The sequence below is a fragment of the Alnus glutinosa genome, chromosome 5 (genome assembly GCF_958979055.1).
Source record: "Alnus glutinosa chromosome 5, dhAlnGlut1.1, whole genome shotgun sequence".
Taxonomy (NCBI): Eukaryota; Viridiplantae; Streptophyta; class Magnoliopsida; order Fagales; family Betulaceae; genus Alnus; species Alnus glutinosa.
Genome location: NC_084890.1, coordinates 29,078,392 through 29,196,490, shown reverse-complemented (window position 1 = coordinate 29,196,490; position 118,099 = coordinate 29,078,392). Strand labels below are relative to the sequence as shown.

Genomic DNA, 118,099 nt, shown 5'->3' with positions numbered 1-118,099 from the left:
CTACCCTAATTCCACTTGGAGTATGATTATTCCCACAGTTTCTAGGCAAATTTAAATACAGTTAGGCATTACAATTTTCAACCGGCATGTTAGTTCTCACATTAAAAATCATAATTTTAGAAGTACAATTCACTCTCTTATTAGATTGTCTCTTCCATATACTGTGTTGGCTTCCACATTTAGAATCATCACAATCAATATGAATGATGTGATTATGAGATTATGTCTCTCATTTTTCTTGTATAATACCCTGTTGTGTACTAATCAAAGCACGTAGAAAATATAAAGCCTTCTTCCTATTCTCTTGTGATCTTTTGTTGACTTCTTTCTCTGAATTTTTTCGAAGTATTAGAACATAGAATTCGGTCCTGAGGGAGCACCATCCACTTGTTTTTGACAACTGAAACCAGAACAACTTTTGTGAAACCTTGTCGGAGCTTTGTTCTTCTGTAAGTATTATCTACCAACACCATATATGGAAGGGATTATCCTTTCTCTGCAAGCTCGGAAGGTGCTCGACAATTTTCCTGGTTGGAGTTTCCTTCCTCAATTGATTTTCGATGAGTGAGTGAATTACACACTTGCTTTCCTTCTTTGGCTTGACATTTATATTCAAAAGACACTTCCTAGGAAATGGTCCTATTTCACAGACTTTCTTTCATCTCAATTGATGATTGTAGGTGACCATTTGAAAGAGGTGAACACTCAGCTTGAATTGCTTAATATTCACAAATTGCATCTCAAAAGCTACTTTACTCGGAATGGTCCTTCCTTTTACAAGAACTGCTTTAGTCTGAATATGAAGTCGAACTTTTGCAATCTTTAATGATGTTGAAAATTCTAGCAGATATTTGGGAACTAAAACTAATAACTTGGTCATAGAAACAAGTATTGGTTCTCCTCATTCATGACCTTGTTTCAGTGTAAAACCTTTTCTAGCAGCAAATGGCTTTTCTTATTTTTCAGTGTTTGGAACGACCATAAATTTTGGCTTATGTTTTTCATTTGCGTAAATAATTTTCTGCCGCTCTCACTCAACCCACACCCGACCTTGTCATTCTCTCACACACACTCTCTTCCTCTGCATAGCTCCCTTCGTCTTCTGTTTCTTGCACTCTCTCTCTCTCTCTCTCTCTCTCTCTCTCTCCTCCATATCTCCTCTTCGCTGTCATTGTTGAGGTTCTCGCATCTCAAGTACTTTCATCTCTCTCCCAACTCATTCTCGTCCTTTTGTTGCTTGTAATCTAGATCTAATCTTTTATAGTAAAATCTACATCTAATCTCGACCTTATCATTCTCACATCTCATTCTTGAAGCTGTTTCAAGCTTCACCTCCTTTCAATCAAACTTCAGGGCCCATATATGAGGAGTTTGAAAAACCTTATCATTCTCACATCTCATTCCCTGCCTGATCTCTTTCGCTTAGCAGTCGTCAACGCTCACAAGCCTCTCTCTCTTTCTGTTGCATCTACAAGGTATCTTCGATGCCTTTTCTTAGAGAAAACAAACAATTTTTTTGAAATTAAATGAAAATGGTTTTTTACCTTGTATTTGGTTTTCAATTTGGGATGCATTGTATTGTATCTGAATCGAAAGTGGTTGTACATTGAGACTAGAGAAATGGGTAGATGGCCTTGCTGCTCTCCTTTTCAGTACATTGACATTGAGATTGAATCTGTATTTTTATTTAAACTAGGGCAATACTTAGTAACAACAATCAAAAGCGTCTGCGTCTTCTGACCCAAAAGATAAAAAAAAGCCCTAAGGCTTAAAGGAATTAAACTCCGCAGAGTGTTTGAGAAATTCCCTGGTTTGATAATTATTCAATGGTTGTTTAATACATGTTACTACCTTCGATATTTATACTAAAACAATATTTGCAAAGAAAGTAAACCTACTCCTAGTAGAAGTAAACCTAATCCAAATAAGGAAAGTAAATAATTAAATCCTAGTAAGGAAAAAAAAAATGGAAATAAAGTCCTAATCAAATAAAATCTTCTGCAAATAAAAGTCCATCTGGGCAATCAAGTCTTTCCTTCTCTGATTCTCATCATTAATGTGCCAATTGTTCATGGTCTATCATTCGTACTTTTCCTCTTGGACTCGGGTACTCTCGGATCACTTTCTCAATCGCCTTTCGGAATCCTGATCGAATGGAGCGTCCAAATTTGAAATTTTTAAGTGATTTTGTTGTTGATATTGTGAATGTTTGAGGTTGTGTTTGTATGAATATTGTGGTTTGTGGTTGGTTGTATTAGTTGGATGGAAGTGTTGATGTTATGTTGGTTGTTTATGGTGCAGTTTGGAGAAAATGAGTAGAATTTAAAATTAGGGTTAGATGCAAAAGGAGGAATTTTTGGTATCACAATTGATGTTTTTGGGGTGTGTGTTTAGTTGTTTTTGGTTATGAGGTGTAGAGGAAGAGAATGGTGGGAAAAAAAAAAAAAAAAAAAAAAAAAAAAAAAACTAGGTTTTGATTCAGTGTTTATTTGAAAATTTTTGGAGTAAAGAGTTTCCGTTCGAACGAGATAGTTCATATTCGAATGAGACACCCACAAAATGCCCCATTCGCATTGGAATTGCAGTTCGTTCGAACCGGATAGTCCATAGTTGAAAAATTAGGGTTTTCTCAAGGGAATGGACTGTCTAGGGTTTAGTGGGCTTTAGTGTTTTCAGAAAGAGTAAATTCTAAACTCATGAGCCTAGGAGAATAACTTCTATAAGGTTGTGGCATAAACCAAGCCTTTTGTCCCATCTAATGAGAGGCTGACACATCAGCTGGAACAAGAAAAACAAATGTACCCAAAACACTAGATTTGACCTCTAAAATCCCTCATCTACGACAATTTCTTTGAAAAACCAATCTTCAGATTTATTGTTAGAAAGACCATCGCCACTGAGAAAAACCCACCAACACTACCCATGCCAGACTATACCATCACTGCCCAGGCCTAACCCCAAGCTGTACTCAAAACCAAATTTGTCAACAGAGAAAAATTTCAATTGGATTGCACAGGAAAAGAATGTGACTTGACATACAAAGCCAAGAAGAATAATCTCTCCAAGCTCCACATATTTCCCAGGATCACATTTTTAACATTCATAATAGCACATGAACTTTAATGGCCAAGCAATGGGCTTAAGACTGGGCAGCCTAGCATGGGAGCAGAAGCTAAAGTCTCTAACATCTTGTGGGATTGGGAGTCCATGGAGATAGTTATGGAGGTCCTGGTGAGGTGGGTTCAAAGCAGCGTTGTTGTTGATGTACTAGTCATTTTTTAGCATGGACTTATAGGAAGAGAGAGGAACACCAAGACCCATGTCCCCTTCCTTGCTGGGCTCACCTTCATAGTTGGCTTTGGTCCACGACGTTGCGTCTTCTTCTTCTTCCCCATCTCCGCCTCCTCCGCCTTCCATTCAAACGACATCGTTTGTAGCAGCCCTCGATAGCATTTCTTTGTGTTTCTCTTTTAGAGAGAGAGAGAGAGAGAGAAAGAGAGACCTGGGGTTGAAGAGAAAGGTGACTGAGTGAGTGAGTCAGTGAGTGAGAGAGAGAGAAGATGAATAGATTTTTTTTTTTTAGGATTGGCAATTTTTGACAAAACCCACGAATCCGACACGAACAGGACACGGAATTATAAGGTTAGGGTTTAGCCCAAATTTGTTGACGGGTTGACACGTTTATAAACGGGTTGACACGTTTATAAACGGGTTGACAGGTCAATCCGAGGGTTGACCCGCCAACCCGTTTATGACCCGATTAGCTAAATGGGTTGACTCGTCAACCCGTTTAGCTAATCGTGGCGGGTTCGAGTTGGCCTAAACTTGTTGTCAAGTCATCCGGGTCGACCTGAACCTGACACAATAACCTGTTTTGCCAACCCTATTTTTTCTATGGATAAAAGTTCAGAGAACCATTTTAGAGAAGAAAGATGAGAGATTCGAGGTTTTTATATGAAATTGTCGTAAATGAGGGATTTTAGAGGAGAGATCTAGTTTTTAAAGTACATTTATTTCTCTTCTTCCAGGCTAATGTGTCAACTTATTATTGGAGGCCACAAAAAGCTTTGTTTGTGCCACAACCTTATATAAGTTATCCTCATGAGGCTAATATAATGCAAATGGACACATGACTAGGGTCAAATGCATAAGCAAGGAGTTTAAGAAAAAAGTAGGAAGTAAATCTTCCCACTAATAGTTAGAAATGATTTCTCATGAAATTTTCTATAGATTTTATGCATGTCAATGTATGGTTCAATGTGATTTACATGACTGTTGAGAAAATAATTGAAGCAAAAATGTTTAAAAAAAAGAAAAGTATAAGTAGTAGAAGGTGAAATGTAAAGACCAGTCTTTCAAAGAACAAGTTTATGAGGAATAAAGGAATAAAATTTAGCCTAAGGAAACTCAAACCCTAGGTTGAGCAGGGTTGTATGCTCAAAAACCTTGGGTCGAGCGAGGTTGTATGCTCGATGCCCTAGGTTGAGCGCGGTTGTACAAAATGCCCAAGTCAAAATAAGTATTGTATGTTTTATGCCTTAGAATGAGCATGGTTGTACGCTTCCCAGCCCTAGGTTGAGTGGGATCGTACACCTGACAACCCAAGGTTGAACGAGGATTATGCGTTCGGCACTAGTCATAAGATAAGGACTAGTTCGTTTAAATAATTTATTGGATACAATTTTCAGTTTCAATTACATGTATACATGGTTGAGTTTGTAAAGCATGATTTGCTTTTTAGTATGTTGCTTCATTATTACTTTTTCGACAAATAAATTGATAAATGTCTATATGTACATGTTTACATTTTAATGTTAAATGCAATATGAGAACATGATAGTGTCAAAGTTAGAAAAAAAGTCTCTTCTCTCATTTTGATTTCACATAAAAAGATTTTTATTTGAACGTTTCCACAAAAGTGCATTATCACCTTGATTTTTCTGGATTTTATGCATCTATCTTTACAAAAAAGTTCTACCTTGATTTTAAAGAAATCATTTTGTATTAAACAACTTCTAACAAACAGAAAAGAGAAATTTTAATAAAGCAAAAAAGGGGCTCACGTCACACACAAAGATATTGGTTGGAGGCTTTTACTTACTGAGTGGTGGACTCACACTTCGACTTGCAAAATTGTTTAATTTTATAGTCATAGGCACTCAGGACACAGGAGAGCCCATGGACTTCGACCCATAGGATTTGGGTAGAGACCAAGTATTTTGAGGCCAAGGAGAGACTCTTATGGAGGTTTGATCAGGTTTAGACTTGGTTGTGACGACTATTGGTTATGTACAAAGTTTCCATGTGATAATGAACAAGGTAATGTAATAGTAAATTGAATATGTTTTCCAGAACTTGCATATAAGTTGTGAATGAATGAGGTTATGTTTCAATTAGTGCTTTCGTACCATCTTGGCAAGTTTTCGCTGCGTTGGTCATAAGGTAATAGTATTAACGCAGCACACCAAATTTTAATCCTTGAATAGGTTTTAATTTTGAGATTTAGACCAAATTATAATATTTTTATAGACAAAGTAACTTGAGGGTTAAGGGCTATTTTTTTTTTTTTGGGGGGGGGGGGGGGGGGGGGGGGAGGGGGGGTGTTATGGGCTAGTGTATGGGAACGGGTTATGGCTTTAGAGATAGGGAAAGCTGCATGATCTAATTTCCTGAGTTTACTTATGGTGATTGATAACAGGGTTTTCGAGGAACCCTAATCTCTCAATCAACTACAAGAGTTATACAGTAATTTTTCACATATTTTTTTATTAATAACTTCCTCCTTTAATAGAGTTATACATGGTAGAATAGAAGAGGAAATATACGACATATAAAAAAATCATAAACCTAATGGAATATAATTCCCTTATTTCCTTCCTTATAGAAAAACCAAACCTAATGGGATATAATTCCCTTATTTCCTTCTTTAGATTCTGCTTTATGAGCAAGAATCCAAATCCAACTAGATCCTTTATTACTTAATAAAGCTCCTACTAGAAGACTCCACGTCTAGCGCAAGACTCATGTTGGCATGCTATGCAATTCCACTACTGCCCTTGTCACGTAACACTCCCACCTGCTTAAGTTTGCCATTGTCCTCAAGGGCAAAAGAAGGAAATCTCAACACAAATTCATCCCGGGTCACCCAAGTAGCTTCAGCAGGTGAATGCCCTTGCCAATGGACAAGAATTTCTGCACGGCCATGAGTGACACGGTGGTCCAAAACAGCTCGAGGCAGCACGACATCATCATCGGGATTGAGGAGAGAAAGATCACTATGAACAGGAATGCCCGTACCCACCCATTTCTTCAGGATTGAAACATGGAAGACATCATGAATTTTGGCCGAAAGGGGTAAGACCAATTTATAAGCCACAAGTCCTACTTTCGCTAGAACACGATAAGGACCAAAAAAATTGGGAGATAACTTCTTATTAAGCCGCTTATACACTTATTGTCAGGGGCGGAGCCAGGGGGGGTCGAGAGGGGGCAAGTGCCCCCCCTCACCTCCTCAAAAGTTTCTTTACTTCTTGTAATTTTTTTTTGAATATCCTTCTTGCCCCCCCTAACCTCTCATCAAGGGGCAAATTATTTTTAGAAGGACTGAGATTTATGATCTTAGCCAATGATTTTTCGCGTTTTCGTAAATTAGGTTGGCCAGGTTGCTTAGATCTGTTCAAAATCTTCAGAAGAAATGAAGGTTGAAGACAAACAGTGCAGTTCGTAAAACACAGCGTTTAATGGAACAATGGAAGAGTTTAAAACCAAAATTTTTGATTGAAACGCGTCGTTTCATTTATTTGCTGCCTTGCTGGAGTTGCATTTCGTCAAGACTCAAACGCACCGTTTCTTTTATTTTGTATATCAAGCAAAAGGACAAGGAACAACTTTCCCTTTAATTAGAAGAAAAGGTTCTCTCTGAAAAACGGTCTCCGTTCTTCTCCTTCCACCCCAGCACAAATCCATCAACAAACAGTACCGCTGAAAGTTTCACCGGCACCCTCTTCAGCCAAGGCAGAGAAATCTGTTCCAGATGCGCCACTGCCCTCGCATTTTTCCTCGACTAAACCCAGTAACGATTCTTTCAATCATATCAAGGTGTGCAACATTCATGTTGATTCTTGAAGTATTTTCTTTTAATTTATTTGAAAGCGTTATGATTTGGTTAGTTCATGCCCGATTTTTTCTTATTCTCTGTGTTCAATCACTGTGTGAGCAGAAGATGTTATGCGCAGCGTGTTGTCTGAAGGATAAGTGTGTGAAGTATTTGTCTGAAGGAGGAGGTTTGTGAAGGTTATAGTGAACGTGTGAAGTGGGAAGTGAAGTGATAAGGTGGGGGGTGGTTTGGAGGCAACCACGTGTCCCACTTGGTAGATGGTGTGTGCTTGTGTCTATGGCCTTTAGATAATGTGGGAGTGGGTTAGTGGGCTATGTAATGGGATATGGGCCATATGGCCATATGGGGTAGTTATTTTAAGTGGGTTAGTTAAGTAAATTTGTTAGTGCTTCACAGCAATGTTTAGTGTTCTTTCCACAGGATCCGTTTACATAAATGTATTTGCCTTTCATCAGTTAAGTTTTCAGACCTAAATATTGCTATCTTTTTGTTTTTTTGTATTTTTTTTTTTAAATAAAAAACCTGAATATGGGGATTAGCACGGCTTTAAAAAAAAAGTTAATTAATTTTTTATTAACTTTAGATTATTTTTATTTCATTGATAATAATAATAAAAAAAAAATCTTGACCCCCCTAAAGTACAATCCTGGCTCCGCCACTGCTTATTGTTGACGGTAGTCTTGGAGGCAAAAGTAAACCCAGTCCCTGGGAGAAAACTCGCTCTCCTGATGAGTCCAATCATAAATTTTCTTCATATGGTTCTAGGCGCTCAAGAGCTGCATGCGTAGCTCCTTTAAAATGGCATCTCGGGTTAGCAAAGTTTCTTCCACAGCAACATTCTTGGTGGTCCCGGGAACATAAGATAAGAGAGAAGGTGGAGCTCGGCCATAAACCAGTTCGAAAGGAGTACGCTTAGTGGCAGAATGAAAACTGTTATTGTAACAAAACTCAACCCATGGTAACCAATGACCCCACCTCTTAGGATTGGTGCTTGTAAAACAATGGAGATACATCTCAATTGTGCGGTACTTAACGACCTCCGTCTGGCCATCGGTTTAGGGATGGTAAGAAGAGCTAAACTTGAACTTAATGCCATTGAGCTGAAACAACGCCGAAAGGAACTGGTGAACAGGGGGTCCCTGTCGCATACAATGGAAGAAGGCATGCTGTGCAACTAGAAAATTTTTGTGAAGAAAACTTGCGCAACTTGTGGAGCTGTATAAGGATGTTTAATCGCCGTGAAATGACCATATTAGGAGAGGCAATCAACCACGACAAAAATTGTGGTTTAACCGAGAGAGAGTGGCAACCCATCAACAAAATCCATTGAGATATCGACCCAGATTTGGGACGGCACTAGCAACGGTTGTAAAAGCCCAGCAGGCTTGGTATTGTCGGTCTTATGTCTTTGACAAACATCACAGTGCTTAATGAAGTCCTACACATGCAGTTTCATGTTCGGCCAATAAAACACCGACTTTATACGTCGCAAACCTTTGTGGTATCCTTCATGAGTGTTATTGTGGAATTCAGCAAGGCTAGCTTGATTCAACGGAGAAGTTGATTTGAGGTAAATGCGGTCCTTGAAATACAGCATCCTAGAATGATAACGCCAAGGTCCCACGGCCTTATCCTCCAGAATTTTGCGAACCAGCTCCTGCAGGTCTGCATCCTGCTGCACCTCGGATTGGATCGACTCCACCCATCGAGGCACGGGCAGGGAGATGGCCAAGAGATGGCCTTCCCCTTGTCGTGACAACGCATCCGCCACAGAATTTTCACTCCTTTTTTTGTATTCGATAATAAAATCATAGCCGACCAGCTTAACGAGCCACATCTGTTGTGCTTCAGTGACTATTGTTTGGTCCCATAAATACTTGAGACTATGATGGTCCATACGAACCACAAAGCTTTGGCCCAACAAATAAGGACGCCATTTTTGTACCGAACTCACAAGAGCTAACATCTCCTTCTCATAAGTGGAAAGTTGTAAATTTCGGCCATGGAGTGCTTGGCTAAAGAAGGCAATGGGACGTCGTTCCTGCATGATCTATAAGAATCCAAATCCAACTAGATCCTTTATTACTTAATAAAGCTCATACTAGAAGACTCCACGTCTGGCGCAAGACTCATGGCAGGCATGCTATGCAATTCTACTACTGCCCTTGTCACGTAACAAGGCGGGGTATACAACTTTCCCCGCCTTGTTACAACTTTCCCCGCCTTCTAGAACAAAAAAGCAGATAAGGGAGAGAAGAATTGACAAAGAGAGAGGAGGGAGGATGCGGTTGCCGGCGATCATCCCAAGTAAGAGAGAGAGAAAGAGAGGGGTGGTGGGTGTAACACCCCACCTAAATAAATGAATTATTCGCAATATTCACATGTTGCTTCTACTATTCATGATAATCCACAGCGAAAAATATGCTATATATATATATATATATATATATATTCTGAAACTACGAACTGACCTTTTGAAACACCATAGCACTAGTATTAAAATAACTTTGATTCAGTTGTAACTTAATTAAAGTACAACTTTAGTTCAATATAAACACTCATTACCGTTCATGAGTTCCAAAACTGTACATTAACAAAATGACACGTAGGTCCACTATGCTTAAACCTAAAGTCTTCAAAAACTAACCCCCGGCCTTAGAGAGCTGATACATGGGGGACGAAAAACCGTCCCACACCCTCCTTTTGTGTTTTTAAATCCAAAAAAAAAAAAAAGTATCATCTAATGTTTTAATTTTTTTTTTATTTAAAAACACAAAAAGGGGGGGTGGGAGACGGTTTTTCGTCCCCCACAAATCATTTCCCCTGGCCTTATGATCCCATCGTTGTGCAGGTCATACTAGCCGAACATATATATATACATCAGACTCGTCTACTATTTTTAAAAATTGATTATTATTATTATTATTATTTAGTTGAGCGGAATATAACTTAGATATTCAATAAATAAATAAAAATTTAAACAAAGAAGAAAGATATTCCTGGTTGACTTCCAAATAAACAAAGTCAACGCAAATTCATTACCGATTGTCTAATCAGTTTATATTGTAACTGCTGAACGCAGTAATCTTTAAATAAAATATGAGTTATGTACACTTTTTTGATTATCACTTGCAAAAAATTGACATCACGGGTCCTATATATGTAGAATTTAAGAGGCAATTTGCAAATTAAGTGTGGATTCTTTGGATTTGTAGAAAATGTTACATCTCCTTTATTTCTTATCACTGTCTATTTTTCTTGGATTTAATCTTGGTCAGTCGAGAAATTGGATATGTGCATGAAAAGTCCTCAATCATTTAATCGATAACATCACACATATCTAAATTCTTTGAAAACAAAATTATAATTTATTTTCCTTAATATGATTGTTAGCTATTTGCTTAGTTTTCTGAAGCAATTAACATTAATTTCTCATAAGACAAAAATTTCTTACAAATCGATTTGTAAGACATTTCATACAACAAATATAAAAGTAACACGTATTCTTTGACATATGAGAAGTACATATTATTTTAATAGCATATTATTCTCACATGTTTCATTTAACATGTTTAATTTTTTTTTTAAAAAAAACACACGTGCTTCTCACTTTTTTTTTTTAACATGTTTAGAGCATTCACAACAGCTTTCCTATAGGGGTCTTGTTCTCTAAATTTTAGGAAAATTTTAAGAAAGTCATAAAAACCATCCCACAACAGCTTCCTTAAAATTTTCTGTTTCCTAGGAATGCTACAGTACTTTCCAATGCATTGGAAAGCACTGTAGGCTGTAGCGTTCCTTTGTTTTGTTTATTCAAAAAATTCGTTCTCTCTCCCACTGTATCTTCAACGTCGTCTCTCTCCCCTCTGGTTCTCTCTCTTTCTCTCTCCTTCCTTATCTTCTTTTCCCTTTTTTCTTTTTCTCTCTCTTTTCTACTTCAAATCAAACACAGCATACCTTCCCCTCTGGATCGAACCTTCCCCGCCTCAATATTCGACCAGATTCAGGTGGTGGGTTTGCATCTGTGTTCGACGGCTGGGTGTGGTGTTCACTGGGACGGCTGGGTTTGCATCTTGCGGGAGTCCTCGGTTGGTCCAATCCCGACGCGCCCCACCTCAAGATCCGACCAGATCTCTCCCTGATTGCCGTCGAGCACATCACTGCCGTAGAGTGGTTGGTGTTAGACAATATTTAGGTGGTGGGTTTGCATCTATGTTCGACGGCTGGGTTTGGTGTTCACTATGACGGCTGGGTTTGCATCTTGGGGGAGACCGAGACAACGAGAAAGAGAATAAAAAAAATGAATAAAAAAAACAAAAAAGTACAAGTAAAAATTAATATTTTAATGATATAGAGAAAAATGAAGGGAAACTGCTGTGGAGTGAGTTTTTTTTTAAGGGAAAAAAAAAAAAAGTGGTTTTGTTCCTTATATATAGAGAAAATGGTTGGGAAGCTGCTAGAAATGCTCTTATAAAAAAAAAAAAAAAAATTATGTGCTTTTTACATGTTTAAAAGACACGTGTCACTTTTATACGAAGGTTGCAAAAAATTTACTATGACAAATTTCTATCCGTCATAGGTAGAACTTACGGGCAATTTGCGTAAAGACGACCCTAAGTGTGGAGTCTTTGCATTGAGATAAACTCTCAATCCCAAAGTGAACGGAAATTACATCTTCTTTTGGATTTATTGTGAATGAATGAAGAGAGTAACCGGCAGTTATTGGCTAAAACAGCTAACCGGTAACCGCCTAGGCGGTTATTGCATTTTACCAACCGCAACCGCTAACCGCCTAGGCGGAGGCGGTTATAAAAATAACCGCCGGTTAGCGGTTATTGAGTAAATAACCGGCGGTTATATAACCGCTTTAAAATTTGAGTTTTAAGTTGATTTTGGGCCGGTTTTGAACCGGTTTTAAATTGGTTTTGGGCCAATTTTGGCCCTGTTTTGGCCACTTTTAGGCCGAGAATGGTATGCTTTGTTGCGTGCATCCGTTTTTCTTTTATAGCCAATGTTCACTTCCAGCTTCTATTATTCTTTCGATGTGGGACTAAAAGCTTATGGGTTTTTCTTTTATAGCCAGTGTTCACTTTCAGCTTCCCTTATTTTTTCGATGTGGGACTAAAATCTTTTGGGCATCGATTTGAAAGACCAACATGTGTATGCCTTATATATATATATAAGCGGTTAGCGGTTATTTATAACCGCTTTTAAAACCCTATAACCGCTAACCGCCTCCGCCTAGCGGTTATAAGCGGTTGGCGGTTGGCGGTTATAAGCGGTTAGCAGTTGGCGGTTATAAGCGGTTAACGGTTTTAAAGCGGTTATAACCGCACCGTTTGAACACCCCTAGTGGATACCCAGCAATTCTATATATACTGGTATTGTCCCATCACGACATTAATTAAATGACTTCATTAATTATATGTTTGATGACTTGAACTAGAGTCTTGGTATTGAGATAAACTTCCAAATCCGTACTTGAATTTATCAAAGAATCATCTGATTGGAAAAATTTAAAAAAAAATATATATATAAAATAAAATTGGGAATTTAGACAAATTAAAATCACTTGATCTCTCATTTAATAAATGAGCTTTATGGCCTTATCTATGAAAGTCTGTCTTCTTTTGAGCTTTCTTAAGTCGCTTGAATCTGTCATTCAACAACTTGTCTGAAAAAATTTCAAATGGAAATCAACTTGAAAAACACTTTATGATGATTATTCTATCTTCGAAGATAACTCTTTACTCTGTCGGCATCATCTCTTGACCAAGTATTCAAAAATGAAACTAAAATATCGCCAAATAGTGCTAACAGAGTAGCCAATAAAAATAGGAGAATTGAATCAATCTCGTTCTACATTAGCTTGGTAGCTGGGTTTATTGTTGGTTTTGCATCCCATTTTTCAATAAATGCTCATCCATTAATCTTTACTTGTTAAAGTTATATATATGGATGATTTTAGAATTGTACGTGTATGAGACATTTTATCTCTATCTTTTATTGCATTCCAATTTTCAATAACCACTTCTCATCATATATCATTATGTTCCCATTAATTCCCGATTTGACTGATGCTAAAGAAGTTCTAACGAATGCACGTCTTATATTCAAGTTTTAACAACAAATATATACGCAGCTTACCATCAAAGTAATATAATTTAATAGTGTTTATAATCATCTAATGTTAATTGTTTCTTTTCGGCCATATGCATAACAAATACAGACAAATATACACATAAGAATTATACAGAGGCAACTGATTGCCTATCCGCATCATATTACACTATATCAAGGCATTGAAAGAGATAACCAAATCCTTAAATCCTTGCAATAATTGAATTCCTCCTTAGATGGTTCTCATTCAAAACAAAAGTAGAATGCTTAACATTGTTCATAAATGAAAGATCGAGTATAGACTATTGTAGCAATTGCAACATGTTTTTAGTTCAGAAACAATAAGATCGGAACTTGGACAGTGTATTCACATACTCAAGTTCCATCTATTCTTACTAGATTTTGAATGCAAGAGCATTTCCATGTAAATTGTGGTGATCACCAAAAAATCAACTTATGATAATTCCATAGAATAAGCACAGTCACCCCAAAATGACTGCGAGTAAATTGAGATCATAGTATGAATCTGACCATGCTATTCTTAAAGTACTTTAATCCAAGTAGAAAACAAAGAAGGGTAGGAAATCAAAATAGAACATTTAACTGTAAGCACCCATGCTAAGTTTAGTTGCAAGAAAATGGAAGCAAGAAATCAATATAGTACAGTTGTTAGAAAATTAGAAAATCAATGACTCCGTTTATTAAACTTCTCGTTTTCTATTTTTTATTTTTCTTTTTTTCTTTTCTTCTGTTCTAATAACAAAAATATTAACAAACACCTCTATGTCAAACCAACAAACATAGAGGTAAAAACAAACTTGGGTTTGATATATAAGAACCTCAATATTTAACAAATTTGAATGGAAACAAGAAATCCCATTACTTATGATTGCATGAATTAATACCATCAACTCGAGCAATCAATCAACAAACATTATATTAAATCTTCCAACGTGTTCAAGACTTGTAGCTAGCTAGTCATATCTAATTATGTAAACTTGATTGATTGTGATTTGCAGATAACATCAGGGGTCAAGGGCCCATGTGGAATTTAACTGGCAATTTGCATCTTGAAGACTCCAAGTCATGTGGTTCTTTAAATTGACACAAACTTGGAAACCCAATTTGCAGGGACGAGGATAACAATCTTGGCTTCTTTTATTTCTTATGGTTTGTACGTAATCTTTGCATTGACATAAAATTCCAAACCCAAAGTGGACACATTCAGAACATTCTTAACTTCTTTTTTGGATTTATTGTGATGAGTTAGTCAAGCCACGAGTGGGATATTTTGGAAAGTCCTCAGTGTTGTAATCACATCACAACATTGAATAAATACAAGGACTCTTAAAAAAAATTTAATTAAAAAAAAAAAAAAAAAACAAACAAACAAACAAAGGGTGGTTTGAGAGCCACTCCTTGATTGGGGTGACTTGTGAGCTACCCCCAGTGGTGGCTCTAGCGTGGCCTGAAGTCCAACACTGCGAAAGTTGAGAGTGGCGCACGCCATCCCAAAACCACCATTGGGGTGGCTCGAAGGCCATCCCCACCTCGCTTGGCTCGTAAGTTACCCTAGCCAATTAAGCCATTAAGGGGTGGTTGCTGTGGTGTACTAACGGAATTTGTCAAGTGTTTTGACGAAATTTGATTGCAGGGAGTAATTTGTATTTTTGGCATACTCCAATAACTTTTATGTTCATTTTAATACCACAATGAATTAATTGTAAATAAGGTAAATAACATAGACTGATTATACATTTTTCTCCGATGACTAAGTACTTTTCAAATGATTGTGATCCTTCTGTTGGTTTATGCTAACGTCGCTCTGTGATATAATCACACTTTGTATTAACAAAGTATTACTACTCTATCATAGTGGTGGCATAATTCAATGGTTCCATAGAAATTTTAAGTGGTTGGGCATGTATTGGGTGTGAGTTCAAATCTCGCAATAAAATCGTCACACAAGTTTGGTTAGTGTTAATCGCCTTAGGTTCTACTCATTTACTAGTAGGACTAGATTAGGCTATGACTCAATTGCGTTTGAGAGAGCGCTTGCAGTTTTCTATCATCTAGGCTTTTCTTGTCAATGGTTCCCAGCGGATAGGTGCTACTATGATCACTACCAGATAAAGTAGCTAAAGTATATTGGTCGCCCCCTTTTATACCCTTTCCCTTCTACCCTTTTTTCAGGAGAAAAATCATATTTAGTCCCTAAGTTTTCATCTGATTTGAATTTAGTTTTTTGGTTTTCAATTTAAAAAATAAGATCATTAGGTTTTGCCAAAGTTTTAAATTGATCCCTCTATTAACTTAATGTTAAAGTTAACGATTTTTCATTTGTCACATGCATTTCATTTGATACTCTAGAGTTCATGCTAGCACCCAATACAATGTCAATGTCCATGCCAGTATCAAATTTAACGGTTTTCCATCTAATATTACAAATCTAGAAGATTAAGATGGCGAAGAATATGGTTTTTGTTTCTAGAGTTTGGTCTCTCTTTTTTTTCTATGAATGACTTGGTGTTTAATGATATAGCATTGATATTAGGTACTAATATAAACACAGATGTGTTAATTGAGACACAAATGAAATATGAAAAGCTATTAATCTTGAAGAAAAAAGTGGCAGAATGGTCTATTTAAAATTTATGCAAAACCTAAGGACCATATTCTTAAAATTAGAAACTGAATTACTAAATTCAAATAAGATAAAAATTTAAGGACTAAATATGATTTTTTTTTCTTTTTTTTTTTTTAAATTAGAAGGAAGAAAAAATATATATATATATATATATATATATATATATATATATATATATCTATACTCTGAATACTTGGTACAGAGGCCCAACATAATATGTTGGGATAGAATTTTAATTCGGGTAAATTACAATTTCTCTTGTAAATAAATACTTCAAAAATTTTACTAATTACAGTGGAAATAATTACAATTTCTCCTTCAACAAAAACTATATTCTTTGTTGTTTACACAATGAAAGGTGTATGTCTTAAAGTACATGACTGACCAAGATCTGTTAGCCCCTTACCTGCAATTATGCTAATGGGATTTCCTAATTTTTAGACCCTCCCTTAATGAGAATCAAGATGATGAATTTTTTTTTTTTTTCTTAAATACTTCAGACCAGTTTTTCACATAATAAAGCAATTTAGTCATTTTCTATATTTTTTCTTCCAATTGAATTGCCCTCGTTGTATTCTAAAAATTGGGTTGGCAAAACGGGTAACGACACAATCCGTTAAGACCCGCGACCCGTTTAAGTTATACCCAAACACGACTCGCTTATGTTAACGGGTTGGGGCTCCAGACACGACACGACACGGTAATTTTACGAGTCACCCGACACGACCTATGAAACCTGTTTAGCATAATGGGTCGTATCGGGTCGACACGATCATTTGAACTATTTAGCTTAAAAGTTCTTCTTTTTTTGTTGGTGGTTTTTTTTTTTTTTTTTTTTTGTATTTAATAATAATAGTTTTAGCAATTTATCTCTAGAAATTAAACTCCTAGTAAGCTAGCACCAAATCACTTAATATGATTAATTGTCTAATCAAATAACAAAGAAAAAAACTACTTCATCATTACAAATTTACAAATACAAATGCAAATACAAATACAAAAAACTACATCAATTTTAAAGAGACGCATTTTCTTTACTAAATCAAAAGACAGTTGCCAAAACTTGTCTACAACATAAAGTGTAAGAACCTAATAAAAATATATTGAATTGTCACTGTTAACATGTCACATTTTTAAAAAATAGCATTTTTCAAGTCGTTTGATACATGAAACGACTTAAATTGACATAATTTGAGAATCTACAATTTTAAAAAAAAATAATAATAATTGTAGGGGATCCTGATCCCTCCCTCTGTTTGTATGTTATTGATGTGCTTTTATTTTTTGTCAAAATTTGATCTATACTCCACCCAATAGAAAAAAGCCTAGAGCGTAAAAACTCTAGAACCTAAACAAGAGACTAAATCTCTATAAAGCAAGAGCATAATACTCTAAAATTACAATATCACAGATACTCTCAGTAATTTCCTTGATCCATGATTTGTTTTACCGCTGCCTTAACAAGGCTATGTGCCGCATAATTTGCTACTTTTCGGATATGCCTAATTTGCCAAAAACGCTGAGTTGAAAGAACAACTTGTATATATCAGCCACCAATTGCCCGTATTTACACTAATTTGGGCCATTGGCCTTTACAACATTAACCACCTACAAAGAATCCTCTTTTAAAATAATATTCTGAAGTCCCAAATCACAACTAAATTCCACCACTTCAAATGTCACTTGGGCTTTTGCTATCACATGCTCTACCTTACACATATGGTCTGGTCTTTGGCTGCAATCACCTGGCCTTTACAGTCCAATGCTATTATTGTTCCTACTTAATTATCTTGAATTCACATTGGCCCTTCAACTTTGATAAGCAGTAGGGATGTAATGGTGCGTTTGGGTATCGAATATTTCGAATATGAATAATATTCTAAATCTGATCACGGATTTCAAGGCTTCGAAAATGTGTTTGGATGTTGAATATAATTCAGATTCTTTTCGAATATGTGTTTGGGTGTTGAATTTGAAAGATTGAAAAAAAGTGTTTTATAATGGTAGAAAGTGGTTGGAAATGATTGGATTGTATGAAAAGTTGTGTATAATGATTGGTGTTATGAAAATAAGTGTTAATTTTTAGAAATTGAGAAAAAATGTTTTTTAATATTAGGAAATGATTGAAAATGATTGGTTTGTATGAAAAGTTGTGCATAATGATTGGTGTGGTAAAAAATGATAAAACTAATAATAAAAAAATAACAACAAAAATAAAAATTAAAAACTAAAAACCAAAAAAAGTAAAATTATATTTTCATTTTCATTTTTATTCTTATTCTTATTTTTTTTTTTTTTAAAAAAAAAAAGAAAAAAAAAAAGAGAAGAAAACATAGGTGGCAGCCATTCCTTTGGGAGGGGGGTGGCCTACGAGCCACCCCCATCTTCCTATTTTTCTTTGAAAAAAAAAAAAATATATATATATATATATATATATTTGCTTTTGGATTTTAGTTATTCTTTTTCAATTTTTTTTAAAAAAAAAATCCATAATGACATGTGGCATGAGTAATATGGACATATCTCGCCCAATGTGGCATTTTCTCAAAGGTTTTGATAGTTTGAGCCTTTGAGAAACCGGAGTCGGAGTGTTAGCAATTTGTGGGGCTAGACACAATACGGGTGGTAATTTGGGGGACTAAACTGTAATTTTCCTTTAATCTTGATAATGTTTGAAATATTCATTGTATACTAAATAAAAATTGAGTATTAAATTTTCTGGACTAATGATTTTAATTTATTTTGCTTTATTAAATCTAAGATAAACACGTTTTTTTGTTTTAATTTTATGATTAATTTTAGTTAATTTTATTTAGTAACGAATATTTTGTTGAGTTTAATATAAATTACTTCCTTCTCATTTCTCGTGAAAAATGCCTATTTCGTTCTCGTTAAAATTAAATTACTTATCTGCTTTAATTCAAAATTATAAACCGTAATTATCGACATATTCATTTACCACAAATTAATTTGAGCAAGATATATCTAACATAAAATAAAGAAACTAAAAGCAAACAAAAACTCTATGGAAAGGAAAAAGAAACAGATAGGTACATTATAAAGAAAGGTTGGCATTTAATACGGGTACAAAATCGTACATAAGAGTATATTTTATTCGAAATTAACCAAACACATGCGTAAAACCACAACCATACGTAATGCATATCCAAAACAAAATACACTACTTGTACAATATAATTGCAATTTTTTAAATATCCTGCATTCTAGTGTCCATGACGGGTATCCCACATTGCTTGTGCAACGCTTTCTCTAAATTGGGCCATTTCAACGGAAGCTGCTTGGGAGAAGTCATAATGTCCTGAATTTGATGGGCCTGCCTCATCGTTGTTGCCATAATCATCTGGCTGCTCACTCATGTCTGCCTGATCGACGTCCATTTCCGGTTTTGTTGCATCATTGCCGCTGAAGATTTCATCATTCGGATTGTGTACCCCGATGAAGTTGTGTAGCGTGCAACATGCCAATATAATGCTAGGTTGACGCACCAATAAGTACCCAGGGATACGATCTAATATACTCCATCTCCTATTCAATCTGGCAAAGCAGTTCTCGATCATCATTCGCAACGATGAGTGCCTAAAGTTAAATAGTTCCTTGTATCCACGTGGCAAATGCCTGTTGCGATAAGTGTTCAGATGGTACCTCTCCCCTTTATATGGAGGCAAAAAACCCCGCGTGCATGGATACGCTGAATCAGCAACATAATAGTGCCCTTCATAAATAATCCAATGAAAATGTCAATATAGGAATGGACAGAAGAAAAATGTCTGATGTATACTTAAAGGCATTTTGACTACAAGGTACATACCATCTGGGGGCCACTCAAAACTATTGTCACCTATAACAGCATCCTTAAATACGCGACCATCGTTAATTGTTCCCTCCCAGCCAACGTACACAAACGTGAATAACATATCGAAATCGCATACTGCCATCACGTTGTGTGTGCACTCATTTTTTCGGCCACGAAAGAGGCGTTGGTGCTCGACTGGGATTTCCGGCTTTATGTGTGTGCCATCGATCGCACCAATACAATCCTATCAAAATATAGAAATAACAAAAATAATAAGTCATAAAATCGAGGCATTGTGTATAGTATTTGATAGGTGGCATTGATATAACATTGTTGTGTTACAGAAGGACATGAACTCACCTTGAACCAAGGATAATATTTGGGATCACTGCTTACATGTGGGTACACCCTAGTCCTGTGATGAACTTTAATGTAAATCCTCGCTAGATGACCCACTGCACCAAGCACCATCTGGATATGGCGGTTTATTGAGACTGTCTCAGTGGAATGTTGAAAGCGATCTGACGCGACCCGCTGCCCCTGGCAGTGGCCCATAACCACAAGAAATATAGCCACACTTTCCTCAACCTCAACGTTCCTCGTACTCCTCATGAGTTGGCGCTCCTTCAACTCAGTACACAACGTTATAAACTGGCGTTGCTCCATACGGAACATTTCCTTAAACGGCGTTGGGTTACCGTTCAGCATGCACCTTATATACATGGCCCCTCGTAATGGCAAATTGCGTGCCGGCATTTTGCAGTTTTCATCGTCATCGTCATCCGAATTTGATATGTCTAGCACAGCCAATATCAAATTGATTTCGTCATCAAATTCCTGTTCACTATCCTCATCCATGGCGTCGAAAGGGATGTTAGATCCATCCATCCTACCAACGAACACATTTGAGTTTAATACAGCTTCAAATAATGTGTACAGCATACCAGCAAACACAGATTCAATTCAATTATTGTCACATATGCACACAGTAAAACACATATCACCAATCATACCACACTGCAATAACTAAAAACCAAAGTACATTAAACTAACATAATTGGTCCTCAAATAGAAGGACACATTGCATCCCAATATAATTGTCTCATACTGAATACCTAAAATACAAAACAAACATAAATTACCCTCAAAGTTAAGTACAAATACAAGTAGCTATTTGCAATCTTATCCTGCCTGTCAGTCATCAAGAGGCTTCTGCCTTTTTAGCCAGATCAATCTACTTGCTCTTGTTATGCGGATCCACGCGGTGTGAAGTTGTTCATCCATCAGGGCAACTGTTGCAGCTACATACACTTCGTCATTGACCTCATGCTGCAACTCGTCTAGGAAGTCGAGAGCCCGATCCATCGGGAGTGCGGATCTGGCGGTGCTGTGCTGTTGTGTGGAACTCATATCCGACTGACTCCGCCCAAGCAAGACGTCTTTCCTTGCCTTCGCCATCTCCCTTAACTTGTCGTACAAAGCTTTCTTCGAAGCCACCATCTGGCTTTTCGTTTGCTTGGATCCTTTTTTGCCTGAGGATCCTTTTTGTGTAGATCCCATATTGACGCCCAGTCCAATATCCCGCGACAGGTCAAATGGTGTATCCTCCACCATCGGCTCTTTCCCCCTACGCCTACCTCCACCAAATGAAGGTCCATCGACCTCATCATCATGAGGACTGTCGAGGTCAACAAATGCCTTGACGGATAACCTTTTGCTCGGTCCGTACGACCAGCCCCACCACTATGCACGTGCATACCCTCCGTCTGCATACGGTGCATGAGACGTTCTTCCTCCTCGGCTGTAGGCGGGGAATGTGCGGAGGATCGGCAGAGAATGCCCGTTGCAGTTGACCGATCGAAAAGGATCCCCAGCTGCTCATAGTTACGGCACCCCTTTGACTTGAAGCGTGTGATTCTATCATCGACCTACGAAAACCCGGAAAAGGCACTCAGTTTACATTTAGATGTTTTTCATGATTTCTATAATAGATTGATCACAATGAGGTCATTTGGGATAGAGCATACCATCTTGGCACGCTCCCATTGCGTCGGGGTTCCGCTAACGGTGTTTAATATAGGGTCCCACCCGAAACCGGTTTCATGATTTAACAGGCCTGAGAAGTCTGTGTGGTCTTTACAAAACTTGTTGTACTTCGTCGATAGCTGGCTAGGGGTAAAAACCCTAGTGGCCCTCGCATTCATTTTCTCGGTCAGATCCACCCATGTGTTTTTGGTCACGGTCCCTCTGACAATGGTACCGTTATGCACACATTCTAGAAGAAGTTCGAGAAACATGTCAGCTTCCTCAGGAGTCCACTCAATTCCCTTTCCTTTTGGCATGGCACCTCGTTTTCTCTAGTATAGAGTGGAAAAGTAAGGCCATTAGTGACAACGATGCATTGAGGGGGATTAGTACACTTTTCTGTTTAGGTGTCACTAATTAGAAATTCTAAAGTTTGGGAGGCTACATTGTAATTTTCCTTATTACATTTTGTATATATGCATGTCGAATATTTATTAGGACTGCTAGTCAATTGTTTTAACAAAATTCGACTATAGGATTACACTTTTGCAGTGGAAGTAGCAAGTAATTTGTAATGCAGGCTTATTTAAATTTGAATTAATTACAGTCTAAGATTCTAATATATGCCTATAGTGCAAAAGTTATAGACATGCATTATTTGTACAGCATACATTAAGAAACAGGTTGTGAGGCATACCTTTCGAATATGAGATGTTTTTAACGCGTGAAGGAAACACTGCTTCTTGCTTCTCGTCGAATATGGCTGTACAAAATGTAGCATGACTTTAAGACAACATTCAACTTGAATAGGCCTTTTCATAGAGAAGTGCTACGTAATTTAGTTCAAATGAAAAAAAAAAAAAATATATTACAAAAATTTTAAAGTGCAAAGAGTGTGTATATGTGTATAAAAATGTCATTTAATCCAATCTATAAAAATGTCATGTGTATATGTGAGAAGTACACGTTTTCTTTTTATTATTTGAAAGGACAAAGTTGGAAGAGCAAATATATTTTTTATAAAATTTCTTCCAACTTAGAAGATATATATAATTACTCATGCAGTTACATAATTATTTACAATAATGAAATAAGTCTTGAGTAAGAGACAACCGATTTTCATAAAGTATTTTCAGAGAGCTTTTAAATCTACCACAAAATTATAAAAAAATATCACATTTTTTAGTAATGTTTTGATTGATTAGTTTGTGGTTTGTTGAAACAATTTGTGCCAGTTTGAGTGTTTGAAAAACAATATTTTTAAAATGTATATATTTTAAAAAAAAATGAGTGTCTTTTACATAAAAATGCTTCTCATATAATGTTTTGATTAGTTCGTGGTTAGTTTTTCTTTAATTTGTGCCAATTTTGTTATAAAGTTAACAGTGTGTCAAAGATAAATTTTGTTACGAAAAATTTGTTACAAATATGAGTGTCTTGTTTAGAAATTTGATTTTCATAGTGTTTTACTTAATTTGTGGTTATGTATTATTGTGCATATACTTACGTTTTTGAACTTTTCTTTTTCCTATTTTATGTGTGTATTGCCAACAAAGACTAAAAAAATAAATACAAATAAGGAGGAATATGAACATCTATTGTTGTGGACAGTAAAAACAAAGTTGCTTTTCTACATTGATCAATGGATCATCTTATGCTTTCTTTTTTGTAGTGTTTTGTAAGTAATTAGTTCCTATAATGGTTTGAAAAAATTTGTTTTAAGTAAATAAAATCGAGTTGAACTTGTTTTAAGTTGTTAGACGTATAGTATGCGAGTCGAACTTGTTTTAAGTTCTTGACAAAGTTCTGTTTAATTTGCTTTAATTTTTTGGGTTTTTCTGTTTTCTACCGGTCTACACAGCTTTTGATAAACCTATGTTTTTGATAAACCTTTGATTTAAGTTTAAAAAAAAAAAGGGGACAATTTGTAAAAATTCAACAATTATAATAAAGGTGGATATTCATTTCCGGTTGATAATTTTGTTTTTTTCCTTATGCAACACTTTTTGGAATTGAGAGTGAAATTAAATTTTAACCGTTAAAACAATTATAGCATAGATGCTGAAGTCTTGTTTTTTTTTCTTTTTTTTTCTTTTTTTTTTTTAAGTATCGATTTAAGACAAATTCTTTTATTTTTTAGCAAAAACCAATAACTTTAACAAACAACTCTAAAACATAAACACTCAAACTTTTATTTTTACTTTTTACCCCGTTGGCCGTAAGTCCTCACTAAAAAAAATTCACCTTTGTTTAAAAAAAAAATTCATTCAAAAAAAATAGTCGACATTATGACGTGAAGGATCGGAAAAAAAAAAAAAAAAAAAAAAAAAAAAAAAGAGAAAAAAGTTTGACAATTATTACGTAAACAGACGTGGAGGGATGTGTTAAGCAAAAATCACCTCCACGGATTTTTTTGGTGAACAGAAAATGAAGCTGGAATACTACTGGTATGAGATTTTTTTTGGCTAAAAAAAAGGTTGTCCATTACAAAAATAACATATCAGTTTACACGCCAGACCATTAGGTGATTGGAAAAAATAATTTAACGTAAAAGAAAAAAACCAAAAAAAACACAGATCTACCAACTAATGCAGGAACTCGTATGAGAAATGATCTAAAAAATCCAAACCAACAAACAGTAACAACATTGTAACAATAACAACAGAATATACAAAAACTAATAGAATCATAATAAATCCCCTTAACAGTCCCTGAAATACAAAGTTCTTGTGCAAATTACAAATAAAAAATGAAACAATAATAAACAACAAAGTATGAAATTGAAACTAACCCTCCAAAACCGTGTTCTTGGACCGACCACGTGGACTGTCTTCACTGAGGAGCTGAGTATCGTTAGGTGTTGGAAGCTGTTGAGGAAGAAGGCTTCTCTGAAGACATTGAGGTTCTACCTTCCGATGCACGAACTTATAGCCAGTTTCCGTCCACTGTGTGAGGCCGTCACTCACAACACGAAGCCCAAAAATTGTTAGGTTCAAGTCTAATAAATAGATTAAAAGCAAATAACTCAAAAATCACCTACCTCTCTAATGGGTGAAAGACCCCAATCTATACAAATGCCGGCGAATATTGCTACAACGGGCGGAAGGAGGTGATGGAAGCCTGAAAAGCTCCCTGACACGCTTCTTTTCAGGCAATAGTAACACGATGGTCTCACGGGTTTCTTGTTCGGCAGGAGGAAGAAAATGAGAGAAAATGAGAGAAAGGTGAGGTTTTGGGGAACACATAGGTGGGAGATGATTGGGTGTGATGCCGACTACACGGTCTGAATGGGCACGTGGAACGCGATGTGCGGCTGTGGATATTAAACAGAATTCCAACGGTATAAGATTTTTTTGATAAATCATCCTTCAATGAGACCGATTACAGATTATTTTCATTTTAGACATGTGCAACGATCTGATTCGTGAGGGGAACAGTGAAGGCACATGGCCGTTGAATAGAAATGAGATGATCAAAATTATGAGGGACACGCGTCGACCATGCAAGGTACAGGTCATATAATCCGGTGCAAGCAGTTTATGATAGAATTGGTCTTAAAATTGTTATTGTCCTTTTTTTATCCGTTGGATGAGAAGCCCCTTTCATCGTGTGGTTGATACATGCACGCTCAAATTATACTCAATACGCACACCACACAATACCACTTTTCTTACTCCAATTGAATTTTCCGAGACAATGGGGAATTATATGCTGTGGCACTCGAACAAAGAAGGCACATATTGAACGGTTCAGATGATAACTAAGCTACAAATTACGAATCTAACGGTTGATATTAATTAAAACCATAACTACCCTCTAAGCAAATACACCCTGAAAAAATAAACCCCAACTGCCCCCATAATGATGCATCGGTCCACGAAAAAGGCGAAGACACGCCTCTCATAACGGGTAGTTATTGGGTGTGGTCACTCGCACCTTATAGAACCGAATGGACGGTCAAAACAATAGGAACTCTACTGGTCTTATAATCTAACGGCTGTTAATCACATAAATTCTGAAAAACGGTGTAAATGTTTTACACCCAGCCGCATTCCAATGCACCGACGAGTCTGACGAGTCTGAGCATATCTCGTAACAAGACAAAGGCAGGATATTTTGTTTAAAAAAACAGAAGAAAAGAAGCCCGAATTACGTTACAATGCGGGAGTGGTTGGCTGGACGCGGGAATGTACAAATGCATCTGACGGACAAGATTTATTCATCCGACATTGTGATTTAGTCAACGGTCCTTACAAGCTCATACTAATGCTGAACGAAAAAGCGAAATACACTCAATTGGCTTCTACCTCATCGTCTGAAGACGCGGGTCCCACAGTGTTAAACAAAAAATGCCGGTAATAGGTAGCAATAAATGCTTCCACACCTAAATATTCACGCCTCTGATCATCACGGATACCTCGAAATACAAACCGATTTCATTAAAGCGTTCGGGTTTTATTCAGCATGGATGCGGGTGTCGGGTTTTCGAATAAAAACCCGGTTCGAATACACCAAAATATTCGAACCAAACACACCATACGTGAGCCGAGTTCTAGCGAGTAGTGCATGTCCAAGCTCGGCTCTTTTAAATTTATCACGAGAGCTCGAGCTCATAACAAGTTTTAAAAATTAAACTCGGCTCGGCTTGCAAAAAAAAATACCGATCTTTTGTGGTAAAGTAATCAAGTTACTACTAGTTCCTCATCTTTATAGTTTACATTTCTATGAATTGTATACTTATGAATTAGAATTTATGAATTATGTGACATTATATGACTATAATTTATAGTTATAGCAGTATAGGCTTATATACATATACACACACACACACACTTAATTATATCACATATGGATCTTTATATTATATCCATATGAATTGTTATATCATATTACATAATTTACATTATTAGATTATACTTAGTCACTAATCATACAAAATAAGTATTGTTGTCTTGTTGATATGAATGATGAATCATAAGTTTATTACATAATTTACATTATATAATGAAGATACACTATGCCATATCAATATACCACATAAATTCTAAGATTTAATATCGTATAAACGAGCGAGCCGAGTTTTATACGGGTTTGAATCGTTTAATAATTGAGTATAATTTCATGTCTACGAAGAGCTCATTTAATAACCGAGTCGCGCATGATCTGAGCTTTATCGAGTCGAGTCTGAGAGAGCACACTGTTAGTATTTTTACTAGCTACATTCTGGATAAAACAAAAACACTTTATGTAATGGTTGCGTTTTAACAGGATGGTCGGTTTTCAAATTAGAATCTTCATGTAGTCAGACAATATCTAATCCCAAGCTTCTTAAAGATGTTCATGAAAAGTCCTTGCAAAATCCAAGACAAAAACAATTGATTCCTATGCAATCGTCTGGACGGGCCTTTGAAGGCGTCCAGACACCTCTCAGTGTCCAGCAAATAATGATGAAGACTTCCAGACGTTAGAGCAACACTGCCCGGACGCTAAATCAAATTGTATTCAACAAGGAGTTGAATTTCAGAAGTCGAAACTGTTAGGAAGTCTCTGCAAGCCGTCCGGACGAAGTGGCAACACGTTCGAACGATGTCCAGTATTTCAAAATATTCCAGAGTTCCGTTCGAACGCGGAAAGGATTTTAGCGAAGACCGTTCGGATGCTCAGTCAAGCCGTCCGGACGTGAACCTAATAAAGATAGAATTACGCTGTTTCTGAAAGGATATCGCAGAAAATCGTTTGGACGTGTCTAACTTCCGTCCGGACGCTCGCCAGTCAGAGTCCGAATCTCAGCAGTTTTTGAGGTCGCTTCAAGCCTATAAATAGAGGGCTCTAGGCTAGTGTTTTGTACATAATTCGACAGTGAATTTCAAAGTGCTTAGAGAGGGTGTTTAGGGAGAATCGAAGATCTGCTAGGTCTCAAGCCGTTGTTGGTGTGTGCTCAACTGTTCGTGTGAAGTCTATCTTAGGGGTCAGCCCTAAGGTAAAGGAATCCATCAAAAACCCCTTCAGGTGGAAGACCTGGTTGGGAAGCGTTCACGATGGGCTTCATGTCAGAGTTAAAGGTATGACTACTGCATAAGGGTATGTGAGTACGAGTGTCTTGTAACTAGCTTTGTTTTTTAATAGTAGATTTCCTGGGTTTGGCTGCCCCATAGTGGTTTTTCTCTTCACAGAGTTTTCACTTCATCAACAAATATCTTGTCTTTTAAATTCCGCATTTTAAAATATTTTGTTGCACACAAACACACACACTTGGTTTAAATTTGAAGTCAACAATTATTTTCAATTGGTATTAGAGCTTGGTACACTCTGTTTTAGATTTAATTCTTGAGTGTATCCTTTTGACTTCTATTTTTTTTTTTTTTAATTATGTTTCAAAATCTTAATTCTGTTCCACCCTTTGATGGGACGAACTATGGCTATTGGAAAGCCTGAATGCGCTTCTTCTTAAAATCTATTGACGTTTGGAAAATTGTTGAAACTGGTTGGATTAAACCAGAAGAAACAGACGAAATTACTGTTATTCAAACAAGCGCAAGGCTTTCCAATGATAAAGCCCTCCATGCACTATATCAAACACTTTCACCATCTGAATTCGCAAGAATTTCAAATTGTGAAATTGCTAAAGATGCATGGCAAATTCTAGAAACAACATATGAATGCACACAACTAGTAAAATCTATCAAACTTCAAATGTTGGCTTCTAAATTTGAAGAAATTAAGATACCAGAAGAAGAGACATTTGGAGAGTTCTACACTAAGATTAGCGACCTAAGAAACTCGATGGTGAGTCTTGGGAAGCAAATCTCGGATGTAAAACTCATCCTAAAGATACTAAGATTTTTGCCTGAGCGTTTCAGGATTAAGGTGACAACTATAGAAGAAAGCAAAGATCTGGAGGAGATGAAGATTAAAGAGCTGGTAGGATCTCTTCAGTCATACGAATATTCCTTACCTCCAGTCAGAAAGGCAAAGACAATTGCCCTCAAAGCATCAAAGAAGAAATCCATAGTCTCATCTTGACAAAGAATCTAATATTAATGAAGATGCAGTGGCAATGTTAGCCAAGAACTTCGAGCGTTTTATGAAGAATAATAAATTCAAAAAGAAGTTCTCTGACAGATTAAGAAATGCTCCCCACACAAGTGATACAGAAGAAGCAGAAAAGAAAGATCTGAGGGGTCCCCAATGCTTCGAATATTCAGGTTTTGGGCACATCAAGACTGAATGTGCAAATCTGAAGAAACAAATAGGGAAAAGCCTTTAATGCAATTCTCAGCGATGAGTCTGAGAAAGAAGAAGAAACTCCTGAGGAAGAAAAATTCCTAGCATTCGTTGCCCACATAAAGATAAGGAGGATTCTCAGTCCTACTATTCTGAGAATAGTAAAGAAGAAGATATGCAGTCAGCCTATCAACTTCAATATGTTGAATTCCTAAAGCTGAGGGAGAAATACAAGCAGCAGGTACTAGAGCTGAACAGCCTCAGATTTGAGAAAACCTCTATGCTCATAAAGATCAATGATTTATAAGAAAGGCTACTGGAGATACAGTTACAACTAGAGATAGTGGATAAGGGAAAAGTTGTTATAAAAGGGGAAGTTCCTATCATCCCTCAGCCTCCGGTCAAGCTTCCTATCAGAAGAAAGCCTCTCACATGCCATCATTGTGGCAAGCTAGGGCACATCAGACCTAACTGCCCACATTGGCAAGTTCAAAGGAAGAAAAAGTGGCAGGCTCCTAAAACTCCCATGTGTCACCAATGTGGAGTTAGCAGTCATGTCAAACCAAGGTGTCCTCCACCTAAGCCTCCCAAGCATCATAGATCTCCGCCCAGAAATCATGTTCCAAAGCTTCAGCAGCTACAGAAGCCTACTCAAGTGAAAAAAAACTTGTGTCCCCAAGAAGACTGCAGGAAAGGAAATCTCCAATGAAGGAACATCTTCCGCCAGATCCTTCATGCAAGATCTGGTAAGATTTCTAACTCTATAGCTAAAGAAGGAAGGATAGTACAAAGATGAGGACACCCATTCCCCCGAGGGGGAGCAGACCTACCCAGTAGGTAAAGTTACACATGCCTAGAATTTTGATTCCTACTCTCAAACCTCTCTCCCAAAGGTCAAGATTGTTTCTACCTTACATGTTTGGTCAATACTATCCTTTTTTTTTTTTAAAAAAAAAAAAAAAAAAAAAGGGCATGGGATGCAGAGCTTTGTTGTTCCATTAAAAAGTTTCCAGATATCTTATGTATGTTTAATTGATGTCTTAGTTTTTGATGCATTTATTCAGTTGCCTTTATATAACTGAGAGTTTGTCCTTGATATTTGAGAACTTTTCCAGTGGCATCCATACTAGATAGTTGCTTTTCTCTTGCGATAAAAAATATGCATTATCCAAGGCTCCCCTAAGGTATTTGTGTATCTCCTCTGACTTGTTAGCTTCTGGATTTTTTTATGAGAGATATTGTTTTTGCCAAGATGGTTAAATTGACCAACTCGCTAGTTGAACCTAGATCCCATAAATTCTGGCATTTTTTCTAGGTTGTAGCACCAAGTGATAAAAGACATTCAAAACTGAATAAAAATGGATAAAAAGATCCATTGCTTATGCTATAAATCTGTTCTTGATCTTGTCCCTAAAGAAACAGTCAGTGACTACATCATTACGGAAATAGACGGTCACTAAAGGACATAGTAAAAGAAAAGTTCTGCAGCTTAGGGGGAGTGTATCAGATGGAGGTAACTAGGCCCTAGCATAATAATGTTTGACTTTTGACTGATCTAATATTGATTTTCTCTCTTCTTTGAAAAATCCAGGTGATTTAAGTCATATCAGTATACTTTATACCTTATTGAGAAAGCCTTCCCACACACACGCATTGCTTGAGTTAAGTTTTCTACTAAAAAATGTCTTTCTGTAGGAAAATTGTGTGCTTATTGAAACTTAACTCTCAATTATATCTTGGGATATTTTTGAAATGCTAATTTAACTGAGATATCAGTGTTATATACATGCGTGCTCTGGAAATTACTTGGGAAATATTTTTCTGCTCTTTTTCCTCTCATTTTCAGATTTTTTGTGGGAAGCGTCCGAACGGTGTGTTTTGGGACGTCCGGATGGTGTTCCTGTATGTCTGGAAGGTTATTCTGGTTGTTCAGACGATACGGTTGATTCGTCCGAACGTTAATTCTTCTTGTCCGGACGAGCGTGTTTTTGCGATCTCTATGTGGCAAGATGTCCGGGCGTCACTTAAGTTAGGTCTGGACGGTGAATCCTATAGGGTTAAATCGCTTTCTCCCCGCGCCGCAGCTCACTTTTTCGCCTCTTTTGGTTCATTTTTGTCGTCTTGTGCAATTTTTCTGTGCTTTTTATGCGAAATTCTCAAGTGCAAGTGTCATCCTTGCGATTTATCTTCACCCCAGGTACGTTTTTAATACTCTTTTACTAAGTTATTTTAAGTTTCTATGCTTAAAATAGGTTGTTTTTTGGTTTCTATTATTTTGAGTTTAATATGTATTATTCCTCAAAATATGTTATTTTTTGGATTGAGATTATGCATATTTAGTTCTCCATATTGTTTGGGTTGTGTTCTTTTGATATTGTAATTTCTGGATAGTCCATTTTACAGCCGTTATAATCCCCAAATTTTTTTTTGGACTAATAGGAATTAATGCTTTCATGAATTTCTATTTGTGATTTCTTTTAGTCCATAAATTATGTCTTCTGACGACTCTCCTCCCCGTGTCAGACAAAGAACTGAAAAGTCAGTTGCTGACAGACTGCATCGCATGCGATCACAACAGGTTCTATCCAAGCGAAATCTTTTCCTCACAAATCTGAGAGATCCAGTTATGTTCCTCATTGCTCAGATGCTGCTGGAAAACAACTGGGAGTACTTGTACAATTGTGCCTGCCCGGCCTTTCCCAGACTGGTACGAGAGTTCTATGGCAACATGATCATCATCTAGGAGGATGATAGAGGACTCATTATGCAGACTATGGTTAGGGGACAACAGATACAGATTGATCCATAGCTTATCAATGTTGTGATCGGAGTGCCTGTGTTACCAGTCTCCGGAGTTTCTTTTCCTGATGAGGCTCCCAACATTGATTTCCTACATGATTTCTTTGGGACTAGACCCCAAAGAGAAGACAAGTCCCACTCCCAGATCAACATTAGTACTTTTGCTCCTAGGCACCGCTTTTTAGCAAAGATTGTGGTGACTAACCTTTGGCCTCAAGCTCGTCGGAGTGAGCTTACCCTCAAGAAGGCCACCCTTCTATATGCCATCGTGATGCCGACTCCTTTTTGCCTGTGCAAGCACATCTTGCACACTATGCTTGAGGTTCGAGATGAGAAGAACACAAGGCTATCTTTGGGGTGTCTGATCACTCAAATCTGCCTTCAGGTCGTGCCAAATATTTCAGACTCAGAGTCCCACTCATGGATTCCAGATCCCCTTGGTATACAGACTCTCATGAAGTCTAATGCCCAGTTGCGGCATGAGGCTCAAGGCAGTGTTCCTTAGCCTCCATCACTTCCACCACCACCAGTTGCATCATCATCATCCCAGGCCGTGCCCCCTACTTTCGATATAGAGGCTGCATTTTCTCAGCTGATGTCATCCATGGGAGCTCTCCAGCGTGAAGTTACTCTTATTGGAGAGCGTGTGGAACAATGTCAGATTGACATTCGGGAGTGCCTGCAGTACCATCACCCCACGGCTGATGATGATGACTGATTTTTATTTTTATTTTTTTGTTCTTTTTGTTGTTTGCTTGTATGTAAACAATTTTAAAATTGTGTTGACATTTTGATTAAACTCTTATGGTTTTAATTAAATACTTTGTTTACCCTTTGTCATTGTGTGACAAAAAGGGGGAGTATTTTTTGGTTTTTAGACTGGGAATGTGTTTCCAAACCGGTCAAGTGTTTTTGTCCCAGAATGGCTAAAGGGGGAGTTTGTTAGTATTTTTATTGGCTACATTCTGGATAAAATAAAAATACTTTATGTAATGGTTGCATTTTAACAGGATGGTTGGTTTTCAAACCAGAATCTTCATGTTGTTAGACAATATCTAATCACAAGCTTCTTAAAGATGTTCATGAAGAGTCATTGCAAAATCCAACACAAAAACAACTGGTTCTTGTGCAATCGTCCGGACGGGCCTTTGAAGGCGTCCGGACGCCCCTCAGTGTCGAGCAGATAATGATGAAGACGTCCGGATGTTAGAGCAACACCTTCCGGACGTTAGATCAAATTGTATTCAACAAAGAGTTGAATTTCAAAAGTCGACACTGTTAGGAAGTCTCTACAAGCCATTCGGAAGACATGGCAACACGTCCAGACGATGTCCAGTATTTCAGAATATTCTAGAGTTTCGTTCGAACGCGGAAAGGATTTTAGTGAAGACCATCTGGATGCTCGGTCAAGCCGTCCGGACGTGAACTTGATAAAAATAGAATTACGTTGTTTCTGAAAGGATTTCACAGAAAACCGTCCTGACGTGTCTAACTTCTGTCCGGACACTCGCCAGCCAAAGTCCGAATCTCAACAGTTTTTGAGGTCACTTCAAGCCTATAAATAGGGGGCTCTAGGCTAGTGTTTTGTACAGAATTCGACAGTGAATTCCATAGTGCTTAGAGAGGGTATTTAGGAAGAATCGAATATCTGCTAGCTCTCAAGCCGTTGCCGGTGTGTACTTAACTATTCGTATGAAGTCTATCTTAGGGGTTGGCCCTAAGGTAAATGAATCCATCAAAAACCCCTTCAAGTGGAAGATCTGGTTGGGAAGCGTTCACGATAGGCTTTGTGTCAGAGTTAAAGGTAAGACTACTGTATAAGAGTATATGAGTACTAGTGTCTTGTAACTTGCTTTGTTTTTGGATAGTAGATTTCCTGGGTTTGGCTGCCCCAGAGTGGTTTTGCTCTTCACAGAGTTTTCACTTCGTCAACAAATATTTTATTTTTTAAATTCCGCATTTTAAGATATTTTGTTGCATACAAACACACACACTTGGTTTAAATTAGAAGTCAATAATTATTTTCACACATGAGTAGCTTTGCTTCGTTACACCCCTAAATTATACTAGACATAACTTAGATATTCAATTAATAAATAAAAATTTAAACAAAAAAGAAAGATATTCCTAATTGACTAAGAACTAAGCAAAGTCAACGTGAATTCATTATCGATTCCCTAATCAGTTTATAATTAAAGACCGAAAGAGACCAAAGGACTTACTTCAATTAATGTTCTGGTCTTAATATTTTAATGGAATACATCATCTTCATTTCAAATAAATTTGGTAATATAAACTTTAAATAAAATTGATTTTATGGTTAGAAGTTAATGTTAATATGTATTTTAAAAAGTTAATGTTAATATATTTACGGAATTAGATTTTATGGTTAGATTTTAAAATTAATGTTAATATATTTACGGGGTGGCTGGGCGCCACTCCCGGCCACCTTTGGAGGTGGTCACGGCCTCTCCCAAGGGTTAGGTGTGGCGTGCGGCCACTCCCATTGGCAGGCCGCCCCCAAATGATTATTTTTTTAAAAAAAAAAAAAACAAATATTTTATTTTATTTATTTATATTTTTATTAGATTTTATTTTATTATTGTAATGGATATATCTCAACTTCCTATTGGGTGTGATGTGGCTGACTAGCGGAATCTGTTAATTTGATTGATGGAAAACGTCTTGAATGACTGATTTGTAATTATAGTTTACTAAAATGACCTTTTAAGAACTTTTTAAACCACATGATTATTTTTAATTGAAGCTAACCCTATTGACCAATTGTGAAATTATCTCAAATAAAAAAAAATATTAAAAAAAGAAAAGAAAAAGGAAAGATATGCACCAAACACATTTCTAGAGTTAGAGAAAGACCTTTCTTGGTCAACGAGGGCTGGCACTCTAATCCAAAGGCCAGTTGGATTGGCTTTAAGAATTCCAGCCGACATGGGCCATCTCCACCGTTGCATACTTGCACTCAAAGTTAGCCGTTGATGAGATCATATTAAATTTTTTTACCAACGCATTGGAAGTACGGGCGGGCATAAGGCAAGTAGTCACTGGAGTCCAAAATATAACAATAAACAAATGGCCATGGAACCTCAAAAGAAAAATGGCCATGGGACATACCAGGCAAAGGGCAAAGGGCAAAGGGCAAAGGGTATATCCAAAGCCAAAGGAAATATAGACATATCTGCATCTCCGTCCAAGTTTGAAAGCAAAGCAATACGGCAAACCAAGTTGATTGGTGGAGGAGAAAATGGCATGCCAGCCTTGTATTATGTAGAAACTTATATTTGCTTGTTGTACTACCTTACCATAATGTGGTATAGGCTGATGTATATATAGAATATTCAGTTATACAAGAGTTGTGAGATAACTATACAATCAAACTTATATTTGAATTTACATAATAATAGGTCATTCAGTTTCAATTGAGTCTCTGTCTTGATCTGGAGTGTGATTTGAATTCTCGGTTGTTGAGGGAGAGATAATATTGCTGATACGCCCCCTCAAGCTGGACGGTAATGCAATGACGTTAAGCTTGCTGCGAAGAAGAGCAATCCGAGAAGCAGAAAGTGGTTTTATAAAAATATCTGCAAGTTGATCGCGACTGCAGAGGAATCGAACATCCAGGGATTTAGAAGTAACCATGTCACGGACAAAGTGGAAGTCAATTTCCATGTGCTTGGTGCGAGCATGAAAGACCGGGTTGGAGAAGAGATAGGTGGCTCCAATGTTGTCACACCATAAGATTGGTGCATGATGGGTAGGAATTCCAAGTTCTGTGAGGAGAGATTGGAGCCAAGTAATTTCTGCAGCAGCATTTGCAAGAGCTTTGTACTCAGATTCGGTGCTGGAACGAGCAACTGTAGCTTATTTGTGGCAACTCCAAGAGATGAGGTTAGGACCCAAAAATATGCAGTAGCCTCCGGTAGATCGTCTGTCATCACGCCTGCCTGCCCAGTCTGCATCAGTGAAAGCCTGTAGTGTTGTGGAATGAGACCTTTGAAATTGTAGACCAAAATGAATGGTGTCTTTGAGATACAGAAGAAGGCGTTTGACTGATTGCCAGTGAAGAATGTAAGGGATATAATAATATTAGGGATATAATTGTAATAGTGGGCTTTTGTTAGTTAGTTAGAAGTTGTTTGAGGTATAAAAGTCTGAGGTGAGTGTAGAGATAGTTATTGATTGTGCAAGTGAATTCTCAGAAGTTTGTAGTTCTTGGAGCCTTTGTGGGTGAGCTCGAATCATCCATTCTTGGAGCTTTGGCTGAGCTCGAATCAGCCTATTCTATCTTCAATACAACAGTATACGTTTTCATTCATCATCCAATTCTATTCATTTCTATATCTTTTCATTACAATTCTTACATTCAAATCCAAAAACAATCCAAAAACAAGAAAGTTCATTACAAGTGGTATCAGAGCCGTTCGATTCAACAATGGCGACAATTAGGAGAAATATGCAATTCCAAGAAGGTCGTTATGACAGGATGCACATTCTTGAGAAGGGCAGAAATCAAAACCGGTATTTTGTAGGAAAGAGAAGAACTGAGAGGTTAGATGAAGAAGAAGATCAGCACTGGATAGAACAACAACATTTTAATGAAGAACGAAGGGGGGCCAGAAGGTATGAAAAGGAACATCATTATAATGAAGAAAGAAGGGGAGGCCGAAGGTATGAAGAGGATCCTCACTGGCGGGAGTAACAACATTGTTATGATGAAAGAAAGAAAGAAGTACTAGCAGGAATTTTCAAGAAAGAATCTTTCAAGAAAATGAAGTCCTTGAGAATAACATAAACAAACCCGGTTACTTTAAAGACCGAAGAAGACATGCAAGACAAAATGAAGATGAGGATCAGTACTGGTATGGCATGCAGAATCATTAAGAAAGGAGGAGGTTTGGCAGGGATTATGATAAGGATCAGTACTGGTATGGCCAGCAGAATCATCAAGAAAGGAGGAGGTTTAGCAGGGATTATGAACAAGTGCAGAGGCAGGATCATCAAATGGGTCTTCACAGGTTTGATGGTCAGAATCTTTCGGCTTGGATGTTCAAGATTCACCAATGTTTCAACTATTATGGTACTCCAGACGATTATCACAGATATATGTTCGCCTCGTATCATATGGAAGGTAAAGCTCTAGCTTGGTTGGTAGAAATGGAACGTAAGGGAGTCTTTACAGTTGATACCGAGTGGAATGATTTTGTGAGACTAATAAACAGTAGATTTGGGCATCATCGTGAAGCAAAACAAAAGTTGAAGAATTATCAGAATCAACGGGAGAGTTTGACTGAATCCATTAAAAAATTGTTAGAAAGAAGTGAAAAGGGCAGGAAAGGGGAACAAGCTGCAAAAGAATATGAAGATGAAATTCCAGAGGGAAGAGAAATGGATTTTCAAGAACCGGAAGAAGAACAAAAATCAGTGGAACAAAAAGAAATCAAGGATTTTCAAGAACCGAAAATTTTGCAAAAGGGCAGAATCATATTATCTGAAGAAAGTAGGACAATTGAACAGTTAGAAGTTTGTGGTGAGGGAATTCAAGAAGAAAAAAATGGGCAAATCAAGAACGATGAATTTTTAGAACCGTCTCCAAAGATAGAAGCCATGGAGTTAAAGAAGGTACAACCGATTCTTGAGCATGGTGATGGTGGTTTAGATTTTTCCAAGGAGGTTGAATCCGGAAAATTTGAGAATCTATCACTGGCTTTCAAGGATACAGCAATCATTGTTTCCCACCAACCATTCGACGAAATTCCTCAACCAATCCAAGTAAAGTTGCTCGAATCAGAACCTATCTCTCCCTCAACCCAACCATTGAAGATACAAAAGAATGACCTGATTTGTGGATTGAGTGGAAATGGGTCGGGTTCGGAAGAAGAGAGGGATTCGATGGGTTTTAGTGACGTTGGGCTACGTTCAAAATCGGCTAAAAGGAAGAAAAGGAAATTGGGTATTAACGTCCATTTAGGTTTGGAATATACAGGGGACTAGGGGAGCATGGAGAGGAAGAGGGGTTTCTGAATTTAGGGTTTGAGAAGAGACTTGCAAAGAGAGGAATCGGTTGCAGGATTTTTGATCCAGGCAAGAAATTTTTTTCTCTTGAAGTTAGCCATCGCAGCTGGACTCATCCAGGTAAGAAATCCTTATTCTTCAAGTACGGCTGCTGGATTTTTGATCCTGGAATTGAAAGAGGCGAAAGAGAAAAGGGGAAGACGGAGTACAGGAGGCTGCAGGGGAGCCAGAAAATCCACTCCGACGAGACTCTGCCTGGCCTTCGTTTCCACGAGGTCTCCACCCTCAGTTTGTACTGCCTTGTCGAAATCAACGAAACCAGAACCAAACTGAAGTCCAAGATCGGCATTGTGATGGGTGGGAGACATCTTGTACATGACTGTTGGAAGTTCTGAGTTTCAGACATGTGGCCGCGTGTGTTGAAGTGTGTCGTAGTGTGTGCAGCAAGTGTAAGGAAACGTGACAAGTTGCTGAAGGTTGTAGAGAAGTACAGTGAGTTGAAGAGTCAAAAGTGATGATTGGAGGACAGCTATCAACGCACTAGACTTCCAGAGGAGTTGCTGGCTTGCTGCGTTTTTGAGTTGCATTTTACATTGTAGGCCTTGAGTTTTGTTCTGGGCTGTTTTGTATTAGTTGGAGTCGATTTTTTTTTTCCTCCTTTTTACCGCACCTTGTGGGCAAGGTGCTGTGAAGGAGTGGGTAGTGTAAGAGAGGGAAATGCTGGATGAAGGACACTCATCCGTCCCCCATCACCTATATATAATAAAAAAATAAATATTTATTAAAAAAGTTGGCTTTAATGGGACATCAAAGCCAACTTTTTAATAAAAACCTATTTTTATATTAAAAAAGGCTCACAGGAGACGGTCATGCAAGCCTCGTGTAAGAGATATAATAATATTAGGGATATAATTGTAATAGTGAGCTTTTGTTAGTTAGTTAGAAGTTGTTTGAGGTATAAAAGTCTGAGGTGAGTGTAGAGATAGTTATTTTGATTGTGCAAGTGAATTCTCAGAAGTTTGTAGTTCTTGGAGCCTTTGTGGGTGAGCTCGAATCATCTATTCTTGGAGCTTTGACTGAGCTCGAATCAACCTATTCTATCTTCAATACAACAGTATACGTTTTCATTCATCATCCAATTCTATTCATTTCTATATCTTTTCATTACAATTCTTACATTCAAATCCAAAAACAAGAAAGTTCATTACAAAGAACTGATGGCTTCTGCATGAATTGAGAGAGTTTGTTAACTGTGTAGCTAATATCTAGACGAGTGATGCATAGATACTGGAGAGCTCCAATAGTACTCCTATATAGGGTGGGATCATCAAAAGTTGTTCCATCAAATGCAGATAAGCTGGTAGTAGTAGACATAGGAGAAGACACAGGCTTGGCTGTAACCATGTTGGTGTGCGCGAAGAATATCTAGTATATAACGTTGCTGAGAGAGAAGAAACCCAGCAGAATTATTGATGATTTCAATACCCAAAAAGAAATGCAGTGGACCAAGATCTTTGATGGAGAGATCAGTGTTGAGCAGAGTCAATAGTGTATCAATGGTAGATGATTTAGAGCAAGCAATAATAATGTCATCTACATAAATTAAAATATACATGGTAAATTTCACAGATTTAAGAATAAAGAGAGAACTATCAGATCTCGAACTGTGAAAACCAAGTTCCAATAAACGAGTGCTTAGTTTGGAAAACCAGGCGTGAGGAGCTTGCTTGAGTCCATAGAGTGCCTTTTGTAGTTTATAGACATGATCTGGAAATTGAGGATGAGAGAAGCCAAGGGGCTGAGACATAAAGATGTCCTCAGTTATGGTGCCATGCAAGAACGCATTGTTGACATCTATTTGACGAATGGCCCAACCCGCAGAGAGAGCAAGGGAGAGGACTGTCCGGACTGTAATGGGCTTGATAACCGGACTATATGTCTCGCCATAGTCGATGCTGGGTTGCTGATGAAAGCCTTTAGCAACTAGTCTTGCTTTGTAACGTTCAATAGGAGTAATTCTATACGGCGATCAGATGTCCATCAAAAGTCCATCTCTGCTGACGTGGCACTATGCCACGTCAGTTTTTTTTTTTTTTTTTTTTTTTTAAAAAAAAAAAAATTCAAAATCCATCCTTAACAGTACACATCCATTTTCTTTTCCCCAAAAGTTTTCCCCCCATCTCCTCCCTCAACCCCACCGACCGCCACCCACGAGCCGGCCACCGTCGTCCACCAGCTACCACCGCCACCGGACATCCAGCTCCATCTCCGGATCTCCGGCCAAAAGGTACCGTGCGTACTCCATTTCCTTCGCTATTTCTCTAGTAGTTGCATTGACCTTGTATTGTTCGATAAAATTACTATGTCAGTCTCAAACCCATCGTCGTCGCCTCCGGGAGCTTCCAGAATGAGGGCTTGCTATCCACCGACACCACAGCTAGTGAAGCCGAGTTCGGCTTCTCTCGCCTTGACTTTTGGAGGAGCCAACTCGCCGGGACCGTCGAGTTCTACCAGCGCCACGTCTTCCTTTACTACAAGAACCCCAAGGTCTAGCCCCCCAGAATCAAGTCCTCCGAGTTCGATCGCGTGCCGAGGCTGCTCTCCACTGCTGTGATGCCCATGAAGGCCGATATGAAAAAAGAGGTATGTGTGTCTGATTTTGTTGGTTTTAGTGAAATGAAAAGGGTTATGTGTGCTGTGTAGATCGGTTTTGTTTGAGGGGTGATTTGGAGCCTTTTGGTTTCATTTCTGATATGGGTTCAATGTCAATTTAGTGAAATGAAATGGGTTTTGTGTGTTTTGAGGATTGATTGTGTTTTAGGAGTCAAATGGAGGTTTTTGGTTTCTCTTTTGATTATGGGTTGATTTGGAATATGGTTATTTGAAATGGGTATTCTGTGCTTTGTGTGTTAGGAGTATTCTGGAAGTCATATTTTTTTTTTTAAAAAAAAAAAATTATGGAGGTTTGGTTATGAATTTGGTGAGTTCAGTTGGGTTTCGAGTGTTTTATAAATTGGTTTTGTTCTAGGAGTCATTTAGGGATTTCTGATTATTGTGGAATTATTTGTTTTTAGGGGTTTGAAGTGGGGTTTTTGGCGTCTGGTAGATTGATTGTGTTTCTAGAGTGATGTGAGGATGTGGATTGTTGGGGATTTAGAAGATTGGTAAGAGATTTACAACGGAGGTTGCATTTTGGGAAAATTTGGTGATTGAGAATTATCAAATCAAATATTGAGAGTTATATATATCAAACTCTAGTATGAAGCCCGTAAATGATGTACAACAAACTATAGGTTCTGAGTATATGTGTGTGTCAATAATTCAGTACATATTTCTCATGCATTTTCGATTCTACTGACTCGTGTGTAGTATAACATCAACTTATTGTTTCATCATATGAAATGCAAGCTATTAATTTTATTTCTCATGCATTTTCGATTCATTTTATTTTGCCTTCATTTTCTCTTTTAGGAATAATAATACTCATTACATTCTTTTTTTTGTCTTGTATTGGGCGTGTTAATGCCAATCTATATGCTTTAGGTGCTCTGGTACATTGAACTTGGAGGTACTGATCCACGGGAAAGAAGAAAAGATATGCTGTTGTGTTGTGTTGTGAATGTGGACAGATTTTTTACTTTGTGTCATCTTTTGAAACTATGTGCTTGTTGTATAGCCTGAGCTTTTAGGCAAGTGAGCTTGTAAGCAAGTTTGATGTTTGAATCGTTGTTAGGAGGAAGATAAAGATTATCCTTATCTTGCAGCTGGAAATGTTCACAATTGTAATTTTTATTTGCTGCATAGACACATGGATGTAAGCTTATTGCATAGATGCATGGATGCAAGCTTTTGATGTCTTATATCTCACTTATAAGCATAGAGGCATGGATGTAAGCTTTTGATATCCAGCTCATCTTAATATATATAATTTGATGTTCTTGTTATCAAATTTTGATCATGGATATAAGCTTTTGGTGATTCATTTCATTAAAAAATCCATTTCTTTTTCTTATTGCGTAGATACTTATGTTCTTGCTTGATTGAAATGTCATCTATTATCAGCTATGTGCAATTTGAAGAGGCTTTGAGATCAATGAAATTTAAGGATGTGTTGTTTTCACTGCAGGGGAATGTCACTCATGCTTCATTATCGCAACATGATGGCCACACAATAAAGTAACATATTTTGCCATTGAAAAAATATCATTTTCATGTAATGTCTTCCTTTGATTGTGAAAAAGTGTTCCCTTTTGATGGCATAAATATTTTTGGGTTAATTATGCAACATTATATATAATGTCAAGGTGTGCCATTTGTCCAGTTCTTTTGATAATTTGTAATAGAGAGCTTCCTGAGAATTGCTTACTTTCCTAAATATTAAGCATTGTGTTCTTCATCGTCAAAAAAATAAAATGGAAAATTCAATCATTTTTTTGTACATGCTTTTCTCAACTAATACAAGTTTCCTGTACTTCCTTTCTGGATTAATTAAATATGTAAAATAGAACAAACCAAATTCGTGCACAAAAACATCACATAACAGCAAGTTCCTAGGTAAGGTAGAAGGCAAGTTAGCCATGCTTTTACATCTTCCAAAATACATGAATCTAATGGCTTTTTCCTAGAGTAAAAGCTCAAAAACAGTTCATTCCAAAACAATTTTACAATTTTTGGACCCTCTAGAGAGCTCTATCAACTGTTCGCAGTGGTTCTTTTGCTTCTCTATGTACCATGCAAAATATTCTTGAATTTGGACAAGGTCTTTGCTCTTTTTGCCTCTTATTGTATTTCCAAACAGAGGACAACTGCAACAGGAAAACAACATTTTTATCTTGGCTCATCACGCAAATTCATATTTTATGCATAAGTTCAAAGAACACAAATTCTGGCTGAACAAAAAACTAGTGATAATCAAAATAAATAAAAAGGCAAGATGAGGGCACTAACCAATTGAATCCCTCCAAAGAGTGGTTAAATGAGCACAACTGCAAGAGTAGAAATATGTTAGAGAAACTTATAACTCAAAATTAACGATTACAAAACCAGCATCAACTTTTTTTTTTTTTTGATAAATAATGATAGTTTTATTGAGAGCGTAAGGCACCCCTACGTACACTAGAAGTATACAACAGGAAACACCTAACTAGAAAGAGCAAAAGAAGCAAGAAAATTAGCAAAACTGATAGATAAAGGGTACAGATAAGCCATCGACCAGATATACAGTGTATGGAGAAATAACTCCAGCACCTCCTCTAGGGAGCTCTCTAGGTTCTCAAAATGCCTAAGATTTCTCTCTCTCCAAATACACCAAAAAAGGCAAACAGGTACCATCTTCCATGTAGTAGCGCTCCCCGGTCTCCCAGACTTCCACCAACCATCAACTAAGTCCCGCACCCTCCTAGGCATGACCCACGAAATACCAAAGCGGGAGAAGATATTGTTCCAAAGAGAATAGGCTAAGTCACAATGCAGAAGTATATGGTCCACTGATTCCCCATCCCTCTTGCACAGACAGCATCTATCCATAATAATAATGTGCCTTTTCCTAAGATTGTCCAAGGTAAGTATACTGCCTAGAGCTGCAGACCACGTGAAGAAGGCTGCCCTCTGGGGAGCCTGAGACCGCCACACACACTTCCATGGGAACCACGTACCTCCAGAACCCATCATAGAACCAAAAAATGACTTCACCCCAAACAGACCTTTCTTGGACGGAACCCATTTGAGACAATCAGCCCTCTCAAGATTCACCTTAGTGTCGCCCAGTGCCTGGAAAAAGGAGGAAAAAACATCGACTTCCCAATCATGAGCCTCTCTACCGAAGCTGACATTCCAATGAGTGGACCCTCCCACACTTTCCACATTATTGGCCACTGACGCATCCTTCACCCGAGCAATGCCAAAGAGATCAGGAAAGACTTCTTTCAGAATTGAATCCCCACACCACAAGTCATGCCAAAATCTAATCCTGCTCCCATCCCCCACCTCGAACCTAAGAAGGTTAGAGAATTTCTCCCATCCTTTCCTTATAAACTTCCACAACCCTACTCCATGCGCCCCAGACACCTCTCGGGAGCACCACCCCCCCCACATACTACCATATTTGGAATCTACCGCGACTCTCCACCAAGCATCTCTATCCATGCCATAGCGCCATAACCATTTACCTAGCAATGCTCTATTGAACTGAACCAACTTCCTAATGCCCAGCCCCCCCTTCGAAATAGGATTACACACCTTCTCCCAACTCACCAAATGGTATTTAAACTCATCACCCATTCCACCCCAAAGAAAATCGCGTTGCAACTTCTCAATGCGCGAAGCAACGCTCACCGGCATAGGGAACAAAGACATATAGTACGTTGGCAAGTTAGAGAGCGTGCTCTTGATAAGGGTCACTCTCCCTCCCTTGGAGAGGTATAACCTTTTCCATCTAGCCAGTCGTTTTTCAACCTTCTCAATAACTCCCTCCCAGATACGAGTAGACTTGTAAGGAGCCCCCAAAGGAAGACCCAGATACATCACAGGCAAAAGAGCAACTTCACACTCTAAAATCTCGGTTAACCTTCCCACGTGAGCGACATTCCCCACTGGAATAATGCTGGATTTAGCCAAATTAACCTTAAGACCCGATACAGCCTCGAATAAGAGCAAGAGAGCTCGCAAATTCCGAACCTTAGAAGAGCTTGCATCACAGAAAATCAATGTATCGTCAGCGAACAAAAGGTGGGAAAAAGAAGCTTCCCCCACACTGAATCCATCCAACACACCCCCACTCACTGCCGCTGTAATCATCTGACTCAGCGCCTCCATAACAAACACAAACAACAGTGGGGACAAAGGGTCTCCTTGCCTCAGGCCACGCGAGCTGCTGAAAAAACCATGGGGTGAACCATTAACTAGCACTGAAAACTTCGCAGAGGAAATGCACCGAGCTATCCACGAACACCACTTACCCCCAAAGCCGCATCTCCCCAACATATACAACAGGATTTCCCAATTAACGTGGTCATAAGCTTTTTCTAAATTCATTTTGCAAATGACTCCCGGCTCCCCTGATTTAATGCGACTATCAAGGCATTCATTCGCAATAAGGATTGGATCAAGAATCTGCCTCCCTCTGATGAAAGCACTCTGGGATTTAGAGATAACCTTGTCCATAACCGTCTTCAATCTGTCGGCTAAAACTTTAGCAATAATCTTATAGATACCTCCTACCAGGCTTATAGGCCGGAAATCTTTGAGAGACAAGGCTCCTGGAGTCTTAGGAATAAGAGAAATAAAAGAAGCATTCAAACTCTTCTCAAAAACTTCTCTAGCATGAAACTCAGAAAAAACCTCCATAATGTCCAGTCGCACCACCTCCCAACATGCTTGGAAGAATGCCATTGTGAACCAGCATCAACTTTCATTCAGGAGATTTAAGTTCCCACCATCTTCCCTTCATCTTTAGCATTTCTTTACACAAAACTCTTAAGTGCATGTTCTGTGGAAGTAGCAAATTTGCATCTTATTTATTACAATATTTTCACTAGACAAGGATTATAAAATTTGACAAACTTCCAAAACTTTCAAAAGCCATTTTGCCATTCAAACACTAACCACATAGTCCATCGTTTTGAGGTCTCACTTTCAAACCATTTCACCGAAGTAAACAATCTAAAGTTTCTATACAAACCTTAAAATTATGAGATTCAGACCCAACTAGATTGTTCTAGATCCAAAAACAACTCAAAAAACCAAATCCAAAAATAAGAAGTGAATCTCAGCCATGATGCTACTCCCATTTGATAAGTAAAATACATCCATTTGATAAGGACAAAGAAATAAGTTTGTTTTACTCTGATAGCCACAACTTTCTTCCAAGGTATAGATGGTATTTTTTTGATCAGATAAATATTTTTTTTTTTGATAAGAAGGTATAGATGGTATTATTATGACTGATATTTGATTGATTTCCCACATTGATTTGGTAATTTAGCAGCATTGTTAGTGTTCTTGATTTCTAAAATAAATAACACAATATAACCAAAAAAATTCAAGTCATGGTAAAATATAAACTACCACAAAGTCAGCACCATTAAGATGAAAAAGAAAAAGAAAAAAAAGCAATAATTGAAGTGCCAACACTATGACTTCCCGTTTCAAAGCATACCACACTCTGCATTTCACATGAAATATACATATACAGTTAACACTGCAATTTCTCTACTGAAACAACATAATCAACACTTTTTACATCAACAAAACACCATGTCACTTTGCTTAATTTATAAAATGTGTACCCTATATATCAATGTTCACATAAACCCCTAATCATCAATCTCATATGTGAAGACTTCAATGTATAAATTTTACTTTTTACCCAAAAAAGATATAAATAATTACATGTACATGTATCCAAGCATCAAATATTTCTTATGCATATTATTCCTCATTCTTTCAATGTAAAAGCAAACGCATACCATTAGATAGACAATATCCAATACACAAAATCTGGGCACATGATTTAAGCACAAGACATCATGCATTTAATGAGGCAAAACTAATGACTCATATTCTGCACAAACATTTTTGCAAAATTTTAATGATCTCCCAACAAGATTACGCTCTCTGGAATTGCTTACAATTACTAATATACCCAAAATTTCAGTTTAAATCAACCATCCACCAAGTCCAATCTAAGGAGAAATGGTCGGCTGCTAAAAAAGATACCCAATCTCCAATCTCCAATCTCTTCTCCACCACTACAATCTATATTGAAGAAAAAGAAAACAAGGGGCAAAAAATAAAGACCAAAGTCGGACAAATAACTTTGGCCATGTTTCTGGTTTTTCATCACAAAGGTAGCCCGCCACCCACACTCAAGTTTCTTGACGCTAGGATGAGAAAAACAGAGAAAGGAGAACAATAAGCAAAACTCTATACCAGTTCAAACCCATGCTAAAAATAAGACCCAAAAAACAACAACGAGAATGATAAAATGGGGTTGAACCATAGCCTCTCGTTACAATGCAATGAAAATCACTAAAATAACTATATAAACCCAGAATCCAAGTGGGATTTCTATTTTTCTACAGACAAATACACTAGAAAAAAGTCTTGAACTTTAAGAAAGCGAACCAAGACAGTACCAAACAACAAAACCAAAAGAAAATAAAGCAACCTGGTCGCCGATTTTCCAGCGGGAAACGCTTTATCCGATGGCTAGGATGGTCCCGGAGCACTCGATGCCCAGGTAGGGGCTCGCACCCTCAAGAGGAGGTGGGTGCGAGCCTTTCCGCCGAAAGGTATCGGGGGGGGGGGGGGGGGGAATGATTTTGGGGAAGAAAATGGCTCGGTTCACTCCATTTCATCGCTGGTTTTTCAATTTTTTTTTTTCTTTTTTTTGTAAATGAGGCTGACGTGGGGTGGCCCCACGTCAGCCGCGATGGACGAGTGATGGACTTCTGATCGCCTTGTAGAATTACTCGTTCAATAGTGCCATTAGCTCTTCTCTTGATGCGAAACATCCATTTACAGCCTATAACATTATGAGCACAGTTAGAAGGAATGAGTTGCCAAGTCTGATTTTTGAGGAGGGCATCAAATTCAGCATTCATTGCTTGTCTCCATTTGGGATGCTTCAGTGCTGTAGTGTAGCAAGTAGGTTCAATGTCATCCAAGTCGGTGGTACTGAGTAGTGCATGAGAAACTGGATACTTGAGAGGGCCATGAGGTAAGAGCACTAGTAGCAGTTACCCTATATTGGTTCCCTTCCCTATATTTAGGGAAAATTTCATGAAAAACAACAAAAAACCTCCCACAGCAGATGCCCTATATTTAGATGAGGGAGTTGGGAATGAATAGTGATTCCCTATGTATACATGTCTACTATTCATTCCCTATGTATTATTTTAATAAAAAAGAAGTATAATTAATTGATATAGGGAAGAGAGAAAAAGTAGGAAAGAGAGAAAAAGAATAAAATAAGAGTAAAAAAATAATATTTAATTGATATAGGGAAAAGTAAGGGAATCTATTGTGGGGTATTTTTTTATAGAGAAGTAAAAAGTAGTTTTGATCTCTAAATATAGGGAAAATGGTTGGGAATCTGCTGCTAGTGCTCTAAGAAGATTGGTTTAGAGATATTGTGTTTGGCTGGTGTAGTCATAGGATGAGAGTTGATGGGTGGAGGAGAGACAATGTCTTCGGTGGAGGGAGAAATGGAATTGAGAGGAGTATCTGAGAGGAGAGAAGAGGAATTGGAATCTGGAACAGATGGACAAAAAGGAGAGCTATCACGTGTTTGAGTAGCAGAATTGAAATCCGGATTTTGTGGCACAAAATGAGGGATAGACTGTTGAGGAGAACAAGGAGAGCTGACTCGTGGCAGAATGGACTGATGCTTGCGATGATAAGTTAAGAGAGGATGACTGGGATGAGAGAGGGAAAGACGTGTAGGTTGAGCAGAAGTGTTTGTAGGTTGGCGCTGAAAGTTCACGCGAGGATTGAGACGTGTATCAAGAGTGGTTGATTGAGTGGGTGACAAAGACTCTATAGGCTGAGGTATAGGAGACATAAAGAGAGACGTGTAGCAGGAGCTGGAGATTGGGAAGCTGACAGAGGCTGTATAGGAGACTGTTGGGAATTTGAATACACGTGAGGGAGAGAGAAACGTGTAGCAGAAGGTTGCTGAGAGGAAAGTGTTTGACAGGAATGTGGATTACTGTGCGGAGAGGATAAGAGAGGTGAAGGGATAGGGTCAAAAGGAAAAACGGTTTCTTGAAAAATAACATCCCGAGAAAAATAGATACATTTTGTAGGGAGATGAACACATTTGTATCCTTTATGACGCAAACGATAACCCATAAAAATGCATTGCAATGACCTAGGTTGAAGTTTGTGTTTATTATAAGGGCGAAGGTTAGGCCAACAAGCACAACCAAAGATCTTAAGAAAATTATAATCAGGAGTGAAGTGAAATAAAATTTCAAACGGAGACTTGTGATGAAGACTAAGATTTGGCATGTGATTAATTAGGTAACAAGCTGTGACAAAGGCATCATCCCAAAAATGAAAAGGCATTTTAGCATGAGAAAGTAAAGCAAGACCAGTTTCAACGATATGACGGTGTTTACGCTCAACAGCACCATTTTGTTGGTGAGTATGAGGACACGACAGTCTATGAGTAATGCCTTTTTGTTGGAGAATTTTAGAGAGAGAGCGGTATTCACTACCCCAATCAGATTGGACACATTTGATTTTATGTGAGAAAAAATTTTCAACATAAATTTGGAATTGATTAAAGATGGCACAGACATCACTTTTACACGTAATGGGAAAAAGCCAAGAGTACCTACTATAATCATCTAAGAACGAGACATAGTATTTAAAACCAGAGGCAGAACAAATGGGAGATGGTCCCCAAACATCACTGTAAATAAGTGCTAAAGGAACATCACTACGAATATGTGATGAAGAAAAAGGTAGAGAATGACTTTTGGAGCTGAGGCATGCCGAGCAACTGGAAGGAGCAAGATCACGCTTGAAGGGAAGTTGAAAACTAGATAGAAGACGACGCACAACTTGTAGAGCGGAATGACCCAATCTAGAGTGCCAGTCCGAAATAGTGGTTCATTCACCCATCAAGGCAGAAGCTGAGGGTGATTTATTGGAAGCAGATAAGGTGGGAATGGAGTAAAGACCATTGTTACTCCGCCCGTGCAGAAGAATTTTCCCAGACACGCGATCCTTCACAAAGAAATGAAAAGGATGGAATTCAAAGTATGTGTCGATAGATTTAGTAAATTGATGAACAGAGAGTAAATTTTTGGTGATATGTGAAACATGTAAAACATTCTGTAAGAAAAAATGAGAAATGGGAGTGAAAATTTTAGCATTGCCAATGTGTTTGATGGATAACCCAGTACCGTTACCGACACGAATCTGATCAGAACCACTATAGTCTTCAGCAGTGATATTGAGATTGACTAAATCTGAGGTGAGATGGTGAGATACACCCGAGTCAGGGTACCAATTAGCATCCACTGTGTTGGATGGAGAAGCTATAAATGCATTCATAGGAGGAGCCGAGTCCCTTTGAAAGCCATTGTTGAATCGCTGATAGCAATCATAGGCCACATGGCCTGGTTTCTGACAGAGTTGACAGATGGGGCGAGATGCCGAAGAGGAGTACCTGCCACACCCCCTTCCTCTATTGTATTGAGAGGAAGAATATCCATGAGGAGAAGGAAGAAGACCACGACCTACATTTGGGAGAAAAGGTCGGGAGCCACGACCACCCCAGAAGGAGTTGCCACGAGTAGCAATGTTTGTACCAGAAACAGATAAAGCCACAGAAGTCTGGTTGTGATCCAAATGCATTTCATGCATGAGAAGGTGACCATAGAGAGCCTCTATGGACAGTGGATCAGCCCGAGTGGTGATAGAAGTGACAAATGGATCGTAGTCGGATCCAAGACCAGCAAGGAGAAAAGCTTGTTGTTCAAAATCATCAATGGGTTTTCCTACAATAGCCAGGGCATCGACGAGGGCCTGAAATTTCTGAAAATAGTCAGCAATAGTAGAGTTGCCTTTCTTCAAGGAGGCTAGCTGAAAATGAACTTGCATGGTGCGGGCTTTGGTGTGAGATGTGAAGAGAGTCTCAAGAGTAGTCCAGGCGGCTTTAGAAGTGGTGCACCGTGTGACATGTGTGAGCATCTTTTCGGTGAGAGCAGAATTGATAGCTCCAAGAATAATCTGATCTTGCATGGTCCAGTGGAGAAATGCTGGATTGGGTTGGGTAGAGGTAACTCTATCAGTGGTTGAGGAGATGGTTGGAGGTGGGCATGGGAAGGATCCATCAACATAACCATATACATTTCCACCTTTGAGATGTGGGACAATCTGAGGTAGCCAAATAGGATAGGTGTCTTGCGTGAGTTTGATAGGATTGTAATTGGAGAAGGTAACAAGGGGAGGGGTTTGGTAGTGGGTGGAAACTAGAGTAGGGGGAGGAAGAGGGGGTGGAATCAGTGGTGGGTTAGAGACCAGAACAGGAACTAAGGCAGGAATCGGGTTTGGAGTAGACATGGTGAAGAAAAAGAAAAAGAAACTGAATGTGGAAAAAAAAAATTTGGACGTGAGTCACTAGAGCTCTGATACCATGTAGAAACTTATATTTGCTTGTTGTACTACCTTACCATAATGTGGTATAGGCTGACGTATATATAGAATATTCAGTTATACAAGAGTTGTGAGATAACTATACAATCAAACTTATATTTGAATTTACATAATAATAGGTCATTCAGTTTCAGTTGAGTCTCTATCTTGATCTGGAGTGTGATTTGAATTCTCGGTTGTTGAGGGAGAGATAATATTGCTGATATATTCCAACGACCTGCTTATGTTTTACTATGCTTATACTGCTGTTCATGTGCATGGGAGCAAACAAAGTCGTCCAAGCACAAGTTGGGCGTCTTCCGGATGATGAAGGTACTTCTTTTTCTGTATATGTGTATGAGATTTCTTCAAGTTGATGGAAATGGTACTCTCTGGATTGAAGTGCCTTACAGCAACAAAACAGAGTGAAAACTACCATTATCAGCTAATATCTACATTGTTGTTCCATTAAAAAGTTTCCAGATATCTTTTGTATGTTTAATTGATGTCTTAGTTTCTGATGCATTTATTCATTTGCCTTTATATAATTGAGAGTTTGTCATTGATATTTGCGAAGTTTTCCAATGGCATCTATACTATATAGTTGTTTTTCTCTTGCAATGAAAAATGTGCACTATCCAAGGCTCTCCTAAGGTATTTGTGTCTCTCTTCTGACTTTTAATTTCTGGATTTTTTATGAGAGAGATTGTTTTTGCTAAGATAGTTAAATTGAGCAACTCGTTAATTGAACCTAGAACCCATAAATTATGACATTCTTTCTAAGTTGCACCACTAAGTGATAAAATGCATTCAAAACTGAATAAAAATGGATAAAAAAAATTCATTGCTTATGCTATAAATTTATTCTTGATCTTGTCCTTAAAGAAACAGTCAATGATTACATCATTGCAGAAATAGACGGTCACTAAAGAACATAGTAAAAGAAAAGTGTTGCAGCTTAGAAAGAGTGTATCAGATGAAGGTAACTAGGCCCTAACATAATAAAGTTTGACTTTTGACTAATCTTATTAAATTTTCTTTTGTAAGAAGCCTTTTCTTCTCTTTGACTCAAAACACGTTACAAAGTTACAAAGTGAAACTTATGTTAAACCTTCCTTTTTTATTTATTGATTATGGGTGTTGTTAGAGTTACTATAATTTTTATTACTAGTGTTTACAAACTGAATATGACATGATACGGTCATATTTAAATGCAACATCTGTGGGCCATCCCTAGGTGGATCTTTCTTCATTACTGTCTGCCACGTGTACTCTGGAGCTTCTGATTGGTTTTACGCTGTTGACGGGTAGTACTTTGTCACGGGAAATGAATGTGGCAAAACGTGGAACAGCACAAAGTCACAGACCTAACATAATAAGGAGTGTGTGTATTAAACGGCGCCCATATTAAATTTTCTGGCCAACTGATTGGAAGTACGGGCAGAAGACAAGTTGCCTATGGACTCCAAAAATATAACAATAAACAAATGGCCATGGGACCTCAGAAAAAGAAAAAGAAAAATGGCGATGGGGCATACCAGCCAAAGGGCAAAGGGTATGTCCAAAGCCAAAGGAAATATAGACATATCTGCATCTCCGTGCAAGTTTGAAAGCAAAGCAATACGGCAAACCAAGTTGATTGCTGGAGGAGAAAATGGCATGCCAGCCTTGTATTCCAACGACCTGCTTATGTTTTACTATGCTTATACTGCTGTTCATGTGCATGGGAGCAAACAAAGTCGTCCAAGCACAAGTTGGGCGTCTTCCGGATGATGAAGGTACTTCTTTTTCTGTATATGTGTATGGGTTTTCTTCAAGTTGATGGAAATGGTACTCTCTGGATTGAAGTGCCTTTACAGCAACAAAACAGAATGAAAACTACCATCATCAGCTAATATCTGGGTCTTAGAAACAGAGCAAATAAACAGAGCAAGCTGAGGAATAGAGTTTCCTCAGATTTAGGACTATTCTCAATTGTGTAGCATGCTTTTGTGTGCCAATTATCAAAAACTGTCTATCAAAGTTTTTTGCTTTTATTCTTGTCTATGTGGTGCTTGCGAAAATTAAGGGACCATGCCAACTCTCACCAACACCAAGAACAGTCCCCAGGCATTTTCACAGGTCCCTTCAATAAGTATTCATTTACACAGGCAACCCCACAAGAAGCTTATCTTACGAAAGAACAGCCAGATATTCCTCATACCTGAGGCCTAATTTGGATTTAGAAATGCAAAGACTTGCCCAACTTGCTTTTGCATATGCGTGCTTTTTGCCTTTGTTTTGCTGGGTTTTCTTTTTGTCTTTTCAAATCCTGGTAGGGAAGTTGATTTGTTTGATGTGTGCAGTGGAAGCCCTTCGCGAAATAGCTACGCAACTGGGGAAGAAAGACTGGAATTTCAGTGTAAATCCATGCAATGACTCAAGCTGGATAACACCACCTTTAGCTGAGAGGCCATTGTACAACAATACTGTCAACTGCAATTGCTCCTACCCTGATGGTGTATGCCACGTGGTTAGCATGTACGCTCCCTTCCTCACCTAATGAGAAGTTCAATCTTAAGTGTATGGATATGATGTGTAACTTGGTTGAGCAACACTAGAGTTGCATTTTTTTTTTTTTTGAAGTCACCTATTTCATCTAGGACCTTACTCTGAAGCTTTTACCCACGAAATTTGTAACCTTTCTTGTTTTTTTCTTTTAAATTTTTGACGTACAGATTTCTTAAAGGGCAGGATCTTACTGGTACACTTCCACCAGCATTGGTGAAGCTATCCAAACTTAAGGCAATGTAAGAAGAGCTTCCAATTATTTGTTTTTCTTGTTATTACCAGAAATTAGACTTAGAGCTTCTGTGCTAACAGCACACTTTTCTCTTGCTGATAGGGATCTCAATAGGAACTACCTTAGTGGTACAATACCAAGAGAATGGGCTTCTACAAAGTTGGAATATCTGTAAACGACTTACTAAAGTTTCATGTCCATGGTTAGCAAGTAAAAGCTAATTATTGAACTAATAGAATGAATCAATGCAGGGCCATCAGTGCAAACAACTTATCAGGACGTATTGACTACTTGGGAAAGATTACCACTATTAAAATTCTGTATGCTCTGGATCTCTATGCTAAATTATTATCAGGTTTCATTTGGTTTAGCCCTGTTGTAATCATAAAGGACTGTATTCCAGGAGCATAGAGAGCAACCTGTTTTCTGGGCCTGTTCCCCCTGACCTTGGGAACTTGGTGGACTTGGAGACACTGTCAGTGTTTCTTTCTTCCTCGTTTCTTTTTTCCAAATAACATTTGATTAATCCTTTTTAACTTCTCAATGATTTTCGTAATAATTTAACATTAGTGTTAGTCGAACTGGTCTTAAGTTTTCATCTGGTGACTGCAGCGTTCTTAATGCTAACAATCTCACGGGAGAGTTGCCTGCCACTCTCACTAAACTGACCAAATTGAAAGAACTGTAAGTGTTCGTAACCTTTTCGATTGCTTTACTAGCCATAACTTTTGATATTTCCTTGAAAATATTAACCTTTTTGTTTCACTCAATGTTGTTTCCACTTGGCTTATATGCAGTAGGATCAGCAGTAACAACTTCACTGGCAGAATGCCTGACTTCTTTCAAAGCTGGAAACAGCTTCAGGAATTGTATGTGTTTTTTACTACAATGCTATGTAAATCTCTTCACCTGAAATTTTCAGTTGTAATCTAAATCCATTGGAATTGTGTTCTTAACAGAGAGATCCAAGCTAGTGGTCTTGAGGGGCCTATTCCTCCTAGCATTTCTGTCTTGATTAATTTGACCGAGCTGTGAGTTCTGCTTTCTAATTTAACATTCTTGAGTGCATAATATCTACGATATACTCATGTGATTTTAAACTAATAAAATGTATTGCTGAAGACAATAACAGTTCTCGATGACGCTATTCTATGCAGAAGGATTAGTGACTTACTAGGAGAGGGTTCACCTTTTCCACCATTACGAAACATGACAAGCCTGGAAAACTTGTATGGCTTTTTTCTGTTGTAAAATGATCTGCAATTGGAATAATACACCTCTTGTAGCAACACTTACATGAAGTTGGTTTATGGTTCAGGATGTTGAGGAGTTGTAATATTTCTGGACCAATCCCTGCATATATCTCAGAACTGGCACAGCTGACAAGATTGTAATTCTTCTGTTTATTGTTCTCTCTACTTTTTAGTGAAGAACATGGAGACTAAGACATGTATAATACTATTTACATTGAAATGTGTGGACTTATCCTACCACTGGAGCTTCTTGCAATTTGATAACTTGCGAAATGTTTGACATTCATAGAAGTTGGAGACCTTTTAATGTTAGCTTGACAAAATAGAATGTAGTATTAGGTGTTAGTATTTCAAGAGATAGGATGGTGTCTGCTTTGTAAAGAATGTGACTTACAGTGCCAAGACAGAATGTTAGCCAAGTACACATAGATTAGTAAGATAATGAAATTGCATTGGTTTGGAACACCTGTACATCTCATTACTTTGGTATGACATGAAAGCCTCTTACATTTTCAGAGGTGTGCTGAATAACTGAGAGAGTTTTACTGCATAAAACACTCATTTCGGAAACACACGTATCTCTTATGTTTACCACATTAACTCAAAAAATTATTTATAATTTTGGTTTTTATGACATCTGTTTTTCTTCCTTTCATTTTTTTTTTCTTTTGCAGAGATCTCAGCTTCAACAGATTGGAAGGAAGCATTCCAGATTTCGGAGTTCTAACACGCTTGGACACCATGTAAGCAATCTAAATTCATGAGGAAGGCCAACTTACAGCATTATTCCAAGGAGCCCTGTTAGTGTGTGTTAAGCTTGAATAAGACATTGACTTCCTAAAACAATTCAGCTTTTGCATAGATGACCCTAGCTAATGGCTTAAGCTTTTGGTACACAGTTCTTTAATTTTTTGTCATTCAAGTACTGCAATTCTATATAAGTTTTCTATAAGAAAAGTTAGTGCGGTAGTAATACTTTGAACCATAATTACTAGAATACAAGTAGCACATATTCACACAGTCGTCACCTTTAGGATTGTGGCATAACAAAGAGATGAGGCAAAAGTTGTAACCCTCTTCTATTTGGAATGGGCTATTATGATAACAAGTCATGTCTGAAGGCTTCATACAAATGGAATCAGGACAAAGAAGTTTAGAATTTAAATATTTTTTCAGTATGAATGTTTAAAATAGTAACAATTTGAACGTTTCTAACGGCAATGTGATTTTGTTGATCGCGGGATAGATATTTGACGGGAAACGTGCTCGATGGGCCTATTCCAGATTGGATCAAGAGCAGAGATAGCCGCTAGTATGTTTTCTATCCTAACTTCTACGTAAATTTTGAATGAGATTCCCATTCATTTATGTATTACACTTATTTTGGACTGCAGAAGCATATTCATTTAAGTTGTTAACATGATGCCTTTTATATCTAGATACATGGACGTGAAATCCTACTGTTGATGGTGCTTCATCGCATGACCTCAGTAGGTGTCAGCTGTGGGGGAAATTCTCCCATGTCCAATGGGTAAAATAATCTCATTTTGCTGTCAACTATGGGTTTTTTAAGCCTTCCCTCCCACTGCTACTTTGATGCAATACACATGTTTTGACAATAGTGCTACACGTGAGGGAGCGTGTTAAGTGTCCCCCTTTCTCTTAAGATGCATTTTGTAGAAGAGCAAGGCTCAATGGACTTTTTCATCAACTTCATTTCCATCTTCCACCATGTGGTGTCACCTAGATAAAGCGTCAATTTTTCATTCCATTGTATGATGTTTGTTATTTGTATCTGGCAAGTTTACCCCATTATACGACTAGTATTTGTTTAGCTTTGAAAAGACCCAGTGTGAAGTCTTATAAATGTTGTGATGTTGTAAATAGATCACAATACTGTTTTAGACTACTAATATAGGGCCTTTCTCAGAACATACATAAAGATGGTATTTAACTGTATTGTTTCATTGTATAGTTATGGTAAGAAGGTCTAAAGAGTTTGTGTCAATGGGCGGTTAGTAAGGTAATAAGTTTGTATAGAGTTCTCTGGGTTAGGAACTCTCTGATATAAAATCCATCTAAATTAGATCAATTGAAATATAAACATCAAATATTTCAATATGGTTCAATAAGCTTTTCTTTTTGTTTACAAAGACTAAAAGAAATTATGCTTTCGTGCAGTCAAATAGACCTATCTTATAATAATTTTTCCTCGAGCTCTGCACCAAATACTTGTCCAGACACCCTGTAAGGAATTTTTTCCCCCTTAACAAAAACCTACTTGAGCATTACAACTTCGATTTTTTCATCTACTTGTAATTTTTATTTGTTAAACTAACTTGTCTATTATTCAACAGAAATTTGTTCAGAAGCTTTTCGGGATTGGACAATTCGTAAGCATCTAATTTGTTAAGTTTCAAAGAATGAGCCTCTTTTTTATTTTCTATATTTCATTTCAATTTTGTTTTTAACATGCTAATTCTATTTTTTTGTGCTACATTTTAATGTAGAATACTTACAGAATGTTTGAAGAATAATCCGTGTTCAAAAGGTACATTTGTTAGAACCAAAACATAATTTTTGTTTCTTCAATTATTATTATTATTATTATTATTATTATTGTTATTATTATTTTTTATCCAAAAAAGAAGAAATTGTTCAATCTTTTATACTCCATAACAACAAGATTAAAATATCAAACATAATTGAATATATCTTCTATCGTGTTTGGTTGCATTTAATTACCTTGTAATGATACTCTCCAGATCAGTACTCATTGCATATAAATTGTGGTGGAAGGGCAACCACCATTGGAGACATCAAGTATGAAGAAGATTTAGATCCGGGAGGTTCAGCAAAATTTGTTCACATGACAGATGGTACTTGGGGCTTTAGTAGCACAGGATTTTTTGAGGATGCTAGTAGTACCTCAAAGGACTACATAGCAGAAAATGTATCCAAGCTTGGAATGAATGACTCCCTATTATACATGAATGCACGTCTCTCTCCTCTTTCTCTAACATATTATGCGCGCTGCTTGGCAAATGGAAATTATACTGTGAAACTTCATTTTGCTGAGATAATACTTCGAGACAACAGATCTTTTTACGGTGTCGGAAGACGGATGTTTGATGTTTATATACAGGTACAGGTAGTCAATCGGATTGTTTTTCTTCTTTGTATGCTATAGAAGATAATTTAACTGAATTACTTCGTTACAGAATGAATTGGTGCTGAAGGATTTTGATATTGAAAAGGAAGCACATGGAGTTGACAAAGCAGTCATTAGGAATTTTACAGCCATTGTTAAGAATAAAACTTTGGAGATTCGCTTTTATTGGGCCGGGAAAGGGACAAAAAATATCCCAAAGAGAGGAAAATATGGAACTCTTATATCAGCTATCACCATACACTCTGGTGAGTCACATAGGTTGTACGTTTTGTGTTTCTTCTTTAACATTGTGAGACATTACTAGTCTATGCCACCCCCCCCCCCCTCTCTCTCTCTCATACTAAGCGTGGAATTTCTCAATTTTCCATGTCTTCTACTCTAGGAGTAGATTGACAAAATAAAAGGTGTTTAATATAGTGGTTGCAGCAATCCAAGGTTAATCTGCAGCTTGGTGGAAGACTTATACAGATTTTTGTCTTATACCTTTTTTTTGTTCTTCTTTATTAGTTAATCCATGTCTTGAACCCCCGAGAAGTATCCTCTTTTACACCAGCTTCACCTATATATATGTTTATGCTACTACAGACAAGAAAAAAATGCAGTCCTACAATCACTGTTCTTTGCAACCTTTATCTACAGATTTCAATCCTCCCGATGCAGAGAAAAAAATGCAGAGAAAAAAGAAGATATTTCTTGCGGTTGGAACTGCAGTTTTAGTGTCGAGCCTTGTTTTCATGATTTTAGGAATTCTTCGATGGAAAGGCTATTTAGGAGGCAAGACATCAAGGGAACAAGGTAATTTAGTTCAAATGTATTAACTAGTCAGAGCACCCAAGTAGTCTTGTAATGTTTTAAGATGTAGTCCAACGTCTGAATCGCATTGCTTTTGTAGAGCTGAAAGGATTAGATTTGCAAACTGGTTTTTTCACCTTCAGACAAATTAAAGTTGCCACAAACAATTTTCACTCTGCAAACAAGCTTGGGGAAGGTGGCTTTGGATCTGTATACAAGGTAATCTACTATTCCATCATCGTCTTCTATCCTTGTATGAAAGCATTAAATATATTTTTCTTCTTTTTTTTCACAACTTTTATTGGTCCATTACATTTTCAGATAGTTTATGCATAACCAATAATGCAAATTATACTTTAAACGCAGGGCACATTATTAGAAGGTACCATAATTGCCGTTAAGCAACTTTCTTCTAAATCAAAGCAAGGAAATCGAGAGTTCGTGAATGAAATAGGAATGATCTCTGGTTTACAACATCCGAATCTTGTTAGACTATATGGATGTTGTATTGAACGAAATCAATTATTGTTGGTATATGAATACATGGAAAACAATAGCCTTGCACATGCTTTGTTTGGTAAGCTTTGTGTTTGATCCCTGACATGTATATTATATTGATTATAAAAAGAATAGGAATTGCATGCCATGAATCATATAGGTTGAACTAAAATGTTCAATATCATTGATTGAGCTATAAAACACAAATTGCAGGTCCAGAGGAAGGTGATATGAAATTGGATTGGCCTACAAGGCATAAAATATGTGTTGGTATAGCAAGAGGACTAACTTTCTTGCATGAGGAATCACCATTGAAAATTGTTCATAGGGACATCAAAACTACTAATGTACTTCTGGATAGGGACCTTAACCCTAAGATTTCTGATTTTGGGTTGGCCAAGCTTGACGAAGAGGAGAACACCCACATTAGCACCCGTGTTGCAGGAACTATGTGAGCTACCTTTATCTCTTTCCTTCACTTTGATATCAAATTTTTCTTCTATTCTTTTTGTACAAAATATGTATCAAAATGTCTCTTAAGTCAAGTTTCTTCCCAAATAGTAAATCAAAATATGGTGGACATTGAAGTATCCATAAACGAGTTCAAGTATGCGTTGTACCATGGAAAAATTCCTGGCTTAAGTATTACTAGTAGGTTGTCTATGTTAGCCATCGGCATTTGCAACCTAATTGCACTCTTATTAGTATCCTTGCCTTCACAAATTATTTTCTAAGCATGATACACATGGTTTGATCTACCTACTTAATACTTAGTTTACCTCGAGCTTATATGAAATTGAGTAACAACAGAGACTTTTCATAAAACAAAAACTGCAGAATGCGACAAAAGGATTAGAAAATCTGTTTATTCAAAACTTTTTAACTTCATATGATGCATTTTACCTCTAATTGTTACTCTCCTCCTTATACAAGGAGTATGCAATAGACAGAAGATTGTATTTATATGTTCAGGTTTCCCCGTATGGCTAATGGTGCATGATTGCTTCAATTAACAATTCGCTAGGGCAAATATATGTAAAAGATACAGTTAGTTCTCCACCAAAATAAAATATTAAGTGCATCTATCAAGGCCTGCAGCAATTTAAGAATATGAACTCTTCTTTCTGTTAGTTGAACTTTTCACTCTTTCAAGTGCAACAAACTTGTGAGGAGATAATGCAAGCTTTATTTATGGCATTGACTACTTGCCAAGAGGCCAATAAAATTACTGAGATGGGATATCTAGTACCTAAAATTATTTTCTTATGGAGTTGTTTGATAGTGAAGCTTGTAGCCTCTGACCAATGAACCCTTACTAATAGAATGATCTTTTTGTGCAGAGGATACATGGCACCAGAATATGCATTATGGGGGTATTTAACATATAAAGCGGATGTATATAGTTTTGGAATTGTTGCATTGGAAATTGTCGCTGGGAAGAATAACATGAAATTTCGACCTAATGAGGATTTTGTGTGCCTTCTAGATTGGGTAAGATAGGTCTTCATCAATTTTTTCTGATACATGAAACTAAATGCATAATTTTAAGCCCCAGTCAATGAGTTAATGATTTATCTATTTGGCTTTGTCATTGGATTTTCCTATATCATTGATCTTCATCAAAGTTTCAATTTGCACACTAGTTTATCTTCATTGAAGTCAAATAACATATGTTAATCCATGTCGACAACATACGAATATCATGAATGTATAACAAATTTCATTTTTGTTTTTCATTTTAAGCTATTAACTTCTTATCTAAGATTTGTATTTATTTTGCATTTTCTTCTCTATTCTTATATAGGCCCTTGTTTTACAACAAAAAGGGAACTTGATGGAGTTGGTGGATCCAAAGTTGGGGTCTAACTTCAGTAAAGAAGAGGCAGTAAGAATCATTAAAGTAGCTCTATTATGTACTAATCCATCGCCAGCACTTCGACCCACAATGTCTGCAGTAGTGAGCATGCTTGAAGGCCGTACTGTTGTTCATGAGCTGATCATGGATCCAAGTATATATGGCGATGAGTTGAGATTTAAGGCTTTAAGAGACCAGTTTGATCAGATCCTAGGAGGGAGCTCAAGTGGCACTCAAAGTGTCATTCAATCATCAGATGCCACATGGATTGGCTCCTCTGCTACGTTATCAAATCGATCTTAATTCTGAGTAAAATGACCATAAAATTGCCATCCTAGCGATGAAAAGTTTTTGCTTAATGAGAATAAATTATATTGAATCCTCTGGTTTGAAAATATTTGTGTTTGGTTATCAGTCTTGGGTAAAAATGTTGTAACATGAAATTGAAGATACATTAAGTAGTAGAAATTCTCCCTTTTTACTTGATTAAGACATTCGTTATGGTAGCTCATACTATGTTCTAGTGGCTTTACCCTCGTAAGTGAGTTATCTTGGAACATACTGTTATAGCAATCAGAGGTTTCCAGGCAAAGTTTAATATAGTTGGTCATTACAATGTTCAACCAGAATGTTAGGTTGCCACATTGAAAATCATAATTGTGGAACTCAGTTGACTCTCTTATCATATAATATCCAATGTATAAATCTACCCCCCAATGACGTGAAGAATAATGGTAGAATGAAACTGAGGCTAGTTAATACAAACATTTTAGTAACCTAATAGTAACCATAAGTTAATACAAACATTTTAGTAACCTAATAGTAACCATAAGCTACAAATCACAATCTATCAATGAGACCACGTACAATATTATAGCATATTATGATACCGTTCAACTTAAAAGTTTAAGCATATAAGTTTGGGTCCAACAATATTATGGGTGTGTTTGAGATTGTGATTTCGTAGGTAATAAGTGTGATTTTAAACCAAATCACAGAATATCAATCGTTTGGTAATTGCGTTTTTAAAAATTGCGATTTGATAACACGAAAAATCTGTTTTTTCAAATCGCATATAAGATGATGTTTTTTTGAAAACGCATAATTTTAAAGGTTAATTAGCGATTTTAAAGACTAAACTACGATTTTGCCAAACACTTAACTGCGTTTTTAAAAATTATTTTTTTTAAATCTCACATTTTAAAATCGTTATTTAAAATCGCACATTTTGAAATCGCAAACCCAAACAAACCCTATATTAACCACCTACACTTATGACGTACATCTTTGCCACGTGTGAGTAAACCTTTTTTTAGACCATCTATTCAACAATAGTCAATTGTAGGACACAATTGAATTCTCTCTTCTTCTTCTTTTTTTTCCTTAGAAGTCATGAAACCCTAGTTTGTAAATCTAATTAGGCAATCGACATATATAGAAACATGATAGAATGAATCCAACCAAGAATCACTTTAAACTTGAAAAGGTCACCTGCGAAAGCAAATTAATATAAGACAATTGGAAAATGCCAACAGCCGTGTCAATGAAATTTGACCATTCATTATCTGTAATGTCAAGTATCTAAAAAGTTTAAGATACATTTGGTATACGGAGACTATTCCATTTAATAATAATAATAGCCGAACTTTTAAGTACTTAGAATGCGAATGGCTATTCTAATTTTAATAATTTTTTTTTTATTATTATTATTTTTTTTTTTTTATGAATAAGAGCTTTATAAACCAAACAAAAATACCAACACACCAGCAAGCTGGACAACTATCTACCCAAAAAGGGCTTACAACCAAAAAACAAAAATACAACCAACAGCCCTTACACAAACAATTCTCAACAACAACACAGAAACAACACCAGAAAAAAAAATCAATCCATCAACAAGTTATGCAGATTCCAATTCTGCAGAAGACGGATATTGACCATAGATCTACGATACTGCCCCTTCCCCATAAGCCTTGACCTGATTTCCCATTTGATCCTTGCAATAAGGCCTTCCTCTGAATACACCACATTACCATGAATCAAATTGTTACGTTGAATCCAAATATGATAAACAACAGCACCTAGACTCAACTTGCAGAGCCTAGTTTTAAGGCTTTTACCTTTCAACTGCATTATACACCAAATAGCTACATCATCCCAATCCACAACTGGAAAAGATTCCAAGCAACTTTGCATCACATTCCTCCAAATCCGGCGGCCGAAGCTACACTTGAAAAACAAATGATCACGACACTCAATACATGCTCTGCAGAATGGACATAAGATGTCACCCTCATAACCCCAAATGCACATTTTTTCCTTGGTAATCAAAGCATCTCTAAACACCAACCAAAGTAAAAAAGAATGTCTAGGAATAGCCATAGGAAACCACACTAGCCTCCACCACTCAACAATGGTTTCCTTCTTCCTCAGAGTATCCCACGTTTCTGCACAATTATAAACCCCATTTTTAGCTTTCCAAATAACCTGGTCATCTAACCCAATTGTCACTAGTGAAAGCTGACTTTGAATATGGACTAGCAGATCAGACCGAGCATAAGGCCAATGCCACTCCCCCCTCTTGATGATGGAAGAAAGTTTAGCATCAATACAACTACCAGCATCATAAACAGGACGAAAACCATATCTGTCCATTAAGTAACCATCCGGATGCCAACAATCCAACCATAAGAAAATCCGAGTACCATCACCTACCTTGAATAAATAATAAAATTTATTTCATTCTTTTCATATAATAGTCATTTTTCATACCAAACATATCCTTTTAAACTATAACCTTCCTAAAAGGATTTTAACATATTCATAATGGATCTCTTGATGTTACGTATCCCTCTTTTTAGTTGGCAATTGTTAGACGCAACTGAGTTGTTTATTTCTTGAATCAGAAAACTTGTTTGTTTACTTTGATTTCCAGCCTCTTCTGCATGCCGGCCGACACATATATAATAGAAATATCGTACAAGGAATCACATCATGCATATCTATCTGCATCACAACTGCACGTGTCAATGAAATCCACCATGCATTATCTGTAGATATTACACAAACTACAAAGTGAGACTTAATTAATTAAAACAAGTAGTTAAATTACAATTTAAGCTTCTTAAAATAGTTTATAAAGTTTAATTAATTTCAGCTAATAAAGAATCAACGTGAGGCTTTTAGCATCTATGAATTCTTTTATAATTAAGTACCCATTCATTTTATATGGGCAAACCATCCTCTTAATGTTAGACTATGGTGTTACATTACCTAAAAAGGTTGGTTGGGTCTGTCACATCATCATTATAAGATAATTATGTGATAAAAATATAGTTTAAAACATTACTCGCATTGTAAACAAGCGAGAAATGTAATTTTGGTCCTTGTAGTTTGAGGTTTTTTTGACAAATAGTTCAATGGAGTTTGAAAAGTGATTAATCATTCCCTAGGGTATACAAGGAAAAAAAAAAAAAAAATTGGCCTCAATTGTCATAAAAGTTGACGGAATCTGTTATTTTTATAAAATTCAAACCGCCTAAAAAAAAATTCTCATTAGGTGAGACTAGTAGTGTCAGATGAGCCCGGCTGCTCGTGAACTTAGTTCGAAAAATAAATGAGCCGTTTGTGAACACAATAATTTACTTGTATATTAAGTTAGACATACTCGTATAAATTCGGCTCGCCTCGGACAAAACTATTGAGCTCGATTTGTATAAGTTCGACTCAACTCATTCGGTTCAAATCGTTAGCTCGCTCGTGTATATATATAGTATTCATATTTATTAATATATATGTATAAAAATAAATTGTATAAATATAAAATTCTATAATTATAGTGTAAAAACATTAATATAGTAAACATAATATATGTAATATCACAAATGTTTCATTTAAAATGTGAAATATAGATCAAAGTTAAAATTGCACATATTGAATTTTAATACATATATATATTATATATATTATAAAACTCCAATCGAGCTCACGTGACTTTGATTGTTAAGTCCTCTCACACCACTTATTATGAAGCGTTGAATCTGAGGGAGCATGGGCCAATCTCCGCCGTTGAAACCTTGGATAGACAGAGAGCACTATGTATACAAAATTTATTATCATAAAAATCTGCTTTTCCAAAATTTTTGAAGTCCCCGGCCATAAATGCCGTTAATCAAAGACTTTTTTTTTAAAACAGAATCGGACCTTTCTTAGTCAAAGAGGGCGGGCATACATGAATAACATCTTTTATAATTATTTATTAGAATTTAAGATAATTCAGATCAATAATTGTAATAGACTATTTAAAAAGGGCTCAACCTTATAAAGTTTAGGTCTATAGACCATCCACGCAAGTTGGGTTTTCGCCAAAAATTTGGGTTAAATACTAAAATACTTTATTGATACTTAAATTTTAAGCGTTTTTAAATTTAATATTTAAATTTTTATTTATATCATAAGTGATACTTGAATTAAGGGTAAAAACTCATTTGATACGTATGTTAGATTTTTTGTCCAAATTTTAACGGCTCCTCACGTGTCAATCGCTGAAGTTGACACGTGACACTATATAAAAATAATAAAATAAAAATATTTAAAAAATAATAAAATAATAAAATTGAAAAAAAAAAAATTGAAAAAGAAGAAGAAGAAGAAGAAGAGGGGTGGCTACCATGGGAGTGCCCAGCCACCCCCATTTTGGCCAAGGCCCTTGGCCGGTTTGGGGTGGTCGATGACAAAAAAGAAAAGAAAAAAAAAATTATGAGTTTTGGCTCATGGGGGTGGTTTGACCCATAGGGTGGTCCGAACCATCCCTAAAGGCCAAAATCTATCAATTTATTTATTTATTTTTTATTTTTTGCGGGGGTGGTTTGGCCACCACAGACTGGTCAAGGGAGTGGCTCAGTCACTCCTCTTATTTTTTATTTTTTAAAGATTTTTTTTAATTTTTTTTTATATAGTGCCACGTGTCAATCTCAACAGTTGACACATGGTGAGCTGTTATTATTTGAATGAAAAATTTAACAGAGGTACTAAATAAGTTTTACCCCCAACTCAGATACCACCTATGATATAAATGAAAATTCAGGTACTAAATTGAAAAACGTTTAAAACTCATTTAATCCTAAAAATTTACTCTTTTTTATTTATTTTAAGTTTTAGCTAGCTATTCTCTTTTCATATCTCAGCTAAATATTAACGGTCATATTTTTTAAAATTAATTTTTTTCTAAGAGTAATCTTTTCTTAGAGATGATATTTTTGAAAATTTGTTTTTTTGTCATTGTTATATTTCTTAAAATTTGTTTTTGTAGGCTGTCACGTTTGGGTGTTCAATTTTTTGAAATCAAAATTCAACAAAAGTTTAGTGCGCGAATTCTAAGTAAATAAAGTTGAAAAAAAGATTTAATTAATTTGACTTTCTGAGATAAAATTAGAAAAATAAGATAAAACCTAATTTATTTTTGAAAAACACAAACCACTTCAACAAATAGAATCAAAATTCTTTTTATTTCCGAACCTTCCTTTAAGTGACTATGTCACATAAATGCACTTGTTAAGAGACTATGTCACGTAAGCTTCGAAAGATGAGAGATAATGAGGGTGATTTAATTACAACGTAAATCCTCACCTAAAATAGCAACTTAATTAGCAGATTTGTTCTCTTCCTAAAATAGCTAGCGGAGTGTCGGTGGTTTTTCAGAAAATCGGCCACAAGGCTAGGCTAGCCAAAGGTAATGTGAATGCTAAGGCTAGTAGTCTATGTACAGCCCAACATATATATACAAATCAACGGATGCGACATAACAATCAAAAGTTCTCAAAACATACAGCAAACAGAGTTGAACGGTGGTGGAGAGGAGAAGATGGCAAGGCAGCCTTGTTTTCCAAAGACCAGCTTTAGTTTTGCTTTGCTTCTAGTGCTGTTGGTCATGTGCATGGAAGCAAACAGAGGCGTCAAAGCACAAGCAGGGCGTCTTCCGGATGATGAAGGTGCTTCTTTTTCTGTACATGTATGTGGGTTTTCCTCGAGTTGATGGAAATGATACTCTTTGGATTGAAGTGCCTTTACAGCAACAAAACAGAGTGAAAACTACCATCATCAGCTAATATCTGGGTCTTAGAAACAGAGCAAGCTGAGGAATAGAGTTTCCTCAGCTTTAGGACTATTCTCCATTGTGTAGCATGCTTTTATGTGCCAGTTATCAAAACTGTCAATCAAAGTTTTTCCTTTTATTCTTCTCTATGTGGTGCTTGCGAAAATTAAGGGACCATGCCAACTTTCTCCAACACCAAGAACATTCCCCAGGCATTTTCACAGGTCCCTTCCTTAAGTATTCATTTACACAGGCAACCCCACAAGAAGCTTATCTTAATAAAGAGCAGCCAGATATTCCTCATACCTGAGGCCTAATTTGGATTTAGAAATGCAAAGGCTCGCCCAACTTGCTTTTGCATATGCGTGCTTTTTCCTCTTTGTTTTGCTGGCTTTTCATTTTGTCTTTTCAAATCCTGGTAGGGAAGTTGATGTGTTTGATGTGTGCAGTGGAAGCCCTTCACGAAATAGCTAAACAACTAGGGAAGAAAGACTGGAATTTCCGTGTAAATCCATGCAATGACTCAAGCTGGATAACACCACGTTTAGCTGAGAGGCCATTGTACAACAATACTGTCAACTGCAATTGCTCCTACCCTGATGGTGTATGCCACGTCGTTAGCATGTACGCTCCCTTCCTCACCTAATGAAAAGTTCAATCTTAAGTGTATGAATATGATGTGTAACTTGGTTTACTAACACTGGAGTTGCATCTTCTTCTTCTTCTTCTTCTTCTTCTTCTTTTTTTTTTTTTTTTTTTTTTTTTTTTTTTTTTTTTTTTTTTTTTTAAAGTCACCTATTTAATCTAGGAACTTACTCTGAAGTTCTTACCCACGAAATTTGTAATCTATCTTGATTTTTTCTTTTAAATTTTTGACATGCAGATTTCTTAAAGGGCAGGATCTTGCTGGTACACTTCCACCGGCATTGGTGAATCTATCCAAACTTAAGGCAATGTAAGAAGAACTTCCAATTATTTGTTTTTCTTGTTGTTACCTGAAATTAGACTTAGAGCTTCTAAACTAACAACAAATTTTTTTTCTTGCTGATAGCGATTTCACTAGGAACTACCTTAGTGGTACAATACCACAGGAATGGGCTTCTACAAAGTTGGAAAATCTGTAAATGACTTGCTAAACTTTTGTGTCTAAGGTTAGCCAGTAAAAGCTAAAAAACTGACCTAATGGAATGAATCAACTGCAGGTCCATCAGTGCAAACAACTTATCAGGAAGTATGGACTACTTGGGAAAGATTACCACTATTAAAGATCTGTATGCTCTGGATCTCTATGTTAAATTATTATGAGGTTTCATTTGGTTTAGCCCTGTTGTAATCATAAAGGACTGTATTCCAGGAGCATAGAGAGCAACCTGTTTTCTGGACCTGTTCCCCCTGAGCTTGGGAACTTGGTGGACTTGGAGAGACTGTCAGTGTTTCTTTCTTCCTCGTTTCTTTTTTCCAAATAATATTTGATTAATCATTTTTAACTTCTCAATGATGTTTGTAATAATTTAACATTAGAGTTAGTCGAACTGGTCTTAAGTTTTCATCTGAATCATCTGATGATTGCAGCGTTCTTAATGCTAACAATCTCACGGGAGAGTTGCCTGCCACTCTCACTAAACTGACCAAATTGAAAGAACTGTAAGTGGTCGTAACCTTTTCGATTGCTTTACTAGCCATAAATTTTGATATTTCCTTGAAAATATTAAGCTTTTTGTTTCACTCAATGTTGTTTCCACTTGGCTTATATGCAGTAGGATTAGCGGTAACAACTTCACTGGAAGAATGCCTGACTTCTTTCAAAGCTGGATACAGCTTCAGAAATTGTACGTGATTTTTACTACAATGCTTTGTAAATCTCTTCACCTGAAATTTTCAGGTGTAATCTAAATCTATTGGAATTGTGTTCTTAACAGAGAGATCCAAGCTAGCGGTCTTGAGGGGCCTATTCCTCCTAGCATTTCTGTCTTGAGTAATTTGACCGAGCTGTGAGTTCTGCTTTCTAAGTTAACATTCTTGAGTGCATAATCTCTACAATATATTCATGTGATTTTTAAACTAATAAAATGTATTGCTGAACACAATAACAGTTCTCGATGATGCTATTCTATGCAGAAGGATTAGTGACTTACTAGGAGAGGGTTCACCTTTTCCACCTTTACGAAACATGATAAGCCTGAAAAATTTGTATGGCTTTTTTATGTTGTGAAATGCTCTGCAATTGGAATAATACACCTCTTGTAGCGACACTTACATGAAGTTGGTTTATGGTTCAGGATGTTGAGGAGTTGTAATATCTCTGGACCAATCCCTCCATATATCTCAGAACTGGCACAACTGACAAGATTGTAATTCTTCTGTTTATTCTTCTCTCTACTTTTTAGTGAATAACATGGAGACTAAGACATGTATAATAATATTTACATTGAAATGTGTGGACTTATCCTACTAGGGGAACTTCTTGCGAAATGCTAATCTTTGACATTCATAGAAGTTGGAGACCTTTTAATGTTAGCTTGACAAAATAGAATGTAGTATTAGGTGTTAGTATTTCAAGAGATAGGATGGTGTCTGCTTTATAATGAATGTGACTTACAGTGCCAAGACAGGATGTTAGCCAAGTATACATACAGATTAGTAAGATAATGAAATTGCATTGGTTTGGAACACCTGTACAGATCTCATTAGTTTGGTATGACATGAAAGCCTCTTGCATTTTCAGAGGTGTGCTTAATAACTGAGAGAGTTTTACTGCATAAAACACTCTCATTAGGAAACACACGTATCTCTTATGTTTACCACATTCACTCAAAAAATTATTTAAATTTTGGTTTTTATGACATCTGTTTTTCTTCCTTTCATTTTTTCTTTTCTTTTGCAGAGATCTCAGCTTCAACAGATTGGAAGGAAGCATTCCAGATTTCGGAGTTCTAACATACTTGACCACCATGTAAGCAATCTAAATTCATGAGGAAGGCTAACTTACGGCATTATGCCTTGGAGCCCTGTTAGTGTGTGTTAAGCTTGAATAAGAAATTAACTTCCTAAAACAATTCAGCTTTTGCATAGATGACCCTAGCTAATGGCTTAAGCTTTTGGTACACAGTTCTTTAATTTTTTGTCATTCAAGTACTGCAATTCTATATAAGTTTTCTATAAGAAAAGTTAGTGCGGTAGTAATACTTTGAACCAGAATTACTAGAATACAAGTAGCACATATTCATACAGTCGTCACCTTTAGGATTGTGGCATAACAAAGAGATGAGGCAAAAGTTGTAACCCTCTTCCATTTGGAATGGGCTATTATGATAACAAGTCATGTCTGAAGGCTTCATACAAATGGAATCAGGTCACAGAAGTTTAGAATTTAAATATTTTTTCAATATGAATGTTTAAAATAGTAGCAATCTGAACGTTTCTAACGGCAATGTGATTTTGTTGATCGCGGGATAGATATCTGACGGGCAACGTGCTCGATGGGCCTATTCCAGATTGGATCAAGAGCAGAGATAGCCGCTAGTATGTTTTCTATCCTAACTTCTACATAAATTTTGAATGAGATTCCCATTCATTTATGTATTACACTTATTTTGGACTGCAGAAGCGTATTCATTTAAGTTGTTAACATGATGCCTTGTATATCTAGATACATGGACGTGAAATCCTACTGTTTTTTTTGATAAGTAATAAGCAATTTTATTAAAAAAGCGAAAGGCGCCCCAGTACACAGGCAGTATACGAGGATCACTTACAAACCCAAAGCCCAAGAACATGCCCAAAAACAGCAAAACGCACCAACAACACCCACAAAACCCGAAACACCCCCAAAAAAAGACACCCGTTGATGGTGCTTCATCGCATGACCTCAGTAGGTGTCAGTTGTGGGAGAAATTCTCCTATGTCCAATGGGTAAAATAATCCAATTTTGATGTCAACTATTAAGAGTCCCACATTGCTAAGGTATGTCTGGGTTGTGGGCTTTATAAGCCTTGAGCAAACCTCTTCCCTTAAGGTGTCTTTTGTGGAAGAGTAAGGCTCAATTGACTTTATTATGGTATCAGAGCTTCAGGGCCTTGGATATTGTTGGGCATTCCCTCCCGTTGTACACGTGTTTGGACAATAGCCCCATACATGAGGGGGAGTGTTAAGAGCCCCACATTGCTAATGTATACTTGGGTTGTGAGTTTTATAAGCCTTGAACAAACCTATTCCCTTAAGGCAAGTGTCTTTAAGGAAAGGATTAGGCATTCCCTCCGGCTATTATTCTAATGCAATACACATATTTAGACAATAGTGCCACACGTGAGAGGAGTATGTCTCAATGAACTTTTTCATCAACTTCATTTCCATCTTCCACCATGTGGTGTCACCTAGATAGAACGTCAATTTTCCATTCCATTGTTTGATGTTTGTTATTTGTATCTGGCAAGTTTACCCCATTATGCGACTAGTATTTGTTTAGCTTTGAAAAGACCCAGTGTGAAGTCTTAGAAATGTTGAGATGTTGTAAATAGATCACAATGCTGTTTTAGACTACTCCTAATATATGGCCTTTCTCAGAACATACATAAAGATGGTATTTAACTGTATTGTTTCATTGTATAGTTATGGTAAGAAGGCCTAAAGAGTTTGTGTCAATGGGTGGTTAGTAAGGTAATAAGTTTGTATAGAGTTCTCTGGGTTATGAACTCTTTCTGATATAAAATCCATCTAAATTAGATCAATTTAAATATAAACATCAAATATTTCAATATGGTTCAATAAGCTTTTCTTTTTGTTTACAAAGACTAAAAGAAATTATGCTTTCGTGCAGTCAAATAGACATATCTTATAATAATTTTTCCACGAGCTCTGCACCAAATACTTGTCCAGACAACTTGTAAGGAATTTTTTCCCCCTTAACAGAAACCTACTTGAGCATTACAACTTAGATTTTTTCATCTACTTGTAATTTTTATTTGTGGAACTAACTTGTCTGTTATTCAACAGAAATTTGTTCAGAAGCTTTTCTGGATCAGACAATTCGTAAGCATCTAATTTGTTAAATTTCAAAGAATGAGCCTCTTTTTTATTTTCTATATTTCATTTCAATTTTGTTTCTAACATGCTAATTCTTCTTCTTTGTGCTACATTTTAATTTAGAATACTTACAGAGTGTCTGAAGAATAATCTGTGTTCAAAAGGTACATTTGTTAGACCCAAAACAGAATTTTTGTTTCTTCAATTATTATTATTATTATTATTATTTTATCAAAAAAAGAAGAAGAAATTGTTCAATCTTTTATACTCCATAACAACAAGATTAAACTATCAAACATAATTGAATATCTCTTTTTCTATCATGTTTGGTTGCATCTAATTACCTTGTAATGATACTCTCCAGATCAGTACTCATTGCATATAAATTGTGGTGGAAGGGCAACCACCATTGCAGACATCAAGTATGAAGAAGATTTAGATCCGGGAGGTTCAGCAAAATTTGTTCACATGTCAGATGATACTTGGGGCTTTAGTAGCACAGGATTTTTTGAGGATGCTAATAGTACCTCAAAGGACTACATAGCAGAAAATGTATCCAGGCTCGGAATGAACGACTCCCTATTATACATGAATGCACGCCTCTCTCCTCTTTCTCTAACCTATTATGCGCGCTGCTTGGCAAATGGAAATTATACTGTGAAACTTCATTTTGCTGAGATAATACTTCGAGACAACAGATCTTTTTACGGTGTCGGAAGACGGATGTTTGATGTTTATATACAGGTACAGGTAGTCAATCAGATTGTTTTTCTTCTTTGTATGCTATAGAAGATCATTTAACTGAATTACTTCGTTACAGAATGAATTGGTGCTGAAGGATTTTGATATTGAAAAGGAAGCACATGGAGTTGACAAAGCAGTCATTAAGAATTTCATAGCAGTTGTTAAGAATAAAACTTTGGAGATTCGCTTTTATTGGGCCGGGAAAGGGACAAAAAATATCCCAAAGAGAGGAACATATGGTACTCTTATATCAGCTATCAACATAGACTCTGGTGAGTGACATAGGTTGTACATTCTATGTTCCTTCTTTAACATTGTGAGACATTACTTGTCTATGCCACTCTTTCTCTCATACTAACTGTTGAATTTATCAATTTTCCATGTCTTTTGCTCTGTGAATATATTGACAAAATAAAAGATGTTTTATATATAATGGATGCGCAATGCCCATCTATTGGATGCAAAATAAAATAATTGAAAGAAAGTTAATGCATAGCTTAGTGGAAGGCTTATCCAGATTTTTGTCTTATGGCTTTTTCTTTTTTTCCTTTTTATTAGTTAATCTATGTCTTGAACCATCAAGAAGAATCCTATTTTACACTAGATTCACCTATATATACGTTTATGCTACTACATAAGAAAAAAAATGCAGTCCTACAATCATTGTTCTTTGCTACCTTTTTCTGCAGATTTCAACCCTCCTGATGACAAAAAGAAGAAGATATTCCTTGCAGTTGGAGCTATATTTTTTGTGTCAATCCTTGTTTTTGTGATTTTAGGAATTCTTTGGTGGAAAGGCTATTTAGGAGGCAAGACATCAAGGGAACAAGGTAATTTTGTTCAGATGTATTAACTAGTCAGAGCACCCAAGCAGTCTAGTAATGTTTTAAGATGCAGTCCAACCCAACATCTTTGTTAGGGAGAGAATCACTAGGAAGTCTACTAAGAGTATATTTATATACATATTTGGACAACATTTTAGCCCAAAAGCTTAAGATACTAGGTTAGGGTCCATTTCAGTATGTTAACTAATCACTTTCTTCTTTTTCTTTTTCTCAATGTGGGACACAACACTCAAGTAAACTCACAACAATCTTAACCTCGTTCCTTCTGCAGAGCTGAAAGGATTAGATTTGCAAACTGGTTTTTTTACCTTCAGACAAATTAAAGTTGCCACAAATAACTTTGATGCTGCAAACAAGCTTGGGGAAGGTGGCTTTGGATCTGTATACAAGGTAATCTACTATTCCATCATTGTCTTGTATCTTTGTATGAAAGCATTAAATGTCTTTTTCTTCTCTCTTTCAAAATGTTTACTAGACCGTTACAATTTCAGATAGAGTTTATACCTAACCAATAATGCATATTATACTTTAACTGCAGGGCACGTTATTAGATGGTACCATAATTGCCGTTAAGCAACTTTCTTCTAAATCAAAGCAAGGAAATCGAGAGTTCGTGAATGAAATAGGAATGATTTCTGGCTTACAACATCCAAATCTTGTTAGACTGTATGGATGTTGTATTGAACGAAATCAATTATTGTTGGTATATGAATACATGGAAAACAATAGCCTTGCACATGCTTTGTTTGGTAAGCTTTGTGTTTGATCCCTAGCATGTATATTATTGATTATAAAAAGAATAGGAATTGCATGCCATGAATCGTATAGGTTGAACTAAAATGTTCAATATCATTGATTGAGCTATAAAACACCAATTGCAGGTCCAGAGGAAGGTGATGCGAAATTGGACTGGCCTACAAGGCATAAAATATGTGTCGGCATAGCAAGAGGTTTGACTTTCTTGCATGAGGAATCACCATTGAAAATTGTTCATAGGGACATCAAAACTACCAATGTACTACTGGATAGGGAACTCAACCCTAAGATTTCTGATTTTGGATTGGCCAAGCTCGATGAAGAGGAGAACACCCACATTAGCACTCGTGTTGCAGGAACTATGTGAGCTACCTTTATCTCTTTCCTTCCCTCTGATGCCAAATTTATCTTCCATTCTTTTTGTACGAAATATGCATCAAAATGTCTCTTAAGTCAAGTTTCTTGCCTTAAAGTAAATCAGAATAAGTTGGATATTGAAGTCACCATAAATGAGTTCGGGCATGTGCAGTACCATGGGAAAAGTCCTGGCTTAAGTATTACTAGTAGGTTGTTTATGTTAGCCATCGGCATTTGTGACCTAATTGTGCTTTTATTAGTATCCCTGTTTCACAAATTATTTTCTAAGCATGATGCACATGGTATGATCTACATATTTAATACTTAGTTTACCTCAAGCTTATAAGAAATTGTGTAACAGCAGAGATTTTTCATAAAACAAAAACTGCAGAATGCAACAAAAGGATTAGAAAATCTGTTTATTCAAAGCTTTTTAAATTCATATGATGCATTTTACCTCTAATTGTTACTCTCCTTCTTATACAAGCAGTATGCAATAAACAGAAGATTGTATTTATATGCTTAGGTTTCCCTGTATGGCTAATGGTGCATGATTACTTCAATTAACAATTTGCAAGGGCAAATATCTGTAACAGATACAGTTAGTCCTCCACCACAATAAAATATCAAGTGCATCTGTCGAGACCTGCAGTAGTTAAGAATACGAACTCTTCTTTTTGTTCTTCGTTGAACCTTTCACTCTTTCAAGTGCAACAAACTTGTGACGAGATAATGCAAGCTTTATTTATGGCACTGATTACTTGTGAAGATGCAATAAAATTACTATGATGGGAAATCTAGTACCTAAAATTATGTTCTTATGGAGTTGTTTGATAGTGAAGTTTGTAGCCTCTCACCAATGAGCACTTACTAATAGAATGATCTTTTTGTGCAGAGGATACATGGCACCAGAATATGCATTATGGGGGTATTTAACATATAAAGCGGATGTATATAGTTTTGGAATTGTTGCATTGGAAATTGTCGCCGGGAAGAACAACATGAAATTTCGACCTAATGAAGATTTTGTGTGCCTTCTAGATTGGGTAAGATAGGTCTTCATCAATTTTTTCTGATACATGAAACTAAATGCATAATTTTGAGCCCTAGTCAATCATTTAATGATTTATCTATTTGGCTTTGTCATTGGATTTCCCTATATCATTGATCTTCATCAAAGTTTCAATTTGCACACTAGGTTATCTTCATGAAAGCAATGTTGACAATATACGAATATCATGAATGCATAACAAATTTCATTTTTGTTTTTCATTGTAAGTTATTAGCTTTTCATCTAAGATTTGTATTTATTTTGCATTTTCTTCTCTATTCTTATATAGGCCCTTGTTTTACAACAAAAAGGGAACTTGATGGAGTTGGTGGATCCAAAGTTGGGGTCTAACTTCTGTAAAGAAGAGGCAGTAAGAATCATTAAAGTAGCTCTATTATGTACTAATCCATCGCCAGCACTTCGACCCACAATGTCTGCAGTAGTGAGCATGCTTGAAGGTCGTATTGTTGTTCATGAGTTGATCTTGGATCCAAGTATTTATGGTGATGAGTTGAGATTTAAGGCTTTAAGAGATCAGTTTGATCAGATCCTAGGAGAGAGCTCAAATGACACTCAAAGTCTCATTCAATCATCAGATGCTACATGGATTGGCTCCTCTGCTACATTATCAAATCGATCTTAATTCTGAGTAAATTGACCATAAAATTGCCCTCTTGGCGATGAAAAGTTTTTGCTTAATGAGAAGAAATTATATTGAATCCTCTGGTTTGAAAATATTTGTGTTTGGTTCCCATTCTTGGGTAAAAAATGTTGTAACATGAAGTTGAAGACACATTAAGTAGTAGAAATTCTCCCTTTTTACATGATTAAGACATTTGATATGGTAGCTCATACAATGTTCTATTGGCTTTACCCTCCTAAGTGAGTTATCTTGGAACATGCTGTTATATTAAACATAGGTTTCCAGGCAAAGTTTAATATAGTTGGTCATTACAATGTTGAACCAGAATGTTAGGTTGCCACATTCAAAATCATAATTGTGGAACTCAATTGACTTTCTTATCATATAATATCCAATGTCTAAGAAATCTACCCCCACAATGACATGTGAAGAATAATGGTAGAATGAAAAAGGCTGAGTAGTTCCAAGCTGCTTATATATATATATATATATATATATATATATATATATATATTATCTATGCAAGTAGATATTTTTGAATAATATATGACATACAAAATAAATAGGATATTGATATAACTAATATTAATTTATACATCGAATAAGTTGCTTAAATTATTTTAATTGAAAAAAAAAAAATCTATAATAGACAAAGGTTGTGCAAACTAGCTATAAGAGACTTCAGAAGATGGTCACCCAAAAGTCTTTAGCACATGTCGCACCAAATAATTGGTCCACACAATTATCCCTCTTTTTTTGTTGGCAATTGTGGGAAGCAACTGAGTTGTTTTTTTCTGAGCAAAAAATATTGAAAAAAGGGTGGACTCCATAATAACACATCCGAAAAAAGAAAATTACAGTACTAGAAAAAAAAGCAACAAATGGGAAATGGGTCCGTCATATTAGGTTACGCTGGAAAAGCGGTTTAAGCACAAAAACAGAAAATATGGATAGCTTTAACTATACTCAAACTCCTACAAGGTAATAACAACCACCGGAAGGAAGCCGCGAAAGAAAAACACTGTAAAATCGTTAGGATCCGAAATAGAAAAGAACCCGAGCAACATAAAGTCACAGTTCTTGTTTGGCAAGCAACACAAAAAATTTTAAATTTATTTTCACATTTTTAAAAAACAATCAATATTAAAATATTTTAACTTCTTTAATTTTTTATATCATATTAATAATTTTTTATTATTATTCTAATAAAAAAAATTTACTACAATACAATTTTATTTTGTTATTTTTATATAAATTCTTTTTACTTTATATCATATTTTACTAATTCAAAAATTAGTTTTCAATAATTTTTAAAAATACCCAAAAAGACAGACAAAAAAAAAAAAAAAAAAAAAAAAAAACCTCAAAAATCAACAGCTTCGGCGAAAGGTGGTGCGGAGGAAGGCGGCGTGGGTACTGACCGGCACATGAGATCCAAGTGCCAGCTTTTAGATATCTGAAGATGAAGCGCCCGGAGGCTACGGGGAGCTAGGGCGCCGGTGCATACAGTGAAGTGGCGCGTTGAAAGCTGGGTCCATCGGACTCAACTGAAGTTGTTTATTTCTTAAATCAGAAGGCTGAAGGCTTGTTTGTTTACTTTTAATTTTTAGCGTCTCCTGTCGGCTGACACTCGGAGAAATATCACCGAAGGAATCCCATCATGCTTATCAATTTCCAGTTGAAAGGTCACCAGAGAAAGCAAAATAAGGTACGGAAAACGCGTTATCTGTAGACTGTAGATGTCACATAAAGTACAAAGTTGTTCAACTTTACCTGTAAAGGTATAGTGCATTTTAAAGAATGTTCATGTTCGTCAATGAGTCAAAGGGGCGGTGATACTAATCCAAAACCCAGATGGATTGTAGTCTACACGGACTACAGAGTCAAATACTAATGAACGGATGCGGCGTACCTACCAACCAAAGGTTTTCAAAGGAAAAATTCAATGATTCGGTGATGTTGTATATGTAAACATATCTGCATCTCCCATGCAAGTTTGAAAGCGGTGGAGGAGAAGATGGCAAGCCAGCCTTGTATTCCAAAGACCAGCTTTAGTTTTACCATGCTTTTAGTGCTCATCATGTCCATGGGAGCAATCATAGTCAAAGCACAAGTAGGGCGTCTTCCGGATGATGAAGGTACTTCCTTTTCTGCATATGTATATGGGTTTTCTTTGGTTAAACTCAAGTTGATGGAAATGGTACTCTCTGGATTGAAGTTTCTCCTTATCGTAGTTTACATTACATTTGGTAGTGCCTTTACAGCAACAAAACAGAGTGACTTATATCTGGGTCTTAGAAACAGAGCTAATAACTGTGTAGATGCGTGCTTTTTGCTGGATTTTTGGATTTTTCAAATCCTGGTAGGGAATTAGTTGATGTGTTTGATGTGTGCAGTGGAAGCCCTTCGCGAAATAGCTACACAACTGGGAAAGAAAGACTGGAATTTCAGTGTAAATCCGTGCAATGACTCAAGCTGGATAACACCATCTTCAGCTGAGAGGCCGTTATACAACAATACTGTCAACTGCAATTGCTCCTACCCTGATGGTGTATGCCACGTGGTTAACATGTACGCTCCCTTCACTCACATAAATACATAATGCCAACTTTATTCTTATTGAACTTTCTTATGATGGGTTTGTGTTTGGGAAAGCTTTTCTTATTTGTTTGAATAGTAATAAGAACGATTGATTTGATATAAAGGTACGTAAATGGAGTTTTGAATTTTTTGGAAGAGAAAAGTGAATGAATTTGTTTATGAAAAAATGAATTTGATTTTTTTGGAAAATATGAAAAAAGAAGAAAAAGGGAGAGGGCTTTGCCAAACACAGTATTAAGTTTATGTGTACTTTACCAATTGCTCCTTCTGAAAAATAGTTGTCTCCATCGCTCTTGGGTCTTTCTGCTGTTATTCATTGCTCTTAGTTCTTGGCTGTTTTTGTTACGGGCTTGTGTTTGGGATCGGGTCAGGGGTTTATGGAGAGGTAAAGCAGCAGTATCTTCCTTCCTGAGTTTACCCCATTTCCGACCCATTTCTTCAAAACAGAAACATGGAAAACATCATGAATCTTGGCCTTAGGAGGGAGGGCCAGCTGGTATGCTACCGGACCAATCCGCTTGACAACTCGGTAAGGGCCATAGAACTTAGGAGAGAGCTTCAGATTACCCCGCTTGTGAACTGATTGCTGCCTGTACCCTTGGAGCCGTAACTACACCCATTCCCCCTCAGAAAAAACGCGCTCAACATGGGACTGGTCATAAACCTGCTTCATGCGATTCTGGGCGCCCAAAAGCTGCTGGCGAACCTCTAGCAAGACTTGATTGCAGCTAAGCAGGGCCTCCTCTACAGCTGCGGAACGAGTAGTCCCGGGGATGTATGGTAAGAGAGGAGGAGGAGGTCGACCATAAACAATCTCAAAGGGAGTGCGCTTAGTAGCGGAGTGAAAGCCTGTGTTGTAACAATACTCGACCCAAGGCAGCCACTTAGCCCATTGCCGGGGGAGAAGAGCTAATGAAACACCGCAAATACATCTCGATAGTGCGGTTGACAACCTCGGTTTGGCCATCCGTTTGTGGGTGATAAGCAAAGCTGAAGTTGAATTTCGTGCCATGAAGGCGGAAGAGCTCCCGCCAAAAAATTCCAGTGAACACGGGGTCCCTATCACTTACGATGGAAGTAGGAATTCCATGCAAAAGAAAAATAACCTCGAAGAAGGTTTGAGCCACCTGTGGCGCGGTATACGGGTGCTTGAGGGGAGTGAAATGGCCATACTTGGAAAAATGAGCGACAACCACAAAAATAGTAGTGCGGCCGTAGGACTTTGGAAGACCGTCAATGAAATCCATGGAGATAGCTGACCAAATATGTTCGGGAATGGGCAGGGGCTGCAGCAGCCCTGCTGGTTTGGTGGCTTCAGCTTTGTGACACTGGCAAATATCACAATTTCTGATGAAGGTGCGGAGTTGCTGCTTCATTTTAGGCTAGTAAAAAACAGACCGGATACGCTGTAGACCTTTGTGATACCCTTCATGCGTGCTGTTGTGGAATTTTGCAATGATGGCCGCTGTAATGGGGGATTCAGCCTTGAGGTGGACCCGATTCTTGAAGTAGATAAGCCCGGCCTGCAAGTGCCAAGGTCCCACTGCTTCATTCTGTTGAATACGCGCTGTCAAGGCCTGGAGATCCGGATCATGCTGGATAGGTTCGATCCAGTGAGGGACAGGTACAGAGAGAGCCATGAGTCCCTTCCAATTGGCGAGAGAGAGCATCAGCAGCGCGGTTATCGTGTTCCTTTCTGTATTCAATCGTGAAATCATACCCCATGAGTTTGATGAGCCACTTTTGTTAGGCCTCGGTGGCGATAGTTTGATCCCACAAGTACTTGAGGCTACGGTGGTCCGTCTGCACCACAAATCGTTGGCCCAAGAGATAGGGACGCCATCTTTGAATGGAGGTGACAAGTGCAAGCATCTCCTTTTCATAGGTTGAGAGGTTGAGATTACGACCATTAAGGGCCTGGCTAAAGTAAGCAATGGGGCGGCGATCCTGCATCAAAACAGCCCCTATGCCGCAGCCGGAAGCATCACACTCGATAACAAATGTTTTAGAAAAATCGGGCAAGGCCAACACCGGTGCATTTGTCATAGCTTCCTTAAGACGATCAAATGAGTCGCTGGCTTCCTCATTTCACCCGAAAGCATCCTTTTTTAAGAGTTGAGTGAGAGGTCGGGCAATAGTACCATAATGCTGGATGAACTTCCAGTAGTAGCGGGTAAGTCCAAGGAAGCCCCGAAGAGCCTTGATGTTGGAAGGTCTCGGCCAAGCTAGCATAGCTTGGATTTTGGCAGGATCCACGACGACTCCATTCTGCTCAATAAAATGACCTAGGTAGTTCACCCGCTGTTGGCCAAAACTACACTTGTCCATTCTAACAACAAGTGATTAGTTCTCAAAATGTCAAAGACACAAGTTAAGTGATATAGATGGTCCTCCTAAGACTTACTATAAATGAGTATGTCATAAAAAAAAAAAAAAAAGGAGAACGAACTTACGTGAATAACTTCGAAAGATGTCGTTCATCAAGGACTGAAAAGAGGACGGCGCATTGGTGAGGCCAAAGGCCATAACCAAAAATTCAAAGTGCCCGTGATGCGTCCGAAAGGCTGTCTTTTCTACATCCTGCTCGTGCATCCAGATTTGATGGTACCCGGAACGGAGGTCCAGCTTTGAAAAGTATTGCGCACCATGCAGTTCATCCAATAATTCATCAATTACCGGAATCGGATACTTATCCTTGATAGTGGTCCGATTGAGGGCGCGATAATCCACACATAACCTCCACGAACCGTCGTGCTTCTTGACCAATAAGACTGGAGAGGAGTATGGACTGGTACTGGCTCGGACGACCCCACTGTTAAGTAAATCCAGCACTATTTTTTCTATCTCATTCTTTTGGTAATAGGGGTACCTGTAGGGCCTCACGTTTACCGGGGAAGAGCCTTGAATCAGGGGAATCTTGTGGTCGTGAGATCGCATAGGAGGCAGACCCTGCGGCTCGGCAAAAATATCTTGGAACTTTTCTAGGAGACGCTGAAGGTTCGGACTGTCTACACCTGGGCAGCACTGCTCAACCCCCAACTGCACTGCAAAAAGCTGAAGGAGAACACCCTCACCGTTGCGTCTCAGTTCCTTCTGCATCTCTGGACCTTCCAGTATTCTGTTCCGGGGTGCCTCTAAGCCAACTAGTGTGACTTTCTTCCCTTACCACCGGAAACTCATGCAGAGTGAAGAAAAATCCCATAAGATGGGTCCTAGCATCTTCAACCACTGTGCCCCTAGGACTGAGTCGTATCCTCTCAAATCAATAAGAAAAAATTCCAGCGTAAATAAGGTACCTCCCAGCCAAACTGGTACCGCATAACACTTCCCCTTGCTGGAAAGTCTTTCCCCGTTAGCCACCAAAACTTCGAAGGCCGTCTGTTTGTCTGGTTCCAGGCCCAATCGCTCTGCCAATTCAGTGTTCAAAAAATTGTGCGTGCTTCCCGTGTCCGCTAGCAGAATTACCCAGGCCTTCCAGATGGTTCCAGCGATGTGCATCGTCTGCGGGGTTTGCACACTTGAAATTGCATGGAGGGATATTTCCGGAATCTCAAGCTCGTTGTCCTCCCAAGTTTCTCGTGCCTCTTCTTCACTCGAGCGTTCATTGTCTTCCTCATAAATGCCTTCGATTAGGAATAGCTTCTTACACCTGTGCCCCGGCGAACTTGTCATCGCAATTAAAACAGAGACCTTTGTCCCTCCGTTCCTTCAATTCTGCCAGACTCAACTTCTTGATCACCGGAGATCGGTTCCGCATAAGGCTTGCGGATGGTAAGGGCAGTGTATTTGCCTGGCCCATGGTCCTCCGGGCATCGTAGAGATTAGTGGGTCGTCGTTGTGCCAACAGCCTGGCCTCATACAGCCTTGCCAGTCCCACTGCAGCCGTGAGAGTGGAGGGTCCAGAAGCTTGAACTTCCGGCCTTATGCTCTCCTTTAGCCCACTTATGAACCCGCTAACTTGCTGTGTCATCGAGAGACGGCCAGCCCTGCTCAGCAACCGCTCGTACTGACCCTGGTATTCTCGCACCGTTCCTGTCTGGCGCAGCTTGGTGAGATCACCAAAAAAATCATCAAATTGTGTGGCGCTGTATCGCACATGCAGTCCGTCCTTCATAGCTTCCCACGAAATGTGCTCCTCGCTCTCCTTAAAAAGCTGGTACCATAGCTGTGCCTCACCTTCCAGATGGTAGGCTGCCAACGCCACCTTGTCCTCCTCGGTAGTCTCCTGGAACTCAAAGAATTGTTCAGCCCGGCACACCCAACTGGTTGAGTCTTCAGAACCATCGAACTTTGGAAAATTTAACTTGGCGACCTTAGGGAAGGAGTTCCCTGAATCAGGCCGACCACTTTTGCCTGACTGATTTTTTGACGAGCTTGCGTGATTAGCATGGTCATCTGCACGGAATTGCTGAAACTGCAGGGAGAGTGCGCCAAACATCTCTTCCATCTGATTGGTTATCCGCTCAGCTATCCGTTCATCGAGCGCCTTCAAATCCTTTTCGGCCATGTCGATACTTGGCTCTGATACCAAGTTGTTACGGGCTTGTATTTGGGATCGGGTCAGGGGTTTATGGAGAGGTAAAGCAGCAGGATCTTCCTTCCTGAGTTTACCTATGGTGGCTGAATATGACAAGATATTAGGGTATTCGAGGTACCCTTGCCTCTTAAGCAACTCTAAGAGTTGTTTTGTTATTTAGCAATAGACCTATTCTAGTGGGAATCAGGATCCCTTATTGCTATGAAATACTGTCCATACAGGATGATTTCCTTTCTACAAAAAGTCGTGCTGGAAGAGCACCGACTTTTTCCATTCATAGCCTTCTCAACCTCAGCCGCCACTTGTAGCTTCTCCTTGAACCTTAGCTAGGTCTTCTTTTGCTTCCTGTACACACTTGCCACGTCTAACATAGATACGTAACAGTTTTCTCCTCTGGTTAGCTGTATTCAGGGCCTCCCTTTGATGTATGTTGTGGCCTGGGGTATGCCCCATTGATTTTGTAATTTCCCTTCCATTTAATTTGATTCTTATTCAACCCCCTCCAAAAAAATAAAACTTTGTTGAGTACTGGATTACGTCTCTAGCTTTATTGTGGTAAAATTTTCTCCTTGTTTTGTTTTATGCAATGCCCCACCAAAATACAATAAGGGAAAACTTCACTTACCCCCGATGTATCACGAGTGTTGAAATGTTAACTTCAAAGTATCAAAAGTTGCAATGTGGTATCCCATTTCTGCCCCTTAACCCCTATGTTAGGATTTTATAGAAAATCCTAACAAAGAATGTCAAAATGACTAAAATACCCCGTTCTAATTTTTTTTTCTTTCTTTTAATAAAGGATAACGTTGTATTTTATAAATTTTACAGGGGTATGAGAGATATTCACCTATTTGCTGTTTGAAAAAAAAAAATTCGCAAAACCCTAATGGTAGAGTGAAATTAAAGGGGCTGAAAAACCTGATACCCACATTGCAACTTTTGGTAATTCAAGGTTAACATTGCAACAACACACATGGCACATTGAGGGGGGTAAGTCAATTTTACCCTTTAACAATTTGCATTATTCATTATATATATATATATATCAACTTTAACTACTGCTTGGCATAAACATTAAGTCACCAGAGCACTAATCGCAATACACTGTATATAATCATAGTCACATAATTGCATTTGTCTTTCCAACTTAAAACACTAATTATAAATCATTTTCTATCAACTTATACATAAGCTACATCAAAATTCAAATCTAAGAAAACTAAAGTAATAATATTCCAATACCCTTGACACTGTAGTCTAAAATACTAAATCTTAATGCCCTCGAAGCTTTCATCTATCGCTCACTCCAGTTGCTTGTCCTCTGCCTCAATAAGCTCAATTTCTGTAAAACAATGTTTTATAGATGGAAAACATAAGTCCATGGCTCAATAAGTAAACATCAAACATGAGGAGTGTATGTAGTGAGACTAGGTTTAAAACATGAAGACATCGTTTCATAAATGTTATTAACATTTTTCTACAGAATTAAAAACGTTTTGCTATAAAACACTACTATTTGTAAACCCTTTTGCAAACTATCTTTCACATCTATTCTTAGAAAACTCCTTTCGCAAAACTTTTCGTGAACTACCTTTCATATGTTGATCTTGGCAAAACTGTTTTTCTTAATCTCTTTAGTAAACTAACTTTTGTAAACAATCTTCATAACCTGCCTCCATTTGAAATTCAAAAACTAAACTATCCTTTGAAAACATCATTTTGTAAAACTGCCTTTCGAAAACTGTTTTTTTTTTTTTTTAGAAGTAATTTCAAATTCATCAATAAAGCGCAGAGAGGCGCAACCCTAATACACGAGAAGTATACAAGAGCGCCCCTAAAAGGGAGGAACAGGTAATAAATTTAGAAAGTCTACAAAAGTAAAAACACCTAGGTGGCAAAGACTGGACGCTAACCAAAGAAATAGCGTGTTAAGCACACGCTTCCTTAACACTACCATTACAGTCTCTACATCTTTGAAAACTGCTTTTCATAAACTAACTTTCGTAAATCATGTTTCAAAAACCAAATTACGCAACCATCACTGTAAAACCATCTTTACAAATTGTCCTTGAAAACTATTCTTAACACAATATCTCGTGGCATCATAATGTGAAACATTTTATTCTTCAACAGAAAAAGCATCATAATCATGACATAAAACATTGTAATCTTCAACATGAAATCACCATAATACCTGGCATGATACATCATATGTTTTAACTTATAATACCACATTGTATGGCATAAATAACATAATACTTATCATTCATGTTATCTGGAATGCACGATTCTCTCTTGAACCTTTTTTTTTGGTAACCGTAATTTTTCCCAATTTACATTACTACTTCCAAAATCATTTTTAATTTTTCCTCTTTCCCCCTTCTAATTAAATTAGGCTACTCCCCTTAATTCACCCAATTATCTTAAATTTTATCAGTTAAAATTTTAGGGTTAAACACATTTTTAGTCCCTGAGTTTTAGAAACTTTATTTTTTAGTTTCTGAGTTTCAATTTGCATCACAGATGATACATCAGTTTTGAAAAATGACCGAATAAGTACCTCGGTTAACGTCTTCGTCCAAAAACTAATAGACCGCCACGTGTCAACCTCAGAGGTTGACACGTGGTACTATATAAAAAATTAAAAATCTTTAAAAATGAATTAAAAAAAAAATTTGAAAAAACAAAAAAAAAAAACAAGGGGTGGCTGCCACCCCCCTTAGCCGGTCTGGGGTGGCTGAACCACCCCATGGGGGGTGGTTCGACCACCCCTTGATAAATAAAAAAAAAAAAAAAAAATTCAAGATCGGTTTTGGCCCTTTGGCCCTTGGGGGTGGCCGAACCACCCCCCATGGGGTGGTTCGGCCACCCCATACCGGCCAAGGGAGTGGCTCAGCCACCCCTTGTTTTTTTTTGTTTTTTCAATTTTTTTTTAATATTATTATTTTTTAATTCATTTTTAAAGATTTTTAATTTTTAATTTTTTATATAGTGCCACGTGTCAACCTCTGAGGTTGACACGTGGCGGTCCGTTAGTTTTTGGACGGAGAAGTTAACTGAGGTACTTATTCGATCATTTTCCAAAACGGAAGTATCATCTGTGATGCAAATTGAAACTTAGGGACTAAAAAATAAAGTTTCCAAAATTCAGGGACTAGAGGAGTACTTAATCCAAAATTTTATTACAAATATTTTACGTGTTTCTTGAGCAGGGTATTACATTTTATCTATGGAATTTGTAATCTATCATCTTTTTCTTTTCTTTTTTCTTTTTTTTTTTTTCTTGTAATTTTTGACATGCAGATTTCTTAAAGGGCAGGATCTTGCTGGTACACTTCCGCCAGCATTGGTGAAGCTATCCTACCTTAAGGCAATGTAAGAAGAGCTTCCAATTATTTGTTTTTCTTGTTGTTGCCAGAAATTAGACTTAGAGCTTCTATGCTAACAGCACACTTTTCTCTTGCTGATAGTGATCTCAATAGGAACTACCTTAGTGGTACACTACCAAGAGAATGGGCTTCTACACAGTTGGAATATCTGTAAACGACTTACTAAAGTTTCATGTCCAAGGTTAGCAAGTAAAAGCTAATTATTGAACTAATAGAATGAATCAAGTGCAGGTCCATCAGTGGAAACAACTTATCAGGACGTATTGACTACTTGGGAAAGATTACCACTATTAAAGCTCTGTATGCTCTGGATCTCTATGTTAAATTATTATGAGGTTCCATTTGGTTTAGCCCTGTTGTAATCATAAATGACTGTATTCCAGGACCATAGAGAGCAACCTGTTTTCTGGACCTGTTCCCCCTGAGCTTGGGAACTTGGTGGACTTGGAGATACTGTAAGTCTTTCTTTCTTCCTTGTTTCTTTTTTCATAATAACATTTGATTAATCATTTTTAAATTCTCAATGATTTTCGGAATAATGTACTGTTAGAGTTAGTCGAACCAGTCTTAGTTTTCGTCTGGTGACTGCAGCATTCTTAATGCTAACAATCTCACGGGAGAGTTGCCTGCCACTCTTACTAATCTGACCAAATTAAAAGAACTGTAAGTGCTTGTAATCTTTTCCATTGCTTTACTAGCAGTAACTTTAGATTTTTCCTTGAAAATATTCAGCTTTTTATTTACTCAATCTTGTTTCCATTTGGCCCACATGCAGTAGGATTAGCAGTAACAACTTCACTGGAAGAATGCCTGACTTCTTTCAAAGCTGGAAACAACTTCAGAAATTGTATGTGATTTTTACAACAATACTATGTAAATATCTTCTACCTGAAATTTTCAGGTGTAATCTAAATCCATTGGAATTGTGTTCTTAACAGAGAGATCCAAGCTAGTGGTCTTGAGGGGCCTATTCCTCCTAGCATTTCTGTTTTGAGTAATTTGACCGAGCTGTGAGTTCTGCTTTCTAAGTTAACATTCTTGAGTGAATAATCTCTATGATATATTCATGTGTTTTTTAAACTAATAAAATGCATTGCTGAACACAATAACAGTTTTTGATGATGCTATTCTATGCAGAAGGATTAGTGACTTACTAGGAGAGGGTTCACCTTTTCCGCCATTACGAAACATGAGAAGCCTGGAAAAATTGTAAGGCATTTTTATGTTGTAAAATGCTCTGCAATTGGAATAATACACCTCTTGTAGCAATGCTTACATGAAGTTTGTTTATGGTTCAGGATGCTGAGGAGTTGTAATATCTCTGGACCAATCCCTCCATATATCTCAGAAATGGCACAGCTGAAAATATTGTAATTTTTCTGTTCATTTTTCTCTCTACTTTTTACTGAAGTACATGGAGATTAAGACATGTATAATAATATTTACATTGAAATGTGTGGACTTATCCTACCAGTGGAGGTTCTTGCAATTTGTGTACTTGCTAGGTGCTAATCTTTGGCATTCATAGAAGTTGGAGACCTTTGAAAAATAGAATGTAGTATTAGGTGTTAGTATTTTAAGAGATAGGATGGCGACTGATTTATAATGAATGCGACTTACAATGCCAAGACAGAATGTTTCCTCTGAAGCACCATCAACTGTACACTTTCCTCTAAAGTGACCAGATCAGGGTGGCTTCATGGCCACTCTAATCCATTTTATTTTTTTATTTTTTGAAGAATAAGTTAACTCCTACCTGCAAAAGTTAAGCACCTGTTTTGTCACAATATTCTTACAATAAGAAATGTTTTATTAGTGTTATATATTTTGAGAAGTGTTTCATGTTTCCAGTTGTTTTTTCCTGGAATTTCTTTGCATTCCTTTTTAATATAATGAAATTATTATCTGACCTAAAAGGGTTTCTTGCCTAATCAATTCATTTGCTCAGTTTACTTCTCTTTCAATTCCGTTCCTCTTTACTTTTTGTTTTCTCTCGACCTTTTAAAGTTCCTCACAAAAAACACTCATTTAGGAAACACACATATCTCTTTTGTTGACCATGTTCACTCGAAAAATTATTTATAATTTTTGGTTCTTATGACATCTGTTTTTCTTTCTTTCTTTTGCAGAGATCTCAGCTTCAACAGATTGGAAGGAAAAATTCCAGATTTCGGAGTCCTAACAAGCTTGGACACCATGTAAGCAATCTAAACTCACGAGGAAGGCTAACGACATTGACATCCTAAAACAATTCATAGGGTTTTGGTCCTTTTTTCAGTTTTTGCATAGATGAGCAATATATAAGACGGGTCGGATCGGAATTCATCAGCATATAGAGTTAGTACCAAGACATAACTAATGAGAAGATCAATTTTTTTTATTTAATTTTTTTTTTTCAGTTTTTGGCACACAATTCTTTAATTTTTTTGCCATGCAAGTACTGCAATTCTATATCAGTTTTCTACAAGAAATTTTAGTGCAGCATCTAGTTTCGATACTAAATACTTTGAACCAGAATTTCTAGAATACAAGTAGCACATATTCACGCAGTCGTTACCTTTAGGATTGTAGCATAACAAAGAGATGAGGCAAAAGTTTTAACCCTCACCCACTTGGAATGGGCTATTATGATAACAATTCATGGCTGAAGGCTTCATACATATCGAATGAGCTCACAGAGGTTTAATTTAAATATTTTTTTAAGTATGACTGTTTAAAATAGTAACGATCTGAATTTTTCTAACGGCAATGTGATTTTGTTGATCACGGGATAGATATCTGACGGGCAACTTCCTCGGTGGGCCTATTCCAGAATGGATCAAGAGCAGAGATAGCCGCTAGTATGTTTTCTATCCTAACTTCTACATAAATTTTGCATGAGATTCCCATTCATTTATGTATTACACTTATTTTGGACTGCAGAAGCGTATTCATTTAAGTTGTTAACATGATGCCTTATATATCTAGATACATGTATGGGAAATCCTACTGTTGATGGTGCTTCATCGCATGACCTCTGTAGGTGTCAGTTGTGGGGAACACTCTTCCCTGTCCTATGGGTGAAATGATCCCATTTTGTTGTCGACTTCATTTCCATCTTTCTCCATGTTGCCATCTAGAAAAAGCGCCAATTTTTCATTTCATTGTTTGATGTTTATTTCTATATCAGGCAAGTTAACCCCATTATGCCACTAGTGTTTGTTTAGCTTTGTCAAATCCAGTGTGAAGTCTTAGAAATGTTGGAATATTGTAAATAGATCACAATGCTGTTTTAGACTACTCCTAATATATGGCCTTTCTCAGAACGTCCATTAAGATGGTATGCAACTGTATTGTTTAATTGTTTAGCTAATTATGGTAAGAAGGCCTAAAGCGCTTGTGTCACTGGGTGTTTAGTAAGGTAATAAGTTTGTATAGAGTTCTCTGGGTTATGAGATTATTTCTGATACAAAATCCATCTAAATTAGATCAATTTAAATATGAACATCAAATATATCAATGTGCGTCAATAAGCTTTTCTTTTTCCTTGGCGGGGTGGGGGGGAGTGGTGGATTATGAAGACTAAAAGAAATTATGCTTTTGTGCAGCCAAATAGACTTGTCTTATAATAATTTTTCCACGAGCTCTGCACCAAGTACTTGTCCAGACACTCTGTAAGAAATTCTTTGCCCCTTAACAGCATTACAACTTTGCTTTCTTCATTTACTTGTAATTTTTATCTCTGGTACTAACTTGTTTGTAATTCCATAGAAATTTGTTCAGAAGCTTTGCTGGGTCAGAAAACTCGTAAGCATCTAATTTGTTAAACTTCTAGAAAGGAGCCTTTTTATTTTTTTTTTTTATTTTGTTTAAATTTTGTTTTTAACATGCTAATTCTTCTTCTTTGTGCTACATTTTAATCTAGAATAACAGAGTGTCTGACGAATGATCCATGTTCAAAAGGTTGATTTATTAGAATCAAAACAGAATTTATATTTCTTCATTTTTTTTTTAATCAAAAAAGAAGAAGAAATTGGTCAATCTTTTATACTGCATAACAACAAGATTAAACTATTAAACATAATTGAATATCTCTTCTACCATGTTTTGTTGCATCTAATTACCTTGTAATGATACTCTCCAGATCATTACTCATTGCACATAAATTGTGGTGGAAGGGCAACCACCATTGGAGACATCAAGTATGAAGCTGATTTAGAGCCGGGTGGTGCAGCAAAATTTGTTCGCATGAAAGATGATGCTTGGGGCTTTAGTAGCACTGGAGATTTTTGGGATGTTTGGAGTAGCTCAATGGACTACGTAGCAGAAAATGTATCCAGGCTCAGAATGAACGACTCCTTATTATACATGAATGCACGTCTCTCTCCTATTTCTCTAACATATTTTGCGCGCTGCTTGGCAAATGGAAATTATACAGTGAAACTTCATTTTGCTGAAATAATACTCCGAGACAACAGATCTTTCTATAGTGTCGGAAGACGTATGTTTGATGTTTATATACAGGTACAGGTAGTCAATCAGATTGTTTTTCTTCTCTGTATTCTATAGAAGATAATTTAACTGAATTACTTCGTTGCAGAATGAATTGGTGCTAAAGGATTTTGATATTGAAAAGGAAGCTCAAGGAGTTGATAAAGCAGTCATTAGGAATTTTACAGCAGTTGTTGAGAATAAAATTTTGGAGATTCGCTTTTATTGGGCCGGGAAAGGGACAAAAGACATCCCAAAGAGAGGAACATATGGATCTCTTATATCAGCTATCACCATAGACTCTAGTGAGTAACATAGGTTGTACGTTCTGTCTTCTTTCTTTAACACTGTGAGACATTATTAGTTCCATGCCACTCTCTCTCTCTCTCTCTCTTTCTCTCATACGAAGTGTTGAATTTCTCAATTTTCCATGTCTTCTGCTCTGGGAGTAGATTGACAAAAGAAATATGTTTAACATATGGTGGATATAACTACTAGAGGCAAAATAAAACACTTGAAAGAAATTTAATTTGCAGCTTGGTGGAAGACTTATCCTGGTTTTTGTCATGTACCTTTCTTTTGTTCTTCTTTATTAGTTAATCCATGTCTTAAACCTTCGAGAAGTATCCTCTTTTACACTAGATTTACCTATATATACATTTATGCTGCTACAGACCAAAGAAAAAAAATGCAGTCCCACAATCACTTTTCTTTGCTACATTTTTCTGCAGATTTCAACCCTCCCGATGACAGAAAAAAGAAGATATTCCTTGCGGTTGGAATTACAGTTTTAGCATCAAGCCTTGTTTTCATGATTTTAGGAATTCTTCGGTGGAAAGGCTATTTAGGGGGCAAGACATCAAGGGAACAAGGTAAGTTAGTTCAAATGTAGTAACTAGTCAAATCACCCAAGCAGTCTTGTAATGTTTTAGGATGCAGTCCAACATCTTAACCTCGTTCCTTTTGTAGAGCTGAAAGGATTAGATCTACAAACTGGTTTTTTTACCTTTAGACAAATTAAAGTTGCCACAAACAATTTTGATGCTGCAAACAAGCTTGGGGAAGGTGGCTTTGGATCTGTATACAAGGTAATCTACTATTCCATCATTGTCTTCTATCTTCTATGAAGCATTAAATATATTTTTCTTTGTTTCTTCTTCTCTCTCTTTCACAACTTTTACTGGTCCGTTACATTTTCAGATTGAGTTTATACAGAACCAATAATGCAAATTTTACTTTCAATGCAGGGCACGTTATTAGATGGTACTATAATTGCCGTTAAGCAGCTTTCTTCTAAATCAAAGCAAGGAAATCGAGAGTTTGTGAATGAAATAGGAATGATTTCTGGTTTACAACATCCGAATCTTGTTAGACTCTATGGATGTTGTATTGAACAAAATCAATTATTGTTGGTATATGAATACATGGAAAACAATAGCCTTGCACATGCTTTGTTTGGTAAGCTTTGTGTTTGATCCCTGGCCTGTATATTATATTGATTTTAAAAAGAATAGGAATTGAATGCCATCAATCATATGTTTACTACAAGGCATTTGATTGATTGATCTATATACACTATATGCAGGTCCAGAGGAAGGCAGAGTGAAATTGGACTGGCCTACAAGGCATAAAATATGTGTTGGCATAGCAACAGGTCTGACTTTCTTGCATGAGGAATCACCACTAAAAATTGTTCATAGGGACATCAAAACTACCAATGTACTACTAGATAGGGACCTTAACCCTAAGATATCTGATTTTGGGTTGGCCAAGCTCGACGAAGAGGAGAACACCCACATTAGCACCCGAGTTGCAGGAACTATGTGAGCTACCTTTATCTCTTTCCTTCACTTTGATATCAAATTTTTCTTCTGTCCTTTTTGTGCAAAATATGCATTATAATGTCTCTTAAGTCAAGTTTCTTCCCTAATAGTAAATCAGTATATGGTAGAAATTGAAGCCTCCATAAACAAGTTCGAGTATGTGCTGTACCATGGAAAAAGTCCTGGCTTAAGTATTAGTAGTAGGTTGTTTATCTTAGCCATCTGCATTTGCGACCTAATTTCACTCTTATTCGCATCCCTGCACAAATTATTTTCTTAGCATGATACACTTAGGCATGATCTACATTCTTAGTTTACCTCAAGCTTATATGCAATTGAGTAACAACACAGACTTTTCATAAAACAGAAACTGCATAATGCAACAAAAGGATGAGAAAATCTGTTTATTCAAAACTTTTTAACTTCATATGATAAATTCTACCTCTAGTTGCTACTTTCCTCATTATACAACGAGTAAGCAATACACAGAAAATTGAATTTATATGTTCAGGTTTCCTCATATTGCTAATGGTGCATGACTGCTTCATTTAACAATTTGCAAGGGAAAATATCAGTAACAAATACAATCAGTCCACCAAAATCAATATTAAGTGCATCTGTCGAGGCCTGCAGTAGTTAAGAATACTAGCTCTTCTTTTTGTTCTTAGTTGAACTTTTCATTCTTTCATGTGCAACAAACTTGTGAGGAGATAATGCAAAGTGGCACTGATTACTTGCCAAGATGCCAACAAAACTACTAAGATGAAAATGTAATACCTCTCTTACCAATGAACCCTCACTAATAGATTGATATTTTTGTGCAGAGGATACATGGCACCAGAATATGCATTATGGGGGTATTTAACATATAAAGCAGATGTATATAGTTTTGGAATTGTTGCATTAGAAATTGTTGCTGGGAAAAACAACACGAAATTCGGACCTAATGAGGATTTTGTGTGCCTTCTAGATTGGGTAAGATAGCTCTTCATCAAGTTTTTCTTATATGTGAAACTAAAAGCATACTTTTGAGCCCCGGTCATTTAATGACTTCTCTATTTGGCTTTGTCATTGTATTTTCCTATATCATAGATCTTCATCATCGTTTCAATTTACACGCTAGTTTATCTTCATTGAAATCAAAAAACATATGATGAAACTTGCACACTAGTTTATCTTTATTGAAATCAAAATGAGGCACACTAATTTTCAATCTAATGCTAATTTGTTTCCTTTTCCATTTGTAAATAGGCCCTTGTTTTACAACAAAAAGGGAACTTGATGGAGTTGGTGGATCCAAAGTTGGGGTCTAACTTCAGTAAAGAAGAGGCAGTAAGGATCATTAAAATAGCTCTCTTATGCACTAATCCATCGCCAACACTTCGACCCACGATGTCTGCAGTAGTGAGCATGCTCGAAGGACGAACTGTTGTTCGTGAATTGATCATGGATCCAAGTATTTACGGCGATGAGTCGAGATTTAAGGCTTTACAAGACTTATTTGGTCAGGTCCTAGGACCGAACTCAAGCGACACTCAGAGTCTCATTCATTCATCAGATTCTACGTGGATTGGCTCTTCTGCTACATTATCAAGTCGAATTCCCTAGTTTTCTTCCCATTTCAATTTGTTACATGGTATAAGAGCATTGCAATACTCGTGTATAGCAAATAAACTCTACGTTCTGTCTCATTTCTCTTTTTCCATTCATTCATTCATTCTTCTTCTAAAAGGTAGTACCAGATGAACAAAAGAAGCGTATTAAAGGGTTAATAATGCTCTTAGTTTTTAGCACTTAGTATAAAAAGTGTAAGGGATATAATAGGTATGTAAGGGATATAAGGGGTATTCTAGAAGGTAGTGAGCGGGAGGTATTAGGAGCTAACAATATTCGGTTGGCAAGAAGGCTCTAGAAGGGGATGAGGTGGCAGAAGGCACTTTTCTATAAAATCCCATAGAATGGAGAAGGAAGGTATAAAATGAGAAAATATTGAGTTTAGTTAGTAGTTAATCCTGGAGAGCTCGGGCCTCTCGAAGAGCTCATGATTTGTAGGAGAGATAGGCCTCTCGAAGAGCCTTAATCCATTGTTCCATTATCTTCTTCCTTGCCTTTTCCCTTTCATATAAGAAAATCCATAACAAAAAGCTTATTTGTGTAATTATGGGAAGTGTCGAGAACATTAACCCAGTGTTTATTTATTTTGTAAGTTATAATTTTTAATAAGCTTTTATTCAATTTTATTTTTTAATTTTGTCTTCCATCAATCAAACATCCATTTCGCTTTTTAATATATTTCTATAATTGACATGGTCACCATATGCATGATGCTATTGAGGAATTTATGAAAGATATGAACCAACTCTTCCCTCTTAGACGAATCATAAATGGAGAGGATTCTTTTCCTGGATGGACTAAGCCATTTAGCTTCTTTTTTCTTTGGACAACTTTTTTCTTTAAATTTGGCTCGAGGATTTTTTACTAAATTGATATATATCTTTAAAGCATGTAATTTTTACATATTTTCAATATAAACAGACACTTCTCCTCGTAGACTGTAAGAATCATGTGCCGTACGAGAAGTTAAACAAGAGTTAAAAGGTTGTTTGACAAATATTAATTAAATTGATTGTATTTATGTCTATCCATAGCCAACGAAACACGAATTCGACCCATAAACCTGACACCTAACTAAAAGTTTTGACACAACTTGGTAACTATCTCAAGATACAACTTCTAAATAGAAGTTTATATATATATATATACTCAATTTATATTATTATTATTATTATTATATATAATAATAATATAAATTGAGTATATCTTATTTTACAAGTATTCTTAAGATAGGAATTGGGCTATTTTACTCAAAGATGTTGTAATCTATTGCTGGCACCACTAGGCTCTAGCGTCTACCATGTGCTCAAGGAGCCGCCTTTCCAACCAATGTAAAAGTCAACAAGACGACACCAACAAATGAAATGGTCCAATTTATCATCATTCTAGAATTGTTTTATTATTATTATTATTATTTATTTTTCCTCTCTTTCTATCAAATTGTTTAGAACTCTTTGATATATCTCCATACAAGAGGTTAGCGGATGTGTTTGGCAACCTACGTTTAATTTTTGTTGTTGTAAATAATAATAAAAATTAACTGATGTGATATAAATAATAATAACAATTTGAACTCTTTGATATATCTCCATACGAGAGAGGTTTGCGGGTGTGTTTGGCGACCCACTTTTAATTTTTTTGTTTTAAATAATAATAAGAATTAACTGATGTTATATAAATGTGAACATAGTTTTGGATTTTATTAAGAGAAAAGTGAAGAAAATTTTTTGGTAATGTGAATAAAGAAGTTTGAATTTTTATTAGAGAAAAGTTAAAAAAGCTGTTTGGTAATGTGAAGAAATAAATTTGACTTTTTTTAAGAGAAAAATAAAAGGAAAAAATAAATCCGACGAGAACCAAAAGAATAGACAAAAGGGATTCGCATCTACTTAAATAAGTAGAGCGGCCCATCTAATAAGATTATGTACAAGCTAATTTATGCTGCAATGGAAGAAGATTCAAAAGCTGATAAGCTTTGGAGATAAATAAATCCAATTGTAATCGATTGGAAGGTCTTGGATAAGGATGAGAAGTTGATGCACTTCATTCAATTAAATTCCAACCATATTGCGGTAGTTTAGTATAATTATGGGAGAATTGGTTTTCTTTTGAGGCTTTTTACTATTAGTTCAATTTCAATAATTAAGCTCACAAAGATTACTCAAACCATCAAATGTAACCCATAATTTGGCATCAAGATTACCGTCGTGTTGTGATGCGACATAAATATAAAAGTAATTTTATGCGTTTTGAGTTGTTTGTTAATAATTTTATTTTAAAAATGAGTAATATTACTCTTTACACAAATTTCACATCGGCTAACGTAAAGAGACCAACACTTTCGTGTTTTTTTTTTAAACGACTGAAAACACATTACAATAACTAGTATGAAATGAATGAGATAAATTAGTATGAAGAGTAACATTATTTTTTTAAAAGAAGATAATAATAATTTTTTTTGATAAGTAAAAGAAGATAATAATAATTAAAAAAATATATTAATGAAAATAAAAAAGGAAGAAAATCTTGAAACAATTTTCTCTTCAAGTTGATGCACACATTAGGTGACCATTGACTAAATAGGTAGAGCCATCATAAAATTTTGCTGAGATATAATTATATGGGTGAATCAAAGATAAAAAAAAACTACATTTAGTCAAACAAAAATGAAAAATGGAAATAGAATCGAGTCGTTCCAAATAATAGTAGCATGGAGGCTACTAATAAACAAATCAAAATTTAATATATATATTAGAATATTAAACAAAGATCCAAAATACTGAGCAAAGCAAAGATATCTAATTAATAAATAAACCCAAAACTAAATTCAGACCCAACCAACATGAAATCATTCTTTAACATGGTCAAAGAATCATTGTAAAATAACATTTGAATGCAAAGAAGAAAGCATTAACTTGAGTTGGCTATTAGCACATAGAAATCTTAGTATACGTTAGAGATTACGATTTTGTAGACAAAAAAATATAATTTTAAATTAAATTATAGAAAATAAATCGTTTGAAAATTGCGTTTTTAAAAAATTACGATTTGTTAATTTGTAATTTTACTAAACGCTTCACTTCGTTTTTAAAAATTACTTTTCAGATGACACGTTATAAAGTTGTAAATCTAAATCAATCATTTAAAAAGAAAATAATAATAATAATAATAAATTAGCACAGAGAATAATTCGTATTGGGGCTTTGTTTGTTAAAGCTGATTAATACATATACCATCCGAAATCCATAAACAAATGAACAAAAGAAGCGTAAGACTTTGGGTGTGGATCTTTATACAAGGACGACCAGTCAACTCAGAATCCTTCTTTCTACGAACAAAAAACGCGTTTTTCGCCATCATTTCAGTCAAAAGCCTGCCTTTAGAACAAGAACAAAGCTCACCAACTAGCAAAGTCCAAAGCTTTTACCCTCCCACACCATTTCCACATCAGAAAGACAAAACCCAGAATAAAATCACTTCATCTGCTTCCGAGAAACATGTCTTTCACAATCGACAACAACGACAACAATCAAACCATCTCCTGTTCACCATTTCCTCTTGCTTTCTACCAATGAAAGATCCTTTCGCAATGGAAAACTCAGCAACAATAACGATAACATCAAGAAGCTTTGGCTCTGATGCGTTGTTAACCACCCTCAGCAACTCAATCCAGGCTCTGGGTCGAGGCTTCGATGTCACCTCCGATATAAGGCTTCTCTACTGCAAGGGAGCTCCTGGGTCGAGGCTGGTTCACCTTGAGGAGGACAACGCCAGGGATCTTGTGCCTTCTCCTGACGTTGTGGTGCCAAATGTGCCTGTTGACATTGTGTGCTCAGTGGGGAAGAGTGCCTTAGAGAGAAATTCGGTGTGCAGCTTTCGTGAGGTGGTTTCTTGATCCATTTTGTTTATGGGTTTTTAATTTCTTGGTCTTGGTGTGATGCAGTTCTTGAATCATTGTCTTCGTACATCTGAACTCTACAATTATGATGCTGTAATGGGCTTGTTGGGATTATTGTTGCTTTTTTCTTTTAATTGTTGGGGCTTTGTGATATTTCATCTCATTCAATCTGGTTTAGTATTTTGTTGGAAAACATTTTTTTTATTTTATTTTGATTTTGTGCTGAAATTAATATCCGGGATGTTTGTTTTCTTGTCGTAGTTTGGTTAGGTAATGGAATTATAGCTGGGCATGTTTCAATTCTTTTATTCTTGGGTGAGCGGGGCTTTTTGGGATTTTCTTTGCCCGGTTTTTTGTTTTTGTTCACATGGTAGTGGTTTAGAACCATCATATTAACAGTTGGCATGCAATGATCGTATTTTTTTCAACTTCTATTTGTCCATTAAGATCTTCAATAGCTTCTGGTTTTCTGTAGTAGGATGGTCAAATAGTGTGACAAAATTTTTGGTTCCATCTGCCTACGGTTTCTGATTTTAAATGTGCTTCTTCTTTGATATGTACTTCTAAAACCAATTTGATTTCTGCAATATATACTAGGCATGTCATGAAATGTATTGTAAAAAATACAATAACGATTTTCTAGATTTCTTTGTAGAATTGCACTCTCTGGTCACTACTTTGATGCTATAGTTGCTATCTGATATGAAGTGTGGGTGGTTACATTGGTCTACACTCAGCCCCCTGATACTCTAAAATATAAACTTGATACTGGTTGAGTGACAAAACTATATTTGCTAAATATTTTTTCACTGTTTGGGAACTTCCATTTCTATTTTATTATAAGATCATCAAATCAGTAGGAGATATGATTAGAAAGTGATGGACTCGCCTGAGTTTAAGTTAATTTTTTCATGTTGTGGGTCTTAGAAAGCAATCAGGTGAAAATTGTGAATGCCTTGTTCAGATTGTTAGAGACACTCATAGTCTAACCTGTGTTTCTCCTTTCTCTTCTAAGCTATATAAGCTTTATCGCCTTTTTCTTTTAATATACCTATGCACTTTAGAGCATCAGGTAAATTGATCTCCTAGGAGAATTATTTAGAAGAAGAAAAAATGTTAGGGTCCAGTAACTAATAACACTTAAAATTTTAAAGTTCTTTCCAACAAGCTGAAGGTTGTGAATTGTGATTCAAAAAGTTGATATTCAAAATTGGGAGAATATTTAAGGGCTAGACAAATTTGGGTGATGTGTTAATGGCTAATGGAGCTGATGGAAATAGTGGGAAGTTCAGATGGGAACCAATGGTGTCCAAAGTTGATTTATAAAAGGCCTATAATTATGTGGGTTAAAACTATTGAATTATGTCATGGTGGAGGGGTATGCTTCTGAAAATGAAGTTAGTTGACTTCTAGATTTGCGGTTCATACTAATGGTAGGGGAGATTAGGGTTCAAGGCTCAAGAAGAAATTTGGGCAGAAACCCACCCCCCCCCCCCCCCCCCCCCCCCCCCCCACCTCTTTTTTTTTTTTTTTTTTTTTTTTTTTCCCTTACCCTACCCTTGATATTCTGCATGCAATCGTATCTTAGAGGGAATCGTCAATTTTGCAGTTTTCAAATTGGTAGAAAAATTAGTAGGGTTTCTCATTTAGAGTTTATTGGTCACACTATCTTTCAAGCTGTTGAGACGTACTCAAAATAATAAATATTGTTTTAATATTTAAGATATTAGATGGGTCTCTAGCCTTTCTTATAGATCTGGGCTGAAATGTTAATTTGCTAATCAATTTCTGGATGAATACAACAGTTTCAGCTTTGTGTGACACCCCGGAAAGCTAGTCCCATATTGGGAAGATGAATTGTTCACATTGAGTAAGTGAATTAAAAATGTGTTCAAGTTTGCTAAGTCCCACATTGGTTCTTTACTAGGTTGGACAGAGCTTTATAAGTGATTTGAGGGAGCTCCAATTGTAACTTGATTAATAATTTTGGAATGAAAGCGCAGATGTGGCTAATGCTTTCTCTGGGTCGTTACAAATGGTATCTGAACAATCTAGTAACACCATATGGTGCTTAGGCACTGCATGATGCAGGCCTTGACGAGGACGTCGGGGTTCTGATGTGCTAATAGGTGTTAAGTCTAACATTAGTTCTATACAAGGTGAGACTAGCTTTTATAAGTGATTTTAGGAAGCTCAAATTACAACATGACTAGTTAGACCTATTTGTCAGGGGAATGCCTTTTTGTTTCTAGCAATGTCAGCTCTAATTGAAGTTCTTCTGCTGCAGTTCTTAGAGTGGCAACCAATTGGTTTTTATATAACCAGGCTGTAGGCAAGCAACCAAGTAACTGATCGAAGTATCTTTTTGTAATTAAGAAACGTTTTTAGTTAGGCACTTGGAAACTCTCTTATAATGCCATTCTTTTTATTGGCATGATTTGAACCTAAGACCTAACCAGACCCAATCAACCGCTTTACGACCTGTAATTGGATTATAATTACATTATATTTCCTGTCTGTCATTATGAATTCTGGTTTAAGTCTGCAAATTTCAATTGTTTTATGCTAAGGCTTACTATTGATCATATGATAAAGAAGGTCATTGGTAAACAGTTTTTCCTTTGTTTGAGCACCACACAGGTGAACAACATCTTTTGGACAATTTGGAGTTAAAGGACTAATTGGACTTTGAATGAGTAGAGCTGTCTTGGGTTTTGATTAAGTCTTTATTCTTGAGATCATTGTGTGATTGGATGACTGCTTCAGATAGCATCTATTCCACTGCATTGTGAGATTTTTTAATATTTGAACTTCCGATTGCAACTTTTAGGCACAGCTCTTGCACATTAAATTCCAACTTCTTTGGAGCAGCTTAGTTCTGTTTAATGATCTTGTGTTAGCAAAAGATATTGATGAAACTTTTGTACACAATCTTATTTATGGGGAGATTTCAGGTCATGGTATTGTCACTAGATTTTTTGTCATAAAGGTTGAGCCCCAGAATATAAAAGAAAAATATCTGCCGTTTCTGTATTGACTATTTTTTTTGTATACTGGACATTATGTTTGCATTGACGTTTTGGATTATTCTCCTGATAACACGACACCATTCTTTATGTTTAAACTTATCAGTGTTTAATGGATGCCTTTGTCTTGATACTTTAAATTCCAGATGGCAGAATATTTTAACAAGAAATCAGGCGTATCAGGATGCATCCCACTGGGAAGTTTTAATGCCATGTTCAATTTCACTGGTTCTTGGCAAGTTGATGCAGCAGCTACGAAATCCCTTGCAATGGTTGGATATTTCATTCCCCTATTTGAAGTTAAATTAGCAAAGCATAATTTAGTTTTGCGTGAAGAAATCAGACGTGCTGTTCCTTACTCTTGGGATTTTGCATCCTTGGCCAGGTAAGCAATTCATCGCTGATTTGTATTGCTGTTGTTTACTCAACTTATTTCTGGCAGTATTCTATTTATTCTTCAATGATATTATAATCCTTTGAATTATAGAGTTCGTGTTCTAGTAAGATGATGTAATCCTTATCATCAGTATGTTCAAACATTTTCAGAAAAAAAGGACTCAGTGATTTGGAGGTGCCAATATTATTGAATCCATTACCTACTCCAATACAAATCTACTCTTACTGTCTTACCTAATAATTTGCAATTAAAGACCATGATGGTTACTAATTGGATGTTAGCAATGATGAACGGTTTATTGCTCAATCAAATGGTTGGGTCTTGATCTCTATGAATTTGTGCATCTTTCTAAGTGTGTATCTTTAGAGACCGGTAACAGTGTTAGAAAATAAAGTTGATATGCCCTTAGAGAAAGGATAAAAGTATGGATTCTGTGGAACTATGTTACGAACCTGAATATCAACTTTGCACTAGGGTAATTTAGGGTAGGTTCTTAGAGGGAACCTGATTATCTTTCAAAGCAAGAGTTTGGAAATAAACTTCTCTCTATATCAGTTTTATTCATAAACTTGTTTTAAATAGACTTACAACAGTAGCAATTGACTCCTACTGCAAAACAACTCAAAGACTCCTAAACTTTTACTGACTCAAAGACCCCAAATAATTTTTGATAAGTAATAAACTGATCTTATTAAAAGCGTAAGGCACTCCGTACACCGGAAGTATACAAGAGAAAATATCTGACTAGAAATCGAAAAACGAATAAGAAAATCGCTAAAACTAACCGACAAAGGAGACACAAAAGCCACTGTCCAAAGATACAACGTATGAAAAAAAGAAGCTAAAATAACCTCTAATGACTTCTTCAAATCCTCGAAACACTTATTATTTATTTCCTTCCAAATGCACCAAAGAATGCATGTCGGCACCATCTTCCAAATTGCGGCACTCATCAGCCTTCCAAACGTCTACCAATAAGCAAACAAGTCAAAGACTCTTCTAGACATAACCCAAGACAGACCAAAACGAGTAAAAAGAGCACTCCACAGAGCGTAAGCTACATCGCAGTGAAGAAGAAGATGATCCACCGATTCCCCGTTTCGCTTGCACATGCAACATCTATCCACCAAATAACATGCATTTTCCTGAGGTTATCCATTGTAAGGATCTTATTTAGAACCGCCGACCATGCAAAAAAAGCTGCCTGCGAAGGAGTCTGAGTTTGCCATACACTCTTCCAAAGTAAATGTCTCCCCATAGAGCAAGTTAGAGAGCTAAAGAAAGACCCGACCGTGAACAACTTAGAATTAAAGATTCCTTATAACTCAAATACTTTAGAGGCAGAGAGACTATTGGACATCAAGTCCTAAGCATAGAGGGACTATAACATTCCTCTTCCATTAAATGGACCTTGTCCTCAAGGTCCTAGCTCCTACAAAAAGAGAGGGATCAAATCCAAGGCTCTTCATCTTGTCAATGGTGGTTCACGCACGTCTTGAGGAATTACTTATAATCACCGTCTTGCTACCAGTCCTTACAAGATTTCTAATGTCGAATGCCCCGGATAAGGTTGACCGTCATGAAGGACTCCCACATGATTTAAAAAATCATGCCTTGAAATGACGCGTTTTGGCGAGTTGTTGAAGTCCATTAAACTTTGAAAGAGTTGAACCTCTTTGGATGGAAAAAAGCATCTGGGCATCATTCTTTGCTTTTTCCCCTGCAATTTCATTCCGTCCCCTTTCTCTGACTGTAAATCCAGGCTCCTTATCCACTTCCTAGGTGGCCATTCACCCGGTGGGTTCTCCATTTCTTCCATTTGTTGGAAGTTAGATGATCTCTTTGTCAACTCTGCTAATGTAGCGGTCAATCCTTGTTTCCAACCAGTAGCGCATCCAATTTGTGTCGTTGTACCAGCCGAAGCTTTTCTTCCATAAGCCAGACTAACGTCAGCCGAATTAATATCAAGGCTAGACCTTTTGCATTTCTCTTGAGATTCCGAAACAAATTAATCATCTAGGTGGATCTCTTTAACTTAGTTGTGGCTGCCTTTCGACGCATGGATTTTGTGTCACCAAGGTGTTGGGGGGGGGGATGATGCTTTTGTAGTGGCATGGGTGTTGGTGGAGACAAGGCTGATCCTTTTGAAGGCATCATGAACAGTGAGAGTGTCGTTGGGTTGTTTCTAGAATTGGATGAATTTTTTGCTGCAATGCGTGTGGAGATGGTACTGTTGGTTACTCTGGCATCAGTTGATCCAAACGTGAGTTTATGGCAGCAATTAACGCTTGTATGATTGTATCTCATGCATCTCAGATTCAAACTTTAGCTCCAAGTGATCAAGCCACTAATTGGAATTGGAAAATGGTGAAGCCATTATTGGCTTTGATACCAAATTGTTACAAACTCAAATATCAAGTCCGTAACGGGGTAATGTAGGGTAGGTTCTTAGAGGGAACCTGAACCTCCTTCAAATTTAGGGTTTGTGAATAAACTTTTCTCTATATCAATTTTATTCATAAATTTGATTTAAATAGACTTATAACTTTAGTAATTGACTCCTACTGCAAAAACAATTCAAAGACTCTTAAACTCTTACCGACTCAAAGACCCCAAATTTAAAACAATTTACAATGAAAATCTCCTACTTATAACTCAAATACTTGAGAGGCAGAGAGATGAATGGACATCAAGTCCTAAGCATAGAGGAACTGTAACAAACGACCTTTGTCTTGGAAAATCTTGTAATATCAACTACAATGCCATATTTACCCTGTTAATACATAGAGAAGAAATTTTGTAGTTGCGTGCAGTGATTTCACAATATGTGAGAGCATGTTCTGATGGTTACCTGGATCAACTCAATGTTCTGGTCAAAATGACTAACTTAAAAGTAAAAATAACAGATGACTTTGATGGTCTGGAGGGCATGCTTCTGACTGGCATTTTTTCACCTATATTTTTTTTCCCTCACTTTTCAGTTTTATTGAAAATTTTGGTACGCATGTCGTTAAGTCAGCAACAATCGGTGGAAGAGATGTAGTTTATATCAGGCAGCACCAGTCATCACCTTTGTCCGCATTGGAGATTGAGAGCTATGTTAACGAGATTAAGGATCAGAGGTTTCTGGACTCAAAAGGCGAATCAAGTGCTGGCCCCTTAAAATACAAGGACAAGGTCAGTATATGGTGCTGCTTGTTCGAAACTCCCCCCCTCCCCCCCCCCCCCCCCCCCTCTCTCTCTCTCTCTCTCTCTCAAAAATTGTATTTATTCTCAAAAGCCTCAGGGAACTTTTAGCTCATTGCATCATGTCTCCTTGTTCTTGAGTGTGGTTTTTGTGAAATTTATTTCTCTTTCTTTGCATGACTTATATGAGAAAACATTGGTAAAAATATCAGTTTATTGCTGCAGGATGTTACTGTAATTTTTAGGAGGAGAGGAGGTGATGATCTTGAGCAGAGTCATGCCAAGTGGGCAGAAACTGTAAAATTGGCACCAGATGTTATTAACATGACATTTACACCCATTGTTTCCCTGTTGGAAGATGTGCCCGGAATAAAGCATCTAGCTCGTGCAATTGAGTTATATCTAGAGTGTAAGATCTCATCTAACTATTTGTTTGCTTGAAATATGAATTTCATTCAATCCTGGAAAAGTGGCTACTAAAAGTTTGAAGCAATTTCAAACTTTTTAGACCAATGTCTTAGAATTTCATCTATGCTTACTTTATCAGGACTTTTACTAAAATCTGATTGCACCACCAGCGCCAATGCCACCTAAAATTAGTACTTGCATAAGTAATTTGATTAGAATCTAACTAAGCCCAACAGATTTTGGCATTCATAATGGTGCACGGGGAATTGTTGCAAATATTTTCAAAGATTTAAGTAGCAGAATCCAGAAAAAGGCAGAGTTAAACAGGATAAGGATTCCTTAACAAGTTGAAAAGAGATCTCACTTTAAGTTATTTCAAATGTGTTTTATTTTGTTTTGTTTTCTTTCTTTCTCTCTTTTTTCTTTTTTCGGGTGGGCCGATGTATTGCTTTTGTGATTCTTGTAAGCTAAATAAAGCTCTAAATATCCTCAAAATACCAACTTCGAATTCATTTAACCTTATTAAGGAGCAGTCTTGTTCATGTTCTTTCTACTAGGATAATTGCTTCTTTAATAATTACTGTCTGATAATCTGTTATTGTTTTTACCAGACAAGCCACCTATTGAAGATTTACAATATTTCTTGGATTTTCAAATTGCTCAAGTTTGGGCCCCAGAACAGAATCTACACAGAAAAGAGCCTGTGTGTTCCTCCCTTCAGTTCAGCTTGATGGGACCAAAGCTGTATGTGAGCCCAGATCAGGTATTCTTTGTGGTTCTTTATACTCTTCTCTGATGGTTGTGGTTATGAATTATGAATTTGAAGGTGGCTTCCACAATGGTTCAGGCACGTCCCGTATTGTTTTTAGTTAATTTTCTGTACTGCTAAAATATAAGAGACTTATAAAAAAGGAAACCAGGGGAAAAAAAAGGTGGTGAGAGTAAATTTAGTGCAGGAGGTCCTTTACAGATATACATATATGTTTTTGTTTCTTTTTGTTTGTCTTTCTTTTTTCTTCCTTGGTTGCCTTTATCGTATTTGTGGTTCCTGGTTGCCTTCTCTGCGACCCAATCCTATGATATGTTGCTTCAGCCTCAAAAGATAAGAAACTATTTGTGAGCATCTGGTGTTAAAATTTTGTATTAATCTCAAAACTGAGTCCAGAAGGTTCTTTTTTTCCCCAATTTATCTTCTAACCCTCCCCCCACAAAAAATATGAAGTATGAATCTTTCAATAGCATCAGTGGAATCCCAACTTCTCCAGGGTTTCCGGGTTCTTTCCTTATTCTTGGTTTACTGCAATTCTATGTAGAGTAAGTGCAAAGCTAATACACAATTAAAATACAAATCTTTAACATTGTTCTTTCGTTAATTTTTTGTAAACTGTTTCACCTTGGCATACCTGGTGTTTATTTCTTCCCAAGTTACGTACCAGTTCAAGTTTCTGTAGCCATGTTGAATCATGGGTTGCAAATGCAGGTAACAGTTGGCCGTAAGCCAGTGACTGGGCTTAGACTTAGACTAGAAGGGAGCAAGCAGAACCGACTTGCTATCCATTTGCAGCATTTAGTGTCTCTTCCAAAAATTCTTCACCCCCACTGGGATGCGCATGTGGCCATTGGCGCACCCAAGTGGCTGGGCCCAGAGGAACAAGACAGCCGTTGGTTCGAACCAATCAAGTGGAAGAACTTCTCCCATGTAAGCACGGCACCCATTGAGCACCCGGAGACTTGCATCGGAGATCTCTCCGGTGTTCATATTGTCACAGGGGCTCAGCTTGGTGTATGGCATTTTGGTGCCAAAAATGTCTTACACCTCAAACTTCTATTCTCTAAAGTACCCGGCTGTACAATAAGGAGGTCTGTTTGGGATCACAACCCTTCCGCCCTTTATACTTCTTCACAAAGGCCTGAGGGCACTTCTTCGTCTGTTTCAAGTGATAATAAGGAAGCTCAGAAAAAAAGAAGTGATAAAAAGGAAGATAGTTCAAGCCAAATTGGAAAACTGGCCAAAATTGTAGACTTTACAGAAATGTCAAAGGGGCCGCAAGATATTCCTGGTCATTGGTTAGTCACAGGGGCAAAACTTGGGGTTGATAAGGGAAAGATTGTATTGCGCATAAAATACTCCTTGCTGAATTACTGATGTATTAGGCTTTTTTTGTTGCAGTGTTACCCTCCCCACAACAAACTATAGTCAGGCATTCTTTGGACAGGCCATATCTGGTCTGTTTTGTACATTTTCTTTTATTCCTATAGCTGCTTTGTTCATAGTCACATCATTAATTAGCCAATGATCTTTTCTTCTAGAATTTGGTTTGAATTTTCTTTCATTGAAATGGAGGTGTTTTCTGAATAATGACACAGTTGTTTATTTTATTTTATTTTTTTATATAAAGTGATCTTTCTTCGTGAAGATTATGATGTGGGCTTCCTGACTTGATGGCCAATGGACTTTATATGATGTATTTTGTCTGCTTCATTATTTGATAATTAACGATGTCAATCGATCTCTTTCCAAATCCATGTGAATCATGCCTATCTTTAATTTTTTTCAACACTGAACATTGTGGTGCTTGAAAGTTACGGTGCATGGGCTGCCAACCTTCCTTTTTCTGGAAATCCACCTCCAATGAGGCTCCTACTCTAATGAGTACTGAGTCAAACTACGTACACGGGGATTCTTTAATTTGACATATGCATTTCGTACAGAGCAGTTCTACAGAACTCTGCTAGGAAGCATTTACCTATCACAATTATGAGCGTACATGCAACCTGATGTGGTTCCGTATTCATACGGTTATTAAGACTGCATACATGCGGATGTGGGCGATTGATACCCGCTTACATGTACACCCCTAATCACAAATTATGTATGTTCCACGTATATTATAGCATCTAAGATTTCCACTGTATTTTCAAACCGTAAAATTATCAATTGGTTTAAAAGCTTAAACTGACAGGAAATATAAGGCCAAATACGTGAAACTTTTAACTAAAATAAAGTTGGAACTTGAACTCAAGACCTTTGTTTTATTAACCTGTTAAATTACCCGTTGTCCCAAAAACTAATGGCCGGATTCGAGCATTCTCCAACAAATATTACAGAAATTGTTTCATGGGGTGTTCTGTTGCCCCACATTTGACCAATTCAACTGCTATTCATTCATAACAGTTTGTGGTGTGAAAATTCTGGGCGACATAACTTAGTGTACGTGAACGCATATGTATGTCTAATGTTAAGTGTCTGTCCGTATTCTTTTCTTCATTTTCCCTAATAACAACATCTATGACCTTTGTTTCGACATTATTGTTGGACCCACATTTGAAAACAGCTTCTTTGTTTGCTTAATTATAATTTCTGTCACATTGATATTTGCAACATCTCTTTCACTTGCTGTGGAAAGGTTTTGCTTGCAGATATATATATTTGTTGCAAACGTTATTGCTAGTGACTCGAGGGGTAGCTTCATGCTTGTGTCCAAACAGAAAGCTCTCCAGTAGGGACGCTTCCGGATTTAGAATGGATACTTTCTGCCTGTATGGTTGCTTTTGTTATTTATGTGTCTAGATTGTAATTCAATTGTTCAGACGCGTGGCCCCTAAATTTCTTTTAAATTTTTCCTGCTTAATATTAATTGAATGATTAACTTCGTTATTTCTTATCAACGGAAGTCTTTGAAAGAAGTAGTAATTTAACAAGGTATCAAAGTGACGTTTTGAGTTCGGACCCTGATCAATCCCACACTTGTTTCAGTTAAATATTATGTTTCAGGTATTGGGACAGCACACACGTGATGAGTAGTGTTAAAATATGATAACTTTTCGGAGTTTCAACTACCAAGGGTTCTTAATTATCATGCATGCATAAATATATATTCCTCTTCTTTCTTTTTCTTTTTTCCTTTTGTTTGAAATAAATAAGGCCAAAGAATTTGGGAAACGAAAGCAAAGTTAATTTGTAATACAAATTACAAAAGATCTAAACTATTAAAAAACGGGGGTGCACAACCATGCATGTCTTGAAAGCGCCCTGGGAATCTAGCTCCAAAAGAGACGGCAATTTTCGGCACAGTACAGACAAGCAGAAGAATGTTTTGGTCATAAGAATTGGTCGTTTAATGGAACCATCATGGCGCAGTGTTTGCATGTTATATATAGAAATGAACCACAATCTTAGCTTCTACCAATCTCACCATTAGAGGCTCTTTAGCAGCAGGGACCAAAAGATCACTCTAGCAGCTAGCTATGGTATTTCCTTCTTCTCTTCATTTCTGGGTTACAAATTATTTTCTTGTTTTAGCCTTAACTATATTTTGGTTTCTTAATTTGTAGGAGAAACCTGAGCTCGTTGAAGGAAAGGTGGATTGGAAGGGCAGAGCAGCTGTGAAGTACAAACATGGAGGAGCCAGAACTGCGTTGCTCATACTAAGTATATATAAACTCTGACTTCGTTTGCATGGTGGTTGTATACATATCTTCACAAATTCATCTTGTGAAAGTAACATATCATTTCTCAGCTTAATTTGGTTAAACAGCTTAATTTTATGTTGTTTTGTTTATCTTGCAGCCACGTTTGGTTTTGAGAGCATGGCAACCTTGGCACTGGCGGTGAACTTGGTGACATACTTCAATGGGGTGATGCACTTGGAACTAGCCGATGCAGCTAATCAACTGACCAACTTCATGGGGACTAGTTACATTCTCTCCATTCTTGCAGCTGTTCTTGCAGATACTTACATCGGCAGATTCAAAACTGTTCTCATTGCAGGATGCTTCGAGTTTGTGGTAACATTTAAATCCTTATTTCTTTGGTTAGAATATAAATTAAATAATTAAATTTACCATGGTATCAGAAGTCTTGAGTTCGAACTCGCTCTCTGTCATTCAACTCCCATTTCAATTAAACATGATGGGGATTAAATTCATACATTCCTATCAAGTTAAGCTTTTGGTATAAATGTTATTTAACAGATCATCTTCGTGAGTAATATAGTAACAATAACAATGATGAACCAAGAGTTTTCATTTGGTTGACAGTCCAATATGGAGAACCTTTGATTTTATGATGAGCTAATTAACTCAATGTGCTGAATATTTATATTGTTCTGTTTATCCAGGGATTTGCAGTGTTGACAATACAAGCTCACTATCCCAGGCTAAAGCCCCCACCTTGCATCATCTTTGATAAAGCTTCTAGATGTGAGAAAATTGGTGGTGGCAATGCTGCAGTCCTCTATGTTGCTCTATATTTGCTGGCGGTTGGTTCTGCAGGAATCAAAGCTGCATTGCCATCACATGGCGCTGATCAATTTGATGAAAAAGACCCAAAAGAAGCAAGGCAGATGTCCAGCTTCTTCAACTGCCTTTTACTAGCAGTGTGTGTTGGCGGTGCTGTCAGCTTAACGCTAATTGTTTGGATCCAAGATAATAGAGGATGGGACTGGGGCTTTTTGATCTCTGCCATCGCCATATTATTGGCTGTGATTATCTTTGCCGCGGGACTACCAATGTACAGAATACAAATTATTCAAGGAACTAGCGCCATCATCAGTATAATACAGGTTTGTTAAGCAAATCTTAGACCCTTCTGTTAGTTGTTCCTAAAGACAAGATCAACCACCTTTTATTGTGATTAATCAATATCTTCCTTCCTCTATGGATATGTATGTACTGGTCTAATCCTAACACAAGGATTCAAATGCGTATGGATCAAGGTTTATTTACCTTCTGCTCCTTTTTTCAGGTGTTTGTTGCAGCCATTCGCAACAGAAATCTTCAACTTCCTCAGGACCATACAGAGCTCTATGAGATTGATAAGGACAAGGAAGCTGCTGTAAAAGCAGAATTTTTGCCCCACAGAGACGTTTCCAGGTTCTATCACAATCTTTAACTTGCACCAAAATTGACAAATGCCTAAAATTTGGACGATATATCATGCATTTGATGCATGCTCCAAGTTTTTATACAACCCACGAACTCAACATGAAATTAGCGGGTTAGTGTTGAGAGATTTAACGTATATAGTTTTATATCTATACCTCGACATAACTCGAACCCAGCATGTGAACATAAGTGCTAGCAATTTTTGACATGACCCACAAATCTTGATACGAACCCAGTACGAAATTAGCGGTTAGGATTTAGGGGTCTAATCTGTTTAATTAAATGGTTAGGTTAGGGTTGATTTATAGTCTTATACCTATGTCTCGACACAACCCGAACTCGACAAGCGAACATGAATTGTCGTTCTTACATGCTCTTATATATACATTTACTCATTTGCATTAACATTCATGCTATGATCCAATGCAGGTTTTTAGACAAAGCAGCCATCCAACAAACGTCTACCGGGCAGTATGGTAGACCAGAGGCTGCAAATCCATGGAAACTTTGTAGGGTTACTCAAGTGGAAAATGCCAAGATACTACTAGGCATGGTCCCAATTTTTTGTTGCACTATAATCATGACCCTTTGCCTGGCTCAGCTCCAAACCTTCTCAATCCAACAAGGTCTCACCATGAACACAAGAATCACGAAATCTTTTCACATCCCACCTGCCTCCCTCCCTATCATCCCAATCGTATTCATGATCATCATAATCCCTTTCTACGACCAGATTTTCGTTCCCTTTGCGCGAAAAATCACCGGCATCCCCACGGGGATCACCCACTTGCAGCGTGTCGGAGTCGGTCTAATTCTGTCATCCATCTCCATGGCCGTGGCTGCAATACTTGAAGTGAAGAGAAAAGGTGTAGCAAGAGACCATAACAAGCTTGATGCAATCCCAGTTGCACAGCCATTGCCCATCAGCACATTCTGGCTATCCTTTCAGTACTTCATATTTGGAATTGCTGACTTGTTTACATACGTCGGGCTGCTAGAATTTTTCTATTCAGAGGCACCAAAGGGCCTTAAATCCATCTCAAGTTGCTTCCTCTGGAGCTCCATGGCTCTAGGGTATTTTTTCAGCACCATACTGGTGAAAATAGTGAATGTTGCAACGAAGAATGTTACAAGAAGTGGAGGTTGGTTAGCAGGAAACAACATAAACAGGAACCATTTAAACCTCTTCTACTGGCTGCTTTCTACACTGAGCTTGATCAACTTCTTTATCTACTTGTTTGTAGCTAAGAGGTACAAGTACAGGCCTCAGAATCCGGTGGAGGACTCAAATGAGAACAGCGCCAAGGCATGAGCAAATTAAAGAAAATTTAGTCTTAAGTGGTGATAGTACTACAAAGAACATGCAAATGATAAATGATCGATTTCGTACGTGTTTTCTGTTCGACTTGTATTTTTGCCTTTGTTTGTATTTTTTTTCTTCCTAGATTTGATGAAATTGTAGAGGGTTTGGGACATGCATGTATCTGTTCATCCATGAACTTCAAGTGTGGTGTGAAAAAAAAAAAAAAAAAACCAATGCATCTAAATTTATGTTCGATCTTCCTCATTACTATTCTTGTTATAATAATATTAATAATGATGACAAATTTAAAAAGTTCTGTTCGATGAGCTTGTTGGTACTGCAGTTTATACGTGACACATGCACATTTAGCCATTAAGTTGACAGAAATCTAATACATAACACACAAAATTACATCTCAACGCATATTACAAATTAGATTTAAACCAAGGAAAATGTGTTCCTACCTCTCTATATATATATGGTTGATTTGCACGATCCCATTTTTTCATCTCTCATATATGCGTGCAAAAACAAAAATATATATATAATATCTTAAGAAAAACATCATACGATTTTTTTTTTTTTTTTTTAAAAAAATAAAACCCGCACATATAATTTTGTGCTGAGGCTTTGAATTGAGACTTTGCTAAGATTTAATTTGCTCCGAAATAAGTTTTTTTTGCTCTGATAGAAAGTGGTAAATTTAATCATTTAATTAATACTTTAACACCCTCCCTCACGTGTGGGCTCAAACTCCCTTTTAATAGGTGAGACCCAACACGTGAAATATTTAAATGAAATGAGAGGTAAATGACGGATTTAAGGTTCGAACTTAGGACTTTTGGCTCTGATACTAATGTTGAGTGGATTTTGGCCTCTTTCAACTCCAAAAGCTAACTCATAAGGTAAGGCTTTCCCTTACAATTATAAACTGATTGACCACCTAGCCCCTTCCATTTTCAATTATATACCACATGTTGGGCCTTGATCACCTATTAAAAGGTAGTTTGAACCTACACGTGAGAAAAAATGTTAAAGTATTGATTAAGTAATTAAACTTAAACTTTTGGGTCAAGTGATGATTTAACATGCCCAATCTCTCAGCGGCTCTCTTTGAGCAAATCTTAAGGTGTAAAGAACTTAAAAAATTCATCTCATGGCAAAACCATAAACACCATAAACTAACGAGAATAACTTCTATAGGGATATGTACGTCATAAATAGGTCTTTTATGCCCTCCAATAAGAAATAGACAGATGAAGGTGGAGCACCAAAAGAAACTAAGATTACAACACCAAATCTTGAAAGCTTGAATTTTGATCTTCCATATATAGTTCAACCCAGTTTGATGTCATCACCGTTGGCATTGGCCTGGTCGGCCTTCGACTTCCGCAACAACTGTCTCGCTATGGAATTAAGGTATATATATGTACGTTGTTGTGTTGACCCTTCGTCCACTACAAAAAAAAAAAGCAAATTCTGGACGGTTTTAAACCGTCCAGAAATGCAAAAAAACCGTCTGGAATCAATTCCAGACGGTTTTTTTCAGACGGTTTTAAACCGTCTAGGATATATCGTCGCTAATTGAATTTCTAGACGGTTTGGACAAAACCGTCCGTAATTCTAGACGGTTTTGGCGAAACCGTCCAGAATCAGTTCTAGACGGTTTGGGCAAAACCGTCCAGAAAAATTATGGACGGTTTTGCCCAAAACCGTCCACAATTTGTTATTTTTTTATAAAAAAAAAAAAAAAAAAAAAAAAATTATTTGTTATTTTTTTATTTTTTCCAGTGGTCTCTTAAGCTTCTACGCGCGTTCTACCGGAAAATCCACCGGAGAATCAACCAAAAAATATACCCACAAAACAACCCAAAGCCGTTTCGGCCGGATCTGCTCCCTCATTGCACAACCCAACAACCACAGCCACGGCTAAACACCCCCCTTTCACAAATCAACCAAAAACTATACCAACCCAAAACAACCCAAAGCCGGTTTCGGCCGGATCTGGCCGGAAACCCCAAATCGTTCGACCATTTCGCCATGGACCCGGAGATCGCGAAGACCCAGGAAGAGCGGAGGCGTATGGAGCAGCAACTGGCTTTGGGTTGACCTCCGTCACCTTCGACACCGACCTATACGGCGGCAACGACCGCGACGCCTACGTCACGTCCATCCCCGTCAACGAGGATGACGAGAACATCGATACCATGGACAACGAGGTCGCCGGCGATTTCGGAGAGCACTGCTCCACTACGATGCAGAGAGTCGCCAAGACCGTGGACGCGTATCTGGGTCGGGCGAGATCGCCACCTAGTGAGAAGGATCAGAGAGACGAGAGAGAGAAGAGAGATTTGGGGAGAAGAGAGTTTTCTGGGGAAGAAGAAGACTGAGAGATCAGAGAGAGCAAGGGAGAGAGAGAGAGATCGATGGTTTTGATTTTGTTTGGGAAATGAATCTGACGGACGTGGTGAAATAAGAGGTGTATTACACGGATTGATGACATGGCGTGGGGGAAAAAAATTCCAGACGGTTTGGTAAAAACCGTCTATAAATTCCAGACGGTTTTAACTAAACCGTCTATAAATTCCAGACGGTTTTAACTAAACCGTCTGGAAATAAAATTTAACGACGGTTTTAAAAAAAACCGTCTATAAATTTATAGACGGTTTTTATAAAACCGTCTGGAAATGAAAATTTTTAGACGGTTTTAACTAAACCGTCTCGAATTTTATAGACGGTTTAATTAAACCGTCCATAATTAATTTTTTCTAGACGGTTTCAAAAAAACCGTCTGCAAATTTTATTTTCTAGACGGTTTTAGAAACCGTCTAGAAAAAAACCGTCCATAAATGTCTTTTTTTTAGTAGTGGTCGTTTTCTAGATACGTAGCCTAATAACTACGGGGTTTGGTTTGATGAGTTTAAGAGCTTGGGGCTTGAGGATTGCTTTGACAAAACATGGCCTATGACTTGTGTCTACATCATTGAAAACAAGACCAAATATTTGGACCGTATATAAGAAAAAACTGTCTCTCTAGCTACCGCCGGGTCAGTATATAAGAAAAAAATGAAAACAAAACTAATAGAAAGAAGTGTCCCTGTGATGAGAGGGAATGGGGAAGGTGGCGATGGAGTTTTTGAGCGGGGGAGTGGCGGAGTTATGGATGGCTGATTGGTAGTGGCGTTTGGCTGATCAGGAGAGGGAGGGGGAGTGGCGGAGTTATGGTTGGTCAATTGATAGTGGCATATGGCTGAGGAGAGGGAGCCTTGGGTTCAATTATCTAGAAGGGGAATGAGAAATTTTGTCGATTCATGTAGCTAGTTATGTAATAGGGTAAGATTTAGTGTTTTCAACTAAGGAAAATGATGGATTTACAACACCACCACAATAATTACACAACACCCCCTTACATGGGGTGGGGCCCAATGTGTGGAGCCCACCCTCATGTGAGGGAGTGTTGTGCAATTGTTGTACCGGTTAAGTGTAGGAATCAAACCCCTTCAACTAAATACTTTTTGGTGCATTAAGCTGATGTGTCTATCTCTTATTGGAGGACACAAAGGACCTAGCTTGTGCCATGTCCTTATAAATATGAGTAATGATAGAAACCATCTTTTTATCTTCTCAAACTAACATGACTCTTAAATTCATCATTAGTTTTAAGATGAATCACTATTGGATTTCCATCCCATGGTGATTTTAAAAACCACTTTTCTTTTCTTTCTTTTTTTTTTTTTTACGAGAAACCCCTCCAACGCAGAGTCACTTTGTGTACTCACTCCTGTTAAGTAAACTTCGAACCCGTGCAAAGCGCTCCCTCCAGACTGACTGGGTAATACTCTGACTTCGCCTGTTCCAAGAAATTGTTTACACCCAAAGGGATTCAAACCTTAAACCGATGAGTGGTGTCGACACTAAAGTCTTTTTATTTTAATTTTTTTTTAGTTTACTTTTAATTTAATTGTGCAATGACAATTGTGTCAAAGCTGATATTTTATTATTGCGAAATGCTACTTAGCATTTTTTGCTGTCCATCTCCCAACATTTTCATTGTTGTCCAATTTTGAATTTTTTTTTTTTAAAAAAAAACTGTCGCCTCAGCCCATTCTAGCATCTCTCTACCGTACTCTTCCAGCATCAATTGTTGTCGCCACCATCCTCAAGCATTGCCTCCACGTGTCTCCACGGCCTCTCCTCAGGCGTCCTTCTGGTGTGCTCCTCCGGCCATCAATGGCCATCACTGCGGCCTCTCTCCAGGCCACTTCTTCCGATGTCCCTCTGACGACCTACTTCCTTTAATTTGCTCCTCTGGTCATCAAAAGTCATCGTCTCCGCCGCTGCTCAGGCCACCACCTTTGGCATCCCTCCGGCGACCTCTTCATGTGTCCCCTCTATGACTTACTCCGACATACCTCCGGCAACTATTCCGGTCAACATCACCAAACATTTTTCCAGCAACATCTCTGTCAACCAGCGACCAACTTTCCAGCAACCCTCTGGGCACTTCTTGCAACTATTCCAACCATTTTTCCGACAGCTTCTTCGACAAAATAAAATAAAATTTTCCTTTGGTTTCCTTAATTATTAGGTTTATTCCCTACCTTACTCAATCTACGGTTTACTTGCTCACTACTCATAGTCTCTCTACAAATAAAAACATATGTAATATTATTTAGGGTTAAATGCCTTTTTCATACCTGCAATAAGGGGCATTATCGGCTGCCTCGATTTCAAAAAGTATCACAAGTGGTACTTATCGTTAATCGAAATATCCA

At 37.1% G+C, this 118,099-nt stretch overlaps 5 protein-coding genes and 2 long non-coding RNA genes across 7 annotated transcripts; 6 read left to right on the top strand and 1 right to left on the bottom strand.

Annotated features, from left to right (window-relative positions):
• The first annotated feature begins 6,465 nt into the window (after positions 1–6,465).
• Positions 6,466–7,576, top strand: LOC133867754 (uncharacterized). The gene is made up of 2 exons (XR_009900161.1): positions 6,466–7,098; positions 7,220–7,576. It is a non-coding gene; the product is annotated as an uncharacterized LOC133867754 (long non-coding RNA).
• A 34,676-nt stretch (positions 7,577–42,252) lies between these two features.
• Positions 42,253–47,073, bottom strand: LOC133867662 (uncharacterized). The gene is made up of 3 exons (XR_009900130.1): positions 46,943–47,073; positions 42,724–42,761; positions 42,253–42,581 (listed from the first exon to the last, which is right to left on the bottom strand). It is a non-coding gene; the product is annotated as an uncharacterized LOC133867662 (long non-coding RNA).
• A 5,308-nt stretch (positions 47,074–52,381) lies between these two features.
• LOC133868192 (probable LRR receptor-like serine/threonine-protein kinase At1g07650) lies at positions 52,382–61,669 on the top strand. Its single transcript, XM_062305013.1, has 24 exons — positions 52,382–52,700; positions 53,268–53,442; positions 53,640–53,711; positions 53,807–53,875; positions 53,956–54,024; positions 54,108–54,179; positions 54,317–54,388; positions 54,502–54,573; positions 54,664–54,735; positions 54,862–54,933; positions 55,023–55,094; positions 55,632–55,700; positions 56,204–56,269; positions 57,139–57,204; positions 57,315–57,350; positions 57,468–57,508; positions 57,723–58,102; positions 58,179–58,374; positions 58,769–58,924; positions 59,022–59,140; positions 59,288–59,498; positions 59,633–59,870; positions 60,760–60,910; positions 61,224–61,669. Exons 1-24 carry the CDS (start codon positions 52,577–52,579, stop codon positions 61,575–61,577), a joined length of 3,024 nt encoding a protein of 1,007 aa, XP_062160997.1. The 5' UTR covers positions 52,382–52,576; the 3' UTR covers positions 61,578–61,669.
• Positions 61,670–66,959: 5,290 nt separating this feature from the next.
• LOC133868191 (probable LRR receptor-like serine/threonine-protein kinase At1g07650) lies at positions 66,960–76,974 on the top strand. The gene is made up of 24 exons (XM_062305012.1): positions 66,960–67,264; positions 67,818–67,992; positions 68,252–68,323; positions 68,420–68,488; positions 68,571–68,639; positions 68,723–68,794; positions 68,941–69,012; positions 69,126–69,197; positions 69,288–69,359; positions 69,487–69,558; positions 69,648–69,719; positions 70,253–70,321; positions 70,825–70,890; positions 72,185–72,250; positions 72,361–72,396; positions 72,514–72,554; positions 72,755–73,134; positions 73,211–73,406; positions 73,824–73,964; positions 74,251–74,369; positions 74,518–74,728; positions 74,861–75,098; positions 75,988–76,138; positions 76,433–76,974. The coding sequence occupies exons 1-24, from the start codon at positions 67,015–67,017 to the stop codon at positions 76,784–76,786; spliced, it is 3,135 nt and encodes a 1,044-aa protein (XP_062160996.1). The 5' UTR covers positions 66,960–67,014; the 3' UTR covers positions 76,787–76,974.
• Positions 76,975–78,166: 1,192 nt separating this feature from the next.
• LOC133868193 (probable LRR receptor-like serine/threonine-protein kinase At1g07650) lies at positions 78,167–95,319 on the top strand. Its single transcript, XM_062305014.1, has 24 exons — positions 78,167–78,924; positions 79,183–79,357; positions 87,228–87,299; positions 87,395–87,463; positions 87,545–87,613; positions 87,697–87,768; positions 87,905–87,976; positions 88,089–88,160; positions 88,252–88,323; positions 88,451–88,522; positions 88,612–88,683; positions 89,443–89,511; positions 90,088–90,153; positions 90,901–90,966; positions 91,064–91,099; positions 91,218–91,255; positions 91,437–91,816; positions 91,893–92,088; positions 92,515–92,655; positions 92,753–92,871; positions 93,031–93,241; positions 93,369–93,606; positions 94,431–94,581; positions 94,858–95,319. The coding sequence occupies exons 1-24, from the start codon at positions 78,804–78,806 to the stop codon at positions 95,212–95,214; spliced, it is 3,006 nt and encodes a 1,001-aa protein (XP_062160998.1). The 5' UTR covers positions 78,167–78,803; the 3' UTR covers positions 95,215–95,319.
• Positions 95,320–98,525: 3,206 nt separating this feature from the next.
• Positions 98,526–108,556, top strand: LOC133868289 (MACPF domain-containing protein CAD1). The gene is made up of 6 exons (XM_062305104.1): positions 98,526–99,103; positions 102,291–102,529; positions 105,523–105,718; positions 105,953–106,136; positions 106,747–106,898; positions 107,616–108,556. The coding sequence occupies exons 1-6, from the start codon at positions 98,792–98,794 to the stop codon at positions 108,279–108,281; spliced, it is 1,749 nt and encodes a 582-aa protein (XP_062161088.1). The 5' UTR covers positions 98,526–98,791; the 3' UTR covers positions 108,282–108,556.
• A 1,750-nt stretch (positions 108,557–110,306) lies between these two features.
• On the top strand, positions 110,307–113,540 carry LOC133869726 (protein NRT1/ PTR FAMILY 4.5-like). The gene is made up of 6 exons (XM_062306801.1): positions 110,307–110,386; positions 110,471–110,567; positions 110,706–110,923; positions 111,256–111,699; positions 111,882–112,009; positions 112,451–113,540. The coding sequence occupies exons 1-6, from the start codon at positions 110,384–110,386 to the stop codon at positions 113,331–113,333; spliced, it is 1,773 nt and encodes a 590-aa protein (XP_062162785.1). The 5' UTR covers positions 110,307–110,383; the 3' UTR covers positions 113,334–113,540.
• Positions 113,541–118,099: the final 4,559 nt, after the last annotated feature.

Coding starts and splice junctions, on each gene's coding strand:
- LOC133868192 (XM_062305013.1), top strand. CDS start 52,577: ATGGCATGCCAGCCTTGTATTCCAACGACCTGCTTATGTTTTACTATG. Junction 53,443..53,639: donor GTATGCCACGTGGTTAGCAT/GTACGCTCCCTT, acceptor TTTGACGTACAG/ATTTCTTAAAGGGCAGGATC. Junction 53,712..53,806: donor CTATCCAAACTTAAGGCAAT/GTAAGAAGAGCT, acceptor TCTTGCTGATAG/GGATCTCAATAGGAACTACC.
- LOC133868191 (XM_062305012.1), top strand. CDS start 67,015: ATGCTAAGGCTAGTAGTCTATGTACAGCCCAACATATATATACAAATC. Junction 73,407..73,823: donor AGCTATCAACATAGACTCTG/GTGAGTGACATA, acceptor CTTTTTCTGCAG/ATTTCAACCCTCCTGATGAC. Junction 73,965..74,250: donor CAAGACATCAAGGGAACAAG/GTAATTTTGTTC, acceptor TTCCTTCTGCAG/AGCTGAAAGGATTAGATTTG.
- LOC133868193 (XM_062305014.1), top strand. CDS start 78,804: ATGGCAAGCCAGCCTTGTATTCCAAAGACCAGCTTTAGTTTTACCATG. Junction 91,817..91,892: donor TGTTTGATGTTTATATACAG/GTACAGGTAGTC, acceptor ACTTCGTTGCAG/AATGAATTGGTGCTAAAGGA. Junction 92,089..92,514: donor AGCTATCACCATAGACTCTA/GTGAGTAACATA, acceptor ATTTTTCTGCAG/ATTTCAACCCTCCCGATGAC.
- LOC133869726 (XM_062306801.1), top strand. Junction 110,568..110,705: donor AACTGCGTTGCTCATACTAA/GTATATATAAAC, acceptor TTTATCTTGCAG/CCACGTTTGGTTTTGAGAGC. Junction 112,010..112,450: donor CCCCACAGAGACGTTTCCAG/GTTCTATCACAA, acceptor GATCCAATGCAG/GTTTTTAGACAAAGCAGCCA.
- LOC133868289 (XM_062305104.1), top strand. CDS start 98,792: ATGAAAGATCCTTTCGCAATGGAAAACTCAGCAACAATAACGATAACA. Junction 99,104..102,290: donor CGGTGTGCAGCTTTCGTGAG/GTGGTTTCTTGA, acceptor TTTAAATTCCAG/ATGGCAGAATATTTTAACAA. Junction 105,719..105,952: donor CCTTAAAATACAAGGACAAG/GTCAGTATATGG, acceptor TTATTGCTGCAG/GATGTTACTGTAATTTTTAG.